Source organism: Pieris rapae, chromosome 2 (genome assembly GCF_905147795.1).
Source record: "Pieris rapae chromosome 2, ilPieRapa1.1, whole genome shotgun sequence".
In the NCBI taxonomy this organism is placed as follows: domain Eukaryota; kingdom Metazoa; phylum Arthropoda; class Insecta; order Lepidoptera; family Pieridae; genus Pieris; species Pieris rapae.
The window spans coordinates 8759754-8867989 of NC_059510.1; the positions used below are offsets into that span (position 1 = coordinate 8759754).

The window sequence follows — 108236 nt, forward strand, 5'->3', positions numbered from 1 at the left end:
TACTCATTTATTGATGTAAAAATTTGAGAAACAATAAAAAAAAATTTAACAAAAAAAAATTAAACTAAGTAATAATTTGGCTATGGTGTATGTTGAGTGTGCTTAAGAAGCAGGTAATTGTGCGCTATGGATATTCTTAATACATATGTACGACACGTTTAATTCATACATAGAGGAAATACCTAAATGTGCGCCTGTGGCGTAGGACGTCCAGACTTAATGACTGTAATCAACGACGACTTAAGTACTTTATTTAATTAGTGATCATTTAATTTCCGCAAGTATTAAGACTGTTAAATTGCAAGGATATGAGTTTATTAGACAATTAGTATATTTGAACGAGCTTCAACTGTTTGTGAAGGTTACATAATTTGAAAATCTTTTAAGTAAATATTGCTCTAATGCACACATATAACACGGGAAAACGGGCAGGGGGCTTATACGAAGTTAAGTGACACTGTCGCCCATGGACGCCAATGCCAGAGGGCTCGCAAAACTGTTGCGGGCCTTTTAAGAAATGGTACACTCATTTCTTGAAAGAGCCTTAGTCGAATTGGTCGAATAGGTAGCTGGTTCTAATTAGTGGTGATGCGCGGCAAAAACTGCCTTAAAAACGCTCAGTTGTGGAACGACAGACTTTTAGGTGATATCATCATCATCGCCCGATGATGAAACTCGGCTGCAAGCTATTCGAACTACTCCTCTAAATACTCTTCATGGTAAATACGATTGCAGAGAGACCCTACATCTGTACGCAAGGCAAAGTCAAAAATCATTTATTCGTAGCTAACATAATGTCCACTTATGAACGTCAAAAAAAATACATTAAATGCTAATTTTACATTTACTGCTAGTTCTTAAATCAAGGTCGTAGAACGGAAGATAAGAACTGGTAATAAACTCTCCGCCACTCTTTTTAATCGCCATGTTTTTTCTTTTATACAACGTTTGCAGCATCATCACCAGTATCTTGAGTAATAAAGAATAATGAAATAAATTAAAAACAAAGATTTCCTCTATCAGCAGGACGCAAAAAATTATGTTACCTATTTATTTATTTATTAAGTCTACAACATCATATATATTACGAAATCTACTGATAATATTTTTTAAATCTTCTATCTAATATGTACGACAATATATGTAAACATAAGTTTTGCTAAAAATAAGAATAAAAAAACCTACCTACATGAATAAATGATTTTTGAATTGAATCGAATCACTCTTCGTTCTTCGAAGGAACTGGTACTGAAGAAGATCTTTCCCGAATGCTTAATATTAATTTGTTAAGACACCGCCAACATTTTATAGTACGAGTTCCTTTCAAAGATGTCTTCCCACGCTGCAAAACATCGTTATTCTATAAAAGTGGACATAAAACATTAATAAGAATAAATTAACAAATACGTTAGTATAAGAAGTGAGCCGTTGAATAGTTTTAGCTATTAAGAAAAAAGTATCGAGAACTTGCTTTTACAATTTGAGTAAATTTTTTGGCTGATGATAAATGATATCGCCGCCTTTGAACACACACTACTAAAACCCTCGTAAATGCGTAGCTGGTGTTTTGAGAACAGTTACGCTCGTCTCTTGAAGTTATAGTTATGTCGGCTTAAAATATAACAATTATGTATATGTTTAAGGCAAATAAATAAATTAATATTTAAATTTTACTACAAAATCCACTGAAATTAAAACCTCTTCTTTTTAACATTTTTAACAAAATAACAATATAAATTATCTTTTGACTTTTAATTTGACATTGATTTGATTCTGCTTATATATTTAATGATTATTGTAACTTGTGTGTGGTTAGTTGGAATGTGACACAACAGGTCATTGACATCTTGGCCTAGTGCTAGAATTCAATGCGGAAGTAACCAATTCTTCGCCTCTGATAGTACCCTGGTAGTTACGATACCTATCATATTTATGTATCAATATTTATTTTACTATCTGTGAGGGGAATGAATAGATAGGTATCGCTTATTTATTAAGATTACTCACTCACTCAGAGGTATTACTTTGTTTAATAAAAAATATTCCTTTTAAAAAGTTTTCTCATTGGCTTTTCTTCACTTGAAGATACATTGTCGGATCCAAGTGCTCGTGATATTTTGTTCTGTATTTAAAAATTTATAAATAGAATTACATTAATTCATTTAAAACTGGTAATTTTGCTTTTAAAGTGAAAATGGACACAAATATTTATGACGGCATCGTTAACCTAAATGAGTAGACATTCTTGAATGCGATTCGATCAATTTCCGCGGAATGATGGGAGTGCTGCTTTCACCTGACAGATTTGTTGCTAACAGACAATATCAGCCCTAAAGATGCAGACGCGTGAAACGCTTTTGATTCGTTAATTCCAGCACTATTTTTTCAATATACACGACTTGACTAGTAAGCTAAACTAACTTTTGTTAAAGTCTCATAAATATTCTATAGCCCTGCGTATATGTATGTATATAAGAACGAGACAAAATAAACTAAATGAATCATACAGCAAGTGTATAATTAAGTCAGTATTCAGAGAAAATAATTACCTTAAATAATTGTTGTCAATAAAATTACCTTAGCTTTAAATATATATTATACAAATATAAGGTTGGGAAGTGAAAACGTTCATTTAAGACATTCCTAAGGTCAATAGTGTGGCGGTCAATGACGTTTGTCAACTTTTACCGCGTCTACCTGCGTGTTCCATAACTTTTACTTATTTCCATTAACTTTTCTTTACTTCCGGTCATGCTCATTGGTAATTCTCTATGTAAAAATACTGTGGTATTATATTCTTCTTTGTAGGGAAATGATGCATGAGATAAGCAAAAGACATCCTATTTTTTTATTCTGAAGTTAATTTCCCTAATCAGCAGATAAATATTTGGATCAATTTTTTTCTAAATTTAAATTTGGAATATTCTACTCATCAGTCTCACTAAACTGAGCAACACAAAAGCTGTTGTCCGGTAGGGAAACATCCAAACATTACCAGTACGCGAAGCTCATAAAACCTTGCCCAAGATTCGTTCCATATCGGCTTCACTCTCGAATTGTTTCAATGAATGAAAAGGCCATGACCTAATTTCCACCTTACTTTTACCGTACGTCATAACTTTCTACGACATAGATTAATGAAAGTGACAGATAAAACCAAAAGTAATGCTGAAGGCCACCGACCGGGGACTTATTCGGCTAATAAATGTGGAATTCGATTGTTTTCCCTTAAAATAAGTAAAAACAGCTCCTGAAACCTGAAGAAACGAAATCATAGAAAAAAAATTAAAAGTATGCAATATACAGTAATAACTGTTGGAAAAACTGGACATACAAATAACAACTATATTTACCAAATTCCTTATATAAGTCTTGTATTAATTTAACGCCGCTTAAGTAAAAATCTTTACATCAATCAATTGAATTAGTCTGAGACTTAGCTTTGACATAGAAATATCTATTGGCTGCATCTTAGTATCATGTGAACATAGAAACGATTGAATCGCAGCTTGTGGAGGTTTTATGACGTAAATAATGCGTTTTGAAGGTAGAAGCAGGCCAGAGAAAGCAGTGAAAGTTTGCTCTTGACATTCTCCAGGGATTTTGGTTGATTCGATTGAGGACCTTAGCACCTCGTCATACAGATGATTCACTTGTTCGGGTTTTCCTGAGAACTACGAACGAGGTCATTTTTAGTAAACAACCGGTGTTTTGGTAAAATTATCTAAAACACTTTCAGGCGAAAGTTGTATCAAAGTAGTACGAATCTCAGTGAGCGGTCATTATTTGGATTTTTTATAACTGCAAATTGGTGCCAAACGTCCAGCACTCTACGAATAATTTATATGATGAAGATCTCCTACGTCTTTGTAACCTTCGTTTAGTAAATCCAATTCGCATTTTTAAATACTCCTCTCGTCAAATACTCGTGGCGTATTACAATTGAAGTAAAACAAACCATATGAAAATTAGGATATAAAAATGTATGTATTATATATATTTTGATGTTTATTCACAATCTTCCTGTTCCGTGCTTTACATTTTGATGGTATCAAGACCGTCTGCCAGATGCCGGCTTTTCCTCTCGGCCAACACCCTCTGTCTTCTTTGCCGATGAGTAGGGATGCCAACAGGCTCGAATTTAATGACGTGGAATAAGTGATACCATGATGATCTTATGTTCCAAAATAAACGTATTTTATTTATTTTAGACCACAGATGACGTATTTGTATCGATAGCTGAAATTTATGTATATATGTTGGCACAAATATGCATTTAAAACTAACGATATTCAAAGGTAGGTAAGTCGAAGCTGATATTTCGATTATGGATACTTCTACACGAATGAAGACTAGGCCGTTAATAATGTTCCTTTGTGTAATTATATTATTAATATACATTTAAAATTTAAAAATAACAACGAATAGAAAATTCTATGAGTCATTATATCAAATGGCGGTCAGTTCAAAGACGCTTTGGTAGTGAAAGTACAGAAAGTGGTGGTAACTACCGCGTTTTCTATTGAACAAGACAATGCACTTTGTCTATGCCTCCTACACCAATGATGTGTTGTACTTATAACATGTAATTCTATAAAGCATGCAAATACAGAGGTTCTAGACTCCGAATATTATTTCGTCGCATTCGGTATCGATACCCTTGGTCCGTGGGGTCCTAGCGACAATATATAAGACTTTTTAACGAAATAACAAACAGGTTCGTCGACATCACAGGAGACTGAAGAGCTGGCAGCTATCTCGGACAAAGAATTAATATAGCTATTCAAAGGAAGAACTTCGGAACCTTTCCTAAAGGAATTTTTATAAGAAATATTTATTTGATATCTATATTACGTGTTAAGTAAAATAAAATGCATTACATGTTCTGTAAATTTATCATAACCGAACACCCAATGTTGAATTTAAAACAAACGCCAACAAAATAATTACAGGAATGTGTGCAAATCTCTGTAGATGAAATTTGTGTAAAAACAAAAATAAATTTTAGATTTAGGGATCTTATTATTATATTACATTATTATATTATATTATATTATATTAGAGATTTAGATCTCTGATATCAGTTAATTACGCGTCTCTTTTTCAAGCAAAATGTCTTTTGGTACTGTATTGACTAATTTATCTGAAATGTACCTACATACATACCAAGACAAAACTATAACGTTAAAATTTATTTTTCTAAAAAAAAGTCTATAAATATTATAACTTCAAACTTAAAATACACACAAATGAAAACTATCTACGAAAAGTTACGTTTTCCGTAAAATAAACAAGGAAAATTATTAAAATCGAGTTCATTGGCCTGTGCTAAAAAGTACTTCCATTCATAAATATGAAAGTGCGGACGTAAACATAACATTGCCCTCTTTAGTAATGTAACTAGTTAGAAACCGAGGTTTTGCTTATTAAAATAAATTAAATTAAATTACTTTGACTAGGTATATCCCACTCAGTGGATAAACATTTGATTCGCTAACTAATGTTTATTAATTTATTTCTTATTCCTACAGCGAACATAAATTATATACAAGAAAAATAATTAAACTAAACATATTGCCAAAGATGGAATACATAATATATTCAAATATTTATGAAAGGATATATGTATAAACAATACTAAATACATAATACCTAATTCGTCTGTGCTGTGTGTTAGTGTGAAAGTTTGTGTATGTTCGTGAGGGTGTGAATGTGGGGTGGGCTCTTGATGCAAGTGATTTAACTCTATTCTTAATGGATATTCTTAATACTCTTTTTATGTATCTGTTGCAAAGATCAGGACAGATTTATAACCAAAAAGTTTCAATTTATAGTAAAAAAATCTTCCTAAAAACTACATTTATGTTTTTACATACGAATGTTCTGAAAAATACAGGTACTGTACAATATAGTACACTGGGATCGTAAATTAAGTGTGCAAAGTTTAAAAAATAATAATTTATAACGGACTACTTACTAAACACACGCGTTAAAACTAGATTTAAAGCAAAGTATTACTGGCAAAAATACTAATGTCTAAGAAATCCTGAAAAACTTCCGTGATTCTTGAAGAAAAATATGTCTCTAATCAAACGCAACTATTCACATTCTCTCGTAGGCCTACGCATATAAATCGCATTCTGTAATAATCAGAATTTATGAGGACACTATAAAACTCATAAACAAGTTGTGCGGTGGCTCTATAAATCCATACTTTGTATCCCAGCACAGATTATGAACAGCAGGCCCGATCAGTTCCTTATCGCTAATCGGTTTTACACTGAAATTAGCTGCGACTAATCTCTATCATACACTTTATGATTGCCCGTCCATAGCCAGAACGACATTTACTTCCTATAGCCTGAAGAATTTTGACTTGCATAGACACAAATCAACTGAATATGAGGATGTAGGGAATTTAAAATTGGTGTTTAATGAGGGGTTTGTAAAAGAGTCGATGTTAATTTTAAAAACTACATTAAGTAAATATAATAATTACATATTTTTGGTTCAACTATAATAACAAATGCGTATGAAAGTTCTATGAAACAAAACTAAATTAACAAACCGAGTGTTCGTTTCAAATATAGAAGTTTATATAATAGCATATATACTTCGTTATTCTAAGTGGGTACTACGTTGGTAATACATAGTACCCTTTTTTGTATTATTTGCTTCAACGTTAACCGAGCCGAATACGATTTGACGAAGGCTTTCTCATAATAACTGAGACATGTTTTCCTACTCCCAGAGGTGGATCTAGGTATTATCAGAAAAGAAATATAAAACGAATAACTTAAAAATCAGCTAAAACTAATTTCGCTCGGTTTCTCCAAGATCAAGAACCAATAAAGGTGAATGTACTTTTATATCAACAATAAATATGTCAAATCAATAAAATTTGACGAGTTGGACACCAAATCAGTATTAATCATTTATTGACTACGGAAACGAATCGTTTTGATTCAAGTTTCAATTAATTAATTGTGAATTAGACGGGATGTCAGTACGTTGACCTCTGTTGCCATGTGCATGAAACTACAGTCTGAGCGTAACTGTTCAAAACTGAGATCAATGCCATCCGGGGTGAAAGGAAATCTGCAATTTTGGTCATCTTACCTGAAACTAAGAATAGACACGCTAGCTTATATGGAGATTGTATTAAGCTGTTAATACGATTCCTATAATTTTCAGCCTTCATAGTAAATGCAAGTTCTATTGTGTAGGAGACATTTTTAATTACATTTCAGACAGACGAATGGTGAGAAAAATTGTTATGTATCCTTAAGCTTCATTTATCGTTGATCTGACTTAATGACTTCATAAAAAAGTTGGCGTTTCATGAAAATGATAATTTCATGAGACTATAAATTGTACGAGCTGTTCCTATATACACAACTATTGCAATTTTTGCATCACTTAGATTTATTACTTTAAGGCAAGGTGTTTGTAACAATTTGTCAGGATTAAATTTAAAAAAAATGAAAAAACTTATAGCTAAATGCTTATACATAGTAAAAATATATTCATATTTGCGTTATACGAATTAGGGCGATAAGTGCCCAGTATGCGAATCGTGGCAGAGGATTTTAGTTTGGGCATGTGCATCCACTTCTCGAAGCCTCATCCCCACACACCTTTCGCTACTGCACTGCTTGCGCAGAAGTCTATATATAATTTCTCCCTTATAGGACCCCTTCTTGCTGATGAAGTTCGCCAAAGTTGGAAAATAATAAAAATAATTTAAGTCAGACTATGAACACTTACATTTTTGTGTAATAAAGTCTGTATTTATGGTAACTGCATTGTCGGTTAATATATTATTTAATGCGTGCTTGATTTCAGGAAAGCAAAAATTCCTTTTGTTTCGTTGGTAACACATTAAAATGATCATTAATATAGTTATTGCATCAAAAATATGATGTGAGGACCTAAGTCGATTAAACTAAGCAAAAGTACGTCCTGCAACGTCGATTAAGATATCTTGATAGCTAATATCGCTACTTACGCATACTATACACATAGATATAGTACATAGATCGCTCTTAGATATAAATAACCAGGCGCACAACAGACACAGGTGGTTCACGCTATGTGAACCCACCAGCGCGATCTGACCGCGAAATTATTTTCAAGACTACAGCAACCTTAGACACTCACACAACTGCAACATCCCTATCTACATTCTCGTCTCACAACACTCTTGTCTTTGTAGAAGTACTCGTGAGAAACTTGGCGTTGCATTCTAGAACGACAGAAACTCACGTGCCGTGCAATGGAATATCGACTCTGTAGCCCGTTTATGGCGCTTATAATTCTATATAAAATAAGAGTCTCTTCAAACTAGCACCGCGAAAAGTGTATATGGTAAAGTCGCTATCTCTTGGTTATATCCGCGAACGGAGGTACATTCAACTTTTAGCCCAGTAAACTCTCAAGGTTCGTTCACCCAGTGCTTGTCAACTGACGTGCTGAGAGAGACGGGGATTCAAACAGATAAGCGCCTCTCGTTCCCTCGCAATGTTCGAGATTAGTTTTTATTGAATGTTTGGAAGCCAAAATAGTTACCTATGTTGATTTATAGACGCCTGGTAGTTTTGACGGTTCACGTTTGTTATACCGTCGGTTTTTAGTCGATAGATTTTTCTATCGTTGTTGTTTAATTCTTACTCAATCAATTAATTGTGTTATATCAATGCATAAAGACTGCGCATTCCTTTAAAGGTTTTATTAAACAAATAACATGAATTCTTAATTAGACAACAAACACACATCTTTAATGCTCCAATTGTTTTTACCATTAAATTAAAAAATTCGAGGATATTTTTAGAGAGGTACAAGTAATGATGGTAGCAAGAATAACCCCTAATTTAGAATCGATGCTAATTTCAAATTCAAGATACAGTAGTAAGATTAAGAAAGATACTTAAGATGTACCTAACTAATTCAATAATATAAAAAAATAAAAATTTATGGTCAAAAGTCAAAAATAATTTAAAATAAAGTTCCTCTGAAGAATAACAATTTACTTACTAAAACGAATTTTATTGATAGGTTCCATACATGATAATAATAATTGAAAAGACATCATTCGACTTAAGTAAAATCTAACAATTACCTACTTATATCAGCGCCATCTGCAAGTTACAGTGTGCATGTGTACGTTAGCAGTTATCCACGGTAATGGCAGTGATTAAGATATTTTAACGCTTACATAAATAATTTTAGTAGGTTTTCATAAACTATATAATGTCGAGCGTTGTAACACAAAAAATATAAATAGGATAACGACATTTAGACATAGGCCTTATTCTTTGCAAATATTGGCATCCATTTTCAATGTTTCATGATTTGGAGGTGGTCTGTCAAGCTTGACAGATTCTGAACTCAGTCATTGTTTAGGTTTATGTGGTTAAGCGGCTTACCGTAGTGCCGACTGTTTTTAAAATGTCTAGTAAAAAGAATTTAAGTGGAAAGATTATTCTACTCTCTCTATTCGTAGCTCCAATACTAGCAGAATGGAATACACAAGATTATATCAGGAGAGAGCATTCTCTTACAAAACCCTATCAAGGTGAGTGACCTGAGGTTGCGAATAAAAACTTCTTGGTGCAATTTGATGTGAAATAAATTGAATTAATCTATTATAGGAAGTGGTATGGCGTTGCCATACTGGGACTTTTTGGGTAGCACAATAGTTACGTCGAATTATGTACGGCTTACTCCCGATTTGCAATCAAAATCAGGAGCTATATGGAATACACATGTGAGTATTAAGAATAATAAAGTATGATACAAGATGTAATATATCAATATATGGTATTTGCATCCTTATATTGTTATTTTTGTTTAATAATGGGCCTGTTACATATTAAACATTTTGTATTGAAAACATTACATTGTAATCAAGTATGCTATGTGAATAGTACATGTTCTTTGTTCAACATTAAAATACAAAATCAATTATTTGGCAATGAAAAACCTTGGAGCCAAAATAAAACATTGACTTTCATTGTAATTTCATTTGACCTTCATTGAATATTGTAAATAAAAACCTGTTCACTTTCGGAAGTTATAAAAAAGTAAATCCAAAAATCTAGCTAATTATACCTTTCTTAAAATACGACCTAAGTTGTAAGAGCAAAGATAAAATGTACCTTCTTTAACATTAAATTAAAAAGTTATTGAACATGGTAGTTTTCATAATAAAAATTTATATTTCAGCCATGTCAGACCAGAAATTGGGACTTGCAAGTACAATTCAAAGTACATGGCAAAGGCAAAGATCTATTTGGAGATGGCTTTGTAATCTGGTATGTCAAGGACCGCATGCAAAATGGGCCTGTGTTTGGTAGCAAGGACTACTTCAGTGGTCTGGCTATTGTCTTGGATACCTACAGCAATCACAATGGTGCACACAATGTATGTTTTATGATAAATCTGATCTAGATTTTTGTTATATATGTACTTTAACATCTCCACATTGCATGGGGCACACTTTTATGATTATTCACACATCAGAGTCTGTTTCACCAAGTAGTGTTATTTATATATGTACATATTATGATGAAGAAATTATTATTTTGTTAAATACAATCCTTGATAGATAAATTTTTATACAGCACCAGCACCCATACATCTCTGCAATGGTGAATAATGGGTCCATGCACTATGACCACGACAGAGATGGAACCCATACCCAAGTGGCAGGCTGTGAAGCTAAGTTCCGTAACTACAACCATGATACATACATTTCCATTATATACAAGGATGACACACTTGTAGGTGAGACAAATATAAATACCTAATTAGGAAAATCTGTTACAGGTAAATTTTACTCAGTCATCAGATTTTTATAAGGTGATCTTTATAATAATTGGAAAATATTGTTGCAACTTATATGATATACCACATACCACAAGCTATTGAAATATCGTAATCATAATTGATGTTTAAACAATATTGACATTAAAGGCAAATAATTATTATTAATTAATTTGAACGCTATTTGTTCTGAACTTGGACACCCAGCTAGCATTGCAATTAGTTGAAGATAAGTAATATCAAATGATAAAATGTATTTTTGATTGCTACTATCAAACTCTATAATAACTGACCAGGTTGTCTATTAGTTTTAGTCAATAATAAAAACCTTAACATAATCTCATTATAGACAATATTTGCAAAATATTTTTACAGTTGCAACAGACCTAGAGGGTAAAAATGCTTGGAAAGAATGCTTTCGCATTGAAAACATTTTGTTACCCACGGGGTACTACTTTGGGGCATCTGCTACCACCGGAGACCTGAGTGACAACCATGACATCATTGCTGTCAAGATGTATGAGCTTGACCTACTGGAGTCTGTAAGTATCTTTTCCAAATTTTTTTAGCAAAATAATGTAGAACCATTTTAGATAATATAAATATATGAATTTTATATTCCCTTTTTTACACTTTTTATATACAATCAACAATAATAATGTATTGCAAAAATATTATTGTGGTACAATCGTAAGTTCGCATATTCACGCACAAAGGAATTTTACATAATGAAGAACACCTATGTTTGCAATATCATGTTTTAATTTAATTAACTAGATTATAATGTAGATTATTTATTTCAGTATTTATATAACTTCTATTATGTTTGTCCCACGAGAATGTAACTTGACTAAAGAAATAAAATTGTAGCCTAGCTGTTAAGCAAAAATTTAATTTCTTAATTTGCGCTAGTAGAATTATGTATTTAAGAACAAATTCGACTCATTCGTCTGTAAAAACAGAGCGTATCAATTCTAAAAAAGCCCGGCAACGCACTTGTGAGCCCCCTGCCGGTTTGCCTCCATACATACCATGTATGTTTATTTATATACGGTAATTGTACAATGTTATGTAATCCGCCTTAATAATTAAAGCACTCGCGGCTTAATTGATTGCTTCATAAATTCACGCTTAATTTTATTATTATACATTGATTTTTAATATCCTTATATCATAAGGGATATAGAAATTAAAATTATAACACCTTTATACAATCGTAACTATGTAATTTTTTTTATTATCAATATTCAATATACTAAAATTATTTGTATGTATATTCAATTTCTTCAGCAAAACCAAAACGAGGATCGATCGCAAATAGTCCCATCAGCCGCGACCTTCGATGCACCGAGGGAGCGCGTTGAAGATGAAAAACCAGCCATGTCAGGTGTCAAAACATTCCTTTGGATGATGTTTGTAGCCATTATTATTATAGTGCTGGTTGTCTGTGGAATTATGTGGTATCAAAAGAGGCAGGAAAACGCTCGAAAACGACTTTATTGATACTGTAATTGCTACTTTCGTTGTTCAAGAAACGATACAATTTTATTTTTCAAAATTCTTGCTGTCCCCCTAATACTATTTACTTGGTTCCTCATAGACTCAACGAATATAATCATCCTCTTTTTATAAATAACCTGTCTTCAAATAATATACAATTTAATTTTTTGTATAACCTGCCAATTGGAGTTAGGTCTCCTATATTTAATCCACCATACACATGTTATGGTGGTATTTGACTAGAACCGGGTTAAGAGATAAATTCGGTAAAAATATTTATTCAGTGGCGAAAGGGTTTAGATTTGGGTTATAAGAAATTGATAAATAAGGTTGGGTTGGGATAAATTGAGCCTTTGGCTGCAGTTTAAGGTTACTTTATTTCCTAAAATGTCAAATCGTTTATGTAGTAACTGTTCTGTAAGATCTACAGTGATATTAAGCATTGTAATTATACCGTCTCGATTATAATTTCATGTTTGTACTATACTATGTGCTGATCTTTCAACTTTCTAGAATATAGACTAAAAAATTATAAATGTTGCAAAATTTGTTTAATGAATCCTATTTTGGTGGGAGATGTTGCGTTGATAATATTAAAATTAAATAATAAAAGGTACATCAAAACTGGCGTTGTTTAAAAATCTAAACTCGATTAACAAATTAAACTTTATATAAGATATTTAAAAAAAACCATTTTATTTATTCAAGTCAATGATGTTTTTATATGTGTCCTTATGATGTAGCTGTTTATATTATGATGTTTATTATAAACAGCTTTATATAATTTAACACTATATTTGCTTTCTATTTTTTTTTATTCAGATGCAAACCAACATTTTTTATTATTTTAAAAAAAGTCACATTTATTTGTCACAATTTGAAAAGAAAACATTCACTGTATTTTTTTATTGTCAAAGCCAAATTAAGTGTTAGTTATATGTTTAGTTGTAATAGGGAACAATTTAGATGTTTAATTAAAGAAACGGATGAATTAGGGTATGTTAAGCCGTCTTAAGCATATACTTGGTAATAAGTACAAATTCATTTCTAAAACTTTAAAAACTTTACTGGCTTTACACTGCTTGTGAAGTGTTTTGTATTTTAGTTCACGGCTTAACATATTAAGCTAATATATAGATTTATAATAAAATTAACAATAATTATGATGCAATAATTTTATATATAAATTAAATATCATATCAAATTTTGTTAAAATAGAGTTATGGTACATTGATTTCAAACTTTTGCCTGTGACAATGTTACATTTATTTAGGAACTTTAACATATTACTAGAGTAATTTAGTAATTATGTTTATAGTCATCATAATATTTTCTAAACATTGTAACAATTTCTAAGGGAATCCTTTAATGAATATATTACTACTCTTACAATAACTATAGTAGCATAGTTGTCCCCCATACACAAGAAAATAAGTTTGAAGGAGCTTTTCAATTTAACAAGTGAATAATGTGTTACATTTGTTTGTGTAAATTCATAAAGGATCTAACACTTTCAGTGTGAAATATTCATTTTAACTGTTAAGAGCTTTTAACATAGATTTTAAAGAAATTCCTTATATCTATTTATATCCTACATTGCTCAACCTTAATGTGACATTTGTTATACTACTTTATTCTGTAAAACATGTTGAATATTCCCACTCTGAATTACGGTTTCATAATAGACTAGAGTTTATGTGAATACTGTTGCAAAGATAATGTGAGTTCCTTCTAATTTATTATTTTATTGTAACCCTAAACAAAAAAAAAGTAATTAAGTTTTTATTTATTGCCAAATAACATGCAACCATTAAATTGTATCTAAACAACTTCTATGTAATTCTTCTTAAGAAGTGAAAATAATGTTCTATACCTATGTGTAATTGTGCGTTATATGTTTGTGTGTTACAATAAAGTGTTTTTTAATATTTTATAAAATACTAATTTTCATGTTTTTATCATCACCAGAGCCACGATTCAGATGTTGTTAAATTTCATGTTTTAAATTGGTAGAGGGGAGGGCGTATATTTTTAACTCGATTGAACATACATAAAGATGTCCGGCCGATAGCCGTGGCTACCACAGTCCGTCAGCTTTCGTATCAGCTTCAGCTAATGCCAACACTGACAATATCTGCAAAAATGAGAAAGCGCACTTCAAAAAAAGCAATCTGCTATATCCAGATCAATACCTGATTGAATAAATATCTGCTATGTTGTTAGTTAAAATTATTGAATGTTAGTAAACTTTTAATGGGTTTTTTTCTTGTCATTAATGTAAATAACATCAGTATCTACAGACATATTATTTTACTATAATAATGGCTATCTATTAAATTTATTGTAATATAAAGCTACACTGGGTACTTAACTCATAAAAAAAAATACTATTTTTTTTCAAGGGACTTCAGGTTTTTCTTTAATAATAACACTTTGTATAAAATAATAAAGTTGTGACTTGTGAAGTGAACATCTTAAAATCGTTTGGCTGTTTCTTTTCTATCGCTCGTTCATTTACAAAAGTTCAGTGTTTGAATTAACGTATATAGCCGAAAAGAGAGCTACTGCAAAAAAGCAAATTTTACTGTATATTCATCAATTACGAAGAGACTCCAAGGCAAAATTCAAGACGCTTTTGTGTTGTGATATCAACATTTTACCGAGATAGAGACTCTAAGTGTGCGATATTGACGGTTTTGTTGTGATATCAACATTAACGAGACGGAGACTTACTGTGCTATATTGAGTTTTTGAGTTGTGATATTAACATTATTAATTTAATTAGTGTACTTTAATAAAATTGTTACACATTTTTTATTTCTCTACGTGAAATTATTGCTTAGAATTCTATACTTACATACCATTTTAAATTCTCGCGCCAGACGATAGTACCGATGGCATTAACTGCGGTGGTGTATGCATTTTTTTACTATGATGTCGTTCTTTCTCGCTAGTAGTAATAGTGTTCTGTGGTGGCTACTGCCTAGTGCGTAATCTGCTTACTGTGTGTGACCTATATAATATATTACATCGTAGTCTATGCTTATTGCTTACTTAGTACTTTTTTTCTAATTTTATGGCTTGGTAACGAGACGAACCCTTTATGCCAACTTCTTGTGCCAACGACAAATTAGTCAGTTAGTCACCAGATGCCAGTGAGTAAGAAACTTCCATGTCACAGACCACACTGACACACGTGTTGTGGTCTGTGGAGGTGCTGAGTGCTGACACTTGACAAATGCTTTTGCTATTGGTTTTCGGTACTTTACTAAACGGTGTACGGAACTTTGTTTTTAAAGTAAATGATTGTACATTCTATATACTTCGTTAATAAAATCTCAGATTTAAGCTGATTATAATATAATACAATGTCAGACGAAGATAGTGAGGAATTACCTACAATATTATTTAATGACAATAGTAAAACGTCGGTGGGTAATATTTATCTTTTAATGAGGTAAATAGTATTCGAATATTCCGATATGATGAAAGTTGTAATAACTTTATTATTTGATTGAGAACAGCCTGATATTTAAGGATTTACAGAATAATTATAAATACAGTAGTATGTTATGGGGAAGCTAAATACACAAAATAATGTCATCGTTTGTCGCAACAACTGTAACTTCCTTAGTACTTTGTCTTCATACACGAGAAAATGATTATTTTCAATTTAACAAGTGAATCCATCTCAAGCACTGAAAAATCCATGCTACAGATTTATATTTGGAATTTGTAAATTTGATCATATATTGGATTTGTAAAGTAAGCCTAAGGAAAATCATAAACCCTCCTTCAATCTCATAATAAGCTACTTATATTTACATATTAATTGTTTAATTATGAACCGTAAGATAAGCCTTAGTTTTTGTTTGCATTAGTACATAATTGATTTATATAATATGTACATTGTTATTTGTAATTTCATTTTTTTTAAATTTAGTTACTTATGTACTTCTTTCACTTTAATGTTTATTTATTTATTTATTTAATTATAAGTAAGTTTGTAGTTCTTTTTCCTTTCCAATAAAGATGCCTGGAAGAGATAGGTTGTTAGTTATCATTCCATTTAATGCCTCCCTAATATTTAATACTTACTATTGATGTAAGTGTTAATAAATAGATATTAGTATATATTGTGTTCTAAAGGTTAAATAAGTAATATTGTTTTGTCTTAAATTATTCTTGGTTTCTAGGGAGACTTCTCTATGCCCTCTGCTGATATCTTGGCATCACAAAGAGCAAGAGAGCAGGAGTGTATGCAAGAGCTTCAAGATCTAAGCTCACAATTTGAGAAACTGAATTATAAACGCCAGTTAGTCAGGCAAGGAAGTAACTCAAGTGGCTCAGAAAGTGAAGCTTCACTTACTACAGCTGTTGAGGCACTACATGTAGAGCAATTTGTGCAGCATGCTGTTCTTGCTCCAACTCCTAATGCCTTGTTGCGCTTATTGCTTGGTGCCTCTGTATTGCAGGCCTATGACCTGTCCCTGTTAAACTATTCTGCACTTCTACTAGAAAGTAATGATAAGGAGCTCATTTTAAGTACTTTAAATCAAGTAAGATTACAGTAAACATTTGCTACCCCTATTGTCACATAAACGGCTTCTATTAAAAATTGAATTGATTTCAGATAGTATTAGATATCAGGCAGTGCATAAAAAATAAAAAGAGTGATAACTTGTTACAAAATGAAGATACTATAGTTTTATGTTGTTGGTTGTGTGCATCTAGTATGTGGAATGGCCCTCAGCCTTGTGGTTCAAATGCTGTGCTGTCAGAGCTGCTAAAGCTGGCACCGCCGTTTGTAGTAGAAACAGTAGCAGGTGCACTGATCACAGCCCTGCAAGAACCTCATGCTTTAGTTGAAGCCAGTGATGCAGTATGGGGACATACTTCAGGACAGAGGTACCTTTCTAGCCGCCTTCTGGCTGCTGCTATGGATGCACTAGCGCCTTGGAGTAACTCACTTACCACGCCTGCCCTGACCGTAAGTGTCGTGTGTGGACGACTACGATCTGTGTGGTGTGAACTAAATGCAGAGGAACGCCATGCTGCGCTGATGGTGGCAGGGCGGGTAGCACTTCATGCTGAACCTGAAATTGGTGACCTTAAGGCACTGCGGGATCTGTTAGCCCTCTCAATGCAGGCACCTGTCCTACCTTTGCGACAGTCCCCAGACTATCTTCAGGTAAAACCATTTAAATATATGTGTACATTTATCTGATAAATACTTAACCATCATTCCACCTGTACATTTTAAAATAATGCTATTATCTTTACTAATACTATAGAGGAAAGAATTGATTCTTTGTTTGCTTTGAATAGGCTCTTAAACTACCAGACCAATTTGTAACAGGTCTTCCACCATTAGAATCCTAAATCACACCTAATGAACATAAGCAATGCAAATATATATATTGTGAAAATAATGCAAGCCTGTCACCGCTGACAACTTGTTATGGTTATAAAACTGTTGCGCAGCAGTATATTTATAGAAAAAACCATTTTTCTTTATTTTACTCTGATCTATAGTATTTTAGTTATAAATAATACAAATTGCATTATATGTATGCATATTTACAGATCCAGGTAGCAGCTTCAAGATTACAGATACTTTTCGAAGTGAACAACTTACCAACAATAGACTCTTAACCATTGTTGGTTGTTAACAAAATGAAGATACATTTAAAATACATACATACTTTATTAATAAAATTTAAACAAATTAAAGTTTCATTCTTATAATATAATATCACATAGTTGAGTCAACATACAGTGGCAGTAAGTGAGTAATGACTGTAGATAGAAGAATGGTTAAGCAAGGGGCAGATCAGTGCCTAGGCGTAGCACTGGCAGGGTAAGTGCAGCCCCTGCAAGGCGACGCTCATATGAGCCCCGGCATTCCCATCCAGCAGAATGCAGCAAGCGTCTAGCAGAAGGCTGTAAGTGCGACAAAGCACACTCAAGTGACTGCAGACCGCGAACTGCGGCAGCTCGTCGCGCTGCTCCTGTCAAAGCTGTACCGATGCCATGCCTCCGCCATTCATTTATCACTGACAGTCCCTCTACCCACCCACTAGCTGCTACTCCTTGGAACTCTAAAACACTCACAGTGCCCACTATCTGTAACATAATATATAATAAAACATGACTCAATACAAATGATGGAAAATTGTAACAAGTTTCCCATTTCCCAAACAACTCAATTTTTCCCATGCGGTTAATTAATCAGCAGAATTTTATTCTTATTGGATTTAACAAAAAAATTAAACTAAAAATGTGTCAACTAAAATTAAGCTAAATTATTATAACTTAAACAATTTATTCTTTCATAGAATTATATATTGAGGTAACAGAAATAAATATTAAGTTGGTAAATAATTATAGCCCACCAAATACCTTGTATACAATAATTTTTTTCTAGTAATAATTAACACTATTTGGATTCTAGTAGAAACAATTAACACCATAAATACATACATGTCCATGCTGAGAAGACAGAGAGGATTTATCTTCATTTTCAGTTAAATTTATCCTGGTTGGCAGAGACTTGTTTCCTGGTGGCAACAAAGAGCCATGGGCCTCTGCTACAAGACCATACAATTCACTAGATACATTCTAAAAAAAAATATATTTTTAAAGAGTAATTTAAGTTTATTGTTAAAAAAATTATATTTACAAGTGTTTCTGGGCTTATAGCAGTTTTTAAGTACCTGTGCATGTTTGAGCGCCAAACCGTAGCGGTAGAGCAGAACCGCAGCCGCAACGACTGCAGCTGCAGCTGGCAACAGAGCGGCGCAGGCAACAGCGGACACGCCGCAGAATATAAAAAGCACCGCCGCTCCCAGCACGCATAACTCTAATGTTAACTAAACATGAAGTTTTATTATTTTATAACTTGACAACTAGACCATATTTTAACACTTATAGACTCACCTCTTGAAAGAAGAAAAACAAAAATGCATCCCAAAAGTTAATAGAATAGTTGTTTTGTATGAGTTCACGTCTTTTTTCCAGATCTTTAAGCCGCGCGAACCGCACAACAATCTCACACTGCATTCTCAGCAAAAAATAAATAAATACTTAAATATATATATTAAAGGGTTATTGATAATTGCAGATTAGTTTCATGAACTTTTAAAAGTTATACTGTTTATTTACAAGTGCTTAACTAGTATGACATATATTTGGCTTGTGGAAAACGGAGAGCCACAGATCAGTAAGATATTAGATATGTCATGTGTTTAATAATATTACCACAGATAAAATATATAGTAACAAAAGGCAATGACAGTATACGTCTTGTTGTATAACACGAACAAAAACAAATAAATTGCCAGGCCATAAAATTAATAAAAAAAAGAACCCGTAATACTTAGAAAAAAAACGTGTTTATATCAAAGCTGACAAAAAATATCTGCTTAGGGTTATTTAAGACCTTTATGGTTAAATTAAACTTTAAATATTTCTAAGATAATAAATTTAAGGACCTTCACAGCTATATTATAGTGTATACTTTAAGAACTAATATTAAGCTTTTAGTCCTTTCTCACCAAAAGCCTCTAATCATATTTTCCTCATTATTGCTATAATCAAATCTGTCAGAAAAGAAACCTTTAACATTTTCTTTATGTTTCTCTATTCGTTATCAATTGATAATTGCTGTTGATCGAGGATACTAACATCCTGGAAGGATTTCATATTCTTTATTCCGATGTAAAAAAAAACTTTTTTGCATCCGTCCGGTAATTTTTATGTCCACGCCGTATCTCGTTCAAAGAAACTGTTCATGAATGCTAGCTCATTTTCGAGGGCCAGAGCATTCGTTTTCTTCCTTTTGTTTCACCTTTATAATAGAATATATATTCTTTAGCATCTTCAATGCTTTCGTTTAATCTTCTTAGCTACACCCTTAGCTGGACATTCCCTTGCCACAATATTTAGAATTTTATCTCGATTTTTTACGAATAATATACAACAGAGAAAAGGACATGACGCAGAAATATTTAAAAAATACTTGATAAGAAAAACATCTAAAGAATAAAAGCCGTTTAATATGTATTATCAATACTTACTGGTGTGTGCTTACGCTACCTCGTCAAATAATAATGCTTACTGCCATTGATTGTAGACTGTTTTGTTTCATAGAGTTTTATTCCACGTGCGCATTTAACAATAATTTCTCGAACGGAAAAGGAAAACATCGTGAGGAAACCGGCTCGCCTTAGACTCAAAAAAGTCGGTGGCGTGTATCTGGACGCATGACACAGGAGGGTAATCACCTACCTGCCTATTAGGTTTAAATGCTCATGAAACAGGTTCAGAAATCTGAGGCTCGGATTTAAAAAGGTTGTAGCGCCACTTATCGTTATTATGTATTAGTATCTAGATAATAAGTTTGACACCAATTCCAAATAACTTAACTTTCCTATTATTATGACATTATGTTCATGTTTGTATTATATGACATTATATAATTTATATGACATTTGGAAGCCCATTTATTAATATAAAATTGTGTGGATTTTTATAATTAATGTATCTAATTGTGCCACAATCTAAGCAAATAAACGATTTCATTTCATTTATTTACAAAGAAATACATACCCGTCGTTACAGTTTTTACTTACAAATCCTAATCATGACACAGAACCTAAACTGAACACGGCGAAAGAGACTAATAATACTTGTTTTGCTATAATGACTAATTATTTTCTTCGATTCCTTGGAAATGCCTACGTGCCTGAAAAAAAACAACGTTTTTTGACACTACACGGCCGTCATCTAAATTTTTATAATAAACAAAAGTAGTGGGGATATATATAGTTAGTTCACATTACATATATAGGTCATCCTTATCAACCTTTAAATGTGAAATAATTTGATATGTTTTATTGTTTGTTTCTCTGACTTTCGTATATCAACAGCACAAATTCCAATATTTTATTATTACTACAAAGGTATACGCTACAATCCTATAAATATAAAAAAAGCGTTATTCTTTGACCGTTATTAAGAAGCAAAATGACAAAGTATTGAAAAGAAAAAACAAATGTTTCGTGATCAGTTGTATGGTCAGGTTGTCTTCTTACATGGGCCTCACCTTTTTTAGCCCATTCTGCTCATTTCTAAGATAACACACCAATGTAAGAGAAGTCTTAAGTCGAAAGTTCCGAGAAATACAATTCTGCCTATGGAAGCGCAAAAATAAAGTACAGTTGCATCGTATTCAACTGCAGCAGTGTTGGCCTAGTGGCTTCAGCGTGCGTCTCTCATATCTGAGGTCGCAGGTTCGATCACCAGCTGTGCATCAATGGACTTTCTATGTTTAACATTTTCTCGAACGGTGAAGGAAAACATCACCAGGAAACGAGTAGTATCTGGAGACTTATGACTTCATCTTTTACTACCTCTTCATTACTGGAGGTCAGTCAGTCTCATGTCTTATACCAGATACAGAATAGTAAGGCCAATTCTTAAAACCAGCTGGGTCATATCCCCTTATAAAATATATTATGGTGATATGTATACTAAGAGTATACTAAGAGTATAATTTAATTGTGTTTTATGTTGCTTTTAGTCTGAGTTGCATCGGCTGTAAGTAAATAAATAAAATAAGACCAAAAAGAGCCCGTAGTGTACTCCAGATCGAGAGCTAAAAGTCAACCAGAGTCTTAACACAGCGTAAAAAGCGTAAAATTTCTTATAGATCGTAAATTCGTTGCAGCTTCAATTCAAGCTAAGCAACTTTTTCATTTTAAGTGTAAGGAGAACCAATTGGAGCAACATTTTTTTAGTGTGAAAACTGCGATAGAAGTCTTATTTATTATGAAGTATATTTATTTTATCCAAAATTATGATTAATTCTTATATACCTGACATGCTGGCATTTACCTAAAACTAGATACCTTTTAACACTGCTATTAGAAATCGTTAGCACATAAGAATTAGCATTATAATATAGGCTCGAGTTTTGTTACTTGGCGATCGTCAACTGTTTCACTGAATTTTGGCTGGGAACTGCGAACTGTGGCGCCCGTTGATTGCGCACAGCGTAGACCAGTAGCAGTAATTGTGTAGCGGCGATGAGATGAAGCCGCGTCACCTTACCTCCAAAACTTAAGAAGAACATCGCGACTCGCGCTTTAAACAATTCACAAATAGTGTGACCCTGCGTTATCTAGATTATAAAAGTGTGTGCGAGTGTGTAGTGATCCAAGATTCCAATCGTGCTACGCGTCTACATCTACGTTGCTACCGACGTGCTACGAAGTGCAGACTGCATGTCTGTTATTACAGTGAAAACTACTAACACTCCATAAATACAAAGGTTTGATACAACTAATACATATAGTAAAGAATAACACATGGCATAATATAGGCAAAATAATTTTTCAATTACGTACACATACAATATTAATTCGCGTAAATTAATTTTGTCCCAAAAAAAATAATAGTTAGATTGGTGGCATTATTCACTACAATATCCTTTCAAGTTTATTTGCCGAATAATAAAAGTAAAGGAAGACGCTTTGTATTTAATCAGTCGTATTTCGGTTTCCGTAACGGCTGTTCAAATATTTGTGCTGACGAACCAATAGTATTAATTATCTATACACAAAAACTTATTATTGATAATTAACTTTGGTATCGTACATTTACTACAATATCCAACGACCTAAGAAAAATGTCGCAGTAAAATATAGTATTTAAAAAACGGCACAAGAAATATCAAACGTAATGAAATAAAAACGAAAAAAACTTGTGTTTAATTAAAATATGTACCTTCATTTACGTCTCAAACTTTTCGTTTGGTGAACGTAAGCCTACAGCAATAACATCCTTGTATAGGCATCATCTATTGTCTATGAACCAAAATGGTAACACATTAGGCCAAAAACGGCTCGCTAACTGTTGTGAAACTTACGGCTTTTTTAGGTTTCATCACCTTATTTATTTTTTAATTTATTGTCAGCGATATTATTATAATAATCTATGTCCGAAAAAAACTGCTCTGAAGAGCAGTATAAGCCTAGGTTAATTGTATTCTGTCGTGCGTCTGTGCTCTCCGTCTTAGGTTGTACGTGAAAATACTAGCAGTGCGTCAATGGAGTTTTCTTTCTTATCTATATTAATGGAACAGGTCAACGATACTGATGCAAAAATCTAATAAAAAATCTTTGAAACAATCGTAGTGCTTCTAGATTTAATAAAATATTTTTTCCCGTTTAATTACTAAACACTTATGTAAATATTCAATGTATTGAAAGTCAATATAATAATTATATCGATTCAAACCAATTAATTGTACTATATAAACTAACTCCCAACCTCTTAAATTTCATGCTGTATTATGAGACTCGAATGATAATTATACGAATATTAATCAATTGAATGTTTTACAAGATGATACAGCTTTTTCGTGAGTAATGAAGTTCGTGAAATTTTAGGCACTTTAATAATATTAAAAGTAATTAATCTTTTGCCTTTTTTTCGGACTTCAATTATTAAGGATTATGACGTATAAGGCCTTTTGACTTCTAACATTAACAAAACGTTTAAAAAATCATTGGTCATTGTGTGATTATAAAAACGTTTGGCAATTTTTATTTATTATGATTGAATACTGTTTTTTAGTCTTTTTAACAAATATCATTTGTCGACAATATAAAAAATGGTCAATTTGATTGTTATTTACTTTGTACTCAATTTGTTATAACAATATATATTAAATATGCGAAAAAATTTGAATATAAAATTCTGCAAACAAGGGAAGGAAAAGGAGTGAATTAAGAATAGTCGCTCGAGATGAATTTGCATTTTTATCTATATTAGGGACGTCTTCTTGATTGTCGGTTATGGCCAGCTTATAAAATTATATAGTATACTGATACCAATTCACTATATAAATATATCTTACCCTAATGATTTCAGTAATAAGGTTCTAGGTTCGATTCCCACCTGTGCACCAATTGACATTTTATCTCGCATAAATTAAAATTCACGTTCACCGTGGGAAGCCGATGTCCCTTAGCACCAATAACATGGACAGCAAGCAAGGCAAAAAGGCTGATCACCATATATATACCAGGTCATGAAGAAAAAAAACATGATCATGAACAAGTAGAATTCTGAGGTCCAGAACTAAAATGTTATACTAAAAGGTTATATATAAAATACGAGGTCAACATTAAAAAAACAGGTAGTTTCAAGAAAAATTGCAATTTTTATTTTTATAATAAATAATAATTCTTTAAAAACAGTATTGGTAAATATATACTCCAATATTCGTAAATTTATTAGCAATGCTATAAATAGCTTCAATGTGTGCGCGCATTTGAAGACAAAGTAGTGATGCATTCAGAGACATGCATTCGCGTCTTGTTTTATTTTGCTAACTCGATTTTGAAGTTCAAGGGTATATAAAAACATAAAGTTATCCATATAACAATAATTAAATTTAGACATTTTTACATCTGACGGCAAGATGGTATTCGAGTAAAAACCTGAACAAACTTGTTGTACAAGGTTATTAAAGAAGTTAATTTTAACATAGCCGTTTCATTAATTAAAAAGATGATTTATTCACTTCGTGACATATGAAAAAATAATATTCAAATGATACGTGTCGCTTAATTTTAAAATACAAGTCATTGTTTTGACCGAAATTTATACAAAGGGCAAGTTCGAATATTACATCTAATTAACCCGAAAATTCGACTGCACATAAAATTACATATACAATCGTATGTATTATCGCATCTATTGTTTTGTGTCAGCTATTGTGAAAAAGGTACCATCAAAAGAGGTCTTCTATATTCAAATTATGTGCAAAATACGGTAAAAACAATAAATATTCTAACAATTTTTACGTTTAAGTTATCAAAAAAGACCGCGATACGTCGTATCAAAAATGATGTACCTATGTGTCCTAACGCAAGTCCATCGGGAAATAGGCATATTGTATCAAACTACTGATAACGCGATTTAAATTAGCGTTTATTGTTTTAAATTCAGCCACTGTAATTATTTTTTCGCGCTTTTAATTAGAACAATACTGGCAAACAATATTCGTGGTGAAATGAGATCAGAAAACAACAATATAAAATATATTTGTTATCGTTTCCAATCATTTACAAAGCTTTGAAATGTGTATATACAATTTTCCGCTTTTAAAGGAATCACAGTAATATTGTAATACCATACAATTACAAATTAATTGCATTTAAATGATTCGATATATTTCAATGTCGTGTTAGTATTAGTAGAGTTCCTACTTTTCATGACGGAATGTCACTTATTCATGGTACCGTTTAGACGAGATACAATTGTACGACAATGACCTTGATTCCAAACAAAATGTATGACAACATTGACAGCTCTATTGTTAGAGCGATTTAAGGATTTCGTACAACCAATTCACTAAATAATTGCCCAGTTAAAAGAAATGCCATCTTACAATAAGACCCAATTTAGATAGTTCTTTCAATATCATATATGTGGTGTTGTCAATAATCATACGCATAATATAATAAACGTTAAATATCGCAGTGGGTAGGCAGATCAGTATGATCTACCCATATAAAAAAAATATATTTTCTGTTAACGATATTTTTCAAAAATATTTTTGGTGTTCCGACGATGCAATGTTATATTGTCAAAACCTCTGTAAGTTTTTATTACTAAAATTAATTGTTTTTGTGTTTGCAATTATCAACAGCAAAATTTAGCAACGTTTTCTTTTAATAGATTACATATTTAATTAATATCATATTTTGTGGTGCGCATCACGGCCTTGGATTCTTATTTAACAAAATCAGTTTATTAGTAGTTTAGAGGAGATAATAGTTATTTTATATAGAACGTCTTATATACTTTACTTTTATACTTATATATAAATTAATTCAAATTCTGAAGTCCTTATTACTCTTGTATGTGTTACGCTCCTCTAATAGATGCTAATTGAAAATTCCATCTCACAGCTCATCCTTCTTAGGCAATTCGTTTAGGAGTTCCGCCATTAAGTTGTAGTCTGCCCGACTCCATTTGATTGGTTACCTCCTTTTTTGAATACTCTCTGTTTTGTATTATTTTAGATTATTTTTCTTTTTGTTTCTCCCTCACTCCTAAATTCTTGTACAAACGCTGAATGCGTGATATATGAAAAAAAAATCGACGGAATGTGTCAGAGACAAAAGGTCTAATGGTCTAAGATCCAGCCCTAAATCGTCCTGCACCGAGGTGATTAATAAACGAAACATATTTTAAATGAAATTTAAAATATTAAAAAATAAATAAACAATGGGTTCGCTGAAAAAATCCTGGACAGGCTGTATTAAATTATTAATTAAAAAATGTTTTTTTATTGAAAATTGTACTGATGAGATTAATAAGAAAATCTTATACCAGCTGAAAGTATGAGACTTGCAGAATGTTCAATTGTTAGGTTCATTATTTTTTTCCTGGACGGACACAAGGTTCACAGGTATACACAGGTATATTAATAGTAGGTTTTTACACTGAAATGATTAATCAATAAATTTTATATCAATGTGAGCGCTGTTTCATTGCAAACACGATGATATAAGGTTCACTGCAAAAATGTTGGTCCTAAGTGCGGTTCGCGAATTTTGAAAATTTTAATTTTAGTCCGGCTGGGAACAGGCCGACAAAGAATTCCGAGCTGTGTATCTCATGGGACAGAAAAAGATGCAACAATAATGCATGGGTGTTATCAAGCGTGTTCGTTTGTTTTTTTTTTTTTTGAATGGAATCTCGCTGTTGGCCTTAAGTCAAGGTCAATCGCCTGAAGGGCAGGACGGAAGCTTGTTCGTTTGATAACACCCGTGCGGTAACCTAAGTAAAAACATAAATTAAAAAACAGGTTCTTGCATTAAGTACAAAAATTTTAATTTAAATGAAAAAAAAAAAGTTTTAATTAATATTTTCTATTCAATATCTGACTCATCGGAAGTAAAATCTTGATTTTCGAATTCATTAGATTCAGCAGATTCTTCTTCATTTTCCGTCATTTCCACAATGTCCTGGATTTTCAAAGGAGTTTGGTCCCCAATACCCTAGATGATTATTTGAAACCCCGTTGGTTTCAAATAATCATCAAAATGCCACCCGTATTTTTCAGGGTTGGATTTTGCACAGGTAGAGTCGGTCGCATTAAGCCACATAGAATTTACATATATAGTTCTAAAAAAAATTTGTAGTAGTGAAATCCAGCATGGTGGTATAGTGTTTGAATCAAATGTTTTTTTTTTTTTTAATTGTTCGCTGTTTTCCTTTACACCGTAGTTTTTAATAAGAATACGATTTCTTGCATCATTAACACTCTTGCAGTAATTAACGCCATACATTTTTGCCGTAAACTCTTGAACAATATCCATTTTTTCATTAATGACAATATCAGCTTCATCAGTTAGTGATGTAAAAATAAAAAAAATTTAAATGGTCTCACTTTTCCTTTATTATAAAATGCAGCAGTATAATCAGACCCTGTGAATGCGTGGAAAGCAGGTAGACTTTTACACAATTTGGTCCCAACTTTAGTGCTAAGTTGATGCAGTTAATGCAATCAAGGTGTTGGTTTGGTTGTTTCTTATTCGCTGATTATTATTATTGTTGCATCTTTTTCTGTCCCATGAGATACTCAGCTCGGACTTCTTTGTCGGCCTGTTCCCAGCCGGACTAAAATTCAAATTTTCAAAATTCGCGAACCTCACTTAGGACCAACATTTTTGCAGTGAACCTTATATCAACGTGTTTGCAATAAAACAGCGCTCACATTAATATAAAATTTATTGATTAATCATTTCAGTGTAAAAACTTACTATTAATATACCTGTGTATACCTGTGAACCTTGAGTCCGTCCAGGAAAAAAATAATGAACCTAACAATTGAACATTCTGCAAGTCTCATACTTTCAGCTGGTATAAGATTTTCTTATTAATCTCATCAGTACAATTTTCAATAAAAAAACATTTTTTAATTAATAATTTAATACAGCCTGTCCAGGATTTTTTCAGCGAACCCATTGTTTATTTATTTTTTAATATTTTAAATTTCATTTAAAATATGTTTCGTTCATTAATCACCTCGGTGTAGGACGATCTTAGGCTGGATCTCCAACTATAAGTGAAGAATGAAGTATGAACAAGATAGATATCTGAAGGGGAGATTTTTTTTTATAGACTTCAGTTATCTATTAGTCACATAAATATATGGTAATGTATTCATATAATCTTTTCACCAACTAATCTTATTGTCTATTACAATGTTTGGCTCAATCTCGCCGTCTCGCTGCCGAGGTCTATTTTCGGCCGATTATGATAATTATATCTGTACATTATGTTAAATGTCGCTCAGCACATCTCAATTGTTCTTTTACAATTTTAAACTCTAAAATAAACAAATTATTAAACGCGTGTTAGCAAATAGAATAGAGACTTGTTTTTTGTTTGTTTTGAGTCGAAATATTTGATTATTTAATAAAGAATAAAACTGCTATTTCGTCTGTGTGTGTAGGTCATAGCAATTTAGTGAATAGCAGACTGTCTGCATCAGAACCTATAATTATTAGTTGATTCTTTATTTAATTGGTTTCTGTTTTTATTGAATACATATTTTTACCCTGTTCGTTCTGACATAATCGCTGTAGAATTTACGATTAATTACACTCACATCGTATGTACTTTAAAGTACTAAAGTTACCTACGAAGTAGTACTGCGCATACAGATTCACTCAAAAAATAAGGAATCCGGTTTAATTTAAATGTAAAACGGTTGGCGTTCGCCAGATTACATCTAATAAATATAATTAAGAACTTGTTTGGAAGTGCGAATATTTAATTCCTACTCATAAATTGACGTCAGTGGACGCCAATAGCTGAATAACAATATGATGTTATTCGTTATTTTGTTTAAGTCGACCTCGAGCCAAATATTATTTATAAGTGTAAGAAAAAGTTTAGAGGTAGATATATACTGATTTTTATCTGTGTCTTTGTTACTCTGTACCCTGTTTTTTATATTTAAGACAAACTTTTTTTAAATGAGTAGTACCTACTCTAGGAAACCAAAGACATTTTTTTAAATAGAGTAAATATTTTTTAGAGTACTTTTTGTCACTCCAGTTTTTAATGATAAATGTCCCTTATAAACTTGTATTTGTGTTTTTGTATTTTATGCAAATAGATGTTTTATTATCAAAAGCTCAAGTGACAATTGACGTTCGTTGATAGTTTTTGCATTGCAGAAAAACGACTCGAAATAATGAATAACCCACAACGTATTCAAACTTCAGGGCATTCTTATCAGGGCGATACCATAGCTTTGATAACGATAAGGGCAATAAAAAGCTTGATATTATTTTTTTATGTTTTTATTCGGTTTATATCACCTAGAAAATTAAATAGTAATTTAATACTAACTGATCCGGTATATGATGTTCTGCCATATAAAGATCCATGTTCTCGACCATTGAGAGTTGAAGATTACTACAGTTCTAATAGCAACTACACTACAGTACTAATAATATAAAAATTTAGTGTAATTGGAATAACAAAGTTTTGGAGTGGGCCATTTATAGATAAATAATGTTTATGATCTATGCAGAATATGCATACACAATCGATAAAGTGTAGGATGATTTCAAATATAATACATTCAGTATTGAAACGAATGAAGTTCGAATTGAAAACACTAACTACTATAACTTTTAACTTTTATTTAGTATTTCCTACACGAAGTTTTACCCTTATAGAAGAATGTTCGAAAATCGCGACGTCAAAGCAGCAAGAACCCTGCGGACTTTGAGAACAACTTCTTTTATTTCTTACTTTCCGTTTGGTTTTTCCCCGTAGCTTACCCAAAAAAGTTCTCAATGTTTTTTAAATCAATTTTGATTATTGCTTATAAAAGGTTTTTCGTTTAAACAATCTTGTTGTGTGTTCTCAATCGTAATGTTATCGGTTATCAGAAACGATATTAATTTAAAACGAGTAATCCTTCTTTAAGTACCACATTATACCTACAATAGATACCTGACATATATACATAGGTACCTACTGTCCTGTTAAAAGTACTAAGGAATATATTAAACCGACTGCTATATTCTTTGGAGATTTGTACATCAGAATTAGCGTCAATCCCTTTAATTTTGGCTCCAGCAATCTTTATTTATTTTTATGAGCGCTAAGCTACAAAACGGAGACCCGGATGCGGAAGTAATTCGTAAATATCTTTCAAATTTGGCAATGTTCAATTTTTGTGTAAAAATGTAATTTAATAAAATGAGTTTTCCTACTATAAGAAAAATAATACAGTAAAGTTTTTTTGTTCACACACAGAAATGACTCAGCGCAACAATATTAAAATAAAATCTAATATATTAATTCGAATACGGAATAACGCATCGATGAATTCTGTTTTGACGTATTTATAACACAGAATATAAAAATAATATTCATCTGTCAAAGAAAACAATGTCAGCGCGCACATTTGTACAGTCAGTAGTTACAAATCTTTACTAACCTGTGGCTTTGCTAGATTTAGCGCCATTCAGCCTAAAGGTCATACCAGGCCATAAACTCAAAAAAATAATTCCATTTTCATTTTGTTTTGTCGCATTGACCTTTTGTTAAATATAACTTCAATTACAATCTGTGAACTATAAAACAGGTAGTAGTTCGTGAATAACTGAAATATAAATAATATTCTTATTGCATGAGGCTGTATATATGTAAGGCTGTATCAATCAAGACTTTAGTGAAGCTTCGCCGCGTCTCGATACTGTTGTCTTAGCTGCTGATTGCTCTCCGTCGCTCGGCTAAGTTTACTGTCGGGACTTCAATTAACTGAACGAGTTAATTCAGATAATTAAAACGAGATCGAGAGAGATCAGAATAGTGGTAACAAGAAAAACAAAGATAGCGTCTCAAAATGTCACTCCCAATTATAATTGAACCAACAAATAAAATGCTTGTATTATTTTTAATTATTAACTCCTTGTTTGTATTATTTATTCTAAAAAAAGACAATGGTTTAATAATATAACGCAATTTTGCCTTAAAGAGTCTTTTAAATACAATTTACAAATCCCAATACCATTTAAGCGTTTTGAAAGATTTCTTAACAAAAAACCCAAATTAGGTTTTTTATATGAACAACAAATATATACCACGCAAACGCCTACTATTTCCTTGTCACACATTTAGAGGCGAATAAGTAGATTGCACATAGACCCGATGCAACTAAGTGTGATCTGCCATTCACTTGCACTTAGTCACCCATTTGTTAATGTCAATCCTAGAAGTGGGAATATAACTTACATTTTTTTAAACTGATTTTAAAATAACATTATGCTACTAAGGCAGACTGCTTTTAGGGCATTTGAAGGTGCCTCTTTTGCAGCAGTACATTTCTGTAGTATTATTATTTAATCCAAATTTTATTCAAATACTTTCTGACACGGAGATGTACTTTTGACATGTCGCGATAAATAATTGACTTAGACTAGTGATGTGGCCTTTACATTCAAACTACACTTGTAAATTTATATAATTTTGAATAAATTTTTGAAAGAAAATTATATTATTGTACAGCCAATATCATAAAAGTCAGACACCATTCTGGTCCACTATACTTTATTGTAATTTATAGGCAAGTAGATGATCCTACGTTCCCACCAGAAACAATCAAGTGAACCGGAACAACCAAACAATCCATAGAGAATTATGCTGGAGTCTTAGTACTTTTGGATACTTTTCGTCAATACGGCAATGTCTTTTGACAGCTCCAACTCATCGAATTTCCATAAAATTTGCTTCTGGTTCCGAAACGTCCACAGAGCGCCTGAAGTTTTGCAACCCATTATATTTTCCAAAACCTTCTTTTTGCTATTCCATTTTATATACTAAATATAAAAATAAATTCCCATCCCCATTACTTCCTTGATCAGAAAATGTATGAGTATCACAATTACATGACATATGTATATTTAATAGTATAACTACAAAATTATATTGAATTTGTATTACGATTTTCGTTTTTAGTAATTTACATATGCGAACGCAAACTGGCTATTGTTCTAAATAAATGTTAAATTTCAATGATTACGGCATATAATTGGAGCCTCGTGTTAGTCCGCTTTAGCAGATTAAATGAATTGGAAATCTATATGGGTAATTTACTTTCACATCCGATTGTAATTGAGAATTACCGCTTATTTAGGAACAATGAAGAGTTAATATAAATAAAAAGGTTTTATTATAGATATTGGTTGTCATATTTGAATGCAAAGACTTTAAAATAACAAAATTGTTTAATTTAATGAGCAATATTGGCTTAAGCCACTCTCAATGCTACGATCGTGCGTTCGAACCCCAGCTATGCACTGATGCATTTTTCTTTATCGCATCTAATACTGGCTCAACGTCATATTTTAGATAAAGAAGGTTAATTACCTAGTTGTATAAAAACAAAATGATCAAAGAAACGGATGTAACTTTATTAACGCTTTGAAGTTCGTTTAAATATTAATTTGCATTTTCAGAAAATATGTGTAATACGCCATGCCTTTATTAAACCTTTTATTTATCATTATACAAATCTAACAAAATTAGTAAATCTAATCAGTTTTCTAACGATGTTTTTACGGTGTAACTAAAGCACTGTTACTGCTTTGTCTGTTTTAATTAGTTGTTAAGAATAGTTAGTTAGTTAGTTAGTTGTTAGTATTATATCGGTTTGATTTGAACTCACGAATAAAGCCGCGAATATTTTAAATGATAACTAGCGAATTTTCATCCATCGCTTGTTTTTTTTTTCAACAATTGCACCCCTGGACTCAGTTACTAAACATACGCCTTGATATTAATCAGGTCGTGTTTGTGCCATATATTTCTTAAAACATCGGCACATTATACAACAACAATACTTTGAAATATTGTATTCCTGGAGGACGTAAGGAAATCTAATATAATACTCAGTGTGCTTCTTGAAGCGTTATATGAGTAAGTTGAGAACTTTGAGATAAGTTAGCAGATTGTCCGTCGTCTTTACACGGTAGAACAATGGAGGAACATTCCAATGCTTGGTCTCATTCAATGTTGAAAACTTCTATGGAAATGCTGCGATTCCACTGCAGCCACGCTCTTTGTCGCTTTTATGATTGCTCTGAGAAAGTAATGACATGAAAAACTAATTTTGTTGTTCACTATCATGCCTCATGCTTTCTGTAAAACAATTACAGTCCTTAAAAGCTTATAATTTTTCAGGTTTTTTGTAATTAGGTGTTTTATTCCTTGCTCTTCATTCGTAGGTTTGATCCCTGGCACTAATAGCCTCTTAAAAGTGAACTTTTATAAGTTTATACACTTGGCATTTATATTGTCTACAAATTAATTCTTATGTTAACATTCTTCAGAAGCGCGTACAATTTCGAGTCTAATGCACTTATAGTTACTCAATAGCTATTTTTTATTAGATATGGTATTGTTAAAATATTAATATCTAATATGGATTTCGCACTTGACACTCGTGTCGTGCCCATGCTTAGCATAATGGCAGGCATATTTGACAAACCGTATAACATGTCAAAACCACAGCCCCGCCTCTTCTGTACCAAACATAACTCATTAGAGATGAGATTATTTGAGATGAGTACTACCACTGATGCCTGCCATTCAAATAACTCTCATAACAATAATTATGTACATGGTCATACATTAATTATGTATGAGTATCTCATACATAATTGAATTGCATGCAATTGAATTAGAGCTATAGTTTAGAAGCAGCTTCCGAAATTTATACTATATAAATTCTTGACCAAGAATTAGCCTCTTAACTTAGAATATAATAATAATAATAATCTAGTGGCTCTACAGCACTATATGGGTCTTGGCCTTAGATTGCGTTCGTTTCGTTGATCATTTTGTATTTCATAGACAAGAATATGATCAGCCTTCACACATGTGTCGATTTTTGGATTTGAGACATGCCAGTATACTCACACTGTTTTCTTTACTGTACGAGTGAGACATATGCGTACATAGACAGAAAGTCCATAGTTGTACAACCGGGAATCAAAACCACGACCTCATGGATGACATTTGTATGCTGAAGCCTAAAGTGTTTAAGAAAATTCCTATAATAAATTGTAAAATGACGTTTTTCTGTACTATACCTTCTATATAACGTACAAAATCAATAATAAAATGATTTATTTATTTTTGGAGGTGAAATTTCCTCTTAATCTTAATCTTAGTCAACCGCCCGAATGCTCGTTTTCAATCCCTACACATCCGAACATTTTACGACTTCAGAAAACTGATAAAGACTTTTTTTCTCTTAATTGATGACGGAAATGGGTCATTACGGAACTGAGCTACGGCCCTCGAAGACAATAAAATTATTCGCCACTTGCGTTACACGTTAGATAAATGATTCACAGCTTCAAACGTTAATCATTCATGTAGCGGGAGTTAAGAACAATTCGGAGATATTCTACTATACTGTATAATACTACTAAATACATTAAAAATAGTATTTTGTAGAATGAGCTAGGTTAATAGGATTAAATTAGTTGATTTCACTCGCACGCTCATAGTTTAGTAAGCAAAGAATTAATTCCCTTTAATTAATATGCCGGTGCCCTTTAATTAATATATCTGTATAAAATATAGCATTTAGTTCTTAAAATTAAATATACTTTTATATAAACAACACTTCTTTTTCATTCTCTTTTAAATATAAAACCAGTGTAACCAATTTACGCCGTAGATTAGTTCTCTTTAATCATTTTTTATAGACAAGTAGATGGTCGGCTTTCTATACATGACGCATGTTATCGATTCTTGGTAATGTCGGATTTAGAGGTCCTAAAGCAACAAAGGAGGAGAGAGCCAATTATTTTCCAAATAAAATAGTCAGCCCTTTTTAGTCGAGTTTTCCAATAATTAAATTGTTGCGAAACCACTATATCTTTTTTTTTTATTAAAGTTTCTATTGTAGGGCCTTCACAAAAGAAGGTTTTAGATGTGAAACTCTTCTAAATCCAGGGTGGATTCTTTAGTTTAAAACATGTAAGTTTGCTCACGACATTTGCTTTCACTATATTATAAGGAAATGTTAATTGGGTATATTGAAAGCAAAATCTATTTGTGCACAGATGTGATCTGATTGTATCATTGACAGGATTGAGAGTTAGATGCTTAAGCCAACATCACTCTTACAATAGACATACTTTTAGTTAAAATGTCTGTAAACTTAGACTTCGTACAAGAGCATGACAAATCGAATTTGAACTGACTTATAAGTTTTATAGGTAAATTAAAAATAGCGCTGCAATAAAATTAAGCCAGTGCGCGTTAGTGAAATGTCATGTGCGTGACCCAGTTTCGGGTGACAGCCGTGCGCAGTGACACACGCGAGTTCTCTGAAAAATATTTATACAATGTCACGACACGACATTGAACGTGTATTTTTAAATAAGCCATTTTGTGTATTTGTGTGTGTAAAGAATTTCACACCGCTACCAATGAATGTGATAACTAGATAGCTATTATAATGTTATTTATCTCATCTCCACATTTCAAACATACCTGTTATATTTTTTTAAGCAATCGGGTTTTTAGCTTTTAGAAAATGTATCCCGTTACCCTATTTAAAAGCTTAAACACAGATCTATCAACAACTAAACCATTTATTATGGAGCAAGAAATCGAACCTTAGACATGTCTGCACTTGATATAATAAAAGCAGGAGCAGTTGTATGAGCATATAGACATATTTTTGATTCTATGTACTGAGTCGTAAAATTGACATAAACACTTCGACTCTTTGTCCTACATAGTCCTAGTAAAACAAATATAATTTTAATGATATATTTACGACATACGTATTACTTATTAGTTTGACTGACAGTCAAATTATTATATAGTATTTCCTTTGTATTTTCTATTTGTAATATATTAAAAAGTAAAAGCTATATATAACTACTCTTAATCCGTATTAAATTGCATATAAAACAAATATATTGTTTAGACAAACCGTACAAGGAAAATATGTATTAATGATGATTGAACTTTCTTGGAAACATTAAAAAATAAATCTGTATTTTTCAAATCTTTAATCTTTCTAAAGATATGATTTCACATGAATAAATAATTTGAGTCGTATTCTAATAATGTGCCGTAAGTACCTGTCACATCCTGAGCTGTCAAAATGTCTAAAATCATAGAGAATTGCTTGACAGATTCTCATACTACATTCAATTGTCGTTTGAATTTAGCTTGTCTTGAAACACAAAAACGAATAAAATAACGTGAGCAACGGACCGATAACAACAAAAACAAAATAAAAGAAAACATCACAGAAATGTCTTTATACGACATTTGATATTTGGAATGGTACAATTTGTTTGTAAGTTAAGCTTAAAGGAAATTGAATATTACTAAAGATGGCCTGACCTATCGAATAAACCACTCGACTACGATTCGAGTGGAATAATTTTTGTAACGACCCTTTGTTATTTCTATACTCTAATTAGTGAAATGATTAAATTGACTAGCTCCATTTTTAAGAGACGGTAAGTACTATAGTCTATCCAATTAATTATCATTTGTTGACATATAGTAATTTATTGTATTCTTTTTTATTTTTTACATAATACAGTAGTCAAGTCATCAAAAATTATAAACAATGTCTACATTACTATAGGCTTATATTATACATGTGTCTTATTTAGTTATTTGAGAAATTTTACAAAGAAAATAACTCATTAGATTAATTAAACAAATAATAAAAACTAACTTTAAAATCATTAATAAAATGAGTCCATTTAGGCAAAGTTCCGGAGATACTGGCAGCGTTCCCCCTTTGAATAGCTAGACTAATTCTTTGTCCGAGGTAGCTGCCAGCTCTGTAACCTTTTTCTACTTTCTTAAAAAATCTTATAGCGCTAAGACCTCACGGACTAAGGGTATCGGTGTTGAGACCGATTGGGACAAAATCATTTTCGGAGCCCAGATTTAGTATTTGCATTCAAATATCGGCGTCTGTTCAAAATGGTATATAATTAAATACAGCTATGGAAGTAAATGAAAATTACTCCTAAAATTTAAATAATTTTTGTATTAAACGATGCGATTTAAGCAGTTTCTCTTATTTTAACGCTTCAAATAATTTCCTAACTATAAATTATTTAAATGGGGCGGACGTAAATCAGAAAAGGGTGACCCTCGAGACATTTGTGTTGGCGACGGCGAAATAATAAATATATTCGTAAAGAAGCCGCCCCGAAGGTACTGTACCGTGTCATGTGACCGCTTCGTAGCGAATGGGATTTGTAGCTTACGAGCACAGCAACCGCTACGTCAAACACACGTACGTAAAGTGTTTGCAAAGTTTCTTATGCTCATAGTGCTTTGATATGTACAACCACTCCATAAATTTTAGTGCGATTTTAACATATCAATCGAAGTGAAATGCGAATGGTAAGGATACATAAATTTTGGGATACTATGTAACAGAATCAGTTCCCACCTACTTAAGCTTACACATTATTTTGTTACATAAAACTTAACTGCAAAATTGTACTTGTTTTGTTTAAATATAAACTTATATTGAGGGTAACATGTTAATGCTTTAATCAGGTAGAATTTGTTTTTTTTATCGGACATTATTGTGTATCCAGTAGACGTAAGCTATATTCTTTATTCTAGTTATAAACATAACATTTCTCTTATTCACGGTTTGTTAATTTAATTTTCTATACTTTAAAAATGTCTTTCTCCATCTCACTCACGCCAACATCATGGCAGCGTCAGCTCTGACGTATATATATATATACACGTTTAGTAAAGCTTATTAGAGTTATATATATTTTTGAGAATATTTAAAGCATGAGACAAATTTAACGTCCGAAATTTAGCTTATCGTTCGTATATTGGATAAAACCCAATTCGATAGAGCCTCTTCACGCTGACGAGTTCTGAATCCTTGAGTCGGTTAGTGGTCCCAGACTCTCGCATCACTTACAAGATCCTTTTGATCATATTCAGATGACAACCACTCAATAAACGTCTTATCCAATACTTCCAAATGTCATACATCAAGAACAGTATTGTAACTTTCCTTATATTACTTTTTTTGTAGTTCGTATTTCTAAGTAATAAAATAATATGAGTGTAAATATTTGTAAAAGTACTTAATAAAAAGGGATTATTCTGGACGTTATTTAGGTGTAAGCCGCGTATCGCCATTCACACGGGCAGCCAGTGATGTTCAGCAGGGCCGTTTACTATACCAGCATTTCATTTCAAATGAAAGATTTGAAATCTGTTTTTTATGCCGATGCCAATTAATAATCCAAGCATAAATTAGGCTTTTGAGGTTGTCCAAATATGTCCAAAATAATATGTATTGGAGAGTTTATCATTTTTGCATTTAAGTTCCGAAACTATTAAAAACCATTTTTTTTAAATAGGAACCCTTTAAGGCTCGCAATCAGGCAGAGAAACGGATAAGCTAGGCACCAGGAGAGTGTCAAATCTCTTCTCTCCTAATAAGGGACTTTAATTCCTTAAATTTAGGCCTTAGGTAAGGTCGCTTGTGCTAAACCCTCCCTGGCGAGGGGGGTGTTTAGACCCATTCAGGGTATATGCCCCCTTCGGGTGGTATTTACGTTCTTGCCCTGCTAATACGGGGCAGGTTGTATAACCCTTGATGGGGGCTGCAGCGAGCGGGGAGACGCGGTCTCTACTCGCTGCGCGCCGTCAATGGGGAACTACTTCGGAAATATCATCGTCATATACATATATGCTTGGGCGAGTTGGAACCAGTTTGCCGGTAGGAGCCGCGTTACTTCTTCTGCTATTAATCTTACTGGTATACTTGACAATTCTAGAGCGGAATTTTCCAGCTGCGATTTATGTTCGAGGAGCATGTCAGATAGCCCGCGTTTCACGCTCGCTTATCAACGCTATAATGGAAAAAAAACAATTGACGACGCAGGGACGTAATAGCCCTTCAGGTCGGCCATCGGAGAGAAATCCAGGATTACCGAACGAGTTACGACCCACAGCGTTTGGTCACGAACGTTTAGCTGTAATGTCGTTCGATATTATTGCTTATTGCTCTCGCCATCTCTATCTATTTTGATGCTTCGACGATGATGTTATAGTTTAAACGTTAGTGGTATCGGTACCCATTTTACCAATTCGTACTGCAATACGATAAAGCTTTATGGAATATTTTTCTTATATTGTCTCTGCTCTTGTGTACATTTCAGTCTTGTTTCCATGAATTGTATGGACGGCTAATGAAACGATAGTAAAGTCATTAAATTATTTTGGAACTGATAGATTACATTTTGATATGTCGTAAGATTTAACATAAAACACTTAACGTACGTAAATTAAAAAACTTCGAACTTCCATGACAACTACTACCATTTTTTCTGATAATTTTACAGTTACAGGTATTTTCAATAGTCAATTAGAAATTACTTACAATTACTTAATCTCAAATTTTAGAATTTTCTCGATCATTTTGAAATCTAAACATAGATCTAGCAACGTAGGTCTCTTTGTGATCTTATATTCACAAAGAGTCTTTTAAATTCAAGGTATACAATGTATGTTTTATACGACGTATTGTGATGTATCCCTTTGAAGAAAGAATTAGTGCGTAAGTCCTGTTTTTATCCTCTTTCCCCGGCATTTATTCATCTGTGTTATCCAAACTAAATCAATAATGCCACAGAATACACATAACGAGGTTTGTTTGAGGAAACTGAACTCCTAAAAATAATTTCTGCTTTTTATTTTGTGTTTTCTGTTTCTATGTTAATAGTATTATTGCAAAATACATAATATAATATGTTATGTATGTATAAAATAAAAAAATCGCTTATCCGGGGAACCTATTCAACTCGGCGACTTTTGAATGTTGGTAACCTCAAATAAGTTTTAAAATTAACATTTAAGACATGTTATGTGATATATTATATAAATTAAATATTAATATTTATTATTTCAAAGCTAGGCAGTTTTTTGTAGGGCATCTATATATATATACATGAGAGTAATGATTGTACATTAAAACTACATACAAAATAAAAAGATATTGCAATTCCAGACTTATTTTGTAATTATAACCTGAATGTTACGCCGTTCATCATTCATATTATCCATTCACATAACATACATTATACGATAACTATGATAAACTGATGTTTTCATAAAACCGCAATGGTGAGAAAGTGTATACAATAACAATAAATTAACAGATTGCCTGTGTGAAAATAAGTCGGGGTTAAAAATAGCCTACAATTTATCTATTTTATTGCATCTATTTAGAAGTTTTCTATTTTGAAGTCTACTTATTATATTGGGTTTACGCGAGTACAGATTAAACAAACACCTTCAATGCTCTTTATTAAGCATAAATTGCTGTATAGCAATAGATAGATAATATAAGTAAGGACGCGTGAATTCACACAACGTTGTCATTAAATATGTCTTATTTTTTGTAAGAATCATGTATATTTGAAATGGTAGCGCAAATTCGTGGATTTAGCCGAGCGTCTGGTCATTAATAATGAAACGCAAACACTTAAAAGTATACTCTTATATTTCTTTCATTATTCTTTTGTTTTCTTGACTTTATTGTCTTTCTTCATTACGCGCCTTTAGACTCACACCAGCGCCCTCAACTACCTGTCGATCTCAGTTTTGTTTCAGTAAATTAATTTTAATACTCCTGAATATTTTTGTTCTTCTCCTGATTAGGCTTATTTGTCCACACAAACAAAACAATATTGAATCTTGAATGCAGTCCTTTAAACGTTGTTAACCATTAAAGCGGAGGTAAAAAGGTATTACCTTAATTTCCATGATTCCATAAATCTGTGTTTAAAGGCGAATTATTTTCGATCTATTTCCACATGGGGTCCTTTTTAAAAGAGCATATCCTTAAGCAGCCGGTTTCGCTAAACATCAGATGAGCCTCCTTCTCCCCTATTCAATAGAAAAGCTGTCTCTGAATAGGCCTGTCGAAGGATTATAAAGCTTCGATATTGGAATAAAATATTCTACTATGGGTTTTATTATGAAAGGCGGCAAACCGTAGCAAGAAAACTGCTGCCATCTTCATATTGTGATTCATAAATGTAGATAATTGAAAAATAGATTTTCTTATTAGTATTTGCGTTATTATTTTTTATGCTTTGTATATGGATGAAAACGCTCTGACTTTTTTGTGTAATCAAAACGTTTTTTGTTTAAATTTACTAAAGATACAAACCCTCCGTTCAGTTCCTCGATCTTCAGTTATTAAATACAATGAAGCTTAAATTGTAATTAACTTAAAGTATTATCATAGGATTAATCGGTAATTCTTTGTACTTTCACTATTTATCGTCAAATTGAAAGTAACAAATCAATACTTTTCTTGCTTGTCTCTATTAAACAAGTTTAATTAGATAAATGTTTAACTACTATTACAATTCCGAAACACACATTCAATCTCTAAGCTGATAAGCAAGTGGATTCGAGAACTCTTAATTTAATTATAAACTTGCGCGATTCTAACTGAAACCGACATTACATGCGCTAACCATCATATTGTTCCGGTTTCCTTTATGTTAAATTCAGTTAGATAGAACGCGGTTACAGGAAACGCAATTCATTGTAATTTGACAATGTACATTTTTAATACAGAAGATGATATAATATAACACCAAAGTTTATTGTTATAGTTGAGAACCGCTTCCTTAGTGCACATAAAGTATCCTCGTGGACGAAGGTCTAGATTGAATTGCTGAAACTATTCTATATTTGTTTCGAGAATAAACAAAGAGTTCCCATAAAAAAAAATCATTTCTAAAACCCAGTTTTGTGCACATTATGATAATATATCAAAAACATAAATACATATTTTTCAGATGTAGCCAATGAAAGATTTCTTAAAAATATAATGTTGGTTAGCGAACGACACCGACCGGAAATTCTGTCGCGCCTAGAGCTTGCATACGCCGGAAACGGTCTTGCGGGCCGGAGGCGTGCCACATGCTTTAGCGTCTTACAAATATAGGCATTAATGCAAGTACAGAGTCGCAAAAACGTATACTATCTTTTATTTAACTATAAAATAACTTCAATATAAACCAGCTACGGATAAAAAACTCATGAACCCAATCGACCTTTAACAGATTTGTCAGTCTCTTGTTTCGATAAAAGTGCTGAAATATTTCGGTAGAGTGTCAACGTCGTATAACACCGTGTAGACAGAGTATGGCTGGCTAATTGCCAATACACATGTATGTATACGTGTACACACACACCTGCCACTAATGTGTGCACACAAATATCAGTGGTGAAAAAAACATTGTTTATTGTCTATTCGTAACACAATTATGAAAAATACAAATTTTTAACTTTGCGTTAGATTTACTATTAAAGATATTGAATTGTAGCTGACGAATTCAAGCAACAATTCGCAAAAAAAAATTATTCCATTAAAAAAATGCAATACTTGCTAATACAACATCAATATTAGCTATAATAAACTAGAATCTAAAAAAGGTTTTAACTTAATCAAAACTAAACTACTGTTGAAAATGCCGAGCGAAATATAATGTTCAATAATGTTAAAGTTAACGGCGCCCGCCCTCAATATCCGCTATGACGTAAACTAACTACATAAAAACAATCAACTCTTGCATAATATTTTATAGATTTAAACAATCTCAACTTGAACATAAATATACAGATACAGTATATTAAAAGGTAAATATTATTACCTATTATATGAGTTCATGAGTCTAGTGTGGTTAGTATATTGTGTATAATATATATTATATAACAGAAATTTAAAAGATGACACAGAGATCTCATCCCCTTTTTTGACAAAAACTAATCCATCTTGTTCTTAAAATAAATGAACTTTTTCGTCTCTTTCTCACGCATTTTGGTATCGCTGTGTTAATAAGAGGTAGATGACTAGTTAAATTAGAGTGATTATTTTCATAAGAGCGTACTAGCAACAATTAGAGCCAGCATTAAAAATTGCTTATGCATACGACTTTATTGAGATTATATAATTATAAGTTCAGAGGTTTTACGGCAAAAAATATTTTAGTTTTTATATAAAAGCTTAAAACACGGTTCTCAGACTTTTTTATTAAAGTAATGTCGCTTAGCAAGGCGTAGAGTGTAACCCAACAAGAATTGGACTGGTATAGGCCGAATTAATGGCACCTGACAGCTGACGTATGACGTGATTTTTTTTAATATGGCATAAGGTAGTGAGTTGAACTGTTTGATTTGTCTATAACTGAACAAAGTATACATAGTGGTATGCATGATACAGACTTTGAATCGTCAAAGAAAAAAATAAAAAAGATTATTTAACTGTTTAGTCATTTTATTTCATTGTTTGGACGTACAAAATAGACTCCGTTCAAGAAATCACGCCGAAAGTAAATGCAGCGGTTTTGTGATAACGTTTAAAAGCTCCGACCTCGAGACATACAAATGGTGCAAATTAACGCGGAATGTACACTGTTTTTCCTTAAAATTAACTTCTCTGTGACACTTTGAGGAACTTTCGCCCTTAGCGCGTAGGTATATATATGGAATGTTATTTAGACCAGAGGTAATTATATTTATCGTTTTATATATGATTTTCATTTGTCATAATATCCTTATTATTTTCATATAAAACATAATATTATAGAACTTAATTAAATTACGTGTGTATGATGTGTTTCTGATCTTCAGTAGATATTACATATCCTTGATGACTTGATTGATAGTAGAATAGTTTTTACAAATCATTATTATCAATCCTTCAACTAGAACCCGAAATAATGGACTTTCTAATATACATATACCAACAAACCTTTATACAAATATGTACCTACTATGACTAATGTCACTATTTGAAATTATATAATTACTTCCTTGGATGGAATGGTAGTCTAGGTATGACCTGTCGATCCCTATTCCGTGGAACAAAAAAAAAATATAATCAGTATACACAGCCTTGTAATCCATAATTAGTATTATTATAATATCACTATATTACCAGACATTAACGCTTATTATTTTTATTCAATTTTTTAAACATTGTGAATCATTAGATCCCCCTTTTGGTCAGCCTGCATTATTATATAGTGGTTAGAGATCCAGCCTCTACGGTAAACTACGAGAAATAACTTAATAAATCTCATAAATAACTGAAATCAGTTCTGAGAACGGTTATCAAACCAATACTTTTTTAGGTTTAAAAGGTTTTGTTTATGAAATTGATTCCTTTATTGTTTTATTATATAAAGCTCCGCTCTGGCGGATCGCTCTAATCCATTTTTCGTTTGAAACTTTTGTTCCGCTCATCCCTTGGTAGTGCTTTTATTTTTTTTAAATTCGATTCCAGCTACGTGAGACATGAACTTGTGTGAGAAACGTGTCCCTCGAGAACTTTTACCTTAGTCTTAGTAATACTGTGTCTGTAAAGATACCTGTATCGTTCTAATCTACGATGTTCATGTTTGTATGAATAGTCCAATAGAACCAGTGTCAACACAGTGTAAGAATAATTTGACTGAATAAGGGAAAACACGAATTTTTCATTAAACAAAGGCTGATTTCATTTATATTAGAATATATTCATTCATAATAATGATTGAGCGATTAGTGAAACAAATAACTAAATTTTTATAGAACCATGCGACGTACGGCAGAAACCTTTCAAAAAATTTCATTTTCGAATAAAATTTTTTTGAATAGTGTTCCGTGTCTGCTTCATAAATAAAATCTTGTAGCCGACTCTGCTGAACTAAAAAGATCAGCACCATTTATTGAAACACAATTTATTTTACTCACATTTATTTATTTTATAAGGAATGAAGACAGAATCAAAAAGTTAAGAAATACAACAGATGTTATTATAAGATCCAAGAGTGTTACAAAAACAATCGTAACATACAACAGAAGAATTTTTTTAACTAATATTTATAAGGCAATACATATGTTATAATTCTCGCTACTTTAGTTGCCAGAGTTGATTGATGCGCAGAAGTCGTTTATTGGGTAAATATTTTGCGTGAACATGTGCAAACTTTCCCCCACCACACCATAATGTTGCCAAGAACAATAATTTCGGTAGTCTTCAAGTGGAATTTAAATTGATGTATGGTCTGTAACTGTCACGAAATTCCTAACGTGAAAATTTATAACACGAATCTAATTATTATCTAGTGTCGTAAATCTTATTAAAACACTTAATCTTGTTATGTTTCCACTCTTTTATCAAAATCTTATCCTTTAATCAAGTTTTTCCAAAACATATGTCTATTAATTACAACGCATTCTGCGTGTAACGAAAATGTTTTGACGGTAAAATAACGATTCAATTTATATTTGTAAAACCAGATATAAAACGTACAAATTGTGAGTGATCCATTTTATAGGGTTCAATTCAATCAATAAAATTTTTGATAGAAATATGAAACCACCTTCCGCAGCATCACACAAACAATCTATTAGAGTAAAGTGTACTATGCGTACTATCTGCTAACAGTACCTAATCCGAGATGAGACTTACCGAGTACGCAATGTATGCGCGTTTTTCAAGGCAGTTTTTTTCCGCGCACCACCACATTGTGGAACCAGCTGCCCACTGAAGTATTTTCGACTTAGGGTCCTTCAAGAAAAGAGCGTACAATTTCCTTAAAGGCCGGAAACGCACTCTCGAGAGCCCTCTAGCATCGAGAGTGTCCATGGGCGGCGGTATCACTTAACATCAGGTGAGCCTCCTGCCCGGCTACCCCCTGTTCTATAGAAAAAAAAGATCATGATTGCGTAAAGGTAGTATTGCTTATTAGGATATCATATTCCATCCTCTACATCTCCGATGCCTGGAGTTCTACAATACAGTGCTTTTTACCCACTTTCTGCCACGCACCACCTCTTTGTACCGGCTGCCAATAGAGTTATTTCCAAAGCGATATGACTTAGGGGCCTTCAAGAAAAGAGCGAGCCATTCCCTGAAAGGTCGGTAGCACACCCTTTAGCTCCGCCTATTGCAGGTGTCCACTGGTTCCAAATAGTGGTAGTGTGCTGTAAGAGGTGCCTTAAAAACCTATGTCGTAAACGCCATACGTCAATCTGGATCAGGTGGAATAAATGTTGTCGCTATGAACTTAAAATTAATAAGAACAAAATATTAATTTTGGTTTGAAAATTTAAAAGAACCACGAGGTAATGTCAATGTTATGCTCCATATATAATTCGAACAATATATGCGCTCTAAAGAATCTTGAATGGTACATATATTTGGGCAACACTGGCTTCAAAATCTCAGCGAGGTAGGTTGGTGACAGCATTTGTTTCCATTAACAATTTAATTAAAATACGCATTCACGAATCCAATTAAAGCACTGTTTGTTGGGTAAAAGTAAAAACAAAACGAAACAATTGTATTGAGTGCGAGAACTTATTTTACTTTCATGTATAAATTACTTAGGTTTTTGGTATATTTGGTATTTTAAGTTTTAAATAAAAAAGAGTGTGTGTACTTATGTTAGAAGTTATACTTCTTTGGTGTATGACAGAAACATTTGGCGTCTTGGGCCTTGCTATACTTGTTTAAAAGAGAGTACGTGAAAATCAGTAATTAACTTAATATAGGTTTGAAAGATGTGTATTTGAATTATAATATGTTTAACGGTAATAAAATCGATATAACTCATCAATAAAATTATAGAAATTGAGACCAGCGATTAATCTTATTTGGCATTTCCTAAACTTGATAATAAATGTGGATTTGTTTGTGAACACTGAGGCTGTCAAGAGAGGTAGGAGTATGCCGTGGACCGTTTATATCGAGAATATGTCAAAAATAAAATTTTACAATATACGTAGGTTTAAATGACAAATTTTCTACAAAAAATTGTATGTATTTGTATGACCTTATAATTAATACGGTACATTTTATTTCTTTAATATTTTAATAATATTTCTACTAATCTCAGATAAATTAGGCTTGATATTTTAAATAGGAACCCGGGTGACAGTAAATCACGACGATACATTTCCTGCGGTGCTTCATAAACTCTGAAGGATTATGGGTCGTTTATCAAAGAAACGATAGTAATTAGCACAAATATAACTTTTATTTGGTAAGAAGATGAATGACAGCAAGAACACATAGTTACAATCAACCTTCATATATAGTGTTGCCACCTAGTTAAATTTTCAAAAACTATTTTACTTAAATTGCTCAACACTCCCACTAAAATTTAAACTAGGTACAAATATAACAAAAAAATAAACTCCTACTGAAATTAGAGTTGTGAAAAGAAAAACAAAATGTGATCTCTTAAATAGATAAAAGCTTGAGTTGGTAACGCTTTAGTTAACATATCTGCTAATTGACTGTTACTAGGAATATAATTTAGTTTAATTACACCCAACTCAACCTTTTCCCTTATAAAATTAAATTTCACATCTATGTGTTTGGTTTTCTTATGATAAACAGGATTGCTAATTAACTTAATTGCACTCTGATTATCAACATACAATGGAACAGATGTAATATTTTCACCTAAATCTAATAATAATTGCTGTAACCATAATATCTCTTTTGCAGCTTCACAAGCAGCTACAAATTCTGCTTCAGTTGTGGAGAGAGCAGTAGTCTTCTGTTTCTGGCTACACCATGTTATAGGTCCCCCATTCATATTAAAAATATAACCTGTAGTAGACTTACGCGTGTCTACATCACCTGCAAAATCTGAATCCGAATAGCCAGTGAGATCACTACTTTCTCCATAACATATACATAAATCTTTAGTATTTATTAGGTATCTAATAACACGTTTAATGGCATTTACATGTTGTTGACTTGGATCGTTTACATATCTACTCAAAACATTTACAGCAAAAGAAATGTCAGGCCTTGAAACAGAGCTCAAAAATAACAAGGACCCTATAGCTTCTCTGTATGGAAAATTAATAATATTTTCATCCATTTTCTTTGAAATAACAACATTTACATCTGCAGGGGTACTGGCAGGATTTGAATCACTCATACAAAACTTCTCTATTAATTTCTCAATGTAATCTCTTTGATAAATACAGATACAATTATTTACTCTCTCTATTTCCATTCCCACAAAATATTTCAATTTTAATTCTTTTATTTTAAATGTTTGTTTCAAATATTCTATAACTCTTTTAATCATTGAGGAACTGGAAGAGACTACAAGTGCATCATCAACATAAATTATTATGAATACTTTCACCCCATTGAAAATACCTACATAAACACAACTGTCAGCCTGAGATTGCACAAAACCATATTTTATTAAAAACTCAGTGAATCTTCTATTCCAACAACGAGACGCCTGTTTAAGTCCATACAGTGATTTATTAAGTTTTAGGATACAATCATTTTTAAATGAAATTCCTTCTGGTACTTCTATAAAAATATTCTCTTCCAAATACCCGTTCAAAAAAGCAGTCTTTACATCAAACTGTTGAATTTCTAAATTATATTTAGCTGCAATAGAAAGGATAATTCTTATAGAGTCATATCTCGTTGTTGGAGAGAATATTTCTTGATAGTCAATATCTTTTATTTGATTAAATCCGCGTGCACATAAACGAGCTTTAAACCGTTTTACCTGATCATTTTCATCCTTTTTTATAGCAAAAACCCACTTTGTAGTAAGCGTACGTTGACCAGACCTCTCTACTGGAGTCCAAGTATTATTCTCTTCATGTGCAAGCAATTCTTCATCAATAGCTTTCAACCAGTCGTTTCTTTGTGGACTTTTCATTGCTTCAGCATACGTTTGTGGCAGTGACAGTTCAATTAGGTTTGCTTCAAAACGTCTATTAATCCTTGGTCTCAAATTTATGTTGCTTTGAATTAAATCATCATCTAATTCTTGAGAAGGTTCATATGTAGGGTCATTACTATTACAACTCAACATGGTATCTTCATTCTCTGATGATGAAGTTTCCACAAGAGTATCCTCTACATTTGTTTCTTGCATTTGATTTTGTTGTCCTAATGTCTTCACTTCATCGTCAATGTATATTTGTGTAATATTCTTCCTTATCTCTGGAACATTATGTTCTTCAAAAATTACATTTCTTGATATTTTAACCTTTTTGGTTTCTGGATTGAACATCCTGTAATTGTTATTATCATACCCAATTAGTATCATTTTCTCACTCTTTTTGTCAAGTTTAGTTCTTAGCTGATTAGGAATATGGACATATCCAATACTTCCAAACACCTTCACATGGCCTATATGAGGTTTGATGCCGTTCCATAATTCAAATGGTGTTTTCTTAGGAGTTTGGCTGGAGGAAGTCCGGTTTAATAAATATACTGCACAATTCACAGCCTCAGCCCATAATTCCAGTGACACATCCCTCGCGTACAACATTGAACGTGCACTCTCCACAATGGTACGGTTCTCTCTTTCAGCACGCCCATTTTGTTCTGGTGTATATGGCGCAGTACACTCATGAATTATACCTTCTTTGCTGAGATAGTCATTGAAGATTTTATTTACATACTCTCTTCCATTATCAGTATGCAATATTCTGACACTATGCATGTACTTATTTTTGATCATAGCATTGTATTTCATGAATATGTCCATCACATCACTTTTATGTTTGACAAAATATACATGCCTGTAACTTGTAGCAGCATCCTTAAATAATATAAAGTATCTCATACCTTGGATAGATGTATGACTCATAGGTCCACAGACATCACTATATACAAGGTCACCTGGCTGTAGTTCTCCTCGTATAGATTTGTGAAATGGAAATCTGCACTGCTTTCCATATGCACATGCTTCACAAACAAAATCAGTTTTATCACTGTTATTCAGTTTCAAGCCTTCTACCACATTATCAGCACTCATACTCTTGATTTGTTTTAGGTTAACATGTCCCAGTCTTTCATGCCACATTTTAATGTTATTTTGATCACTTTGAACTAAGTTACATGTATCTGAGACCACAGCTTTAATTTTCAATTCGTATAAATTATTTTCTGTTATTGTTGCACACATTACCAAGTCATTTCCTTTGTATATGAATGCACCAGAGTCTTTCTTGATAATGATATATGATTTACGCATTATCACACCTTCTGAGAACAGATTTCGTCGCAAATTCGGAACATACAATACATCATGTAGTTCACTGTTCTCCCACTGTCCATTGACACATCTCTTTATTAACACCTTGCCAATGCCAGCCACTTCCACTGATTGTTTGTTTCCTAATGTCAATGATTTCTGGTTACATTCCAATAGTTCTACAAAGAACTCCTTTCTATAGGTCATATGTGCAGAGGCACCACTGTCTAAAATCCACACATTGTCTTCAGCTTCATGGAATTTGGTTTCTACATTAAACGCTAACAAGTCTGCACCTTCCTGTTGAGGTTTTCTATACTTGGATTTCTTTGGAGCACGACATTCTCGAGAAAAATGTCCTCGTTTCCCACAATTATAACATTCAAATCTGTGTTTACTGTTTTTATTTTGATTTGAATTACTAGCATTTCTATTCAGCTCACTTTGTTTTGGGCTATTTTTCCATCCTTTCTTAGCCACAAGAAGAGCGGTTTCTTGTTCTTCTTCACACTGTAAACTAGCTTCTTCATCTAACAAACGAGCAGTGAGATTGACAAGAGTCTGTTGCTCTGGATCCAAAGACATCCACGCTTGACGGAGTGATCTATACTTATGAGGCAGTGTTCCAAGTATTTTTGTTATCACAGCCATTTCACTAATACTTTCGCCACTTTCTTTTAACTGCTTGGCCAATGATTCCACTTTAGAAATGTGTTGAGCTACACTGTCATTTGTAGACATTTTATACTGATAAAACTTTTCATGGATCAACATTTTACATAATTCACTCTTCTGTTCGTATATTGATTCAAGTTTTGTCATTATTTCCTTAGCAGTTTCACAATTTTCTATTAAAGTTATTTGTTTGAAGTCCATCGAAGATGTTATAATAAACATGGCCATGCCATCATTCTTTGTCCATTCAACATTATTTCCAGCCGGTTTAGGCACTGAAATATCAATCCCTTTTGCTTTTAGGGCACACTTTATCTGGAATTTCCATTGCCTAAAGTTATTTCCATCAAATTTTTCTAAGTTTATTGACCGCATTGAATCCATTTTGAGGTTATTTTGTCAATTTCTTCACAATACGATTGTAACTTTTTCTTTGCTATTTTTCTTAAAACTTTCAATTGCAGAATCTACTGGGCCCATAACCTAAAGGATTATGGGTCGTTTATCAAAGAAACGATAGTAATTAGCACAAATATAACTTTTATTTGGTAAGAAGATGAATGACAGCAAGAACACATAGTTACAATCAACCTTCATATATAGTGTTGCCACCTAGTTAAATTTTCAAAAACTATTTTACTTAAATTGCTCAACAAACTCCATTGATAGACCGGGCTATTAATTAAATCCAGATCATCATCTCAGAGTGAGTTTATCACTTACGCCCAATAACGAATCCACAATCTCAGATTGAACATAATCTGAAATCAGACCGTGACAGTCGATCGATCTCCTATCTGCATCCCAATTACCTAACCTTACGAAGACAATCCATTTTTGCGAAGGATAGAATGCAATCTCTTTTTACACTCATCAATACAAATAAAACCGTACAAATAATAAATGCGAATTAATTACATTATTTACATATCGACATTTCGAGTGGATTTGCGATCGTGGTTAGAGAGTCTCTCGAGTTAATAACCTTATTTCAAATCGAATATATTGTATAAGTTGATAAAAAGACTTATTAATTAGACATTATACCTGTTTTATCATACCGAAGAAGTTGTATTCAAGAGGAATTAGTGACACTTCGGCGGAATGGAAAACTCGGGGATTAGATGTAAGTGGCGAAAGTCAATTCTCTATCTTCTGTAAATAGTGTATAAATGTATAAATTGAAATGATACGTTAAAAACAGACCTTTTAGTTGGATATTATACCTGTTTTGTTATATGAAATAAGTTATTGTATTCAACAGGAATTAGTGACACCTCCGCGATGGAAATGCGGGGATTAGTCGTAACGAGAGAAGCGGGTACCCGTAGGTGTCGTACAAAAAGATTAATTAGGAAATGTAATGCCTCAACCCACATCATTCATAGCCAATAAAATTATGTTGAGATGATAAGAGAAATTTTGAATTATTTTTAATAAAGGCAAATACTAATGCTAATCACTGACCGTCATTTTCACACCTATGAGTTAAAATTGGCCCGATTTTTATCTTAACATACTTCTACGTCTATAACATTTTTGAGCTAAGTAGATATGAAGCTTAAAGCACCACACAATCAGCGACGTCTATGTCATTGATATGTACATTTAAAATAACAATCGTATAAGCAAAGGCGTATGGGGTTCATAGCGTTCACCTTCATTAGGAGGAAAAGTTGTAATTGATATTGTTTTTGTTATACAGAATAGCTTAAATTAAATGGATATTCACTGATCTTCTATGTAAATAAAAATTCATCGCTGTTCGTCTGTCTCGCTAAAACTCGAGCCCATTTGGGTAATTATGATCTTCAAATGTTTGTACAAGACCGGAATGTTTAAACGGTGGAAAATAAAGAATATTACTAAAAACACAAAAAGCAAACTACACTTAGAATTTCTAATAAAATATGTTACTTGGTGGTAAATATCAAGTCTTTTGTCTTTTCAGAAACAAAAAAAGTCTCATGGTTTTTTTTTTATAGAACAGGGGGCAAACGGGCAGGAGGCTCATCTGATGTTAAGTGATACCGCCGCCCATGGACACTCTCGATGCTAAAGGGCTCGCGAGTGCGTTGCCGGCCTTTTAAGAATTTGTACGCTGAAATTAATCGTTGTCATGAGACAATTTTTTGTATAGATGCTTTCAGAAATTTGTGTTTCATAGCTGTCGTATGAGGTGTGATCTCTTTCGTCTGTTTTAACTTTTGTCACAAATATATGTAGATGATAAAATCACCGGCAACTTCTCCGGTCTGAGCATCCAGCCTAACGAATGTTTTCTTGAGTTCCTTTTTTAAACAGAAAAACCTTCTGAAAAAACGGTAGACAATCCCTTATAAAAAAGAAAAATATTCAGCTCCACAGATAAGCAAATTAACATATAAGGAACACAATATTTCGGTCCTTACAGTAAGACAAATAACTCACATACGTGTGTCATTTGTCATACGTTGTACGCGCACAACTGGTTGTGAATACAATAACATCGCTTAAAAGTTTATTACTATATGACTATGACTGAGAATAGACTTCCAAATTAATCATTATAATGACTGAAATAGAATTCCAAGTTAAATATTATAATGACGGAAATAGAATTCGCATTGAAATATTATAATAACTGATACAGAATTCCAATTATTATTTCTTCGTCATTTGTCGATAAAATGTTCAATTAAAATTAATTGTATTTGATAAAAAAACAGAAGACGAACGTATTGCGAGGTTAACCTAATAGATTACCAAAGTTTTCCCTCACTGTAAGCTGTCTATTGTCAATCAAGATAAGACGACGGAGAACGATCAACATTGTCGAGTTCAGATTTCAGGTTCAATATAGCGGAGACGGATTTCACATTTCACTAAATGTCGAGGATTCCAAGTTTTAGTGGATATCAATGCAGAATGAATTGTTTCAATTTGAGATAAACGACGACATTTTACTGACAGGCTTTACACTCACAATATTGTTTTTTATAATAAAACTATTTTAAAAACAAGTTACGGTATTATGATTTTGTTAAGTGAGCGCTAATTAAACTAATTAAAGAATTATTCTGTAAATATCTCAAAATACATTACAGTTTTCGAGTACATTTAATTGTTACTGTAATCAATGTAAGTAGTACATGTATTACAAAATCTATTGGATTCTCATTCATAAGCTGCCTTATCGTAGACGAATTGAGTGACACAATCTCAGTTTCATTCCCTTCTCTCTTATCTTTTAGATTGCATCAAATAAAGAGTTGAAGTCGACAAACGACTCTCATCGAGACTAAGTACAGTTTTATTTTCACGCAAAATTTTAATGCAAAATTATTTAAATTTACAAAAGATTTTGATATTTCAAATTATAGTATATCAATAAATTGTAAGTTTTAATATAAGAATATTATTAATAAATTATTTACCAGATTCGTAACCTAAATACAATAATAATAACAATAATTAAAAATAGAAATCGAAATAAGTTTAGTAAATGTTTTGTTCCATAATCTATGAATTGTATCTCAACTTGTAACATAAACAGATAACTTTAGTAAAGAGAAGATTATTTTTACAATAATTGCCAATTCGAGCACTCGAAATGTCACTGACATGTCATGGCATGTCATGACCTCTGCAAGCGACATGGCGCCACGTGACGCCCTTCAATGAGTAAATGAAACCTCGACACTCGACAAATAGGCTCCACGGCTCAGATTTAACACTTTAATATGCCCTACTTCATCAAGTAACTCAACAAACTATTCACAATTACTCAACCAGGTTCTTCGTGTTAACACATAAATTATCGTTTCTTTCAACATAACTAAATACATTTTGGACTCTAGAAAAAAAATCTACATATAGGAAGGTAAGTAAAAAAATAATAACTCCAAATTTCCTGCCAGTTGTTAAACTAAGACGTAGAACAAAAAACTCTCCGTAGCTCTTTTAATTCGCTAATTTTGTAAAAAAAACGAAGCTGCAACAATTAGGGCACGCTTCTCATCACGTGTTAAAATAATTATTTATTGTAATTAAATATAAAATTATGAACAAATAATAAAAGCTAATAGTTTTCTGTTTCTGTATATGCTATACAGCTATGTACATTATTGAGGGATGTTGTTCCAGAAACTGTATTATAAACATGCATTAAGGCAGAAAATAATTAGTCAGACATTCACAAGTACGATTCATATCAGAGAGAATCTGAATAAAATACGATCCTGATTGCAGATTTAGCTGTGATGAATATTGTTAGCAAATAACAATTTCAAAATCTCTAAATTTCAATCGCAATATTTTATCTGTTTAATCTGACTTTTGATTATTTTACATTTACGTTTAGGATTACAGCCTTCGTGTTTTACAACCGAACGCGACGGGGATTCAAATTGTATTTAAAAATGAAATATATTTTATTTTATCACAACGTAAAATAACATTACTTTTTCAAGGTACATATTTTTACAACAGTGGCATAAAATAGAATGAAGACGTATTGGACGTGCTTTTGCGTATGTTGAAGACGTAAAAGACTAAGACTTCTCTCACCTATACGTTAAAATTATTAAGACTTTTTATTGCACTTGTCTCTAAAGACGCAAACGTAAATGACGTCACAATTATACACAGCACGAAGCAACAAATATACAACCGCACGACTCCTAGCTAGGCAAATGTAATTTTCCTAAAAATTATCATATCATAATATGCAAGTTTCAGAAGTTGTTTAGATAAAGTTATATTAGATAAAGTTTAACAAAAGACTTTTATTATCATAGACTTGAACACAAATAATACAATCATTTCATTTCACCTTATTGTACTAAGATTATTACAGAATTTGATTAATTGTACCTAATACAATTATTACTATCTTTGCTATCGTTATTATTGATTTTTGTTATTAATGGCATCGAATCTCTTCGAATCAAACCGTGGTAGGAACGAGAAAATTATGGCGCGTAACCGAAAAATGTGACAGTACATTTTTTTCCAACGCCGATAAAGAAGTTTCACTTTAAAAAATAAATGACAATTATTAACATCTACTGCCATTTCTCTAATTATTTATGGATGTAAAGCAAGAGCACCTTATCCTACATGGCATGGAATATCATGTCTCTTTAGGAATAATACCGACATAAAATAATTATATTTATTCCCAAAATGCTATTAAGAAAATGACTCAACAATACAAGCGTGCGTTCAGCGTTGCTTAAATAATAATATCAAATTTTGATTCAAACTGCGCTATCCTCCCTCCAAACCCATTCCCATACTGTGAGACAGATCAGCCTATTGTTAACACGATTATTTCAATTGAATTCGTGATTATTTGCAAAATGGTTAACAGAACAAAACAAACTAAAAACGAGCTTGTAATAATAAATGTGAAATTAAATCAAGGAAACCACAAATCAAAATAGATATTACTTTTCGTCGTTTACTGTAATGGATGACCGAGAATTCTCGCTTCGATACCCAAAGAGATAAAAAACACGTTAACTAATATACATAATTATTTATCGTTTATAATAATAAAAAAAACTAAATTACCTGTAGAATAACATACATATATCTATGTAAAATTCGTAAAAGTGCAATATAAATTAATATAATAAATATGAATTTACATAACCTCAAAGAGACCTTTCTAGCATTTATTTATATCTGAGAACGAGAGTCTAAGTCTATTCAATAGTCACATAATGCATGTTCACATCAATGCGAGCTACCTGCACTCTAATAAATAATTGTACATATTGCTAGAAACTAATATATTTTTAATATTTTCAAATAATTTCATAACACATGTAAATCCTACTCTAAATATTCTCGCTAAGTGAATGTAATTCTTTGAGAAATAAAGTATCTTTGAACCGAATTAGTAAAATCTCATTGTGGTATTTCCAAGATTTTTTTCTGAAGGTGGCTTCAGCCATTATCTGTTTATGTCCATCTTTTGTCTATTGCCAGTCACTAGTTCCGTTCAAAATAGGTTATCGGAGCACGTAACTAAGATTTTTTAACTGCTAGTTCAGTTCTGATATGAAATGACTAGCGGTTATAGCAATTAATGAAAACGTAAATAATACTTAAAAAATTGTGTTTACTTGTATACAAGAAAATATAATTATATAATGACACCGCACATCAAAAGTAAAAAAAGAACATAATAAAAATTCAAATAGAGTATATCATAGCCAAGCATACGTGGACAATATCACGAACTTCCAAGTAGAGTATTTAACAAAATATACTTTTTATCAATCATACCTTTTGATACGGTTTATTTGAATATAAAAAGTACCAATAGGTAATAAAGTCGATTAATGCGTCAATAATAAGGCTGGTTTTTTAAACGCATTAATCTTAAGCTTTGTTCGAATTGATACATATAATATATAGTCTAAATAGCTGGCTAGCGTGCCAATCCCACGAGAATGTAAATGCATGCTTCTATTTCACCATGTCTACTGCTGATCGACAACAAATCTATGTTAATTAATTTACTAATAATTACTTAAGATATCATGTGGAACATGGTGTAATGGTTGCAGTACCTAACAAACTTTGTGTAAAACAAAAAACTTGATTTGAACGATTGAAATGAGAATGAATAAATTATTTTTTAACGAATGAACGTAGATTAGTCAGCATAATATATCATCAACTAAAAACTTGGTAAACTTTATAAATTGCTAAAAGGATGATATGTAAAGATTTATTCACAGTTATACCTCTATAACTAAATTATATAACTTCAAAGGTCCGACGAGACAGCTCTCGGGAATGGCCGTCAAAATTCAATTGACTGACCGATACTAACATTTCGATCTAATATTGAATCTTCTAAAAATATATTGTTATAAAACATTATATTGTGACCGTGAGCGACGAATCTCAATGGACCCAACGCTGTCGTCATGTAAATGGACTGAGTTGGAAGTATTCTTAGTCATACCTTATTAATAATGTTGGCAATTATCCGCTACCTGAATTCAAAGCACATATTTCATCTCTATACTTGCCTCCATGATATATTCAGAATTCTTTATAACCGGCTTATTCGAAGATACTTCCAAGTTCCCTTATCGCCGTACCTGCTGGGGTTATAACGTTGTCTTCGGTAACGCCCAAATGTTTATAATCTTCAAAACAAGCTTGTATTCAGTTTCACTACTGATTTAGCAGTGAGTCACGTGATTTCAGTACCAATGCGCTCTAAAACCTACACTCGCCTGGTGTCAGTCTTAAAACTAATGTACGAATTTAAAACGAAAACAATTTACTATCGTTGGTACTTTTATTTATGTTGATTGACAGCACATGGCGGCCAAGAGTTGACGCTCCCGGTGTCGTCACTGATTGAATGCTTCCGTTATTGCACTACTTGAACTATCTTTAAAGAAACACTTGTTATAGTTATTATACTATATAACTATAACACAACACAACACAACTAAAAAGTAAAACTGTTGAATGGCAATGTAATGATAGTACTCGTTATAGTGTTACATCGTTGCTAACATCACAAAACGATCTTACTGCTGAAAACACTTTCTTCTAGATATTACCCACACGCATAATATATACATTGAAATAAAGAACTTAAAACTTTACAAATTATACCGTTAGATTAGAAAATACCAGTGTATCGGTACAAACTGGTATTTTTTAATCTAAGAAGATTCTTAGTTGATTCTTAAAATAATAACTAAATGTCTGCTCGGCTGCAGTTAGAGTATTTCAAAACAGAATAGTCGTGACTGTGATGTAGTGTAGACAAATTAATTTGTTAATTATTCCGTTGAAAACACAAAAACTGCTTACATAATAATTATCCAACACTACATTAGCAAATATGTTTTAAATTGAATTTTGTATAATATTCCACTACGTTTTTTGCATTCGCGTTTTTTTTATTTATTAATATTAAACGTAAAATAAAATGGCCATTACAAGGTCGCCATTAGATGGTTTTTATCTTTCCACACCGATCTTTCTTTCAATTTTGTCAGGGCAAGGACGAGATAAAGAAAAACCTAAGCAATTAGTGTACTAATGCAGAATCACAAAAGCCGGAGTAAATTGCCGTTATATTTGACACAATAGAGGGCGTTCATTAACTGCTCGGAACAAATTTTATAAATGAAAACTTTAACGTAGGACAATCACTCGAATTATCTGCGCTTGGCTCGTACGTTCAGCGTTCGTAATTGGCTCAATTCGCGAGAATTGCAATTATTTAATCAATTACCATCTCAAATTCGCAATATTGGAGTGTTTGACAAATTCAAAAAGGCATTAAAGATGCATGTTAGAATGAACATAGCTGACTAAAATTGTTACGGCTAATGGCGACGTGTATCTCGCTCGTATATAATATGTACATATTAATATTAAGTTTCTCATGTAAATAAAATATTTCTGTTTTGTAATGAGAAATAAAGTTCTTTAAACATAGAATGAACATCTGAGTAAGCCACAATAGCTCATGATATTTTATCAATATCATTTAAATTCAGGTGAGCCTCCTGCCCGTTTGCCCCCTGTTCTATTAAAAATCAAGGGGTCACGATTTGATCCACGCAATTTACCACAAGTATGTCAGCAACGAAGTCTCTCGAGTCAAATATAAAACCACTTTATTAAAAAAACTCTAATAACAATTATTTTGCCGAGACATTTAACACAAGGGGGGGGGGGAGCTGTGGAGGCGCTCGGGGAGTAAACATCATAACTACTTAGCAGTTTTTAATAAATCACGTACTAAAGCTGAGAAAAAATACGTGGAGTTCACGTTATATTATTTTTTGTACTTAATAGCGGTTCAGACGATATTCACTAAGCTTACGAATTATTTTTACAGTTTTTATTGGACTCAGCCGCGTGTATTGGCTTTATGTTGATGGTTTCCACGAAAAAAATAATAAAAACTCTTGTAGCTTGTTTTAAATATATTATTATTTAATAATTAAAGCTTTATATAAAAGGTAAATAACTGGATTTTGATGAAATTTTCTGCTAAAACACTTTGACGCCTACTGCAATATCTATGAATTTTGATTGTACAATGCAGCGCGCTTGTCCACCGTACAACTGTTTTCCATTAATTTTTACTATACCTTTGGCTTGTGTTTTATAGAAATTCGTAATAGGGATATTGGCTTTTTATTTTGAAGCTATTAGTACGGGAGCTGGTTGCCGAATTAGTACGCTCATCGGTTATTTGCTAAATACCAAATTTTTATGTAAATATATAAGTAGGAGAATGTATATCTACCAAGTTGCTTAGCAAAATTTAGCCGCTGGTAATTATAGTGAAATTATTTTGAATTGATTTCCGGGAAAGCATTTCGTTCACTTATTATTTAAATAAATCGTCTACATGACGGCAATTTACATAAAGATTTTAAAAAATCACGGGAGCCGTTGATCTAATGGCCGCACTTCTTCGCAGCCAGGTGTAAACAGGTTTGATTTCGATACATTTTTACGTTCATAACGTACATTTATTAATTAAATATCAAATTGAAGCTATTTTTTTAAAATTAATTATGGTAAAAGGGTGCCTAGTTAAATCTGGCCGCAAATAAGGGTTACCTGCTGTTAAAGATATAACTATTTAAGGTAGAGTGAAAGAGAGTTAATGCATAACATCATTTGTCAGACGAGGATAGATACATCACACACGTTTCACTTTTCTTTCTATATAACACTACAGACAATCTTCTGTGTCTGACACACTGTCAGATTTTGCCCACTTAGAAAGAACATTAGTGTACAGCCGAGTTTCGAAACTATCATGGTTGCACACAGAAGTTAGGCTAACACTTCCCCACAGTACAATATCAAGTTTACGTTATTTTATTCATAACACTGAAAAATATGGAAGATGTTGTCTCCCCAGGGAGTTCCTAAAAGTCTTCCTTACTAAAGTGATGTATGCTTGCCGTAATCTGTTCCTTGTATTTTCTCGGAGATCAATACTTTGTACGATATGTGTAACATATATCATTATTATCTTTATTGGTCTTTCGCCATTCTACATCTGTTTCATTGATCATATTTCTTTATAAGTATATACTATTGATTAAAACACGTAATGAAATTTTGTGTATTAAACACAAATTTAGGTTTTTAAACATTAGTACTAACAAGTAGTAATTGCGCATATTTAAAACTTATAGGCAAGTAGTTGAAAAGCCCATTGGTGCCTGCCGTCGACTTTTTGGGTCTAGGGCAAGACATTTTCCTCACGGCGGTTTCGTTCACCGTTCGAGCGAGCGTTAAATGCGGACATAAGAAAGTCCATTGTTGCACTACCGGAGATCGAACCTTCAACTCCAGGGATGAGAGCTGCACGGTAAAAGCATAGGCCAAAACTGCTTAATTTTAATTTAGCCAATGTAAAAAGCAAAGTGTATAATTACTTATTTTACTTAATGGCGACGTTACTTACTAAGGAAGTTAATAAACTAAGTTAAAGAAGTACGAAAATTTATGCGTCAATTTAAAAGTGAGGGTACATTTGCAGACAGGATTGCGGATTATAAAGTTTTTAATCCTTCCCTACAAATTGTAGTTGGCGGCAAGTTCTAAAGTGTCCAAACGCTAACCTGCACTCCGACGCTCAACTCGCTGTCACCCAGGATTAATCTTTCAGAAACATTATATAATATTCATTTTCCTAAGAGTAAATATAATAGTAATATGAGATGAGAAAATATGTAAATAAGTTATAAGGATTTCTGAGGTCAGACGCTGTATAGAATCGGTAATTTCATCAGTACATATTTGTGTATGTTTTGATACATCAAACTATTATTACATAATAAAAAGATTATTTCTTCTCTAACAAAATAATACTCTTGTACTGGGAGTCTATAAAAGTATATATCTTACAAACATATACATTAATTTCATCATTTAAAACAATCGTAATAAAAGATATTGTTTATTCATGCCATCGACGGCTGCGTATAAATGCGACGTTTATACAAATATATCTCTTTGAGTGAACGTTGTCATGTAATATCGGCCGGTCCATCGTGACACAGCATCCCAATCACAGGATGTTTATGACACCATGAATATAATATAAGGGAGACTCTCCTTCATTTGAACCATATATTAAGGAAATATTAAGATAGAAATAATAAGTAGATATAAACGATGCCTATAAAATAGCATATATTATAGCTAAACTTCAATCATAGCCAACATATTTTCTAATAATCGCATAGCAATTTACACCTACACACTAAAATTACGATCTCGTATTCTAGAATACGATTTTCCCCAAACCATACCATTAAAATGACAGCGTGACAAGTGAATAAGATCCAAATTATGAGTAAGATCTATAAGAATTCAAAAGACGTGATTTGGTTATCATAACTCATATTTCATAAACATCGCATTAGAGCCGTCTTTATGCGGCGCCTAACCCACCGTCTGTGCGAATATTTGATAGTCAATATGGAGTAATGTGCAGTCATATGTCACTCGTAAAGTCCTCCCTCACTCCCTCATGGCCGTCGGCCCTCACGAATCGCGTTCATTTATTACAAATCGTACTCCACGTACATGTTTGTCATCTGAAAGCAATCTCACTGCGAATGGAGCATTATATGGTGCTTCTGTATACAGGAGATAGATATTGTTTGTTGTAAATACATTTCTGAGTATTCTACAGCTTGAATCGAATCTAAAAAGCAAATACGAATTCCCAGCTGCATGGTAATATGGAATTTTAAATACACATTGTATATAACGTATTATGATTAATAAAAATAAGAATATAAAGCATTAAATTTTAGCTTCGTTTAGCTTCTGTATCAACTCTATGGTCAGCAAATAAGCTTTGTGGGGATTTTTAAACATCAAAACTTACCTATAAATCAATCAAATTTTTTTGTAAACGCATTTACTAGCATGCGAAGTAAATAGCATTGTGAGGAAACCGATGTATTGCTTGCAATTTAGATTTGAGAAGCGCCTAGTTAGTCTGTCAAATCTAATCAGTATTTGACGTACGGGATTCGCGCTTAATCTTAGTCAGCATATCAAACTTAAACACAAATGTGTTTCACTCATGCCTTGTTAGAGTTTGCAGTACTTCATTATTTTAAACGTTGTATCACATTTTGGCATATATCATAGTATCAGTTTACATAACTACTATAACTCTTTATCATTGATATCGCTATTGATCGCATACCCTTCGAAAATGACGGTTCAATCAGTGCTATGTAAACTAATATAGAAGACATCATATCGTGAGCCCAGTAGTTGAATAAACGAGGTCACACAGTAATCAAATACGGAATTTAATCAAGACAATCTAAATCATAATGGTTCTTAACTACGACATCTTCACGTATAGTGAAATGCACTGAGAATCAATATTCATAAAAAAAAAATACGTTTATTTTGGAACATAAGATCATCATTGTATCACTTATTCCACGTCATTAAATTCGAACCTGTTGGCATCCCTACTCATCGGCACAGAAGACAGAGGGTGTTGGCCGAGAGAAATTCTACAATATTTAAAATACAAAATATTATTTATTTATTTACTTTATATAGTTATAAAATAACATAAAACTCAGAAATATAAACCTAAAGAAAACAATCAAATAAATAACATTTTCTTAAAATTCATAATAATAATAAAAATTAATAAAAAGAAAATTAAAACCAACTGAAAGTTTGGTACCTGTGGCAGTGTACTTTTAACGCTGGCAACATTTCCACGCTGTATTGCGATACTTATTGGTTGAGCGAGGAAGAAACCAGCTATACGGTCACCGGTACTATCTACCAGGCGTCAACTTAAATCGTTAATTAGCCTCTGTGTACTTGCCCAGTTGGAGGAAAGATTTACTTATTTATTTATTTATTTATTTATTTATTGGGAAACCAAACTTAGTTTAGAAATACATATGTACTTTGAGGAATTATATTAAAAATGGAATGTACAATCCGTATTATTTTAGAAATTATATTATGATATGGAAGAAACATTTTTTTTTATTTATTTAAAATAAATCAGTATAATTATTGCAGTCTTGTCACTATCACATTGTTATTATGCTAAACTGCTACTGTGCCAATTCGGCTATATATTCGGCAATACCGGGCAAAACCCGGCTTAGACCTTAGACCCATGAAGTCCAGGTCGCTCCTTCTCGCTGCTCTTATTAGATTGGTAAATGATAATGAAACAGATAAAGAAATCACCCCGGAACTAAAAAGGTTGCAGTGCCACTGATTTTTTTGATATCTATTGAATGTCTCATCCAAGCGGCTTAGCACGTACTGTAAGGATAGTGTAATTATTTTTAAAAAAATGTCTGTAAAAATACCTAGAGCACATCAAAAAAGCTATATCTTACTACTGGCATATACAGCAACGGACCGATAAAAATAAATCGTACTCAAAGTTTTCGTTTAGTACATGGAGTATCTGTTAAAATTGTACAGTCCCGTCGCGACCGGTGCTGGCGCGTAAAATTGAAACAGTTCCAACGATGACGCTTTATGCGCCTTGCACTCTAAAATTACACTCACTGTATCATATGAACAATACTTCTGTGATCTTCAGTAAATATTGCACTGAGAATCAATATTTGTTGCGAAAATAGTATTCTGAAACCTGTTGCAAACATGATCCTACGATTTCTTAGAATCCATGGTACACAATATTCAAGAACGAACATTGTTTATTTTTATGTCCAAACATAAGATTTTTTGAGTAATTTGTAATTTTTGATTATTAACTGGTAACTCTTAAAAAAATAATGGCGCTACAACTTCGAGAGTGTCCATGGGCGGCGGGATCACTTAACATCAGGTGCCTCCTGCCCGTTTGCCCCGTGTTCTATAAAAAAAACTATGTCTATAGGCAGTGAAGTAGGTTTCGGACACACGCCGTTGACTATTGGGTGGAAGACTTGCCAGTTTATTCACAATATTTTCTTTCACCAAAAGAGCTCTTAAGAATACTACAGAGTGAGTGTCAAATGCGCGCATTGCCAGAGATAAACCTTTATTGCATAGCCGGGCTTCGAACCTACAAACTTGGAATTTACAAAATATTATACAAATAACATGAGACTAATATCATCTCACAAATATTTAAGGGTCGCATAGTAGTATTTTTGAATTGAAACTTCTTTATCGGCGTTGGAAAAATATTACCATCACATTTTTCGGTTACGCGTCACATTTATTTGTTACGCACCATCTTTTTCTTGCCACTACCACGGTTGATTCGAAGAAATTCGAAGCCATTAATAACAATAATATATTATAACGATAACAATGATAGTGATAATTCTTAATAATTAATGAAATTCTAATTCTGGAAAAATTAGTTAATTATGTAATTTAAAAAAAGACATTTAATTACTTTACATATAAATTCTTTTATTCCTTTAGAAATTCTCAAATTTAACTTTATCTAACTTATTTATGTAAAGTTGCATATAGTAGATCATTTTTCGAAAAAGAAGCTCATAAAGAAGTTTCACTTCTTACATGCACGCACACATTTTTTTATTGATTGTCTTCTGCTTCTAAGTGTAACAATCGAGAGTAGGCACGATTTATAACTGCCGTATCTCAGAATTTAAGACCTACTAGTTTTCATATTACCTTCTCCCGTTTCACCGCATAACCAGATATTGAATTATAAACTCAATTGATATTCAGCCGAGCTTATAACATAACCTTGGAATTGAGAATTGTAAGTTTAACAACTAGACTTTACTATGTTAATAAAGGTTTTTTGTTGATTGTAATCCAAGTTCAATCAAATAAAAGTGAAATTATAACAATGGGACGTGCTTTGACCATTAAATACTGGGAAATATATGAAATCTATACTTACGAGAATTATGGACCTCACGTTAGTTAAGTTACATATTATACATTTCTTTTTTATTTAGTTCTTTACGTTTGGGGAGGCTTATGCTGAAAAGCAAAACTATAAAGAAACCGGTGTCTAGTAGGAAATAATATGATAATATTTACATTTACTTTAACTAAATTTCGTTGATAAGTATAAGTAGTATTTAAAGTAGAAATAAGATAACTTACAAGATTGTTAATAAAGGCTATATTTATTTATTTATCTATGTATATTTCAGTTACAAATTGGAAGCGTAAACAAAATGTTATCACAATAGAAGCCAATTAGAAACCTTTAGTTTTTACCACACTTATAAATCGTATTATAACATTCTCGTTTCTGATAATGTCCAATAACATAAGTGTGATTAAGATTTATAAACCCTTAGATAGTCCAAGTTTGTTTTTGTTAGGGTTGCAAACCCTCTAATTTTGTGTTAGTTATAGCTCATATTTTAAACCATTAAAGTTCGTTGTTACCCAGGTTCAAGCTAAGTGTGTTATTTAAACATCTCCATACAACAACGGACACCAAATTTAATTCCAGTATATAACTTTCCAGTTTTGTTTTTTGACAAAAGCATACAGACAAACATGAACTTTAAAAAATTAAAACAAAGATGATTTCACTTTCGTATGAATCTTTCAAAACCATATCTCCAGCGTAAAGCACACACACACTAAAATGATAACTTCATAAAATCGCCTAATTATATGACGGAAATATTAACAAGGCTTAATATTAACGTAAACTGTGATAATAAGTGTGTAATATTAAGTGAACTGTGTATCGGCCGTGCGCAGGTGTCTCCAGTTAATTAGATTTAGGGGTGGGCTGTTTTAATACTTGGAAACAATCGAATTATTTCCGGTCAATATTGATGTAATCATTTTATTGTCATTAAACATAGAACAGCGACTTTTCCCAGTAGATTGCGATTTAATGCAACTAATTGCTGGAACAACGTGCCACCTCCAATCATTATGTATTTCAAAGGAACATGTAAAAGCTACCTTTTGGAAAGTCAGACGGCTGGTTTAGGAATTTAATTGCGTTGTCTTTTGTTTTGTTTGTAATCAAATTTTTTCTTAGTTTTTTAATTATGTTGTTTTTTTTAATTGTCAAGAAACAGTACGGGTCGACTGAAAAAGAAAGTTGCTGGTGACAGCAAGTTAAAGATGAAGTGAGCCCGTGTTTAATTAGAGTGAAGCGAAGATGTGCAGCGTTTTTGTCGAAGATAAGGTATTAAAACCGGTTGAAAAAGAGAGAGAGAGAAAGCGAGATCGAAAAAAAATTACTCTATTGGTTTATGTATTTGTTAAGTAGTTACATATTAGAACTTTAGATGGCAAATCTGTCGCAAAGCGTCTTGTAGTAAACTCAGAATTTATTTATTCATATTATCATTAGCACGTATTCAGTGTGTAAACAGTGTGATTATAGATACAATACATATACCTACTGGTACATGATTATCTATTGGGGCGTTTACCTTAGTAATAATTAATTTACAAAAAAGTTTCACTTTGTACGCATGCGCTTTTTTTTGTATGTGCGATCTTATAAAATAAATGTGTTTTCTTTTTGACAATCTTATTTTTAAGAATATTTATGTTTGTATTATGATCACATCTGACCTTAGAAAAACATTTCACTCCTCTATAGTTCATATTGTTGAGTCATAGTCATTACGAGATTTAGTTGAATATAGACAAAATCTTATTGATCGGATATATATTATTAGTTACGAAAATTGTAGCTCCTAGCTTACATTGGTAAGCCTTCGTCTTCATATAAAGGATTATCGCTAAGCCATCCGGATGTCTGTTTGTTTATGTAAAGTTTCTTGTGATCTCATTAATATTAATATCCTTTTACGGACTTCTAAGGGTAAGCGACTTATATCGGCTAGAAAAATTCAAATTATACTGATATACGTATAATATGATTTACATAAAATCATAGTATAGTATCATATATAGAAATATATACTATTTTCTCTTTACTGTTATTGAAGACGCATTGTGAACCAAGGACAGAATTCATGCTGTAACTATTTATTCTTTTGATTGTCTCTGTACTGAGACATCATTGAACAATACGCAATAATAATACCAATTAGTAATTCCTAATAATCTAACCTAATTTACTAAATAGAAGATTCATAACAAGTGTCCAAGTGTACTTCATCTATTAAGAGGAAAACACTTTTCTCATATTCAATATTTTACTGATTACTTAAGACTAATATGCACTAAAACTAATACGCATGGTTTTTTTTTCATGTAATATTAAGCAAACGGGCAGAAATCTCATCTCATGTTAAGTGATACCCCACATTACCCGATGAATTAGTACGCTCCTTTTTCGAGGGCCCCTAAGTAGAATTGGTTCTGAAATACTTCAGTTGGCAGTTGGTTCCACATAGTGGTGTTGCGCGGCAAAAACTGCCTTGTAAAAACACTCACTTGTGAAACGACGGACTTTTTAAAGGTTTTATTTTTTCACAAATTGTAGCATTACATGAAGTCTATGACTACCGACAGCTCCCTCCAGCTTTTACGATGACTCAAAACGTTGACATAACACATGGTCAATTTATTTTATTTACTCGTATAAACTATGGTAGCAATATAAACATATGTATCTCCTATCTTATCTTATATCTTTAAACGAGCAATTCTTGTATATATATATATAATTGGAATCTCGGGATCGGCTCCAACGATTTTCATGAAATTTAGTATACGGGGTTTTCGGGGGCGAAAAATCGATCTAGCTAGGAATAAATGATAGAAAATAACAAATAGGTGGTGTTTGAGTAGTCCCAATTTAAACTGAAAAATGTATCTTCCTGACATCTATCGGCGAATAATAATACTATTTTTTGTTTAAACTGTTCATATTTCATCATTTTATTAGTATGTAATTCGTACTTAAATATAATTTCCAAAAAACACAATTTATAAAAAAATAAAAATACCGAGCAAAGCTACTATTTCATTATAAAATGGTTTTATTGAATGAAAACTAATGGCAAAGTGGCAACAAGCCAGCTGTGACGTAACGAGGCATCATTTGACAAAGCGATCACCGCGCGTCGATATTCACAAACTGTGATTAGACTGAAAATTATCCATTCAAATTAAAACAACAGTGTTCAGCCAGGCCAGCCTCTAATCACTCAACTAGTATTATGAACCTAACCAATGTATATAATTATTTTTGTATGTATTTTGGCGCTTCATATATTTCAGTAAAAAGTAGTACAAAGTATAAAAGTAGAGTAAAAAGTAGAATGTAGAAAGTGCCAATCTCACCCCTTTTTTTTTATTTGCGTGGCGTAGTCTTGCTCTTTCACGAGTTTTGTAAACGTTTTTGACATACATAAGCGTACGCTTAGATGCATCTAGACTGAATAAACGTATTTTGATTTGATTGAATGACTTAGGTTGTATGTAATGAACTTTATGCACACATGCTCAATCTGTGAGAGATGGTAAGAAATCAGGTTTGAGACCGAAAACGTTGACGTTGTGACACAAAAGACTGATCACCTACTTGCCTATAATAAATAGCTTAAAAGCAGTCATGTCAAACCATCATCAGACAGAAGAAGAAGGCCTAAAATATTGAAGCACCACTGAACGCCCAGAATAAGCCTCGTAGTAGTGACGTGGTTTACCATTTCGTTAATATGTGCTTACTTGTGAAGACCTTACAGCAGCGTACAAGCAGAAACGGCAGTGAAATTAAGCTTTAAATGTAAAAACAATTACTACACTCAGGTCATTGAGTTTTTTTTTAAAGTTGGTTTTTGTGTGGTTTCAGAAAGACATTGACATTTTGCCAAAGATCGAAATGCTTGTTATTAATTACCATAAAGAGTTCATTTTTAGTAATTTAGGTGAAACACAAACCAGGATATACAATAATAATAATTTCAATAAATTAAATTTGCAATGTTATTATTAATTATCCATTTACCTGTTATTGAAGGTAATTTGAATAGAAATTAGAACAAAAGATTCCTAATTTAACGCCTAAGTTGTTAATTAAATTTAATGAATTGGAAGGATTATTATTAGTTCTCAACAATGTTTACAAACTGTTCGCTGATTTTCAAAATTTCCAAAGACTCAATGTTACTGTTGTGAACTAAATTAACACTTTGATATTTTAATTACAAATTATAATTTCAATCTGAATTATAAATAAAAACCGGTTTACCCGAACAATTTAAAATGAGTATACAATATTTTCAACACAAATTACAAAGGAAAATAAGTAGACAGCACTGAATTGACTTTAATTAAAACTCTTGGTCACTGGTGATAAATTTGTCGAGCGGTAAGTGTTTTATAAAATAGTGCCTCAGAGAGACTCTATAGTCTATACCACGAAGGCCGAAAGCAATCTTTAGAAACATAAACTTCTATTAAATTACTTAATATATATACAGGCAAGCTAGTTGTCATTAGTAGTATACTAAATCAAATGACATATAATAAAGTAGTTCTTAAATGACCTATAGACTCGTGAATAAGTAAACTGATAAGACAAGGCAGATTTTGTATCTGTTTTATTAATCATGTACAGGAGGTATGCGCAAAGAGTGAACGCGGAAGACCATAAATAAAAGATACATGTTTTTTAAGGTAAAAAGGAATATCAAATGTGCGTAAAAATAATAATCTGTGGAAGCAGAGCTGTAGTTCGAACTCCTGATCTTAAAGTCGAGAGTGGCATAAAAACATTAATACAAATGGTTTTAAAATCCTGTTATCGTAAAAGACTGCCAAAGTGAATGCAATTTTATGATTTACCTGAGTAATTATTACTATGTAATATTCAACTATACATTTATAATTCCAACTTAAATTAAGAGGTTCTATTAATCAGTTATTGAGATTTTTATTATTACGGGCTCACCTCTTTGTCCATGATTTATCTCTCCTCGTCGTACCATAACATTTTTCACATGAAGTAAATGCGTCAATCAAGTGACGAATCGATACAAGTGTCAATCTTTCATTCCTAATCATATGCTTTATATATACCCTAATTTAACTTGCATGACTTTGTGGCATTGTTTTCAATTAAAGCAAGGGATGATAACATTTTTATTTTTTTATTTACTTTAACTTGAAATAATTATTAAAATTATTTAAGGCTGTAATTTTGAAAATTTTCCTACTAATTTATTTGAAAACTTATCTTTAATTGCGGTAAAAAATTCAGGCTTTTTAGAAAATTACTCCTCCTTTTATGTACATTTTGGCTCAGCTGTGTTTTGTGTTAAAATTATTAAGAATAATTTAGTCAAAGCCAAAGATGTCCCGTAACGTCGCGCGTCATTCATTAGCTAAGTAATAACAGAGCTTTGCCACCCTACCACCCGCCCTACGTCAAAACTGTGCCAGCTTTCTAGCCGGCAATGGATTTTCACCGTCAGAATCCATTCATCATAGTGCATCTTGAGGTTGCGTTTTATACATAAAAGAAAAACTGTCATTTGACATATTACACATAGGGGGATTCATAAGTAACCTAGCCTTTTGCGATTTATATTACATCGATTACTATCCTAAAAATCTATTGAAATGTCTTAATATAGTAATCTAGAAAATACAGTTCTAGGCTTAAATAAATATGACACAAATAGTATAATACAATAATAGACCCGTATAGTAGTTTTATTCTAGGAGTACATTGTCTTCACATATAATTAATTATCTAATGTATACAAATATTGTAAATTCTATTATAAAATAGTAAGTGTGGAGTTTCTTTCACATAATTCCCCACACGAAACTATCTTTTGGAAGGGGCAACTAGAATCATCTTTAAATTTTATTTAACGTTAAAAAAGGCTTTTAAGGTGGTGTAATTGGAAAAAAAATTAACTTTGACTTTGTCTCGTTAGTAGACAAAGTAGAGTGTACACACTAGTGAGTTAAAAATGCCAAGTCATCAAAGTTGGCTGGTTCCTACAATAGCCAGCGCTCTCTCGCCTGTCGCCACAATCAATCAGCGGGGTGAGGCTAGTGACAGACACGAGATCGTTAGGGATTCTCACAATGTCACCGATAATACGAGAGCTCAAACTTATTACACCTTTTTGTTAATATCCAATGTCTGAATTAATTGTCGTGTAAATTAACGTCCAAAAATTCACTCGTAGTACGCTATTTTTTTCTATAATGGTTTTAAACCGCAAAACATTACCAAACTAAAATGCAACGTGAAATTCTCAACAATGAACACGCAGATAATTCAAAAGCAAAAATTACATGTTGCAAAATTTTATATAAATACTCCTACGTTGGTCTGCAATTTTAACTTCAAACTAAATTTTTCATTTTTAGATTCACTTAGCTTTTACTCCCGCTTTCGAATGATGTTATAAAAACGAAGTTTTTTAGTGGCATTTTATTGTACCTATCGTTTTTTGAATTGATAGTAGTAGTTTCATCTTCAGACGTCGTTCCAGAACTAAGCGTTTTTTAAGGCAGTTTTGGCGGTGCACCACCTCTATAATATACTGGACAAGAGCATACCAATTCTTAATAGGCCGGCAACGCACTTGCGCGCTCTGGCAATCTGTATGATCGGCTGTACGAAGCATGATGTGAACTTCCTGCCCACTTGCTAGTTGTTACATAAAAAGATCAAAGTAAAACTTTTCCCTTTAGAAAACATAGTCTCGCTACAAAAAGATAATAAATATACCAAAGGGCGTATTTATTGGCGTCGTTAATTAGATTATATTAAGAAATTTTATGACACAATAATGACAGCTAACGCTCAGAAACGTGACTACATCGTTAACGATATTATAGCTCATAACAAAAACAAACGATGGATTAATTGTTATTAAAACCCTCGTACTCGTAGGTGGTTTTGTTGCGGTGATAAGCTTTTAAATCTATAATTAACATTTGTAATTATTGCATATAGGTACATTTAACCTACTAATATAATATTTATAGCAATATTTTAACGAACACAATAATAACCAATAGACATATGATTGTTTACCTAAAGTAATAGATTATTTATTATTATAATAAAAGCTCGTTCGAAACTGACACTACAGAAATATGATCTGTATAAAATTTAGATGCACAGTAATTATTTAGTTATGAATTACTCACTTCAATTAGTAAGTGCCAGCGGTGAACCCCAAAAAAGAATAATTTAAAGTTGATTAAAGTAATCAAACAATGACGATTATTGAACTTAATTAAATATGACATCATCGGCCCGATACTACAGAATCTATATTTAAGACTTATTACTAATTTGAAGTGTTGATTGGTCCTATAAGGGGTATTCTATCAAAGCTGCTATTTCGAGTACCTTTTATAACGCTGTTGCGTTAGATAGGAGCAATGGAAGTTGTACTTATGTGGGCTAAACGGTGCATTGGATATGTTTACTTGTATACAAAACAAAACACATTCTACGACAAAACAACATAATTATTATTATTCCAAATGTACAATAATATAATTTCATATTAACTTTTTTAATTTTACTAATCAAAGGATAAGAAGGAAAAAAGATTTTATTGCCACACATTTATATAAAACAAATATTAACAATTTAAAATAAATTAAAAAAAAGCTGAAATCTAATTAAAACAAACTTGAGACAATGTTTTCTATTCCTAACTCAGCCGACCGACATTCCACAATGTTACATAATAAATAATATGTTTACATTTCAATGAGATTGAAACATTAATTACAAAAAAAATGTGGCAGTTGGTACGCTGTATGATCATCACGTCCGCTTGACATACAACCTATAGCGCGGAAATAATGAAATGTTTTGTAGCAATTTACTACTGCTTTTAGAGAAATTAAATTATACTTACATAATAAAAGTAGTCTATAATATAATCTATTTTATCGTCCAAGCTTATTCATTATTAAAAAATATCTTCTGACACTTTTGCAATTACAGTTTATGCTGAAAAAAACGGTTATGCTAATAGACGGTGTTTAAATTACGCTTTGTTTAGTCATAATACCATCTGCTACATTACATGCGAAATATTATAGTACATAATCGTAAAACTTATAAACAACCAATCCCAAACTCTTATCCCGGAAGGATATATAATAGATATTAGGTGCAGAACCAACGACTTAACCTACGGGGACCTAAGGACGTTATGTAATGCTTCATTTTGTGTTATAGTTAGTAACCTACGCAAATATTGTCAATGAAGTTTATTATACATAGGAAATATATCGGTTGAGCAATAACGTACATTTCTCATGTCAATAAGCTTAATTTAAACTATCCTTATTAGATTAACATAATTTGAGTACATCGATCAGTTAATTAATACATATACACCTTGATTTAGTACCTTTCATAAATTAGCAATAGCTGATTTATGAAAGGTACTATTTAGCTATAAGTTTTAAACACTTTATACATTATCTTTGTCCAAAAAATACAAAGAAGGAATATTATTATTTAATAATTTTAAGTGCAATTCGAAGTCGGTCGTGATTTGTTTTTTTTTTTCATACGATATATAATGCGTTTTTATCGAGATCAACCGGAGGAGGAAAGATAAACATGTCTGCCCTAGTAGTACGAATAGTACTAGTGTTACTATTCGTACTACTAGTAATACTAGTGGTACTATTCGTACTACTTGTAATACTAGTGGTACGAATAAATTTGCTGTTCTTTTAATTCATACTTGCATGAGTGTACGGTGCTACGTAAGTTCTACGACGATAAACGCTACCAGACTTCATTTATTACTACTAAAATGTTACACATCATCATTATATAGATTTTAGTAATTATTGGAAAACGAAGAATGATCTTAGTATTCCTATAACTTACCAATAAGGCATGGAGATTTATTTCCACATCTGACATTGAGCTTTTTAAAGAAAATATAATGTATATACAGCTAAGCGAATACATAGTCTCACTGCAGATATATTAAAGGAATCGCCAAGAAAGGAAGAGTTATGAGATGGCATTTAATGGATATAACTTTCGGAAGAGCGTTAGCTATGGGCTGTCAAAAATTTGAAAAGAGGATTGAAGAGGATGGTATATAAAAGATGGAGAACGTGAGCACCGCGTTGCTGTTGAATGGGTAACCATCCTAGCCGCTTACGGAACGCAGAAATATTTATTTAATGGTTATTCTAATACCGAATACAAAATAAGTCTCGTGTCTCAGATACACATTAAACATTTACACACGTCGTCTCAAATACAACGTCTGTACTAGGCATCTTTCGGGTGAAAAATAAAAAGGAAAATTGTAAGCCAAGTCTTAGAAGAAACTTTTAATTTTCATATTACAGGAGATTTATGGAAAATTTCGAAAACTTCAAACAACCAACTAGAACGTATATTGTTAATTCAGCGCAAAAGTTTTTTTTGATCTTCTTTAATCTTCATGTAAGATATATTTATTAACTAATTTGTTCACAGAACAACAGTCTTGCATGAGTGAACGGAGAGTCTCTGGGACTGGCAGTTATAAACACAACCACGGTGCCACAGCCACTGGACTTGTGGCTCCTGACACTGTAAGTAAAATTTAAAATTTTTATTTATCCTTACTTTTATTTATCATTTTTTCTGTGTATCAATGTTGTACTTGATACATATATCGTATAAATTACGAATGTCAAAAAAGTATTGGAATGTGGGAGTCATAGTTCACGCTGATTATAGAACCTCTATCTTATTCTTAGCATCTGAAGTGAGTATCATAATGAAACGAACGTTCCGTAATATTCGCACGCACTTCACTCTCGTTATACGATATCCAAGTAAATAAAAGTGTTGCTTTATGATATGGAAAAAGTAAATAAAAGTGTTTCTTTATCACGAGACGCTAGGAAATATATATTACACACATTTAGACCTATTGAACAGATATAGACATACTTTTAAAAGAAACGCGCAGGGCGCTGACAAGTTGAAACCAAAGAACATTCAGGGCCATTCAACTTCACCATGTCTTCTAAGAGACCATATTAGTATATGACATGACATGAGCCAAGTCAAGTCATAGTCAGTCTATCATGAAGTAAGAGACCGCTAGATATCTGATGTGATCTAGATCGTTGATGTAAGCTAATATCCAGATACACAGATAACGTGTTCATCGGACTGACAATAAATTTAATTGCTGTGTGTGACCTCGTTTTAACAACAATAATGCTTCCCACAGAGCGGTGACCGACACGAAAACCAAAGGACTAATTATATTGTTGTGGTGTACGACTTGCTAATCAAGCGTGTGACATTCTATTGTCACTCTAAGTGATACAAACATTTACAACTATTAATATGACTCTAAACGTTAATTTTTTTTTAAATCAATCAAATTTAACTTTTTTTCTTTTTTTTAAATTGTTAATCAATATAAATTTGGCCTAATGGCAAGTGAAAATTTCCAATCAACGAATAAACCTACTAAGAGCATCTGTTGAGTCCTCATAAACAAAAAAAAATTAAGACAATTCTATAAGAAGCCATGCTTATATCGTTAAACGATTAATATTAATTGATCTGACCGTTTTATGGTTAGTAATTAGCTATTTCATAAAAGAGTTCTAATTCACAAAGTAGCCAGATTTTTCTTGGAAAAATCAATTATACATCTGGGCGTCTTCATATATACAACATGTAACTCGCAATATCCGGCGCCTCGTTCACAAACAATCCATCTAGAATAATATAATTACATTAACTCAGTTTCTCCAAACGTTCTTGTAGCTAAATTAAAAACAGAATAATGGGGGAAAAATTACAAGTCCAACAAAATCTAATTAATACTTTTTACAAACAAACCACATTTCCATCCACCGGTTTCTTAAGTCTCGGATTTAATGGCGGGCAAGTCCACAAGAAAAATAGGCTTTTGTAATTTTGCTCTTAAAACAGAAACAATTATAATTTAATAAGATTTCTTGAGAACATGTTTCAGGTAGTTTTATGTTATTTGTGTGTAGTCTCTGTTTCTATTTTCTCTCTCTACTGTATAAAGCGTAATATATAGTACTGTATTACTGCATATAAGCGAATATTGATTATTTGAAATTTTGTGTTGCGGAAAGTAAAATCATTTTCTTAAATATATTTTTTGTTTAATTATTTTATGAAAAAAGTTTTCATCTTTGAAATTTCGGTTTTGTTTAGACATTTATCGTATGATACAGTTAAGTAATAAATAATTTTTAAAGTAAAGAATATATCTCTCTTTAGATTGAATTAAATCATAGTTTTCAATATCTCTTGAATATCATTTTGATCACCTTATATCAAACTTTTATCAAAAACAAATAATCGTGGCCAATCGAAAAAATGGAAGTGAATAGAAATCCAGCCACGGATGTAGAATATATTTTACTAAGTGGATCTCAACCATTTTCGCCCACACGATTTTCAAGTTTTAATGATGAAAGTATATACGAAATATATCTAACGACGTGAGTTATAATAGGAGCTGTAGCTGAACAAATCTTCAGTTTTACAACTGAAGGTCCAAATTTTGTTAGTATTAAAGTTGACGAGGCGCAAATGGAATCTAGAAGTCACAGAAGTTAAGAGGCAAAGTCAAATTTAGAACTGAGTATTGAATGAATCACGATTGTTGGAGATTAGTCCAGGTTCATTGGAATAGGTTGTGATATCTTATAATAGGCTTTTGCCATTAACAATAAGGACTGTTTTTCAATAATAATAATTAATAATTAAGCCTCATTTTTTCCTTGGCATACAAAATTTTTTCAAGGACCTCTTATCCGTAGATTATAACCCTCAAATTGGCTCCATCTCTCTCTGTCTCAAGCATTTTTCTCCACCGACATCCTTAAGCTTATCAGTATAAAACAACTTCAAAAATGTACAATGAAATAAAACTTTTAACGATTAGACCTAATTGGAAAATAGGGAGTTGTTTGAAAATGAGCACGGTCCACACCACATCACACTTATAAGCTACCGAAAAACTTGTTCTTTGGCCAATGCTTTTTCTCTTTCAGATGCCCTGTCATCTGTATCTGCTTTCTTAAAAACAAAATTTTAACGATTCATAACTTTATACATTCACTAACAATCTTAAACAATATCTTCTCAACATGTCCTATGCTGAAACAATAGTTTAATTATAAAATTTAAGTGTTATTTAAAAATTATTGTCAATCACGACACAGGGAATCCTAGGTGGCTAGCGCACTTTCTAAATATCATATTTGTTATGTACTTAGTATGTATTAAAGACTTTTTTCTTTCCTTCTTTCTCTACAAGTAGTGGATTTACCCACCTTAAAACCAGATATTCAGTTAACCACTGCGCAGAGTGAAGTAAGTTCGCATATGCATTCGATAATTGACTGAACGCGAAAATTAAACCATTAATACGTAGTCTAGTAGTGAAACGTGTCATTCTAACGTTGGGTCGTATTTTCATGGGCTGGACACTAATGAATGGTTCCTAGTCTGTGCGTGATTTAAACTCTATCAAACGGTGATGGAAATGGGGTACTACATGGTATGGTAGAGAAGCATTATCACCTGCCCCATTCCACGGGAAAGGCTTACGGGATTCCGTAATTATTTAAATTTATTAACAATGGAATGTGAAATTTCATTTTATTCTACAAATACTTCATTACTGTAATTCCAAGCTTAACAGATAATTGATAAATCTCATTAATACTTGAAGTAAAATGTTTCTACAAATGGTTTCGTTGGCTGGGTTTATTCGCTTGTGACATTTCAATTTACTTGTCTTTATTGAATTAATGATCGATACTAATCGAGTTTTTTCCGGCTAACGACAAACCATAAACTAGAATCTCTTTCATTATATATATTTAATTAGTCGCAACTAGGCCGCACATGAAAAAAAGTTATACAAATTATAACCAACCAATACTTCAAACATCGTTGTTAAATAATCCCAACGAAACATTTCAAACCTTCTGCATATGTAAAATGTATAGTGTTAAATATTAATTCTTGTGTATATGAAGATTCAAACCACATATCGGTTACCCAACAGTTCCGTGTTACTAGCGCCCACCGGAAATCTGATAATAATTAATCATATATTTCCGACTATAGCACTATTATAATCTTATAACCAGGGGTCGGCAAATAACAATAAGCTAATGAAACCTAATAAATGATCTCTTTAAAATATATTGCTTGTAACTTCAACAAATTGAAGTTGGCGGAATACTTTTGAGTGGTAGTGTACCTCGTCACTCGTTATGGTGGCGACTGACATTGAATATGCGCTCGATTTGAGCACGTTACGAGTCGATTATTCGGCATGTTAGAACATCGAGCCGAGCAACTCGATAGGAGCGCCGAGCGCCCGAACGCGCTCCACTCGGCTGTCGGTTTTTTGGCGAATCCCTTTAAATGTTACATTACAAGCTCTACGTCCGCCATTTTGACTGCAACTATGGATGGGATGGAGCACAGGCGAATCGTGAATATTCAGGTGTTGTGAGCATGCTCACCACGCACAAATATTTATGCGAATATTTACATATACATATATTAAACCTTTATATTATCCAATTTTATAATTCCCACACATTGAAGGCTTTGTTTGACATACACGAATAAAAACAAAATTTTTAAAACGTATTTTCAAGAAGGTGTGCCTATCTCCTGCCACCTACATGTTTACTATATAGTCAACGCTACAAATATCATATACCTACTGAGGTTCCGGTGGCATGCACAAGTGACTCTCTTTAATGTTGGCACTTGTATATCAAAAAAAAGCCGGACGCACGGAAAACTTTGTTAAGTGAATGAAGTGATGAAAGAGTCTGTATATACATGGAAATTTAAATATTACCAGACCTTATAATTGTAGGAAATTGACACTCTTGACGATATAAAATTTTCACGCCGTATATATAAAAGGTCACGCTTGTAATGTAAGCGCTAACGATGCGCGCCGCTATCCTCATCTTTCAACTGCTGTCAAGAGCGGTTCATTAAATGGTTTAATATTAATATTTTTAGACCTATATGCCTATATTTTACTCCATTACCTTAGATTCTGATGATTAACCACAAGCAAAAGAGAAATATACTCCGCGGTATGGCGGGTAACAAATTGTTCGATGACGTCTAATTAATCATTGAATATTTACTTAAAATATCATAGATATTATATATATATATATATATATATATGTAAACTATTAATTTTATTTTAAATTTAAATAAATTTACAGAGGTAATGTTAACTGTGGTTATCTGGCCCGAAGGACACAAGTGGAACCGGCTGGATGAGGCCTATGCCCAATGGTGGACAAACCAAAACTTGGCAAACATATGATGGTTTCTAAATGTTATAGTGTATTTTACCTAATGTTAAAAATTATTCTTTTCAATTCAAAATAAATGTAATTGCTTTTCTCATAATAAGGGTTTGTAAATAAAGGCTATTATTATTATTATTATCACCATAGATACTCGGATCTCATCACGAATCTCGTAAACATCAAAATTATTATCTCTTCTCACGCACTTCTATCGAATTTTTAAGATACGTACTAAAAATACGGTTAACAGACACGTAGACCAGGTAGAATGTAGCTCTATAGGTACCGTGATTGATGATCTCGGGACTCGCACAAGGTATAACATACAAATTGCTACAAATTACGTCCTTACCCAGATAAACAGAAACCGTTTCTCAGTGAGCAAGCGCGAACCTCACGCGTTTGTATCTATTTGCACAACTTTGAAGATTAAACCCGCTAATGTTTATAGCTTCCTCAACTTAATTACAACTCAAGTTTGTAAGATAAAAACTAAACAGTTATCTTAAATGGTTACTGTTTCGGAATTCTAATGAATTCAGTACTTGGAAATGACTTGTAAGTGTTACGTGATATTCGTTAATATCTTTCGATAACGCAAACTAATGGCAGTTAATATAATTCATTAAAACTTTTTCCTACATTATTTAATTTTGGTATTATAAGAATATAGAACAAAAATGTTATAGTGGTACAATCGTAAGTTCGCATATTCTGCCACACATAATGGCGTGCAAATTTGTCTTAAAAGGAATTTTACATTTTATATTATTAGCCATATCAATTAGTTAATTCTTATATTATTTGTATCATACGTTGTAAAACTAATATTAATTAAAGATAAACTTTTATTACATCGTCTGAAACTTTTTGGTCTGTGTGGCGTATGTCGCGTGACGGTCGGCCGCGGAGTAGGGATAAAGTGAAAGGCGCTTGTCATAGCAGCCAAGGCCAATATGGCGGCGAACATAGTTCGCAGCAGCTGACCGAGTAGTGTATAGACTATTAATCATTTGTGCTAGTGCTCATTTTAATATGTGTATAATAAATAATCGAAATAATTCGAAAAATCGATAGATATAGAGATATAAATCGAAAAATTGTTAAGTATTATGTATGTCGTACTCTCAAAGACACAGAATTCAATAAAAATATTAGTTGGAGACTTAGTCTACTTTTATTAATCCCATTATCATTCCAATTTTACAAAATTAAGATTGATAAATCGATTTTATACCCTAATGGAATATTATTCCAAAAATATTTAGTTAAATGTCTATAATGTGAAAAAAAGTTTCACTTTTACCGTGGTTTCATAAAACCACACAATTTTTTTTATAATATACTTAATTTATTCATAATTAACAAATGCTGCTGTGTGCTACTTTTTTTCGAAACATTGTAGTTAAAAAAGAAAGTTTAACCGACGTAATAATAATAGTTTATTTGTAGAAGGTCATTTACGTGCTATTAAACTTTAAAGAACTGTCCCATGAAAGTATACTGTGCAAAGAAAACTTATTATTTAAATATCGTTTTAAAAAGGACTCTGTTGACACTTAATTGTCGTGAAGTCAACTTTTATATTGCTCCCAACATGCAAAAACTTTGAAAGAAACAACAGAAGTGCAGTCTAGTTTGTCTTTTTCAAGTTCTCATTAATTGACAGATGCACTTGTAGAAGCTGTTCTTTCTTCGACATTTTATAATTTTCTAACATCTTCAATTTTCCTTATAAACTAACTTAATATTAAATTGGCATGTTTTACTTCACACAAATAATGTTTGGTATTTCTCGTATCCTCTGATTGTTCAAATCAAATAATCAAATACAAATACATTGGCGCCATAACCTTTTAGGAGGCCTCAGGTTTGTACCTCTTTATCATTAATCAATAATAAGGGTAAGATTGAAAGAAGAATGAAAATTATGATAAGATTGAGATTTAGCACTTTAGTCTGACTTCCATACATCAAGTTTGCTTCGAAATATTGCATTGAGTATCATTTGCGCTACTTCTTATAATATTTTTTTTATATATTTTTTTATATTTTTTTTATTATTTTATATAGAACGGGGGCAAACGGGCAGGAGGCTTACCAGATGTTAAGTGATACCGCCGCCCATGGACACTCTCAATGCCAGAGGGCTCGCGAGTGCGTTGCCGGCCTTTTAAGAATTGGTACGCTCTTCTCTCGCGGCGAAAACTGTCTAGAAAAACGCTCAGTTGTGGAACGGCGGGGATACGGGTGGAATTTCGTATTCTGCCTTATAACTTATTTTTTAAAATTAAATGTTTATTCATATCTAACGAATGGACTTTTGACGGAATTAATAGCCACTCGTGTACTTTAAGTAAAAAGGTTTTCCAGAAAAAGATTAATATCTAGGAATGGGTCGTGATAGCCGTCCATTCTGGTAAATGGCTTGCGGATTGGCGGATAGTTGGAACAAAGGACAAGTGACATAAGCTTTCCCTCTCTCGCCTCCAACTAATAGTGAGCCCAGAAAAAGTAGCGAGCGACTCAGACGTAAATTACCAATTAGGCCCGGATTCGAGAGACGCGACCACTTCTGTTGAGCTTCATGAAATTACTTACTAACTCTATTACGCTGACCTTACAGATTTAATTAGATTTTAACATGCCTTGTTTTTACGAACGATAAATTGAAAGCAGTGTTGGCTATCTGAGGTCATGCGTTCGACTCACAGCTATGCTCCAATGAAATCTTTTATCTATGGACGCAATTAGCACTTACGGTGATGGCGAATATCGTGAGGAAATCGACGTCCAAAATCAATATGAGTCAGACACAGAAGACGGATCACCTACTTGTCCATAAAATAAAAATGATCGAATGCAATCTGATAAGCGAGGACCAATAGATGAGCTTGAATACGAAATTTTCAGGATCAATTTCAATATTGTTGTTTCAGTATTGGTTTACGCAAGTTCATAGTTAATTTAAAACCGTTATTTCTGTTTTAGATCTTGTGTGTCATTTCAATATTTTGTAAAAAAAAATTAATCAATGGTGCCACAACATTTTTCGGACTGGCCTGATTTCTGTTGCAAACAATGCTCTTATTTATATAATAAATATTTTATTAAAATTAATTTTTGCGGCCATCATTGACTTGAAAAAAAATCGAATGCCATAATTAAGGTTACAATAAGATTATGTTATTATACGACCTCTGATGGAGTCCAAATTCGTCCAAAGCATTTTCCAATAATTTACAGCTATCACTTTTATGTCATCTTTCCAGGTTTCTGTGGGCGTATTCGCACTGGGCCATCTACTGACCCATCTACCATAACAAACGCTTGAAAAAATAACTTGAATATCTTCGTTGATCTTTAAATAACTATCGTGTAAACTATTAAAGGTGTCAAACGAACCTTGATATTAAGCCCATTTTTCATTACGTTCTCAAATAGCTATTAATTACTTCGACCTTATCACTCTCGTGTCATTTTGCAAATGAATAAACGTGACAAAACATTTTTGGCGTATTGACACGTTAATGTAACGAAAACATTTAGATTAAATTAATAGAGTGCCATTTATCTTTCTTCAATTCAAGTAAGATTGAATTATTCCTGTGTTTATTTTTTAATATTAAAAAGCAAACTTAATAGTGTATTAAGGAAAAACTAGCGAATATTACTGGAATATATTGCTGAGAAATGTAGAATTGGTTGTTTGAAAATACGGAAAACATTTTTTAATAGACAGAGCAAATGGAATGGACACACAGTAGGAAGACTCGTAAGTGCGTTACCGTTTAAGAATTACCTTTTAAGAATTGGTCTGTTATTATCTTAAAGAATGCAAAGTCAAATTGATTCGGAACTGCTTTAGTAAGTAGCTAGTTCTACATAGTGGTAGTAGCAAAAGGTACCCTAAAATCGCTGAGTTGCGGAATGATGTGCACAAAAAAGCGTTTATCGTATATCCATAACTTATATTTTGTTATACGATTTTACCCATAATATATTTAAAAAATAATTATTATTAATCCATTAGATATATAGTATAATGGACAACTTTGAGTTATAGAAGTAATCTCAGTCAGTAGTTCCATCTACGACGTAACTTGCTACGAATGACAACGAGCTACGAAATACGTAGCTCGAATCGTCGGGCGAATTCCATTGTAAATTGCCTTAATAAAGAGTTCTCTACTTCAGTTAAGTAAAATTTTATAATAGTGGGGCTTCATCAAACAACAGTATTTACGTTAGACGTTGTTATAATCTATATCATAGCCTCATAAAAGTAAAACTATGTGGGAATAAATTCATATTTTCATCCTTGTTAGTGTCGTGTTGAAAAATAGATATTTATATTTATAATAGTTTACAGATAGATTCTTATTAATAAAATTAAAAATCGTTCATAGTTAATAATATTTTTAATACAATTTTGAAGTATAAAAATTACAAATTATTAAAAACAAATTAAGCATTTAGTTTATTGTAGTTAGCCACTAATCACCAATGATCTTTCCATTTATGTGCGCATTTTAGAATCGCCCGTACGATGAAGAAAAACATATCTTTGACCCGGAACAGGCGACGGCGTGTGTCAGGCACAGAAGGTTGATCACGTACTTGCCTATTAGAAATGATCACGGAAAAGACACATAAATCTGAGAACCAGACTTAAAAGGGTGTAGTGTCATTAGTTTATAACAAATTACTAAAAAAATAACACTCATAATCTTGAATTTCAAACTATTGTTGCATATTACGTTGCGTAACTAGATATAGTTTTGGTAATTATAATTTACTAAAAGCCGAAGTATGATGTTCTTAACGTAATAGTGACATATTAAGAACACTACTCACTCATTATAGAACACTAAGTCACTTAATAAACATTAAGCTATTCCCTAGTATGGAGGACACCGTGAGCAATTTTTGCAAAATCCCTACATCTTTTAGTCGATACCTACTCCGGGGAAATAAATACAGATAATACAACATTTTCTACAGCTGTGATACTTTTTGACATTTAACACCTTTGTCATCAGTCACTGTGACCACGCACGCTGTAAAGCACGCGAAACGTCGGTTAAATTTAAAATTATGATTATATAATTATAAGTTTAAATACAATAATACATACAATAATTTCAATCCGTTAAAAAAGTGTTTTTCTTTAAATATTCCCTAGTAGAAAATTAAGTCAAGTTAACATTCCGTATTAGCCTTAATTATTGTATTCATCAAGTTGCACTCTTTTTGTGAACTTTATTGTAGAAAAAAAAATAGTGGCGTTCGGAGTACTAGTTCTCAGACAAAGTAAAGTGACACGGGACACGATTTAGCTTTCAGAAAACGCTGTGGACCGCCATTATAGAAGCCAGGCTTATTTCAGCCTTGTGAAAATAAGAAAAATAAAATGAGTCTGAAAAAACCTTTTTTCCAATTTTCGAATCAAGATATTAAAATGAAAGCCTATTGTTACCTTTTACCTTTACTTCAGATAACTGTACCATACGGGTCCTGATATGGCGCACTGACGCAAATATATTTTTAAAATGCTACATTTAATACTGACCTAGCACAGCTTAAAACTTTTAAAACAGAATAAATTTTAAAACTAAATCAAACACTGCATTTTTCTAAGCGTAACATTTTGAATGAACCAAATTCTATCTTAAGGGCAAAATTCGTACACTAAAATACCACAGTGAATTGACCAAATTAAAATTATCAGCAGACAATACCGATGGCATGATTTGACACAAAGGACTTTCGCGGCTCATCGCATCCAATATTAAAGCTACCGCAGCGTATAACTCACTAGGGTTAACGCATTTTGTTACTATTACCCTGAAAAAACATACTTTTAACAGCTATATGAGGTATTTTCAGAAACTATTAATTAACCGACAGAAGTTGACCTATCGGCCAACACCCTCTGTCTTCTTTGCCGATTAGTAAGGATGCCAACAGGTTCGAATTTGATGACGTGGAATATGTGATACCATGATGATTTTATGTTCCAAAAAGAACGTATTTTATTTTATTTTTTTGTCTTTATTCTTCTTTATAACCAAGTAAACCGAGTTGTATATATTTATTAATATAATTATTTCATATGTATTTTATCAAAATAATAACTCTGATTGAAACATTTGTTTTACGAATTCATTTTTTCTTAAATACTCTTTGACAATATTTGCAGCACGCATTCTGTCAATGTTATGTCAAACCTCATAAGGTTATCTACATCAAAAAGTTTAAATTGTAAAAGCGTTATATATGCACTGAAAAAATAATTGCTAAAAGTGAGGATTTCTTAATATTGTGGTTTTGGTATTCTAAAATATTCCGCGCTAATATTGTTGTTGAAAGAAAAAATTAAGAAAATTTCTTAATTCTTTCTTTCAACAAGAATAACAAACAAAAAAGAAATAGCAAAATCGATATTTTTATAAATATAAATTATTACTAAGGTGTACCCTTGGCGCAGTTACTCGTGTTATCTAAACGCTGACTATATAAAAACGATAATCTTCAAGTCTTATCGTGTGTATAACCCTATGCGGCTTCAATGAATGCACACACGACAGCAGGTTACCTGGAAGAGGTGACATCTCGTTATCAGAGTCTACGTGCTTCATCGGCGCTTCACAGCATTATAAAACTACATATAGAAAACTTTTCATTTACTAACCTTTGCCCCTTTTTTATTCGTAAATTGCTCTATGTAGAAACCAGATTTTAATCAAATATTACATAGTCCCGTCCACGTATGCATGTTATTTAGTTTACGATTCTTCAAATTAAATAAATCATTTTTGTCGTCATTTTGTAAATGAATTTAGTACCACGGATGCTTTTTTAATACATTTTACACAAATCCTGGAGTTAACTCGTTATTTTCTAGAAATAACTCATGTGTATGTGCACAAAAATAGCAAAAAAATCGGCTTTAAATCCTACAATACACGCTCCACCATTAAAATCGGCAGCGTCTATTTAATGACAAACCGGAGCTCTGATTTTAACTTTGGATTAAAAGTATTTGTTTAATTTGTGCCCATATATTTTTTGCATTGATTCAATTTATGCAAAAACTTATTTTCTAAGCTCTGACTAGGGAGGTTTCCCTAGAAAATAACTTTTTCTAAGCTCTGACTAGGACCAGACTGACCAGAGCAAACACAAATACCAGTAAATAACTAAAATAAAATAACACTTATGTCTTAAATTTAAACCATTATTGTATCAATTACGTCGCGTAACCAGGTATAATTTTGGTAATAATAATTTACTAAAAGCCAAAGTAATTCTTAACGTCTTAACTTCATTTAATGAACATAAAGCTATTATTGCCTAGTACATTTTCAGGAAGGTGTTGTGTCAAGCCAACTAAGCAATATATAATAGCTTTTTATAATTTAGCTTAACAGTCTTTATTACTCAGTACGTCGCATTCAATACAGTTTATTTATTATTTATTTATTTATTTACACTTTGTTGCATTACATAAAAGGAAAATATTAAACATAATTTAATGACAAGCAACTGGCGGCCTTATCGCTTTAGAGCGATTTCTTCCAGACAACCACTGTTAGTAAAGGAAAAAAAAACCACTATGAGTATATTAGATAAGGTAGGCAAGAAGTGCAAAAATAAAAAGGGAAAAAAAAAAAAAAAAAAAACAAAACATACTTAACAGAAACAAAAAGAAATAAAAATAAACTAAACTGATACAAGTTACATAAAACAAAACAAAAAGTAAACAGTGCACATGAATCAGGACAATCTAAGATGAAAAAGATCGCTCTCACGTCAGTAAGTAGTTAGTGGTATGACATGGACAGGAAATGTTTATAAAGCAGAAATTTAAAGGAAGATAGAGAAGGAGCTAAGCGAATAGTGACGGGAAGTGAATTCCATAGCCGAACTGCTGAAACCTTAAAGGAATCGCCAAGAAAAGAGGAGTTATGAGATGGGATTTCAAGGGTATAGTTTTCGGAAGAGCGTAAACTATAGTTATGTGAACCCAAAAATTTGAAATCATTTTTGAGATAAGAAGGAGTTTTAGGATTGAACAGGATGGAATATAGGAGATGGAGAATATGAGCATCACGTCGCTGTCGAATGGGTAACCAACCTAGCCGCTTACGGAACGCAGAGATATGATCATACTTTCTTAGACCGAAAATAAATCGGATACAGAAGTTTTGGAGACGATCCAGTTTGTTTAGCAATTCCTCGCTCATATCGGAGGAGCAAGAATCGCCGTAGTCCAGTAAAGGCAGGAGGAGAGATTGTGCCAGTGAGGTTTTAGTACTAAAGGGAAGGAAATTACTGAGACGTCGGAGGATACTAGAGGCACCATACAATTTGCGGCTAACTTCTTTGACATGCTGCTCCCAGGATAAGTTTTGATCAAATAAGACCCCCAAATTTTTAACTGCACGGCTTATATTTAAAGTTACGCCGTTGATATGTATAGGTGGTACAGTGGCCCAATCAATTCTCGTCGTGAAATAGGGGCTGCCAATGATTATGACTTTACTCTTGTTGGGATTGATTAGAAGACCAAAATTTTTGCTCCAGTCAACTATCTTTGCCAGCTCATAGTTTGTGGAATGTATGGCCTGCGGGAGATCATCGAGACTTGATTGAACGTAGATTTGGAGATCGTCAGCGTATAAATGAAAATTAGTAGAAAGACGGGACGTTAAAGAGTTAATATAAATAGCGAAAAGAAGAGGAGAAAGTACGCCACCTTGCGGTACGCCAGATTCAATGAAACTCCATTGAGATACGCAATCGCTTGTCTTAATGCACTGGCGGCGCCCATTAAGATAGTTAGAGAACCAGTTAACAGCATGTGAAGAAATATTTATAGACCTAAGCAACTCCATTAAAATTTCAAAATTAATAGTATTAAAAGCGTTGCTGAAATCTAGTAGTGTGAGAATTGTGAGTTGTTTGTGGTCCATGCCTTCGCGAATATCATCGGCTACCCTGACCAGAGCAGTAGTCGTGCTATGTTCAGATCGAAACCCGGACTGAAGTGGACTCAGTATGGAATTTTTGTTAAGGAAATCATTTAATTGATCATGTATAAGGCGTTCAAGTACCTTGGATAGAAAAGGCAGAATTGAGATGGGTCGAAAATCAGAAAAAGTACTAGGATTAGCCTTTTTGGGGATAGGGATGATAAGTCCATCCTTCCAGCAAGAAGGAAATTCACCTGTAGAAATGGAAAAATTAAAAATATGTGTGATTACAGGAAGTATAAGAGAGAGAATAGGTATGATCATAGCGCGACCAATCAGGTCAGAACCAACAGCATTGGAATGAATAGACGAAATACCAGATTCAACGTTCTGGCAAGAAAATTCAGCGAATGAGAAATATGGAAAACTAGGACGAGGGAGAGATGATATATTCTCAAGTGTTAAATCCAGATCGATATTACTTAGAGTAGAGTGAGAGGTAAAATGGGCGTTTAGGCTGTTTACCTCGATATCGGGAGATATGGAAGCACGTGGCGGCTTACCGACACCCAGAGATTTTAAAAAATTCCATGTTTTTGAGGGATCCCCACTTGACACTGAGTCGTGAATGTGTCTTCTCTGCGCATCCCGACAACGCGTGTTGCAACGGTTGCGCAAGGATTTGTAAAATACACGATCCTTGTCCGTTTTGGCTGTTCTCATCTTGGCTTTAGCACGGTTTTTTTGTTTAATCAAAGTTTTGATTTCATCATTGAGCCAAGGAGCAGGTAAATGCTTGAGTTTAACTGGTCTCAAAGGGGCATGAATATCGAAAAGATTAGTAATGGAGGAATTTAGTAGATCAACTTTACCATTGAGGGTGGGACACTCGTAAATCGTGCTAAAGTCGATTTTAGCTGCATCAGTAAGCAGACGCTCGGAGTCGATCGCAGCAAAATTACGCCTAAGAACTACGGTGGGTTTTAGTTTGGGAGGTTTAAGATTGAGGGACAAATAAAGGAGATCGTGATGAGAAAAGGCAACAGCAGGAAGTTGGCCATGACTAGTGACTAGGTCAGGAGAAGAGGTAAATATAAGGTCCAATAGGGAAGGAGTGGAGCCTGGGACTTTGTGCGTGGCGCTAAGTGGCAGGTTATGAAGATTATAAGAGTCAGTGATGGAGAGCAACTTTTTCGATCGACAGTCGTCTTTTATTAAGCAGGTATTGAAATCACCCATAACTATTATGTTTTTATAGAGAGGCGCAAACCTTTCAAGAGTATCATCAAAGCCTGAAAAATAGTCGACTAAGAGAGAAGGAGAGTAGAACACTCCAAGGAGAATTTTTGTTTTACTGAGCATAACCTCGATCAGAAGATGCTCGCATGCATTAGGTGGTGGAGGTTGTGGAGACATATTGACAATAGTGTAAGGGATGTGCGATCGTAGGTAAATAGCGACGCCACCTCCACGCATACCAACTCGGTCATTTCTTATTAGGTTAAAACCGGGGATAGAATAGCTGATGGAGGAGAGGGCTGGAGACAGCCAAGACTCTGATATGAGGATAGCATGAATTTCGTTGGATACAAAGGTTGTCAACAAGTCCAAATGGTGAGCAGGAACGCTTTGTGCATTGATATGAACGGCATTAAAGTGTCTGGATTGGTCTTTGAATAAAGCCGTGAGGATACAATGCAAGGGAGGGGGAGATGTTTCAGCGCTATGGAAAGAATCGTAATCTGACGAAGAGACCGATGCAAATTCAGTAGCTTCACTATCGTGATTCATGTGTTAACAATGATATTTATCTATAGGTGTACTAAGTTTATAAATTTTTAACTTATATAAACCGCTAATATTAGTAGTGTAAAAGATAATATAGACACACACTTTAAAAAAAAAATAAAATAATAATAATAATAACAAACTTAACTTAACTTAAAAGGGTTAAATAAACTAATTTTAACTATATCTAAAAAAACAATTTAACAAGCGAATTTAGATATCGTTTATAGTGGAAAGTTATTGTAAAAGCTTATGACATCTCCTAACATGTACTTTCACAGATCACAAAAATAATTTTATGATCTGTGGAAACACACATAATCGGTCATTAAACTGACAATCACAACCTTTGACAGTGTCACGTCACGTTTCATGTTAATACTTATAGTCTGTCAATGGGCTAAGGATTACAATAAGCAAACAAAGTTGAAGGTTACAATGTACCAATGATCAGTTTAAAAATTAATACAAAATGAAAACTAAAAGAAAGAACTGTTTAACACATAAAACTCACTACATGTACCACGAACACATCCCAATGTGACAGTGTCAAAGAATCAAACAATCATCGCCTAAACAAAAAAACAAACTTGAACATAGAAGTACAAGAAAATCACATACAAATATAACCCATACAAGTTATTAAAACTAAATGTTGTTGGTGATTGCTTAATGTGACACAAATTTAAAGATATGCAAAGTGTGCAGCTAGCATATATACACATAATTGAACATAGAACTACAAGAAAATCACATACAAATATAACCCATACAAGTTATTAAAACTAAATGTTGTTGGTGATTGCTTAATGTGACACAAATTTAAAGATATGCTAAGTGTGCAGCTAGCATATATACACATAATTGAACATAGAAGTACAAGAAAATCACATACAAATATAACCCATACAAGTTATTAAAACTAAATGTTGTTGGTGATTGCTTAATGTGACACAAATTTAAAGATATGCTAAGTGTGCAGCTAGCAACAGAAACATAATTTGAAGTTGAGCTAACCCACTTTAAATCAGTTCTTTGTAATCTTCCTGTTTCTAGATTTTAAGTTGGGGGATGCTGCCTTAGTATCGGTAGTAGAGGGTGGGGTGCTTGCAGGAGCCGCATCAACATCTTTAATTGAATTGACACGGCGTCGCTCACCATTAGCATCAATAACAAAAATGTGGCCATTCCTGGTCCAACACTTGCTTACTCCGAACCGCCTTCTTGCTGCCATAAACAAATTATGCCTGGTTTTGGTCAGAAACTCAGATAAGGTGATACCGGTCCCCTTTAATTCAGTTTTAGCCAACCAAATCTTGTCCTTGTCACAATGTTCCCGTAGCTTAATTAGTACTGGGCGAGGCTTGCCGTCACGTCTTATGCCCATTCTGTGACATCTACTAAAACTAGCCTTATTTAAGTTTGGGCATTTGAGCAGCACGGATAACATGTTAGCTATTGTACCTGGGTTCTCATCCTTTGTTTCATTGATGCCATGTAACAACAAGCACTTACGTCTGCTGCGCATTTCCTGCTCCTCTTGCACCTTGAAAAGAATTTCCATTTGTCCCTGAAGATTCTTAAGGCAGAATAGAACAGAACTTTTGAAAGCTTCAAACTCCCTAGTGAGCGGTGTTTGCTCCAGGGATGGAGACCTTTCCTGTGCTGCTAGAAGCCGCTGCTGGAACTCATCCATCTTGGTGGATACCATTACTGACACATCAGTCAATGACTTTTTTAGCTCTTCCATAATAATAATGTATGTTGATTGAGAAATAAAAGATGAGGGTAGTTTTCAACAAATAAAATTCAACAATGGGATAATTATTAGTATCTGAAGGATATAATTGAGGAAAAATTAGCGATTCATAAGTAAAACAACACTAGTACATCACTAACAGTGTAAGTAAAATAATTTGAGTTAAGAAACTATTTTTAGTTTACACAAAACACAGAGATACACCCACACAGAGATACACCCCACACACACCACAGTTTAGTGATATATTTTGTCCTTGTTGGGTTTTAGTTACAGATAATAAAAAAATACATTTATCCTGATCGTTATATAAAGAGTCACGACTTAGCATTAATTACGAAGCCCTTATATTCAATCTGTATTCGATTATATTTATACATTTCAATCTTACCCGAAGAGACAAATATATCAGCTAGTAGATCAGAAATTATCAAGTATATGGGTCTGAATTAATGAGGCTCAGCTTGTAAATATTATCTTTTCACACTTGAAAATAAATTTAATACAATATCCATTCGCCTCACTTCAAAGTAACCACGTTTATTTCGATATTTGATCCCGCCAGGATAGAACATACTAAATTGCACACGTACACACACTAAATTTGACTAAAAGGCTCGTTTTATAAATATTTACTTTATCTCTTATATTGGAAAAAATGTTACGAGCTACAATAGATATTTATGGAAGCTATAAAAGACAATAAAGTTGTTGTCGTTAAATTAAAACACGTTTTGTTTCATATCGCGCACAGATAATATTTTTTTCAGTCTGTTTTAATAAAAGCAATTATAACTTACAAACTAACTACAAACATTAAACTAGAAACACAGTAGAACTTAATAACTACAAGAAAAAAATCTTACATTCTTACTTTCGGTGAGCAGAATAATGCAGTCCGCTCTACGCTTCAAAACTATTGTTGAATTCAATTCTTCAGGTGGATATTTATGTATAAATTTAAAACGTATTTATTTATTTATTTCGTAATCCTACAGCTAACATAAATTATAAATAATTACAAACAAATATACTGAAAATATAGCCAAAGATGGAATACATGATACATTTTACTACAAAAGGATTATTTTTTTAACTTGAAAACATAACTTTTATTTTGCGCTTAAATTTATTGAATCTTGTTAAACGCCGAGTAAAAAGATTGTTACATAGCCTGCTTAATTGTACTACCTACCCTACTTCTTACAGACTGACGTGGACTATCAAATTAAGATGCAAATACTGGAAAACGATTCAGGTCAATCTCTTTAACTAAGTTTTTTCCTTCATAAAAAATAAATAAAATAAAAATAAAATAAAATAAAATAGCCTTTATTGCTGAACTTATTTTTACAGTAATTTTTCTTACAAATACGTTTATAACTTTTAACAGTTTCTTTTCTTTTCATAAATCAGGTATCGGTAAACGGTCGTTTCTACATTTCAGCTTGTCTTTCGACATAGGCCTCCTCTAAAGATTTCCACTCTGTTCTATTTTTCGCTATGCGCGTCCATATTGGGCCCGCCACTTTTTTGATGTCGTCCTCCCATCTTCTAGTCTGTCTGCCTCTGTTTCTTTTACTATCTCGTGGTTGCCATTCAGTTATTATTCTCGTCCATTTCTCCTTCTTCTCTCTTATCATATGCCCAGCCCACCTCCACTTTAAGCACCTGTATGTTGTGTATGCATTCTTAAATTTTGTTTTGTTTTTGATACATTTTAGTTTAACTCGGTCTTTTCTTTTAATTCCTATTGTGCTTCTCTCCATTCCATTCTGACAAACTTTTATTTTCCTTGCTTGTTCTTCTGTCAATGCCCATGTTTGGCACCCATATAGTAAGCATGGTAAGATACACATATTGTATATTCTCCTCTTGTTCCTCATAGACATATCCTGGTTCTTCATGACTTCACTGAGTGACCAATATCTCTTCCAAGTATTAGTTATTCTTCTTTCTATTTCTTTTTGCATACATTCCTCAGTAGATATTAACTGTCCCAAATACACATACTCCTTTACATACTCTATTTCTTCATCATTTACTGTTATGGACTCTGTTTGTGAGGAGTTAGACATTACTTTTGTTTTCGTTAAGTTCATTGACAGGCCTGCCTTCTCACTTTCTTCCGCTAACTGTTGCAACATTTCCTTTAGGGTTTTCGGGTTTTCCGAAAATAAGATTAGGTCGTCTGCTAAGCGTAGGTGACTCAGATTTTCGCCATTTATATTTAGTCCTTTATTCGTCCAATCCAGATTTCTGAATATCATTTCCAGAACTGCTGCAAATATTTTTGGTGAAATTGGGTCTCCCTGGCGTACACCTCTCTCAACCGGAAATTCTTCGCCTATAGATTCTAATTTTACTTGTGTGGTGCTTTTTGTGTATACGTTTTTCAGTATCCGTATGTATTTTGCATGTACGCCTTGATCTTTTAGTGCGTCCCAGATAAATCTATGTTCAAGTGTGTCGAATGCTTTGTTGAAATCCACGAACCCTATGTAGTAAATTTTGTTATATTCTTTAAATTTCTGGAGTATTTGTCTAAGGGCGTGTATGTGGTCTGTTGTTGAAAAATGTCTACGGAATCCAGCTTGTTCTTTGGGTTGATTTTCTTCAAGTGTGTTTGTGATTCTAGATAATATTATTTTTGAAAACACTTTGTAAATATTGGACATTAAACTGATTGGTCTGTAATTTGCTATATCTCCTTTGTCACCTTTTTTATGTAGTAGTATAATTGTAGATTTTGTCCAATCCTCTGGAATGTTTTCCGTATTGATAATTTCATTAAATATATCTGTAAGTCTTGGAGCGATTACTGGTAACGTTGCTTTTAGAAGTTCGTTTGTAACAAGATCAGATCCAGGGGCTTTATCGAGTTTTTGTGTATTTATTGCTTTTATGGTTTCTTCCTTCATTATTTCCGGTATATATTCTTCATTAGTTATTTCGTCGTTTTCTTTTATAGTGTCTTTCTCTTTTTGACTTCGGTATAAGTTTCGGTAGAATTCTGTAGCGATTTTTAATATTTCGAGTCTTTTACCTGTACTATTACCATCTTTCTTTCTCATACTTGGTATCCAGTCCTTTTTGTAGTTTAACTCCTTCAATGCCTTTTTTATTCCTCCTGTCTTTTCTATGTAACTTTTCATTGTATTAGATCTTTTAGTTTTTCTTTCTTTCCTAAGTTGTTCACTGATCTTTTTGCTTACTTCTGTTACTCTTTGGCGGTTTCCTTTAATTTCCTTTTGTCGTAAAAGTTCTTTTCGTTCTTGTAATAATTGTTTGATTGTAAGTGAGACTTCTTTCTTGATACTTTTGTTTGTTTTTCTGGTTACTGTTTTTAGTTGATTTAGTAATAGGTTGTACTTTTCTTGTATCGATGGATATTCTTTCTTCTCTAATTCCGCGGCATCTAGAGATGTTTGAAGATTATTAAGTAATAGTTTAGGGTCACCTGAGTATTGTACCGCTAATTGTTTATTTTGAAATCGTCTTGTTTTCTTGAACATTCCTGACATCGCAACTCGAACCATCCTATGGTCTGTGTGGAAGTTTAAATTGTTTATGATCGAAATGTTCTTGAAGGCTTTTCTATTATTAGTCATAATAAAATCGATTTCATTCTTATATTGTCCATTGGGTGAGATCCATGTCCATTTTTTGATGGTTTCCTTTTATAAAAACTGTTTAGAAGACTTAATCTGTTTTCCAGTGCAAAGTTTACTAGTCTTGTTCCGTTTTTGCTTCTATTTCCATACCCATAGTTTCCTATGGTATTTTCTTCCCCACTATTTTGAATCCCAATTTGTCCATTAAAGTCTCCCATCACGATGACGTTTTTGTGTGCGTTATCAATAGCGTTTTGGAGATTTTCATAGAATTCCTCAATTGTTTTTACGTCCTCTTTTTTATCAGATTCAGTTGGTGAATATGCCTGTATAATAGACCATCTCTCTTCTTTATCTCCGTTCACGGGCAGTTTTATATTAAGGATTGCAATACGTTCCGAGAATCCACTAAGTTCTTCTATGTTGTTGACTAGATTTACTTTCACCATGAATCCAACTCCATACAGCCCGGGCGTCTCCCCTTTATAATGTAGTACGTATTTGCCATGGTTTTCTATACCTTCTCCAAATCTGCGCATTTCGCTAATACCTATAATATCCCACTTTAACTCTTCTATTGCCAGCTCTAGTTCTTGGAGTTTTTCAGGTGTTCTAAGAGATCGACAGTTAATAGTTGCTATGTGGATGTCATTTACTTTGTTTCCTTCCTTTCCTTCATAATAGTTTATAAATGTTGTATAAATTGTTGGTATAGCATCCATTATAGATACTAAATTGTGTAGTATTTTAAGCCGTTCTTAGAGTTGTTAGCTCCTAATGAATTGTTTGATAAATATATATTTTAATGGAGTTGAGATTCCAGTAGATAACAAATTAATAATTCAATAGATACACGTGTAGCTAATTTTAAATGCCTTGTTAATATAGAATTGCTATAAAAAGCCCGGATTAAATGCTTAGTCGTGAGAATACAAAATGAATTTCTGCGATGTTATATTATCATAGTGTTTCATTGTTACTCGAGAAAATTCCAACATAATATCAAATATAGCTTCGTGTACTTGATAGTACAATGAAATCGAATACGACTCAGATTGCTGTTCCATGGTTCTAGGAATAACTTCATATTGCATTGACGAAGTAGAATGGATTTTAGTTGAAATATCAACTCCGAGGTGAGCTATTCCTGAGTTTTTAATTAATCTGTAGGTGTGCACTCTTTCAGATACCCTTTCAGTATTGCTCTGTTGTTTACACTGTAAACATATCACCAAAAAATCTTATACAAATGAGTTGTGGACTTGTTCAAACGGCACTCAAAAAAGTGCGTGTGTACAAAGTACACATGTGAGAAGTGAAACTTCTTTGTAAATTCATAATTACTGATGATCACGTACCAGATATAAACACTCCATGCATTTGTATATGTATATTTATCAATCAATCAATCAATCAATCAATCAAAATATCTTTATTCATTTAGGTAAACATGTACACTTATGAAACAAAAAAAAAAACAAATTAAATTAATCATCCTTCGATACACACTGTATACGTGCTAATGTTAGTATAAATAAACACAAAAAACTGCGTGTAATGCACAAGACGTTCTGCGACAGAATTTTCATCTAAAGTTCTAATATGTAACTACTAAACGAATACAACAAACGATAGCGTGTAATTTTAAATGTAAAACGCTGCTGATCTTCATGACGTTCCTTAAAAATATTACCCACATGCGCCTACAGAAGTTTCACTTCAAATAACGTTTCTCTAAAAATATATTTTCGTATGGAAAATATAATAACGGATAACAAAAGGGAAGCGCATATTTGTTGGAAGAGATTTACGCCCAAACCCAATAACATATCTATTAAATTCTGTCAATAACCAATCCACGCATTGTAATAGCCATCGTTCGATATAAGTTATCTATGGTAGGTCGGATCGGTGTATGTAGATAGACCTTTGTCTGAAAATGACAGTTAAACTGTGGCAATATCCTATCTTGAAATGTTATCCACCAGTTTTTAAAATAATGAAAAAGATTTTGATATGTTCATAGACATGTATATTTTAATATTATTTGTACGATTTATTTACTCTATTTGGTTTATTGATTATCAAATATGAGTATAAAGAGTGAAGAGGGTGCTTTCTATCCGTTGACAAAAATGGATTGTCTTCATATAGTTTGGCTATTGGGATGCAGATAGCAGTCCGATCGACTGTCACGGTCTGGTCCACAATCTCTGATTAAAAACAATCTGAGATTGTAGATGAATAATTGGGCGTAAGAGACTGTACGTTCCGGACAATTATCACCGCTGCCGGAAACATATCCTTTTAACTGTGCCTCGCACTGTCCAGCGTCAAGAATCTCCACTTCCCCCTTTACTTTCGAAGGTTAATACTTCTTTTAGACTCTTCGCCGAAAATCGACCAATATAATATATGATTTTAGAATGTACTTAATAACTTATTTGTATAATAATTATCGTGGAAGTTTGGCCATACATAGCTGGAAACAAATTATTAGTTATCGTTTGAGACTTTAACAAATGTATAATAAAAGTTAAGTTAATTCACCGTCTTGCATAAAACAATATATCTTTATTGTCATTTTTCTAATCTGAAATTTGTTCCCTCTTTATCTACTTCCCTAAATCTGCTGATACATTAGGCCCGCCTTTCGGTCGGGCAGGCCAAGGTCAGGAAGTTAGACCGGGGGTCACTACCGGCCGGAGGTCGAACGCGCTACCTCTCAGCTACTTTATGTAAAATATTAAATGTTCTAAGAGTACGTCAATTTAATAATACGTTTTATTTAATTAATTATAGAATTTAATAAAGGCAGTAAAAAGAGATGAGATGCTGCAAGAGGTTTCGCGCATTCTTTACCAAATAATAAAACGCATTTGTTTTGTAATTATTTATGGTTTTTATTTTATTTTATTGTGTAATTATCTTATCTTGTTTATGTTTTTAATTGTATTTTTTTTAATTCCTATTTTGAGCATAACTTATGTTTACATATATTGTCGTACATATTAGATATAAGATTTTATAAAATTATCAGTAGATTTCGTAATATGTATGATGTTGTAGACTGAATAAAGAAATAAATGGTTAAATAACAAAGCATACGCAATATATATTTATTAAATAACGATTATGCCTTCTAATCTAATTAATAATTACTAGTACTACGATTGTAACGCAGTAAATTCTAAAACGACTGTTTTGTTACAATCCTCTTTTGTAGCAACGTGAATTTTCATTTGTTTAAGAACAACTATTTTCTAATCGATGTACTAAGCTTCTCCATGAAACTGGTAAATAAAGATTAACCAGTAATATTATCGGATCAACAGTCAAAGGTTATTTATAGGGGAATATATCATCCAGCTATTATTACAAGCGCTCTCAACTAAGAAAATCTTCAGAATACATCTCGGCAAAAGAATTCGTTCTTTTTCGGCCTAGATAGTTGCGAATACAACCTCCTCTCGTTAATCTAGTCGTATATCTCCCGCCTTTGTCGCTGCAGACGTCACGGGAAATATATATGAATCAAACTCAGAAAACAAAAACGCTTGGTAAATGGCTTTGAGCTTTTCTGAATGAATCGTTATCCCTTTAACTTAGTACTTAAAAGTTATAGATCTTACGAGATATAGTGTATGTAATTATGTAGAATGTTACTTATCGTAGATTTTTCATCAAAAATTGATTGATACACCTATTTATTACTTAAATAATAATGAACGTCCCATAACGTAATCTACAATACACAATTTTATAGAATATTCATGGAATACGTACAAACTCAACAAAATGGTTCAAAAACAAAACGATGTTTAAAACGTCATTACGCCGTTCAAAAGTTTTAAAAAAAATGTCGAATTAATAACATTCCTTTGGTTTTAAATTAAGTCGATTATAAAATGTTTCAAGTCAACTAAAGCAACGAACACTGTACACGATTTTATTTTAACACAGTAACTGTATTTTCTTTCAAACGTCTATAATGAGAGCGATGATAAAAATTTACAATCTATTTTTATACGGCGCCTTGTGCCAAAGATACTTCGAAAACAAAATAATAAAACAATTCAGTTCTCACGTATTGAAGTCATCATAAATAATGATACACACAAATCATGACAGTGCTACGTTACTTTGATAGACAAGTGTTGGAAACTTTTTTTCCGAAGACTTTTCCACATTAATAATCGAAAAGGAGGTTTATTAAATTATTTAAAAATAACGTTACAGATACTTTGTCAATAATAATTCGATGGTTACGCAACACAACAAAATTAATATAAGGTCCCCTTTTTAAAATCAAAATAGCTAGAACTAAAGATTAGATTTGTGTTCAAACTACAGTCAGAACAGCAATAAATACTGTGTTAGGCGGAGATTCCACTCGTAAATGATGACATCCTCCGTATGAGTATCTTAGCTCTGAAGTAACCCACTCATTAGGGCAGTCAAAAGTCCTTTAACTGCACTACAATATTTTCGTGCAAAAAAGGTTTTAATTCTAAACCCACAACTGTGGCACCGAAAAAGTTAATAGTAGTAAATATGTAACTTAACTAAAACATACAAGGAATAATCATTAACATAAAAGTATGTGTTTAGTTTCTATTTCAAACGCTGATTAACCATGATAGTTATACAGAATTTGTTTATCCACCAAAACTTTCGCACATCTATTATCCGCTCACTCGTATAGTAGGTAAGTAAAGTATAAAAAAAGTTTATAAATCACGTTGTATTTATTATTCAACTACGGATCATTCCGACTAAATGAAATGGCATAAATGAAAATTCTATTCAACGACCGACCGCTTTAAGTGGCGGCGGAAGCGTGCATAGACTAACTATGTGACATTAGCAAGTTACCAAGTTTCAACGAAGAGAACTACTTACTAATAAATTTTCATATTACCTTTAACTCGGCGGACGGTGGCTCTTCAAATATTCAAGTTTCTCCAACTTTACCAACGCTGAATTTATTCTATTTTCCAAATAAGTAACTTTTAAAGCAGACCGCGTTTCCCACAGAGTTGTTAAGACTTTATATGATATGTAAATATTATACAGAATAGCTTATCGGACCTGCTGGCAATGTAATATAAGTTTATATCTAGTATGTAACGGAAACAAAGTTTACTATCGCAGTACTGTTGGGACACGTGTAATATACGGCTACAATCATTACGATGACGTCATACCCGGAATCGCAGAAACATAGTTATTTCGACAGCCAATCCTATATCCACCTTAGACACTCTGTTGGGCTCCTCTTTTCCGGGCTTTAGAATCGGTCTACGTGGTTAGACAGGTCTAGGTTCGCCCCTTTAGGTTGAAAGAAGAGTACATCATCCATACAATTGAAGTTGAAGTTGATATTACTAATTTGAATTAATTAATGTATATATACATTTTCTTTTCTTTTTTTTGTCATTAATATGTAAGTTTAATATGTGGATGTTGTTTAGTTGATATTTAGTGTAAAATGCTGTGTACAGATATAATTGGAAATCAGATTTTCAAATGTTGTTTCGTGTGTAATAACTGTATGTATGTAATCAATCTGTTTTCTGTTTTTGTAACAAAATTTAAAAATAAAAATAAATAAATACAGAATCATCTTTGTTAAAAGTGCAAGTTCAATATCTTATATCGATATAAAGTGAATTTCCTTTAATTCAAGAGCTTTGAGCTCGTAGTATCATCATCTGCTTTGGACAGTCAGTTACCGATAGCCTCATGAACATGAAACTAATCACACAGTAATCAATCGAGGCTAGGGCACAAGCTTACAACGATTTGTTAATGTAACTGCTATTAATCGTCGAACCAACATAGGTTTTGTCAAAGAAAAATTACTGTACCGTGAAATTATATTAATTGTTTCAGCTTTTATAATAATGAATTCGGGAGATGAGGAGAATGAGAATGAGGGAGCTAAAGTATTTTGATATTGCGTAACTATTCAAAATAAATATTCAAAATACTGTACTAACAGGGATATTGCGTATCAATTAAAACTATGCATAGCATATATAACTAAATGACAATATATACCTTTAACCTGTTAATATTAAGCGGTATATTAAATATAATACTATGCTATTAAATATTATTTAGTATTTGTTTATAGAAATATCATATAACCGAATACAAAAACAATTATAAAGCCAATTAATGTATTTTAGTCCCTCACAAAATACCAAAGACAATAAATATTAGAAGGAGCATGTGTGAGATGAACGTAGATCGGGAAGGAGGTGCTCTCGAAATGATACTCATTCGTAATGCAGCGTCCGCACCGGTCAACGTGGCGTTTAGTAGTGCCGCCGACGGCTGTAACCATGTAAAGACACTAGTGGCGCCAACTGGTGGTGGCCGCGCTGTCGAACACTCCACTGGACCCATAGAGGTTACTCCTACCTGCACGCCTTGATACAGAACTGGCCCGCCCGAATCTCCGGAACATACAGCACGGGCGACACTCGGTGCTAAACCGCAAATGCAGGGTTCCCAACCTGTCCGCTCGCATGATGTCGCTGTTAGTTGTACTGAGAAGAGCTCCTCGCCTAGTGCTGACCGCTCTGATCGTCCGAATCCCAGCACTGTTACCTCTTTATTGTACATCTCACTCGGAGAATACAGACTCATACCACTGAGCACATCCATGGCTGGAGCGGCACTCAGCCGCATCTCATTTCGCGTACGCACCAAACCGACGTCATTATGCAGCACCGTGACATCCAGCCCTTGACCCTCATCTGTCTCACGCACTTCATACCTGCATATACATCATATATTTTTAAAAGGAAACATCGTATAATTTGGTAGGTGTTAACTAGATATGATGATGATGTTAACTGCATCTGGCGCAGGACAAGACGCGTTTCAGAAAACTGACGGCGAACCTCCAGTAATGGAGAGGCACTTGAAGAAGAAGAAGAACTAGATATGATACAAAATTTAAAATCGCATCGGTAACTTGCTTGGGATGCCTGTAGAGATATTGAACGGGCGTGACGTCCCCCTCAGGCGAGTTGGGGCGGCGCGTATTGTACTTGACATATGCGAGGCGGCGAGTGACACAATGCGCAGCGGTTAGCGCCCAATACGGCGCAAGAACAGTTGCAGAGCATCGCGGCCCCCAGTAGCGGTCAAGGAGTGCGCAGGCCGCTGGGAATTCTGCAAGAGCTGCCGCCGAGCCCCCATATACGCGCCGCCCAACCGTTTCTTGGCCGCCACCACTTCCATCTTCCAATTTACGAAAAAACGCGTGCCTCGTTGCACTTGAATCCACTGCGTTCCATGTGAGAATAAGTAACAAATAGTTCCACATTTCCACAAAAAAGTTCAAAAGTTCTTATTAGAGATGGTTACTAAAGCATTGTTGTATATTTCTTATTAATGACATTGCTGTGTCAATTTCGATTCGAGCTGTTTAATCATGACGTAGGCGGGTGATCATGTCGACTTCACAGATAACTAAAACATTTTCCAACTCTTTTTATTTTATTTACCATTTTAATTTATTTTTAAAAAGGCACATTAACGAAACATATAAACACCTACTGAGAACACACAACATACAGAAAAACAATACTTGTTTGTTCATTAATCACAAGTGTGCACAATGTGAAAAGGGAAACATGACAATGATGCAACAATAATTGATACTAAACAATAAAAATAAATAACAATAAACTAGATTAAGAAATACAAATATACAATATAAAAAAATAGTATATTTCTACATTGCAATTGTTATTATCAGTAATGGAACAACAATGGCTGTAGCATCTTACGCCTGAAGACATGGAGACTGTGATAAAATGGATCAGCCTCGCAAGTACTCAAAGCGAAAATACTGCAGATATATTCAGAGAAGCATTACTACCAACGTTAATCCTCACAGCCCGGACGTATAAGAGGACTGGAGTGTTTCTTGTTTTCTCTTTAAGAGAAAATCACTTGATTTAAAACATTCTATTTATCTACCAAGATTTTTTTTATGAATCATACATTTCCTTATCCCCGAGTTTTCTTTTTATACATAAACAAAATTTAATATTTACAGATGGCGTACGTTGACTAGAGCGCGGCATGCGGGCGCGCCATGAACTCGACGGCGGCGGCGGCGGCGCTGGAGTGCAGTACGGACGTGGGCGTGTCAGCGCGGGACAAATTGATCCGATTCGTTGTGCACGGTGTGATGCTCAACGCCATTGGGGCGGGCGGTCTACTCGGCAACGCTCTTGCCGTACTAGTGCTGTCGCGCCCGCAAATGCGCTCCTCCATAAACTGTCTTCTGGTGGGGCTAGCTGCGTGCGACACACTACTTATCCTGACCTCAGTGCTTCTGTTCGGCCTCACTGCTATATATCCGTACACTGGTGCGCTGCGCTACTATTACTACCACGTATGTCCGCGTTTAACGCCCTATGCCTACCCACTGGCCAATGTTGCGCAAACCATGTCTGTCTATCTCACATTGATCGTGACCGTAGAACGATGGGTAGCTGTATGCCATCCCTTCCGTGCCAAAGCACTGTGCACCTCATCGCGAGCGCGCTGGTATGTACTCGGAACAGCAGTATTCGCACTAATCTACAACGCGCCCAAGTTTCTCGAAGCCGAGGTGGTGGAAGAGCGCGACATCGAGACCGGCGAAGTGATCTACTGCGTACAGGCCGATATGCGGTTCCGCAACGAAACATATGTGGCCGTATATATCCATTGGATGTACCTAGTAGTAATGTACATCGTACCGTTCTCGCTACTGGCAGCATTGAACGCTCGCATCGTGCGGCAAGTGCGACGCGCGCAGGCCGAGCGTGCCAGGCTCTCGCGGGTTCAGCGCCGCGAGCTCGGACTGGCCACCATGCTGCTAGTAGTAGTGCTCGTGTTCTTCTTATGCAACCTATTGCCGTTAGTAACCAATGCCTTCGAGGTCTTCCTCGGGGATGCGTTCGACAATCTCGACCCACTAGTGAAGACGAGCAACCTGCTGGTCACAATCAACAGCAGCGTGAACTTCGTAATATACGTCATCTTCGGCGAAAAGTTCAAACGGATATTCCTGAAGCTATTCTGCGCTGGACGAACTCGACGAGATTCACCGGAACACACGCGCGACGACTCGTTCGCATCAGGTGCGGGTGAGCGCGTGTCACTGCGACTGCTGCGGAACGGCACGCTCCGCCGGTCACGAGGCGCGGCAGGGCGGCGCCGATCACCCGCGCCCACCGTCTACTACCCCGCGCCACCAGCCACTCCTTGCACGGAAGTCTCGCTGGCCTCGCTAGAGACCTCGTCTCGCAACAACGGTGCTTCTCGACTACACTTCTGACACAACACATGCTCGCGGACTCACAGGTTCCAATAGCGAGCTGTGTAAATAGAAACAAATATATTTTATGAACATTAAAAAATATATTTCATGTTTATAGACTCTAATAGATATTTTATATTATTTAGGGTTACGCTCCAAGGGTGGAAAAAGACAGTATTCCATAAGTATTATAATGTATAATAATAAATGTTATTGTCTCTGAGCTACCTTTTAAGGTCAACAGATATGACAGGAAAACTATCTGAACCTAACTTAGATTTTGCTCACACCGATTAGAACTTTATAAGTATTTAAAACAATTTTGTCGCTGTGTTCCTTACACTGTTGTAAATAGTAATCAAGCATAATTAAATACAAAATACTTCTTCAATTAATTTTTGACATTTTATGTTACTACTACAACCCATTATAGCATCGTTTAATTAATTATTCTTGCAGTTAAGCTTATTGTTCCGTGACGTATGATTAGTTGTTCTCTTTAAGAGAATAATAATAATAGTAAATAGCTGTATTATAATAGGTTGCCTAAGACATAATTTAATATGAAAATTGATGATCTACATGTTCGACATGTCTAATAAAAATAATTAAATGTGTTACTTTTATTTTATATTATATTCCACACCCTACAATAAAGGAACCATTATAACAAACAATGACAAATTTGTAATTTATTACTTTTTTCGATATCGACATACATCAAAGAAGAAAAGAAATATGCAGAGACGGAAAATTTTATCTAACTGCCCCCAACCGATTGCAAATAGTGAGATTTGCTGGCTTCACCTGCCTTGGACCAAATTCAGGACATACTTGAAACAATTTCTATAATAGCCCCATTTATATAAATAACATATCTGCGACTGCGACTCCATCCCTTAGGTCGTAGGTTCGATCACCAGCTGTGCGCTTTGAAGAAAGAATGTACATTGTACATTGGCTCGAACAGTGAAGGAAAACATCGTGTGGAAACCGGCTTGCCTTAGACCTAGAAAGTCGACGGCAAGTGTCAGGTATAGGAGGTTGATCACCTTCTTGACTATTAGATGATGATGAAACAGATACAGAAATCTAAGACCCAAAAAGGTAGCGTCACGGTTTTTTTGTCTTACACCTTTTTTTATCGACGAACATAGTGTTCGTATTATTATTTTATTGTGTGATCAAAACGGTGGCGGTTTTCTAAATGGATATTTACAGATCGTTAGTCGCAAGATGGTTCAGGCCCGCTTCCATATAATAAATTTTCCTTGACAGTGAGATTATTTTCACGCGAAAAAGAAATCTGAGATCAGCTTTGCGCCTTTTCTTATCACATTCGTCTGATTTATTCAACTTTATAAAGTGCCCGAGAATAAAATTATATTAATTCTTGTTTCATATCAATAAAGTACAAACCGATATCGTAAATAAATTTTAACGCCTATATTTTGTGTAACGAAAATTATCAGAAGCGTGTCTTTGTTCTTTTTTCGAAAACAAATGGAAACATATAAAATTGAAACCTCCACTTTTGGACAAGGAGACTTTTTAAATACATATTTTCTAGTTGCAGTTGTAAAAATCCGCCTCCAAATAATTTAGTTTGTAGATAGACCACACAAATATAGTACTGTTTTCGCGCAACCATTTATCTCAATTTGAGAGCAACTTAATTTATGTTTCAAAGTTTATTAGTTAGTTGATATAGCCCTTCTTTGGGTTCAGTCTATCGACGTTAACTGCTGGACATAGATTTCACCCCTTAAATTCCCTCCACTGTAATCCAAAATGCTCTTCAAAACCAATGTTTAACACTAATGTAATAAAATTGAATCGTTCAGTTGAAATTATTTAATAGCAGGTAAATGAATGCTTAAATATTACTTTCTTTATTCGTAACAACGAACATTATTAGGCTCATTTCGTACACTTGTTTCATTAATTCGCTTCGTTGCATTATAATAACAAAGCGAGGGCCTTCAACCTCCGCTTCCTATACAACACCAAAGACGAAATTAACTCGTAACGAGAAAATATGAACTCGACGAATATATACCGAGGTTACTGCTTTTATTCACAGAGCCTTTTATATTATTACCGCACATTCTTCAACTGAACTTAATGAACATAAAATAAAGTAATTTTACATAGAAATTTTTGATTTTTCCCCTCCCTATGTTTTTGGCAAAAGCAAATAACATTTTATTTTTCCAATTCATCTCTGCTGCACCTGCTCTTTCATTAATTTGGTCTATCTACCTTTTAAGTTTCCCCCCCTTTTTCGTTTGCTGTACA

General features: G+C 33.0%; 5 protein-coding genes and 1 long non-coding RNA gene across 10 annotated transcripts; 3 read left to right on the forward strand and 3 right to left on the reverse strand.

The window, feature by feature from the left end:
* The first annotated feature begins 9373 nt into the window (after window positions 1-9373).
* Window positions 9374-12340, forward strand: LOC110991889 (vesicular integral-membrane protein VIP36). Its single transcript, XM_022257452.2, has 6 exons — window positions 9374-9574; window positions 9651-9766; window positions 10225-10422; window positions 10623-10785; window positions 11200-11366; window positions 12115-12340. The coding sequence occupies exons 1-6, from the start codon at window positions 9448-9450 to the stop codon at window positions 12325-12327; spliced, it is 984 nt and encodes a 327-aa protein (XP_022113144.2). The 5' UTR covers window positions 9374-9447; the 3' UTR covers window positions 12328-12340.
* A 1448-nt stretch (window positions 12341-13788) lies between these two features.
* Window positions 13789-15405, reverse strand: LOC123689880. Its single transcript, XR_006750752.1, has 2 exons — window positions 15186-15405; window positions 13789-14458 (listed from the first exon to the last, which is right to left on the reverse strand). It is a non-coding gene; the product is annotated as an uncharacterized LOC123689880 (long non-coding RNA).
* LOC110991888 lies at window positions 15401-18065 on the forward strand. 4 transcript variants are annotated; one of them, XM_022257450.2, is made up of 5 exons: window positions 15401-15781; window positions 15871-16089; window positions 16521-16883; window positions 16958-17515; window positions 17911-18065. In XM_022257450.2, exons 3-5 carry the CDS (start codon window positions 16533-16535, stop codon window positions 17977-17979), a joined length of 978 nt encoding a protein of 325 aa, XP_022113142.2. In that variant the 5' UTR covers window positions 15401-15781; window positions 15871-16089; window positions 16521-16532; the 3' UTR covers window positions 17980-18065. The 4 variants fall into 4 exon arrangements, with proteins under 4 accessions (XP_022113142.2, XP_022113143.2, XP_022113141.2 ...); XM_022257451.2 differs by lacking the exon at window positions 15871-16089; XM_022257449.2 differs by lacking the exon at window positions 15871-16089 and having other exon boundaries at window positions 15401-15755.
* Window positions 18008-19522, reverse strand: LOC110991890. The gene is made up of 4 exons (XM_022257454.2): window positions 19264-19522; window positions 19041-19196; window positions 18808-18945; window positions 18008-18450 (listed from the first exon to the last, which is right to left on the reverse strand). Exons 1-4 carry the CDS (start codon window positions 19384-19386, stop codon window positions 18142-18144), a joined length of 726 nt encoding a protein of 241 aa, XP_022113146.1. The 5' UTR covers window positions 19387-19522; the 3' UTR covers window positions 18008-18141.
* A 2862-nt stretch (window positions 19523-22384) lies between these two features.
* LOC110991887 (FMRFamide receptor-like) lies at window positions 22385-106846 on the forward strand. 2 transcript variants are annotated; one of them, XM_022257445.2, is made up of 3 exons: window positions 22385-22657; window positions 75592-75689; window positions 104685-106846. In XM_022257445.2, exon 3 carries the CDS (start codon window positions 104724-104726, stop codon window positions 105954-105956), a length of 1233 nt encoding a protein of 410 aa, XP_022113137.1. In that variant the 5' UTR covers window positions 22385-22657; window positions 75592-75689; window positions 104685-104723; the 3' UTR covers window positions 105957-106846. The 2 variants fall into 2 exon arrangements, with proteins under 2 accessions (XP_022113137.1, XP_022113139.1); XM_022257447.2 differs by lacking the exon at window positions 75592-75689.
* Window positions 102803-103949, reverse strand: LOC110991858 (chymotrypsin-1-like). Its single transcript, XM_022257399.2, has 2 exons — window positions 103597-103949; window positions 102803-103391 (listed from the first exon to the last, which is right to left on the reverse strand). The coding sequence occupies exons 1-2, from the start codon at window positions 103944-103946 to the stop codon at window positions 102803-102805; spliced, it is 939 nt and encodes a 312-aa protein (XP_022113091.2). The 5' UTR covers window positions 103947-103949.
* Window positions 106847-108236: the final 1390 nt, after the last annotated feature.

Coding starts and splice junctions, on each gene's coding strand:
- LOC110991887 (XM_022257445.2), top strand. CDS start 104,724: ATGAACTCGACGGCGGCGGCGGCGGCGCTGGAGTGCAGTACGGACGTG.
- LOC110991858 (XM_022257399.2), bottom strand. CDS start 103,946: ATGTGGAACTATTTGTTACTTATTCTCACATGGAACGCAGTGGATTCA. Junction 103,392..103,596: donor TATCTCTACAGGCATCCCAA/GCAAGTTACCGA, acceptor ATGTATATGCAG/GTATGAAGTGCGTGAGACAG.
- LOC110991890 (XM_022257454.2), bottom strand. CDS start 19,386: ATGCAGTGTGAGATTGTTGTGCGGTTCGCGCGGCTTAAAGATCTGGAA. Junction 19,197..19,263: donor TGTTTTTCTTCTTTCAAGAG/GTGAGTCTATAA, acceptor CTTCATGTTTAG/TTAACATTAGAGTTATGCGT. Junction 18,451..18,807: donor TGTCTTCTCAGCATGGACAT/GTATGTATTTAT, acceptor ATTATGTTACAG/ATAGTGGGCACTGTGAGTGT.
- LOC110991889 (XM_022257452.2), top strand. CDS start 9,448: ATGTCTAGTAAAAAGAATTTAAGTGGAAAGATTATTCTACTCTCTCTA. Junction 9,575..9,650: donor TCTTACAAAACCCTATCAAG/GTGAGTGACCTG, acceptor AATCTATTATAG/GAAGTGGTATGGCGTTGCCA. Junction 11,367..12,114: donor AGCTTGACCTACTGGAGTCT/GTAAGTATCTTT, acceptor CAATTTCTTCAG/CAAAACCAAAACGAGGATCG.
- LOC110991888 (XM_022257449.2), top strand. CDS start 15,693: ATGTCAGACGAAGATAGTGAGGAATTACCTACAATATTATTTAATGAC. Junction 16,884..16,957: donor TTTTAAGTACTTTAAATCAA/GTAAGATTACAG, acceptor AATTGATTTCAG/ATAGTATTAGATATCAGGCA. Junction 17,516..17,910: donor AGTCCCCAGACTATCTTCAG/GTAAAACCATTT, acceptor GCATATTTACAG/ATCCAGGTAGCAGCTTCAAG.